This window comes from Abrus precatorius, unplaced genomic scaffold (assembly GCF_003935025.1).
Source record: "Abrus precatorius isolate BTA unplaced genomic scaffold, Abrus_2018 Scaffold2, whole genome shotgun sequence".
NCBI classification, from domain to species: domain Eukaryota; kingdom Viridiplantae; phylum Streptophyta; class Magnoliopsida; order Fabales; family Fabaceae; genus Abrus; species Abrus precatorius.
In genome coordinates this window covers 17,151,445-17,295,623 of record NW_020874362.1, presented here as the reverse complement: position 1 = coordinate 17,295,623, position 144,179 = coordinate 17,151,445, and the positions used below count along the sequence as shown (strand labels likewise).

The 144,179-nt window shown below is 33.6% G+C and overlaps 4 protein-coding genes and 3 non-coding genes across 8 annotated transcripts; 1 reads left to right on the top strand and 6 right to left on the bottom strand.

Annotated features, from left to right (window-relative positions):
• Positions 1 to 12,314: 12,314 nt before the first annotated feature.
• LOC113859539 (UDP-glycosyltransferase 91A1-like) lies at positions 12,315 to 13,714 on the bottom strand. Its single transcript, XM_027492285.1, has 2 exons — positions 13,325 to 13,714; positions 12,315 to 13,249 (listed from the first exon to the last, which is right to left on the bottom strand). Exons 1-2 carry the CDS (start codon positions 13,683 to 13,685, stop codon positions 12,315 to 12,317), a joined length of 1,296 nt encoding a protein of 431 aa, XP_027348086.1. The 5' UTR covers positions 13,686 to 13,714.
• A 49,601-nt stretch (positions 13,715 to 63,315) lies between these two features.
• On the top strand, positions 63,316 to 63,424 carry LOC113860411. Its single transcript, XR_003503864.1, has one exon. It is a non-coding gene; the product is annotated as a small nucleolar RNA R71 (small nucleolar RNA).
• Positions 63,425 to 80,660: 17,236 nt separating this feature from the next.
• On the bottom strand, positions 80,661 to 80,767 carry LOC113860414. Its single transcript, XR_003503867.1, has one exon. It is a non-coding gene; the product is annotated as a small nucleolar RNA R71 (small nucleolar RNA).
• A 40-nt stretch (positions 80,768 to 80,807) lies between these two features.
• On the bottom strand, positions 80,808 to 98,233 carry LOC113859538 (ubiquitin carboxyl-terminal hydrolase 21-like). The gene is made up of 8 exons (XM_027492284.1): positions 97,703 to 98,233; positions 97,473 to 97,581; positions 97,177 to 97,287; positions 96,894 to 97,036; positions 96,461 to 96,793; positions 96,229 to 96,351; positions 95,626 to 95,864; positions 80,808 to 81,093 (listed from the first exon to the last, which is right to left on the bottom strand). Exons 1-8 carry the CDS (start codon positions 98,231 to 98,233, stop codon positions 80,808 to 80,810), a joined length of 1,875 nt encoding a protein of 624 aa, XP_027348085.1.
• LOC113860326 lies at positions 87,582 to 87,688 on the bottom strand. The gene has a single exon (XR_003503780.1). It is a non-coding gene; the product is annotated as a small nucleolar RNA R71 (small nucleolar RNA).
• A 24,273-nt stretch (positions 98,234 to 122,506) lies between the features above and the next one.
• Positions 122,507 to 125,555, bottom strand: LOC113859537 (ubiquitin carboxyl-terminal hydrolase 21-like). The gene is made up of 7 exons (XM_027492283.1): positions 124,965 to 125,555; positions 124,770 to 124,881; positions 124,584 to 124,694; positions 124,365 to 124,507; positions 123,940 to 124,263; positions 123,717 to 123,839; positions 122,507 to 123,301 (listed from the first exon to the last, which is right to left on the bottom strand). Exons 1-7 carry the CDS (start codon positions 125,553 to 125,555, stop codon positions 122,507 to 122,509), a joined length of 2,199 nt encoding a protein of 732 aa, XP_027348084.1.
• Positions 125,556 to 128,278: 2,723 nt separating this feature from the next.
• Positions 128,279 to 135,126, bottom strand: LOC113857947 (probable ADP-ribosylation factor GTPase-activating protein AGD8). 2 transcript variants are annotated; one of them, XR_003503320.1, is made up of 7 exons: positions 134,741 to 135,126; positions 134,439 to 134,557; positions 132,739 to 133,171; positions 132,353 to 132,610; positions 130,080 to 131,462; positions 128,943 to 129,041; positions 128,279 to 128,794 (listed from the first exon to the last, which is right to left on the bottom strand). XR_003503320.1 is itself a non-coding variant. In XM_027490290.1 (7 exons), exons 1-7 carry the CDS (start codon positions 134,807 to 134,809, stop codon positions 128,687 to 128,689), a joined length of 1,212 nt encoding a protein of 403 aa, XP_027346091.1. In that variant the 5' UTR covers positions 134,810 to 135,112; the 3' UTR covers positions 128,279 to 128,686. The 2 variants fall into 2 exon arrangements, 1 of the variants encoding a protein (XP_027346091.1); XM_027490290.1 differs by having other exon boundaries at positions 131,337 to 131,462; positions 134,741 to 135,112.
• Positions 135,127 to 144,179: the final 9,053 nt, after the last annotated feature.

Sequence of the window (144,179 nt, the reverse complement as noted above, 5' to 3'; positions counted from 1 at the left end):
TTCATTATAGAGCTAAGTTACACGTTTACGTGGGTAGACGTATAACGATAGAGCATGTTGAGCTATGTTGTACTGTCTGAATCTAGATACCAGAATGTGTTGCTCCTAGACCAGCTCTGTTCCTTCTGTATTACTTAGGCTGTAAAACCAGTTGAAATTGTTTTCATACTGTGTATTAGATGGGTTGAAAATGCATAGGACTGTTGTTGTTAGTAATATTTTGCTCTATATGTGATTTTTCTTTCGTAAGCTCACCCTTGCATTTTTGTCTATTTTGTTGTGTATGTATGTACTGCGATAATTGTACGGTGGTATGTGAGTAACTGTAGTAGGTGTTGCATCTACTTCATAGGTTGAGGGACCAATAGAGAAGTGTTAGATGGCTAGAATCGAGTAATTTTGCATTAAAGTCATTTTCCTTATATTTTGAGACCTCATAGAGAGGAAGTTATGTAGTATAATTTTTGTGTATTTTAAGTATTATGAACTAAATGTAATATTACGTTGTTTTGTTAAATATTTGTCATAATGAACTTTGTTTATTTTGAATGAAAAGTGAATTTTATACTTATATTCTCTATTATTTATCCATCTTAAATAAGTAAGTGGTACAGAAATAATGTTCTCAGTCCCTTATAAAAAGGGATCGTGAGATTTGCTACTTACGATTTTCAATGTAAAGTAATCCACAACAATGACATCAAAAACTTGTTCACTTTGGAATCTATCTAGCAAGTGTACTAGTTAGTTGTAGTAAGTTATAAAATTCAGAATTGTAAGTTCCACGTATCGTTTGCAGGGATTGACACATTCAAGTACCAATTCATAAGATCAAAAACTATTTGAGCTTAATTGAAATTTGAGAAGGTTTGTATATTTGAGAACCAAACCATAAAAGTGCACAAAGTAGAAGGAAGTAATAAACAAAGTGAAAGGTTTCACAAGGAGATTACTTAACCAATTGAAGTTAGGATTGATTTCACCTATTTGCCAATTGTAAAACTAATTGCGATTTGAATTCTAAGTTCATTTATTGATTGATGATCAATTTCACTAAGTTAATCAAAGTTCAATTCTTTGATTCAATGAACTTAATATCCAATCAATTGTCATAATTCTTTAGGTGTGGATCAATCAAACATTGCACTAAGCATGAGAAATTAAGATATCACAAGATAATAAATGCTTATTCCTAAGATATCACTAATCTTAACATTTAGTCTAGATCTAAGATGTTCACTCAACTTCCATTGATGTAAATTCTCTTGCTTAATTTCAATTGAATAGCTAATCTAATAATTGCATTAAGAAAAGAATTAAATGTTTAATACAATCAAGAACCTAGAACTCATATCCACAACCAATTTACAATTTCAAAATAGGATCTATCAATCCTAAATAAAAAGAAATCAAAACATGATTGTAAAAAAATGAGAGAAAGAAATAGTAGAGAAGAAGGTGCAGAAAATCTTCATGAATTCAAGCCCCAAGCCTAATTCCTCTAGAGTTAAGCCTTGAAATTTGCCCCTAATCCTCTCTCTCTAACTCTCTAAGAGTGTGGAAAAGAAAAAAATTAGAAAAACTTCTATTTATTCTGAGTTTCTATTTATAAGTTTCTCGCGCTTCTGGTGTGATCACTTTTGGTACTGAAAATGTTTACGCACAAGGGAGGGTTATTTCACCCTCTCCCTTCAAAGTCCCTTGGATCCTCTCATTCCCAAGCCCTTTTCCACCAATTAAATTGCCTCTAAAGCTGCTCGAGAGCTTGATTGAAGGTTGAATCCTTGTGAGGAACACTTGGAGGTGAGTTTTAATGATTAGGGTTCCATTTCCATTCCCTTTCTCTATTTTTGCAGTTTTCCTGAGTTCTCATGGAGTTTCTCCATGTGTTTAGGACAAAATCCGTGAGAGGGGAACACTTCTTGGTGGATTTAGAGTGTGGATCTTCAATCCAAGGTAAGGAGGGACTCTACCCTACTCTTTATATGTGTAATTGATTGAATATGGAATTGTGGCTGAGTTAGAAGGTAGAAAATGTGTAGAGAATGAAAGTTGATTGAGAAATGTGATGAGGGCCATGTGCCGTGAGATGTGAATATTGTGTGTGTTTACTCGAAATGGATGAATGTAAATTGTATGCTAGATGTTGCATAATAGAATGAATATTGTGAACAAATGTGGGCTCGAGGGCTGTGTAATATAAATGAATATTGGCTATGTGCCGAGTAATGTGAAATGAATGTTGGAATAGTGTCGTGTATTTGAATGCAATGTGGGCTATGTGCTGTGTGTAAGCATGATCATTGTATGCGTGAATGGAATATGTGTGAATAGGTGTGTTAGAGCCGTTGTAATATGCTGTGAATGGTTCAGTGATGCACTCGGGGTGTGGAAGATGGGATGGTAGAAATATCTTGAGGAAGATGGTGACACTGACTGCCCACGTGGTATCTGTGAGGCAGGGATAACCAGCAACCATTCATGGTGTAAATTTGTGATCACAGTGCCACAGTGAGTGTGGTTGATATGTGTATGCACGAGTTTGTGTATTGTACTCATGGATGTAAAATGCTGCCATGCCGTGAGTGCATTGATGTTAAATTGGAATGTACTGGATAATGATGTTGTTTGTGTTATATCTATATAAATGTATTGGAAATGGGTTTGAGGTGAGACTATGTTTGATTGTGTTTTGGTAGTGTAGAATACTCACCCTTACATTCAATTTTCAGGTAATCAAGACGACCAGTATCGGACTCAGTGAAGGGGTGGATGGAACTGCTATAGGACTTAGGATATTATTTTGAAAACTGTTGTATTTGAATAAGTCCTATAAGAACTGTTTGATATAATTTGTAACCCCTTTCTTTATTTGAAATGTTTAATGAAACTTGGATTGAAAATGAAAATTTTATTATTTTAAAAATTTGCGAAATACCTTATTTATTGAAATTAAATTAAGGTGTTTCACACATATCCCTACATTTCATCCTAACCACATTGCAATACATAGTCAAATAAATGAATACAATAACAATGAGATAGGGTAGAGTCCCCCTTTACCTTGGAATGAAGATCCAATACAAAATCAATGGTAGAAAACATCCCCATGTAGTATTTTGCTCTAAATACATGGAAGAATTCCATGAGAAATCGAGAAAATGAAGAAAAGGACAAAGGAATTAAACCCTAGCCCATAAAACTCACCTTCAAATACTCCAAACACAATCTCCACCTTCAATCTAACTCTCAAATGGCTTTGGAGGCAATTTAAACGGTAAGAATGGGTTGGGAATCGAGAGAAAAGAGAGAGATCTCGAAGGAAAAAGTGGAGAAATGAATTTTTCCAAACCCTAAACCCTTCAAATACCTTTCTGGTCATGACACTCTCGCTATTACACCCAGAATTGTACCCTTCTTTGTTGCATTCTCGCTACAGCGAGAACGGAATAGTTTCAAGTTTTTTGCCCAGGACCTTCTCGCTACAGCGAGAACACCCCTATAGTTTACACTTAACCTATATATTTAATCAATCCAACCACATCTAGTCTCTCAATACACAATCAACATCCACAATTATACATACATATGTACATATTCATCTACATGTATTCACATATATACACATACATATTTACATCATCATACTCATCAAATACCCATTCACATGAAAATTCACTATTTATGTTAATAACTCAAAAATACTATTATTATTACAAATTTCAAGGCGTTACAGCTGTAGCGAGATGGCTCGCTATAGTGAGAGTGTCATGACCAGCAGGGTATTTGAGGAGTTTATGGTTTGAAAAGTTTATTTCCCATTTCTTTCTACAAACTCTCATCAATTTTGTCGACTCTCAATCATATTTCACCGTTTAAAATGCCTCCAAAGCTGTTTGGGTGTAAGATTGGAGGTTGAGGTTGCGTTTGGAGCATTTGGATGTGTGTTCTAAGAACTAGGGTTTCGGTTTTCGTCCCTCTTTCTTATTCTTTCAATTTCTCATGGACTTTTTCATGTGTTTAGGATGAAATCTGTTTGGGGAGCACATTTATCATTGATTTTGTGTTTGGGTCTTCAATCCGAAGTAAGGGGAACTCTACCCAATCTCCTTTGTGTTAAAATTCAGTTATATTGCTATGTATTAGAGTGTGATTGAGATAGGACGTAGAAAAATGTATCTTTGGGTGAAAATAATTGAGTGGTGAGATTGAGATAGGAAGATTGTATGGAATATAATATGGTTGATGATGAATAGAGTGTGTGATGAGATGGTTGATTGTGATTGGATTGTAATGGAAACTTTGTGTGGAATGCAATGTAGTTGCTTTTGATTGTGGATGTGTTGAAATGATTGGCTATAATGTGGTTGAAAATGTGTAAACATGCCATTGGTTAATAGTGAATAATGTAAATTATTTAAAATACGTGTGAATGGCATGTTGGGTGTGATTGTGATGATGTCTGGAATATTGAAAAACTATGAATGGTTCAACGATAAACTGGGGGTGTGGAAGATGGAAGCGGTAGAAATACTTTGGGAGAAGAGAGGGTGGTGGTTACACCAACGGTGAGCGTGGGTGCACCATAGGTCATACACTCTTTTCTTGACTCGACCTCTGACTAACACATTTGCTTGGGGGCTTAATACCACTCACGTTACATTCATGGAATGGGAGCTATCCAGCGACCATCCATGGTGTGAACTGAGTAAGTCCCTGAGGTCAAGGGCATCAGGAATCTGTGATCATAGTGCCACAATGAGCGTGACTAACGTACAGTGAGTGCGTGTGTTGGGTGAAATGATTGAGGGTGCAGTGAGAGCACTTGTGTGTGAATTAATGTGTGATTATGTGCGAGTATTATTGAAAGTAATGGATTAATGCTTGTTTAAACGTAATTTTATCATATTAGTAATTGTTGTGAAATGTGCAAGGTGAGGTGAGTCTCTGTGCTTGTGTGTGATAGTGTAGAGTACTTACCCTTATATTTATTTTTCAGGTGACAAAGACGATCAGCACTAGGCTTAGTGAAGAGATGGATGATACTATTATAGGGCTTAGAAAATGTATTTTGAAATGTGATGTATTTGAATTAGTCCTATAGCAGTTATTTGATATAAACTTGTAATCATCCTTATTTTGAATTACTTTATTGAACTATGTATTGAGAACTGTTTGAATAAATATTTTTATTATTCTTAATTTTATGAAATTTATTTGTTTGAACATATAAATTAAGATGTTACAAACCTCTTTGACCTTGTCTAAAGACAAAAGGTATCAACCACCCCTTCAGTGACCATTAAATAAATTAACATTATGATTAAGTTAAGTAACCAATAAAAAAAATTAATTATTCAAATTATCAGATAATTAATTCAGGGCTGACTTGCCAAGCCTATCAGGCCCAATATGGTGCCTATAAAAAGAAAATAAGAAGAATAGGTAAAGGGTGGGCTACCGAATATTAAATAGCATTTATTGTTTTATACCAAGTACTTACTTGATCGTCAAAGTGCCATTGCAGGTATTCGCCTTCCATCTGAATAAAAGAAAGCTTAGAATTTCATCAAGAATACTCTAGAAAAAACGTAAAGATAAAAAGAGGTAGAATCAGAAACCTTAAAAATATAAAAGTAAACAGATGTATTCTTAATAAAAATAGAATATTTTTTACCTTGTTCTAAATTACTAATACTATTTGTAAAGTTTTATGTGTTTTGCTTAATGTAAGTCTAATAAAAGATGTTGAAATAATTTGAAAGTTAAAATTAGAAGTTAAAACTTAGTTATCAAAGGAAATTTTATCATTTAGTAACACTTTCAATACAAAGTTTTGAAAGATAATAACTTTGTGCACCAAACTCTAAACTATGTAAATTATATATTCATTTCTCATCACTTTTTGAGATATTAAAGAACACAAACACCTGAAAGGGGAGGGGGTTGAGGCACAATTTGTTTCAAAATTCTTTCATTGGCCACTTTTTTTAATTTTTAATATTGTCATATTTTTAAAATTGATTTTTAGTGTTGAAAACGGAAAAGCCAATTGAGAGGGTGTGCCCTAAACTTTAGAAGCTAAGATAGATGTGGTTGGTGGTGAGGAAAGTGACAGGGACATTGGAAGTTGCGTCAGCTGCAGCTGTCTGTTCACGTGTTCCTGCGCTGCACATGGAAAGATTGGGCCGCACCTTCGCTATGCCTTCATTTTCAATTATCTTAATGCCTGTGCTTCAACTACTGCTTTTAATTCCAGGTGCATCAGAATTTATTATATTGCTTTGTATGTTAGTGAAACGAAACATACAAAGCAACCTAATAATTGGACTGTTCAGAATTAGGGGCAACGCTACGTGATGCCAAAGGATGGTAGGTCAGGCTTTAGATGTAATATGTAATATAATTATTAGTTTTGAGTGTGATTTATTATTTATTAAAGACTTTATTTTAAGTTTGACTTGATCTGTTTAAGTGGTTTAATTTGACCTAAAATATATTAATAAAATTATTACAAAAAAAATTAATATTAATAAAAATATAAATATTTTATTATCAAATTAGTTTATATATTTTTTAATTTCTATCAATGTTATTAATAATTATTAATAAATTATAATAATATTAATATAATTTTATAAATAATTTTTAAAATATTATTTAAGTATTAATTATAAATATTTTATATTAATAAAATTTATATTTAATTTTCTTGATTTATTTTTTAAAAATTATATAAATAGTAAATATTTTAGTTTTATTCTAGAAATATATTTTGTTTATTTAAAGACATCTTGTATTCAACAAATAAAGTTATAGTAAATACATACAATTGATAAAAAAAATAACATTTAAACAATTTCTTGAATCAATTAAAAGAAAATTATTATATTTTAAAAAATAAATAAATTTAAACTTAATGCAATATATATATATATATATATAATGACAATAATAATAATTATTAAATAAAAAATAATTACAAAATATTTAATTTTATTTGTTTCATTAATTTGTTATTTTAAATTAACAAATAGACATAAAATTAACTATGTTATAACATTAATATAATATAAAAAATATTACTGATACAATAAATTAAAACATATACTTATATATTACATATAAATTGATAAATTAACTAATAATTTAATTAAACTACGTGCAAGTTACAAAAATATATATTATTATATAATTTATTTATAATTATATTATTTATATTATTTGTTACATAGTCTGATTATATATATATATTAATTAATATATATTATAATAAATTTTTTATTTTATTTTCTTATCATTTTTTATAAATTTTTCCTTTCAAATAAAATATAATTTATATTTAAGCAATTTCTATTTATTATAAATATAAAAAATTATAACTTAATATATTAATATAATAATTAAATATTAATAATAATAAAATTAAAAATATGATAAATTTATTAAAAAAATATTAATATTTTATTTTTAAATTTTAATTCGTTTAGTTTTGATCGTATCTTATTCTTCTTCAGCTTGTTTAAATATAACAAATATAATAATTTATAATTAAATAAATTTATTTTTTAAACACATGTAATCGTGTATAAATATTTTTAGTTTCGAATATAATATAATTTTTATTTATTATAAATAAAAAATTATAACATAATATATTAATATAATAATTAAATATTAATAATAATAAAATTAAGAATATAAAAGATAAATTAATATAATAATATTATTTTATTTTTAAATATTAGTTTCTTTAATTTTGATTGCGTTCTAATCTTATTCGAAGACTTTGCTACTCTTTAGCTTATTCAAACAAATATAATAATTTACTTTATATTTATATTCAAAGTAACTATAGGTAATAATAAAACAAGAATAAAAAATAAGTGCGATAGCAGCTTTAGCTCAGAGATATGTAGTTGTGTTAGGTTTCTGATTTGTTGTGATGTAGTAAATACAATCACTGAAATTTTTTATTATAAATTTTATACCAATAAAATTGCTTAAGAAAATATATAAAAATAAAATAAAATTTGTATGATATTAAAATTTATAATTATTGTTGTTATTGAATAATATTAATAAAAATATAATTATTTTATTATCAAATTAGTTTATATATTCAAATTTTTATTTGTGTTATTGATAACTATTAAATAATTGTAATAATTTTTATAAATAATTTTTAAAATATTATTTGATTATTAATTATAAATATTTTCATATTATAAAATTTTTATATTTTTATTTTTTTCAATTTAATTTTATAAGTTTATTAAATATTTAATTATTTTTTATGATAATTATATTTTGTTTGTATAAAGACATCTTATATTTAATAAATAAAATTACAGTAAACACATAAAATTGATAACAAAAAATAACACTTACAAAATTTATTGAATCAGCTAAAAAAATTATTATATTTTAAAAAATAAATAAATATTGTCATTATAAAAATTGTAGATAAAAAATATTTATATTATAAAATTCATAAATGCAGAAAAATAACATATGAGCATAGGAAGAATTATTAAAATTTATATTTAAATTAAAATAACTTGTATTTCTAAATTTTTCTCTTAATTAAAAAAAATGTGGTAAAATTTAATATAAAAATTTAAAATTAATGTACTATATATATATAATGACAACAATAATAACAATCAAATTAAAAAAAATAATTACAAAATATTTAATTTTATTTATTTTATTAATTTGTTATTTTAAATTAACAAATAAACGTAAAATTAACTACAATATAACATTAATGTAATATAGAAATTGTCACTGATACAATAAATTAAAACACATACTTATATATTACATATAAATTGATAAATTAACTAATAATTTAATTAAAACACGTGCAAGTTACAAAAATATATATTATTATATAATTTATTTATAATTATATTATTTATATTATTTGCTACATGATCTGATTATATATATATATATATATATTATAATAAATTTTTTATTTTATTTTGTTATCATTTTTTTTATAAATTTTTACTTTCAAATAAAATATAATTCAGATTTAAGTAATTTCTATTTATTAAAAATAAAAAGAATTATAACATAATATATTAATATAGTAATTAAATAATTAAATTAATAATAATAAAATTAAGAGTATAAAAAATATGTTAATATAATTTTATTATTTTATTTTTAAATTTTATTTCATTTAGTTTTGATAATATCTTATTCCTGTTAAAAACTTAACTATTCTTTAAATTGTTTAAATATAATAAATGTAATAATTTATTATTAAATAAATTTATTATTTAAAAAGTGTAATAATGTATAAATATTTTTAATTTTTAATAGAACATAATTTCTGTTTATTATAATTATAAATAAATAAAATTATAACATAATATATTAATTTAATAATAACAGAATTAAAAATATAAAAAATATATTATTAAATAACTTAATTATTTAAATATGTTGACAACTTTATTTTTAAATTATAATATATATATATATATATATATATATATATTTATACAGGCCGACCTGTCAGGCTTAACAGGCTTTATAAATAGCTTAGGCTTGGCTTATTTACTTAAACATGCCTTAAAAAAAGCCTAAACCTGATTTGTTTATTAAAAAGGTCAGGTCAGGGCAGGACTAAACCAGACTAGACCACAAGCTCCTGTCAAGCGATTTGACCTGTTTCCATCCCTAGTGGTGCCAGTGCCAATGCCAGCGTTAGCACCAGCACAAAGGGTAAAATAGAAGTGGACCTCGAGACTAGGACAAGAAATTCTTTTTTTCTTTCTTGTTTATTTATATGAATAAACTAATTATATATATATATATAGTATTCATAAATATGAATTTATTTTATTTAAATTTTTTAAACTTTTCATTTTTTATTTATGTAAATTTTCAAATTTACGAAAACTATAACTAGAAAATACGTTAATTGTATAATTAATAACGTAAAAAAAATAATTTGGGAATATGATAAATGTTATCTTACGTTTGGGAATATGATTTATACATTAAATCAATATGATGATTGTGAAGCAACCTTCAATCTCAGATTCAGATACGTAAACTGTGATCGACGAAGAATGAATTGAAGTAGATTTACCATGACAAAAAGGTTGAAAAACAAGAGTTAAGCAAAAGCTTAAGCAGAGGTATAGTTATCAAAAGTGCGAAAGTTGGGTGTAAAGAAGCATATTCTAATCCTCGAGAGAGAAATTGCGTATGAATTGTGCATACGAAAGAAAATAAATTTATGAATTAAAACATGAATTCGAATTTACCTAAAAAGAGGACGTATAACTTTCTTTTCACTTAAATGAATATAATTTCAGTTAAACAAAAATATAATTTATGTTTAATCGAGTAGATTCATTTAAATAAATATTGCATAAAATGAAATAAAAATTGAACAACAATCATAAGTTTTGAAAGAGAACGGGAAAGAATGTGCTACACCGTAAGGAGGAGGGAATGGACACCAAATAGAGTGGGAGTACAACCATGAAGAGGGTATGTATTCAAAAATACATTTTTTTTAAAAATTTAATTTAACTATCTTAATTTCTCTTCTTTATTAACGTTTACATATTTGTTTGACTTTAATTTGTTTTAACAGGGAATGGGGAACAAAATAAACATCTAAAGTTTGATAAACCTTCAAACATGAAGAAAAAAACTAAATTGAAAGTTGAGACAAAATTTGTTAATTTAAAAGTATTTAGAGACAATTTGAATTAACTAGTACTGTATTGAAAATAAGAAGCACGGATTTCAAACAAAATAAGAAATATGAAAAAAAATATCGATTGAAAATAATTATAAAACGTTATAAAAGAATAGTAATTTATCTAACTCATCATATTGTGAAGTTTTTATATTTAAATAATATTTTTTTAAAATAAATTACTAAATTATAATTTTTTTAAAAGTATTTCTTTATCTGAAATAAGTTTGGTTACGTGTCATGAGTTTCACTATAATTATTAGTAAAATTTTTATTTTTAAATTTTAAAAAATAAGTTTTGCTAGTAAAAATGTAAAATTTATAATTTTTTTTATTTTTTAAAATGAGTTTTGCTATCAAATATGTAAAACTTATAAAATTTTTACACGTATCAAATTATAATTAATTTTATAATTATAATAAATTATTTATTTAAAATTTTTTTAAAAAGTTTCGCTACATAGATGACAAAACTGGTTAAAAAAAAAAAAAAAAAAAGATTCACGTTGCATTTCGCCTTGACCTTCGATTGTTAATGGAGCCAAGAAAACAAGATATTCATTGCTTTTGTATTTTTTTTTCCTATTTGTGTAGCCAGGAGGTGATGGTAACTGGAAAGACTTAAAGATAACTAGAAAGACTTAAAGATAAGCATTAGAATTAATAAGACTTTCTATCCTTACTTAGGACCTTGACATTTGAATAATCCAAGGACAATTAATGGCTTTAAGCCTTAAAGCCAATCTGCAATTAACCCCACTCTTTACTCTTGCGATAAGATTGTTGAGTAAATGGAAACTATGATCCTAGCCCCTGCAATACTATTTTAATAGAGGATAGCTAAGTCAAACTAAATAATAAAATAAAGCCTTATATATTGATAATAACTCGGCGATAAGAAGGTAAACGGTAACAAGAAGGCGGACATTGATTCAAAAAGTGGGCTAACTCTCCGTACTACTTAGTCACTTGGAGGATCAACCAGTATTATCCATTAAAGCTAAAAGATTAAAGGTGGCTCCATACGGTTAATTTAGATTTCAGTATTTTTTATTTTTTTTTTAACAATCAATTTTGTCATATACATGGCAAAACTTTTTTTTTTAATAAATAATTTATTATAATTATAAAATTAATGATAATTTGAACCATGTAAAAATTTTATAAATTTTACATATTTATGGTAAAACTCATTTTAAAAAATAAAATTATAAATTTTACATTTTCATTAGCAAAACTTATTTTTTAAAAAATTTATAAATAAAAATTTTATTAATAATTATGACGAAACTTATGATATACGACTAAAATCACCTCAATCAAAAAATAATTTAAAAAAATTATAATTTAGTAATTTATTTTAAAAAAAATATTATTTAAATAAAAAAGTCCACATTGTAATAACAAAGTCAAGATATATGGAATATCTTTTTCACCCATGTAAATATATTAGGAGCAATGAAGCGGTAGACAATAATGAGCAGGAGAGGACAAAATCCGGATAATATATTTTAAAAATTAATTTTTTAATTAGTATATAAAATATTTATTAGGGATGCTCAGAATCAAATCATCAAGGAGATTAACATTTGGACAGGGTTCCAAGGTAGTGCAGCAACTCATCAATATACCTTTCTTGTCTTTCCTTATCCATGAATGAATCCTTCAGCTCTTTAATCTTTTCCCTATAGATCCTTCCCTCTTCGTCAACCATAACCAGCCTCACAGAGTCAGCGACCGTGTCACTCGTGAACGATCCATCTCGCTCGTTCCTGGGCACCGTGTACCCCATCTTCTTCTCCTCTAACACCCTTGCGTTCAATCCTTGGTCCACAAGAAACGTTAACAAAATCAACGGCTTCTCTGTCTGAACAGCCTCCACAACAGAGGAACAACCAGCGTGAGTCATGAACCCACCAATAGCCACGTGGCCCAATATTTTCAGTTGTGGGGCCCAGGTGGTGCACACCACTCCGCGCCCTTGGGTTCGCTCCTCGAACCCTTCTGGTAACTGCAGCACATCTGGGTCCCAAGGCCCACGTTGAAGCCTCAAAACCCACAAAAATGGAAGCTTCGATTTCTCCAACCCGAGAGCTATCTCCGTGACTTCTTCTTGATTCGGTTTCATTTCACTTCCAAACGCCACGTACACCACACTGCCACGCGCTTGTTTGTCCAACCAATCTTTCATACACTGCCACGTGTCATTCTTGTCGCCGTCGTCAAACCCTGTGCTGGGTAATTGACCAACTGGGATAACCGGTTTCTGGTAAATGTTCTCCAGCACTTGAAACCACTCCGGCTCGAACTTGGTGCACCCTCTAACTACCACGAAATCGCAGTTTTGGATGCTTACAGCGAACCTGTCCGTGTCTGAAACCCCCGTGGCATTGTCGGAGAAACCTTCGAAAGACCGCGTGATTTCAAATAAATGACATGCAACGGTTGTCGGAAAAGGGACCCATGGCGGAGGAACGGTGAAATCTTCAAGTTTTTTCCGTGAAGATTGCTCAGCACCCAGGAGAAAAGAAGCAGATCCCATGAATCCCATGCAAGGAGCAGAAAAAATGCTGTAAAACACGCTCTTTATACCCATTTTGGAAGCCACAGAGCCCGCCCAGAATGCAGCGAAGTCGTAGAACATCCAATCAGCTTTGGAAGATTCGAGAAAACGGGTCAACGGCTCTTGGAGGCCATCGTAGGCTTGTTTTAGGAGTGGAACGACGTCGTATGGAACATCGATTGTGGCCTCTGCATTTTCTGGGAGGTTATCCCCCATGGGCAGTGGAAGATTCACGAATTTGATGAGAGGAGCCAAGTTTGGTGGGAGTTTGGGAAGGCGTTGTATGTTTCTTGGGGTGGATACAAAGCTAACGTGGTGACCCCTTTGAGCTATGAGTTTGGCCAACTCAAGGTATGGGAATATGTGACCAAAAGCTAGCCATGGAAACATCACTATGTGAAGAAGTTTTTCTTCTTCATTTTTTGCCATGACGTAGCAATGAAACTAGAAGCCAGAGAAAATACTAATGTTGGTTTATGATATATAGGAAGTCTATGATCTGGCTCTTGAAAACGGATTTAAAGCGGTTGAAAAGGTGCATTAACTTACTCATTTCTTCATTTTATTATCACTTTTTATTTAAATAATAAATATTTTAAATTAATAGTGTAAATTTATTTTAATTTTAAAAATATTTATTTAATTTTTAAATAATAATTATTTTTATTTTTATTTTAAAAAAGATAAATTATTTATTAAAATATTAATTAATATTTAAAAAAATTATTTTAAAAATTATTTTAATTTAATGAGTCTAGTTTCTGTTTTTACGAATCTCTAGATACAATAAAAAACTCAAAGTCACTAATTCTATCTAAAAGATTAAGAAACTAGTTGATTATATTAAATTTAGTAAAAAAAAGTTTATTTTAAAATTATAAATATTTTTATAAAATTATAATACAAAAACTAACGTTGTTATACACGTATCTTATGATAAACAATATGAAAAGTGAAGAAAAATCACACAGGTACATTGCACATTCATAAATAATGATCTTTCTTTAGAGTTTGGATACTTGATCGATTCACTTACTTCTATTATGTCAATTTTAATTACTACTGTTGGCATTCTGGTTCTTATTTATAGTGATAATTATATGTCTCATGATCAAGGATATTTGAGATTTTTTGCTTATATTACTTTTTTTAATATTTCAATGTTGGGTTTAGTTACTAGCTCGAATTTGATACAAATTTATATTTTTTGGAAATTGGTTGGAATGTGTTCTTATTTATTAATAGGTTTTTGGTTCACACGTCCTATTGCAGCAAATGCTTGTCAAAAAGCATTTGTAACGAATCGTATAGGAGATTGTAAATAAATAAAAAAATAAGAATTTAAATTTATACTTGAATTTGAAGATTTATATTGAAAGAGAATTTAAGATAAGGTAATTTATACATAAATTTCTTATGATTTATTGAATAATTGAAGACAATATAAATTACACATTAACGTTAAAAAATTTGTATGATAAAATGGAGAAATAATAAACAAAAGTTTGGTTATTTAATTTATCAAAATTAAATATATAACTTAAGAAAATTTAACATACAAAAATAAATCTATTTAATAAAAAGAATAAATATATTTGAATTAATTAAATAATATAATTACTTAATAAAAAGATTAAAATTTCTTTTGATAAATTTATATTGCATAAGACTCAAAATAACATTGGTACAAAAGAGTTAACAATTTAAAGCATATAAAGATAGAGACGCTATATAACGCCCCTAAACATGGACTCCAATGGCTCATTTAAGCACCTCACACTTTTGTGCACGAGGTAACATATAAGGTCTCTTTTGCATGCTTGGGTATGTAAACTACATGTGGTGAATAAGAGAGTTAACGTGCATAACGTATTTTTTTTATTTATTTTATTTTTACTTAATAACATCATCTTGACATTCTTGCATATTCATTTACTATGAAGTAATCTTCGTTTCAATCCGGATGCAATGATTAACACCTATGGAACGCAAGGTGTCTCCCAAAATAATTTGTAATTATGTTTAGTTCTAAGAGCAGTTCCCACCCTATATTTACACAAGGATGGCGGCCACAAGAAAATCAATCAGAGGTAATGCATCGCTTCAAGGAGTTCAATCATACACCTCAATGGACGAGTCATCAAGTTGGACCCAAGGTCACCAATACACACAAGATTACAGAACCACATCTCCCCTGCTAATTGTGTAATGCCCCGAGTTTTGTAAATTATTTATTATTAATAAGTGAGTTATTGTTTGGATGTATATATATATATATATATATATATATATATATGTGGTGTTTAGATGCATGGTTTGAGTATATGTGATGATGTGGAAGCGTATGAGAGCATGAATGATGATGGAGGGTGCTGCAGGGACAGTCTTGCTGTAGCGAGAGGGTCTTCAATTTGAGGTAAAAGGGGACTCTACCCTATCTCCATTTGTTTTGAATTCAAATATTTGCTATAATTTACAATGTGGGTGAGATATAATGTAGGAATAAGTGTGATTTGATAAAAGATTCTTGATTAAGCTTGATGAAATGAATATTGAATATGTGTGAGTGTGGAATGACTTGATTGTGGTGAGGTTCTAGGAAATTGGATGTTTATGTGTTGTGTGATTGGACGTGGGCATACGTGTCATGTGTGTGAAAGTGAATATTGTAATGTGATTGAGATTGTGGATGAAATTATGTGTTAGTATGTCATCGCTTGATGTTGAATAATCTAAATGGTGGGAAATGCGTGTGAATGGCATGTTAATGCGATTGTGAATGTGTTTGAATATGTTGAAAGTTATGAATAGTTCAACGATACACTGGGGATGTGAATGTGTTTAGATCAAACATCCATTCTCATCATATTATTTCAAGAAAACTCTGTAAATTTGCTACTTAGAATAAAATAAATTCAGTCCTTTCTAGATCAATAAACACACACATACACACACACATACACACAAACTAGGATTCAAAATAATTCTCCTTATCTAGAAATAAGTGATGTAACATATTTTATGTTTATATTTATAATTTTATTTTGATTTCTAAACCCTTTTCATATGCCTTATTTTTAGATTTTTTTATCATTTTCTATTTATTTGAATAAATTAGGCTTGTTATAAATAAATGCTTTAATTTGGTATTTTTGATTATTCTAACCTCTAACTACTCTTTTGGTCATAACTTATTCTACCGATATACTTTTTGTCTGATTCTAGTTGCATTAGATTTTACACATCTAGGGCTTCAAAATTTATATATAGATTGCTGGATTTGGAGTTATTTTTGATATTTTTATGATTTTTTGAAGTTGAGGCATATTTGTTGAAACTTGTTGCAAGATTGTAGTTGGACCCTTGTAATTAAATAATTGTATTTGGGCTTATAGTTATAATTGAGGCCCAAATTTTGGCCATTTAGTTTACCTTAATAAAAGCCTATAAATAAACCAATGAGACTCTAAATTAAGTGTGTAATTTGATATTTTGAGTTTTTAAGATTTGACTCTTAATAAGAATCCTTATTTTACCTTTTCTCGATTTTTGTCATCTTTCTCTCATTCTCGCTTGGGTTAAGTGTTTTGATGGAAGGCTAAACCTCTCATTCAATTTGCGGAATTCAAATAGTGTAAGTCTGATTTGAGTTTTGGATTAATTACTCTGACTTTGTTCTCTTTTTCTCTAATCTTAGATTTGTGAATTGTAATTATGATTAACTTTTTTGTGGTTAGAATTCAAATTAGGATTCATTTGATATTCTAATTTGATAATTAAATTCAGATTAGGTTAAATGATAATTTGATTTAACTCGTGATCTTGTTCAATTAGGTTAATCGATTGAATTAATAATTGGATTGAGTAATTGTTTAAATTCAGATTAAAATCTTTAGATACTATGATAATTGGAATTACATGCATTTGAGATTCTGTGGATTGATAATGTTTAATATATTTTTTTCTTCAAGTTAATTGCATCCACATTTTAATTTAATTGATTGATTATCTCCTCTAATTTTAAATTTCGCTCTATTGATTTTTGTTAAAGTCTCCCGTTTAAATTTTTATTTTGATAAATTGCTTTGATAATGCTTAAGAGACGAATCTGGTTGCTTGCCTCATGCTATAGTAATTAAGATTATATTATTTTAACTCACGTTTGACAATTGATTATATCTTCAAAGGGAAAGAAAGAAAAAAGAAAGAGAATTTGGGAGAAAAAGATGAAAACCAATTTGAGAAGAAAGATCAAGTAAGAGAGAAATCAACGTTCTAAGAATACTAAAAAAATTCTTAAAACACTCGGTCTGTTAGAAAGAACAAATCTAAGTAGTTGAATAAGAGATTCAATCAAGAACCCTAAAACAAACACCGAAGAGAATTAATTTGTTTTTACGTGTCGGATCAAATAAGAACTATTATGTTGTTTGTTTGTTTTTGGTTTTGATCTTCTTTATTTTTTTTCTTTGAGTTTTCTCTCTTGTTCATATTTGAATTTCTTTTTTTGGCAAATCCTGATTTTTTCCTAACCTAAAAATTCTTCTTTTCTTGCAAACCTAAGAAAAACCTATTTTCTTTTAACTTAAAAAGAACTTTTTGCAAACTCAAATTTTTTTTAACCTAAAATACATTTTTGCCATAGTGAGTGATTTCTACATCAATGTGGGAGAAGTGATCAACAGCTGCATGAAAACAATTCTGAAAATAAAAAGGGACTCATTGGGATTTCTAGGGTTGATTACTCTGCTTTGTGAAGATGCTGGAGTAAATTTTGGGGAATATTATAAGCAGAGTAAGGCCAATCCTCCTATTATAGCAACTATGATAAAGAAAATATATGCCACCACACCAGTCACTGCTGCCTCACCAATTCCTACCAAGTTTAAGAAGGATTTTCCTCTCAAACTCAAAGCTCAATTGCAAAAATTTTGGACAGACAAGACTCCTTGGCTGAAGGCAAAATGCCTTACATGAGAGCAACAAGGCTGGAATCCTGTTGATGGAAAATATAATGTTGAACATTGGTAAAAAGATGGGCATGACAAAAGAGCAACTTTATGAGTTAGAAGTAGAAAATGTTCAATGCCTAAGAGCCACCACATTCAACAATCTACCTCTCTTCAACACCTGCTTCAACACTCCCCCAAGAGCTGAAATGGAATAAAATAATGAGAGTGAAGAAAAAGATGATAAAGAAGAAGAGAGTTCAAATGAAGAGGATGCATAAGAGGAGTTTAGGAATTTAGTTTTCACTAGCTTTCTTTTGATTTTCATATTTTATAGCATTTAGGAACTTTAATTTCTGCAAGTTTAGTAGTTAATTCTCAGCTGTTTAGAACTTATTTTAGTACTTTTTCAGTAGTAATGGAGTACAAATTTCATTTAGTTTTATATTTCTGTATTTTGACTATTCTGTTTTTTTGCGTTATTGATAGGAATCTTGGTGTTTTGGGCAAAATATGTCACCATTACACAGCACTCAAGCACTTGGATTTGACACTTGCACAAATTGCCATGAAAGGGGGGTGAATTTTGTACCTCTTATTCATGAGTTTAGCTTTACATACACTAAAAAATTCCTAGAAAAACACAAAAATATTATATTAGATCATGGATTGACTTATATGAATACACTGCATTTGATTACAATTCTGTGAATTCTGATTTTTATTTTTTTTAAGTTGTTTTTCCCATTCTCACATGATTGTCACATGTTCAAGTGTTATAATTTTCAAAATGAGGTAGTCTTGCCACTTTGTGCATATAGTTCTGAAAAAGTTGATTGTAAGCTTGATTATTTGACATGTTCACTCTAAAGTACCTTGGTGAGATTTGAGCCTCATGAATAACAATTTTTGTTGTGTGAAATTAATCTCATTTGTTGCTGCACTTCTAGAACTTGCTTTGTTTCTTGATTGAATATGTAATTTGCAGATCTAACATATATGATGGAGGCCTTCTTTGATCATGCTTAGCTAGCCTAAATGAACCTCCCGTATGTTTGAGAAAATCCTAGTTCGCCCCATTGTGCCTTTAGCTTTTTCTTTGAAAAACCTCAATATAAGCCTTGCTAAAAAACCATGAGTCCTATCCAAATTAGAAAGAGGCAATTTGAGTTTAATCAAAGATGAATTTTTAAAAACTAAGTTTGGGGTGGACATCTTGTTTTGCATTGCTTGAGGACACGCAAAGTTCTAAGTTTGGGGTAGACAGCAGCAAAGCTCTGAGTTATTTGAAAAGAAAAATGAAAAGCAAAGTGTTAAAAAGTGTGAAAAACAAAAAAGAATTGAAAAAAGAAATTCTCTGTATAATTGATGCAATGATAGTTCTTTAAATATTGCAAAAATTCTGTAAATTCTATGCAAATTTGGATGAATGAGAAAGATGAGGTAACCTCAATTTAAGTTTTGAATATTCATCTACTTGAATTGCATCTTTTTTGTTTGGAAGTAACCACATTATTTCCCTAATTGATTGAACACCTACCTGTCCTTTAACCTCAATTTCACCTGAAAAAGTCCTCTTGATATGTGACTTGCTGTATATTTGCAGAGGAGATTGAGAATATTCGCAAGCCTATGGTAGAGTGTGGTAAAAATGATGATTTTGAGAGCAAAAACACTGTTGAGTGATGAGGGAAACACTACTTGTGAGCTGTGAAGCATGTTTTTCAATTTTGCTCATATGAAACTTTGCTGAATTACTTGAACTTAGATGACAAGTTTTTGTTGGTTGTGTGATAAATTTAGTGTGATTGTCATGATGATTGAATGGATCAATAACTTGATTGAGAATGAGAAATAAGAAAACATAGAACTGGAAAATAGAAATTTTTTTTAAAAACTCAGTTTTGTTGCTTGATTCAATTAGTGGATGAATTTTTCCCCTTTATGTGATTTGATTTGGTTGAGGACAAGCAAAATTCTAAGTTTGAGGTGGTGATAAATCCACATTTTACCATAATTTTTAGTGTTAATAAATAAGTAGTAAAGTGCTAAGTAAACTTGGAAATATCATAAAAATTGCATCAATATTCATAAGTGTGTAAATAGTTTTAATTTTTAGATTTTTAGTTCAATTCTGAACAATTTGACTTAAAATGACTTAATCCTTGTGCAGAAGCTTGAGTTGAGAATTTGAGTTAAAGATTGAAGTGAAGAAACTAGATGAATTGAGCTTAAAAGATGAAGAATCAAGTGTTATGTGTAGGGCATAATCACTCTGAGTACATAGAGTGAACACTTTGAAGAAGAAAATTCATGAAGATCAAGAAATTAGCTACTTCAAGTATTCAGAGTAGCTACGCAGTGAGCGCGTAGCCACTTCAAGTGTTTAGAGTAGCTATGCCCAATGCTAATTCATAATTGCATGGTGCGCCTAGCTACTTCAAGTGCTTAGAGTAGCTATGCAATTGAGTGCGTAGCTACTTCAATTGCCCAGAGTAGCTACGCAGTAAGCCGTAGCCACTTCAAGTGCTCAGAGTAGCTACGCGTGAGGATCCTTCCATGTAGAACACTTGCGCGTAGACACTTCAACCACTTAAAGTGTCTACGCAAAAGTAACAAAATTTTAAATATCACTTCTAAGTGTCAACTTTGGACGATTTGAGTTCTTAAATCAGTTTTAGAAGCTTCTAGAAGACCTTTGATGCTAGAATTCTCAAAGATTAATGTGTAGAAAGGAAAAAGGCGGGAAAAACCTTATAAATAGAAGTTAGAGGTTCAAAAAATGGGACTTTTGGTTCATTTTGGTTATTTTTCACTTTGTAATTGTTTTAACTTCCAAGGGAAGTCAGAGAGAGAGATTGGGAGTGACTTTGAAGCTTCATTTCTAGAGGAATCAGTGTGAAGATTGGGTCTTGGAAGATGTTCTTCTGCTCCTTGTCTTCTTCTTCTCTTACTTCTCCTTCTTCCATTGTAATGTTGTTCTAAACCTTTTTGGTTAGGGATCTATGGATCCAAATTTGATATTGTGATGTAATTGTGGATTGAATCTTGAGATTTTAATTGGATTGAGTATATGATTCTGTTCTTAATGCAGTTGTGGACTAATCCTTCATTTAAGTGAATTTAGAGGAATTTCCATCAATGGAAATTGAGTTTATTTCTCAGATTTGAATCATATGCCTAGGTTATTGAGATCTTAGGAATAAGTATCATGATCTAGTAATCCTATAATTTCAAGAACTTAATGCAGTATTTGATTAAATTTCACCTAAGGGATTAGGGAGGTTTAATTAGGTATTAAGATCAATGAGGCAAGGAATTGTCCTTTGGTTAAAGAAGTGAAATTGATTATCAATCAATTAAAATTCTCAAGAATTCAGAACATGATTACATTACAATTGAAAATATGGTGAAGTGATTCCTAACTATTTTTCATATAGTATTCTTAATACAAAATTCGTATTCTGTTTTTACAGCTAGTTTATTATCTTTTATTATTTTTATTTCTTACTTTTACATGTTACAAACCTCTCAAATGAATTGCTTTGCTTAATTAATTGTTAAATTGTGAAGTGGTAATTGAAATAAGATCCTTGTGGACGACACTTGGGGTTCATATTGAATTCCAAATTTTATTACTTGCTACAACTACCTAGTACACTTGCTAGTTAGTATTACTATCAAATTTCAAGTAACATGTAACATCTTAAATTAATTTCCAAGTAATAATTTCACAAAATGGAAGTAATAAAATTTTCATTTAAAAAATCTCATCACAGAGTTTCATAAGATAGTTCAAAACAATAAAGAATTACAAATTTATATCAAAGGCTGTTGTAGGACTAATTCAGTTACATCATAATTTTAAAAATACAATTTAAGTCCTATAGTAGTTCATCCTTCCTTCACTAAGTCCAGTGCTGATCGTCTTGGTCACCTGAGAAATAAATGTAAGCGTGAGTATTCTATACTATCCAACACACAAAATCATAGAGACTCACCTCAAATACTATACATCTACTAACATATTTTAAATCATGCATCTCAATCTCAGTCACAATCATCATTCATCATCTATTCTAACTCAAAATACAACCGGTGCGGTCACTGCACCAACAATTCACACACGTGCGCTTATTGTACCTAGCCTCGCTCACTGTGGCACTATGATCACAGTTTCACACCATGAATGGTCGTCGGTTACCCCCGCCTCACGGATACTGCGTGGGTAGTCACGAGTTGCTCAGTAAAGGTGTTGGTCAGGGGTCTAGTCTGGAAGAGAGTGTGTAGCATGTGGTGCACCCACACTCACTGTTAGTGTCACCACCACTCTCTCTTCCCCAAGGTATCTCAACCATCCCCATCTTTCACACCTCTAGTGTATCTCTGAACCATCCATAGCATACATGACATACTTTGCCCACATTTATTCACATTACACGGCACAAAGGCTTACATTCATTTATAGTACACGACACACAGGCCCATAATTCATTCATAATACTCGGCACATATGCCATTATTCCATCACACAGCCTATCAACTGGTCATCCATATCCATTTCCATTTCCAACCATTTACATCATTCAATCATCATTCCTCAACATGCTCACACATATTCTCAATCAAGGGTATGTCAGCTCCATAATCAATTTACATTTCACTCCAAACACACAATAATTTCCATCACGTTACACATTTCCTATTTCTATCTCAGCCACATTGCAACATTTAACGAAATAAATGGTAAATTAAACATAATGAGATATGGTAGAGTCCCCCCTTACCTCAAATGAAGACTCACACACTAAATCAACAAGATAGGCACTCCCCTACACGAACTTTAACCTAAATACATGGAAGAACCTCATGAGAACCCAGGAAATCGAGAAATCAGAGGATGTGGATGAGAAACCAAAAACATAACCATTAAAACTCACCTCCAAGCGTTTGCAACACAAATCCAACCTTCAATCAAACTCAAGAACGGCTTTGAAGGCAATTTAATCAGTGAAATAGGGTTTGAGATCGAGAGAATCGAAGAAATTTTGAAGAGGGAAAGGGGAAAATGAATTCCCTGAACCCTAACCCCTTCAAATACCCCTCTGCTCGTGATACTCTCGCTATAGCGAGGCCCTCTCGCTGCAGCGTATAACACCTTAAATTAATTTTCAAGTAATAATTTCTCAAAAATGGGAGTAATAAAATTTTCATTTAATAAAAAAAAAAAAATCCTATCATAGAGTTTCATAAAATAGTTCAAAACAATAAAGGATTACAAATTTATATCAAAAACTGCTATAGGACTAATTCAGTTATAACATAATTTCAAAATACAATCTAAGTCCTATGATGAATCCATATTTTTACTAGTATATTACTATAGTTTTAATCTATTTGATAAGGAAAATATATTGGAAAAAGCAGAAAAACTTATAAAAATAGAATAATTGAAGGTTTTCTTTAAATACATAGTTATTTTAGCATTTGTATATTTTTTTGTATAGAAATTAATAATTCAAGCATGTTTTTGTAGAAAATTCTGAGCAAAGTTCATGAAGATGGAAGATCAATGGAAAGATAGAGGAAAAGTAGTAAGTCTAGAATCAAAGAACAAGGTTTATGGAGTTTGAGCTGGGTGTGATCACTATTGTTAGCGAAAGTGAGTGTTCTAGAGAGTTTCTTAAATTAACACAATGCATGTTGTCACTTTCGTTGGTGAAAGTGAGTGTTCTAGAGAAGTTCCAAACATTGCATGATGTACGTTGTCACTTTCGCTGGCAAAAGTGAGCGTTCCAGAGGACTTCAAACTCAGCATAATAGTGCGTTACCACTTTCGCTAGTGAAAGTGAATGTTCCAGAGAAGTTCCATACAGAACAAGTAGAATGTGATCACTCTCGTTAACAAGAGTGAATGTTCCAGAGAGACCTTTAGCTTTGCTACTTGCGCGTGGCCACTTTTACTCATGAAAGTGAATACGCGTATAACTCGACTTCCAACATTGCCACTTTTATGAATGAAAGTAATCATTCTAGTCTTTCAAAACATCAGATAAGCCTCTGCATGGCTACTCTTGTGAAAAAAAGTGATAATGCGCAAAAGGCGGGAAAAATTATAAATTGCAGAAACGCTCAGATTTTTGGATCTTTTGTTCATTTTTCATTTTCACTTTATTTCTTGGTGTGGAGAGAGTCTGAGAGAGAGATTGGGGATGAACACTAAGCTTCAACCTAGAGGAATCAGATTGAAGATTAGTTGAAGATGCTTCTTCTACGTTCTTTATCTTCTTCTCTTTCTTTTTCTTTCTCTACTGTAATGACTATGTAATTTCTTCATAGTTAAGGATTGTGGATCCAAAATAAACGTGTTGAATTGATTCTAGATCTGGATTTCAAGTAGTGGAATGAATTGAGTGGTTGATTCTGCACTTTACGTTGTAATTGAATGTAAGTTTGATTAACTAATTGCAGAAGAACTCTTATCAATGGAAATTGAATTTGTTCTTCAGATCTGAATCAATCACCAAGATTATAGCTTTCTTAGGGATACGAGAACTTGATTTTACAATCTTCTGGTTTCTTATACTTAAAGTAACATTGAATTGAATCAGATCTAAGGAATTAGAGTGATTTGATTGAATGTTAGGTTCATTGAGTTAAGGAATTAACCTCTGAATAATACAACGTGAAACTGATTGTCATTCTTTCCAATTACTTGCAAGTTCAGAACTTTATTGATTCAATACTGAAATTTTGGTGAAACAACTCCTTAACTATGTTTTCCATATCTGTTCATCACACATTTGCATATTCAGTGTTCTGTTTCTTTTCTGATTTCAATATTGCCAATTTTAATTCCAAACACTCTCTGAAATTTGTGAAGCTCAACTAATTGTTGCCTTATGAAGTGGTAATTGAACACTTTTATTTCCTGAGATCGATACTTGGGACATAGTTCTATCATTTTTATAACTTGCTACATCAATTCTAGTACACTTGCTAGTCAAAATTACTTCCGTTTAGAAGGTGACATCCAATAGCAGTTCATCCTTCCTTCACTGAGTCCGGTGCTGATCGTCTTGGTCATTTGAAAAATAAATGTAAAGGTGAGTACTCTACACTATCTGACACACATGAACATAGAGACTCACCTGAAATACTACACATTTACTAATATATTTTAAATCATGCATCTCAATCTCAATTACAATCATCATTCATCATCTATTCCAATTCAAAACACAACCGGTGCATTCACTACACTGACATTTCACACACGTGCACTTACCACACCTTGCCACGCTCACTGTGGCATTGTGATCACAGTTTCACACTATGAATGGCTGCCGGTTATCCCCGCCTCATGAATACCGCGTAGGCAGTAACGGGTCGCTCAACAAAGGTAATGGTCAGAGGTTTAGTCAGGAGGAAAGTGTGTGGCCTGTGGTGCACCCACACTCACTATTGGTGTCACCACCACTCTCTCTTCTCCAATGTATTTCTACCGTCCCCATCTTCCACACCTCTAGTGTATCGCTGAACCATTCATAGCATATCATACACGACATATTTTGCCCATATTTATTCATATTACACGAGACAGAGTCCCACATTCATTTACACAACATATCAACACGTCATCCATATCCATTTCTAACCATTTACATCATTCAATCATCATTCCTTAACATGCTCACACACATTCTCAATCAAGGGTATGTCAACCCCATAATCAATTCACATTTCACTCTATACACATAATAATTTTCATTAAATCACACATTTCCTACTCTCTATCTTAGCCACATCACAACATTCAACGAAATAAATGGTAAATTAAATACAATGATATAAGGTAGAGTCTCCTCTTACCTCAAATGAAGACCCACACACCAAATCAACAAAGTAGGCACTCCCTCACACGAACTTTGACCTAAATACATGGAAGAATCCCATGAGAATTCAGGAAAACTAAGAAATCAGAGGATGGGGATGAAAAACTGAAACCATTAAAACTTACCTCTAAGTGTTCCCAACACGAATCCAATCTTCAATCTAGCTCACGAATGGCTTTGGAGGCAATTTAATCGGTGAAATAAGGTATGGGAATGAGAGAATTGAAGAGATCTTGAAGGGAAAGTGAGAAATAAAGCTTCCCCAAACCCTAATGATGAATCAATATTTTTACTGATATTTTAACATAATGCTAACACAATTAATAAGAAAAATATATGAAGAAAGTAGAAAAACTCAAAAAAAAGAGAAGGAATTGAAGTTTGTTTACATATGTAGTTATTTTAGCAATTGTAGAAATTTTGCTTAGAAATTAAGTTTTTAATCTTGTTTTTGAAGGAATAAATTGAGCAAGGATCATGGAAATGGAGGCTTGATGACAAGGAAGAAGAAAGAAGCAAGTCTGGACTTCAAAAAAAACACAAGACCAAGAAAGTACAGACTGGGCGTAATCACTATTGTCAGTAAAAGTGATCACTCCAGAGTTCAAAGAAGAAGAAAGCTTGGGCGTTATCACTTCTGCTAGGAAAAGTGAGAGATCCTGTGAAGTCTCAGACTCAACATGTTGGGCGTTATCACTTTTATCAGTAAAAGTGAGCATTCCAGAGAGGCAAATATCAGGAAAAGCTCTGCGTGATCACTATTATCAGCGAAAGTGAACGTTCCAGAGAGCCTTCAACCTGGCGAGTTGCGCGTAATCACTTTTATTCATAAGAGTGATCACGCGCAACCACTTGAGCTCTGCGTAGTTACTTTTATTAACAAGAGTGATAGTTCCAGAGAGCCTTCAATATCAGGAAAGTTGCGCGTGGTCACTTTTTCTCATAAAAGTGTTAACGCACAATCATAAACCTTCTGCGTGGCTACTATTTCTCATAAAAGTGATAACGCGCAAATCTGGGAAATTCTATAAATAACAGAAACGTGCAGATTTTTCAGAGTGCAGTTTTATTTTTCCATTTTTCTGTTAGATCTCGTTGAGAGAGATTGAGAGAGAAGATTGGGGTCAAGTCTTGAAGCTTCCACAAAGAGGAATCGGATTAGAGCTTCCGGCTATGGCTTCTTGGAGTTCTTCTTCTTCTTCTTTCTCTTTCTCTTCTCCCATGTCTGAGTAGTTTTCTTGTAGTTAGGGGTTTATGGAACTCAAATTGATGTATTGATTTGACTTTTGCTTCTGAATTTTGAGTTCTTGGATTAATTGAATTGTGAATTCTATTTTTCTTGCAATCTATGAATGGAAATTCGTTTGATTCATCTTAGAGGAACAATTACCAATGGAAGTTGGATTTGCTTCTCCGATCTGAGTTAGCAATCAGAATTTGGGGATTTCTTAGGGATAAGGAGACCTAATTCTGCAATATTAAGGTTGTAAGTCTTAATGCAACTTCAAATTGAACTTCACCTAAGGGATTAGGGTGGTTTAGTTGCTGGTTAGGGTCAATGAGTTAAGGAATTAACCTTTGGCTATTACTATGCGAAACTGATTGTCAATTAACCAAGTTCTTGAATATTCAAAAGCATAATTGAATTAATACTGATATTCTTGTGAAGTAAATTCCTAACTATTCTTCATTCCTATCTCATTTCATTACAAATCTTATACTCTGTTTTTCTGCAAGTTCTTTACTTTTAATTGCTCTGGTTTAGTGTTGTTATATATTACAAATCTCATTCAAAAATTCGTATGGCTCAAATGGTTATAATTCTGTGAAGTGGTACTTGAAACCTAAATTTCCTATGGAGACGATATTCTGATCTTAAATTTACTCATCACTTGCTGCAATCCTAGTGCACTTGCTAGTGTTAGATTGCGAACAACAAGTTTTTGGCGCCGTTGCCGGGGAATTTTGAATTTCAATATCATTAGTAGCAGAAGAGTAGCTAGATTGAACATTTATTTTTGTTGTTGTTCTGCTTTCAAGTTTTTCTGCATAATTTCTCTGCATCTTGTGCAGATTTCTGCATAAGTTCTGCTGTCTTTTGCATAAAGTTTTTGCATTCTTTTGCATTTTCTGCATAATCTCGCTTTTCATGTTTCTGCATAATTGTAAACTTCATTCTGCATAATTTCTATGTTTTCTGCATTCATGAATTTCTGATTCTGATAGAATTAACACTATATTTTCTGCATAATTTTGTTTTTCATTCTTCTGCATAATTTTAATTTTTGTTCTGCATAAATTTCTGTGTTTTCTACATATTATGTTTTGTAGCTTTTCTGTTTTCTGTTGCATTTTTCTGCATAATCTTGTTTTTTATTTTTCTGCATAAATTTCTATATTTGTTGCATGTTATGTTTTGTAATTTTCTGCATAATTTCATATTTCATTTTTCCTAGTTACAAATTTGATTAGACTTTTGTTTTCTTTCTTTTTGTATGCAAGGAAAAACCAGAAAATTAAGTTGCTCTATTGTTTGATGGCAACCATCATGTATCAGAATTTTTATCAAAGCCAAGTTGCAAGAACAGAAGCTTATGAACCAGATACTCTTAATGCTTTGATTAATAATTTTCAAGCTAGAGTTGCCCAAACTAACCCATTGGTGTGTGATATTTACAGTGAAAATGATTTGAATGAAACATATGATGTGGCTGCACCAGAATTTCAAGAAGAAATCAATTTTGGAGGAAATTTTCAAAGATCTGAATATAACTTTCCTCATGAATATCAATATCAAACTAACATGAGTCAGGCATATTATGATTGGAATCAACAAATGTCAGCTACAACAACACTTTGCTCAAGTCCTCATTCTTCATAGCCTTACTTTCAAGTGTCATATTCTCAACCTCAAGGAGGACTGCAGCCTTCACAGACTTTTCCAAAAAGAATGAATGAACTTGAAGAAACTTTGCTCCAATTCATGGAATTTACTCAGTCAAGTTTTAAGAATCAAAATACATCCATGAAGAAGATGGAGAAGCACATAGGACAAATTTCAGAGCAATTGTTAAATAGGAATGATGAAAAATTACCTAACAATACCATTGTAAATCCAATAGAGCAAAGCCAAGTTGTCTGTACAAGGAGTGAAGTGGAAGTTTCAAGTCCTAAAGCTGCTGAGAAAGAGGAGGCATTAGATAAATTTGAAGAAAAAAAGATTCAAGATAAGCAACAAGAGGATTGTAAGGAAGAGTAGTTAACGATTTTAAAGAAAGAAGAACCAAAGAACAACAGTAAGACACAACCGAAAAAAAACAAAAACCGTTTGTTTGAAGATGAACCTAACCCAATGGATGAAGCTAAACACAAAAAGCTTAAATTTCTTCAAGGAGGGCAGAATGTCAAGCAGGAAAAACAGAAGAATGATTTTGTTATAAGAGAAGTCCTTGCTATAATGACATATGAAGACAATGAAAAGGATGGAAAGAAACTTAATGACTATACCAAACTGTTGGAAGTCCCTCCACTTTTATTTCTCTTAAGTTCTGAATTAAATGAAGAGCTACAAGTTGGTGAGAAAAAGGGGAAACGGTTAAAGATAGAGCAAGAGCCGTTATCATCAAAATCATCTCTTAGAACCAAAGATCAATAGGCGTCAAGCTAGTGACGTTAAAGAAGCGCTTTGTGAGAGTGTGTGGCCTGTGGTGCACCCACGCTCATTGTGGTGTCACCACCACTCTCTCTTGCCCAAGGTATTTCTACAGTCCCCATCTTCCACACCTCCAGTGTATCGCTGAACCATTCATAGCATATCATACATGACATACTTTGCCCACATTTATTTTCATTACACAACACAGAGCCCCACATTCATTTACAGTACACGGCACACAGGCCCATAATTCATTCACAATACTCGGCACATATGCCATTATTTCATCACACAAAATGTCAACAGGTCATCCATACCCATTTCCAATCATTTAAATTATTCAATCATCAATCCTTAACACGCTCACACACATTCTCAATCAAGGGTATATCAACCCCACAATCAATTTACATTTCACTCCAAACACACAATAGATTCAATCACATCACACATTTCCTACTCTCTATCTTAGCCACATTGCAACATTTAACGAAACAAACGTAAATTAAACATAATGAGATAGGGTAGAGTCCCCTCTTACCTCAAATGAAGACCCACACACCGAATCAATAAGGTAGGCGCTCCCTCACCCAAACTTTGACCTAAATACATGGAAGAACCCCATGAGAACCCAGGAAAACTGAGAAAACAGTGAGTGGGGGCGAGAAATCATAAACCCTAATCATGGAAACTCACCTCCAAGTGTTTCCAACACTAATCCAATCTTCAATCTAGCTCACAAACGATTTTGGAGGCAATTTAATTGGTGAAATAGGGTTTAGGAGGGAGGGAATCGAAGAAATCTCGAAGGGAAAGTGAGAAATGAAACTTCCTCAAATCCTAACCACTTTAAATCCCTTTCGGGTCACGACACTCTCACTATAATACACTCGCTACAACGAAAATCTCAGAGGGAATTATATTATGGGTTCTGCAGAATCTCGCTACAGCGAGGCCCTCTCGCTACAGCGAGACTGCACCGAGAAATGCACCTCAAACTGTCGCTTTGTTGCTGCAGCGAGAGACCTCTCGTTGTAGCGAGAAGGCGACAATTTCACGGCTTCCTCCTAGGGCCCTCTCGTTACAATGAGAATGCCCCAATATTACACCCTTAACCCGTTTTTCAGTCCAATCAATCCAATTTAATCATATACAAATATAGTTATACGCATCCATAAGCATTTATACACACCAGCATTCAAAGTTCATCACACACTCAAGTGCAAACTCCAATATCCATTCACCTCATACATATATATATGTTTATATATATTATAAATACACAACATGGAAAAGTCAATGCAAACACTTATATTAATAATCAAACTATATTACAAAATTCGGAGCATTACACAGAGAGGCACCTCTCGCTGCAACAACGCCCCCTGTCCGTACAGCGAAAATATCAGAGGGAATTGCAGTTTGGTTTCTGCAGAATCTCGCTACAGCAAGACCCTATCGCTACAACTAGATTGCACGCAGAAATGCACCAAAACTGTCACTTTGTCACTACAACGAGGGACCTCTCGCTGCAGCAAGAAGGCGACAATTTCACACCTTTCTTCCAGGGCCTTCTTGTTCCAGCGAGAATGCCCTAGTATTACACCCTTAACTTGTTTTTCAGTCCAATCATATACAAATACAATTATACTTATTCATATGCATTCATATACATCGACATCATCATCACGCAATCAAGTGCATACTCTAACATCTATTTATATATAATAATAATATTAAAAACAATCAACATTACAAAATGGTGGGGGCGTTACACCAGTAGTTGTTGAGGTCTTACTCAGCTATGTGAATAGTTGCCGGTTAGCTCATGCAATACAGATACAATGTATGCAATCACAGACCTCTTAGTAAAAGTATAGTCAGGAGTCTAGTTGAGAAACGAGTGTGAGGCCATGTGATCCATTCGCCTTAAAAAAGAACGTGAACATATACGCGAATGTCACTTACTACTTTACGTTTCCTCCAAATTTTCACATCATCTTCAGACTCTATACCTTAAGTGTATCTCTGTAACTACTTACACTAGATTCATCCATTTCTCATATTTAGTTATATTTATCTCAAAATCCAATCACAAGATCGTGTGCTAATAAGCACTTCTAGAAAAATTTCACATTACTCATCACGTCACTATATGACTCTAATAATTAGAATATTCATTTTAATATCATCATAATTCTTTCCAACATATATCAACAATACAACATAAACATTTCACTTCAATAATCACAATATTACACACAACATATTCAAAAATTATTAACAAAATTGTTCAGTTGAGATATCATCTTTTCTCATACAAAATAATCAATCAAACACATATATATTATCATATAGTACTATGAGATAAAGCTCTCATGAGCTCAACATATATCCTATAGTATAATGATAAAATAGAACTTCCCTTACCTTAAAATGAAGATTTAGGGGAAGATTGGTGAAGACTATAATCCAAAAATGAAAGTTTCCCTAAATTATCATAAGATATTTGTTAGAAATATGAATCGGAGGGAAATGATCGGTAGAAGTGTGACACCCAGGCGCTAGGCGAGGGTGGGGAGTGATCGCTGGTGCATTGTGGCACGGATAATGAGTGGCTCCTGGCAGGCTTCCGGCGGTAAAAGGCACATGAATGAATCGAACTTACATCAGAATGAGAGAGATCTAGAGACTGTATATACAGTTAAGGATAGCTTAAAGAAATTAATTAGGACTATCTATACCAGCAAAATACATTTACTTTTTGGTGGCCTATCACTTAAGAACTCCAAAGTTAAGCGTGCTTAACTTGGAGCAATTATCGGATGGGTGACCTTGTAGGAAGTTCTCGGGAAGTGTGTGAGTGAGGACAATGCATGCTGAAAAGTCTTGTGTTGGTTAGTGGAGATGGTTATCAATCCCGAATAAGTTGCTAGGCCATTACAATAATGGTATTAGAGCAGACCTATCTCGCAGTATGGTGTGGTTCAAGGACGAACCAAGCGGAAGCTCGTGGGTATGTGACACATCGCTTAGATCAGACATACAATCTTATATTGCAGGGATAATCAACGTTTAGAGGAGTTTAATCTGAGTAAAGGAAGGAAATGTTTAGAGAGTTTTAAGAGAAATGAAACTTCTGATAAATCCACATTTTACTACATTTTTAGTATAATTTTTGTTAATAAATAAGTAGTATAGTACCAAATAAACTTTGAGTGCATACAGTTAATACTTTGAAGATGAAAATCCATGAAGATCAAGTTAGTAGCAACTAAGTGCTGAAAGTAAACACTCCAACAATAGAAATCCTGAAGAATCTTGCGCATGTTCACTCTCACTACTGAGAGTAGCCACGTCCAAGGCTAATTTACTCAGACACTTTGCGTGTGGACACTCTGGTCACTGAAAGTAGCCACTCGAAATTACACGTGTTCAATTTGCCTACTTAAAGTAGCCACGCGCAAGGCTTATTTGCACAGAACACATGTGTGTGGACACTCTTACTCCTGATAGTGTCCACACAAAATAACAAAATTTTGAAAATTACTTATAAGTGTCAACTTTGGACGATATAAGTTCTTACCTCAGCTATAGAAGCTTTTAGAAGACCTTTTATTTTATAATTCTCATAGATGAAAGTGTAGAAGTGAAAAAGGCGAGAAAAACATTTTAAATAGATGTTAAGAGTTCAGATTTGGAGACTTTTATCATTTTTGTCAATCTTTGACTTTGTAACCGTTTTAACTTCCAAGGGAAGTCAGAAAGTGAGATTGGGAGCGACTTTCAAGCTTCATTGCTAGAGGAATCAGGATGAAGATTGGGTCTTGGAAGATGTTCTTCTGCTCCTTGTCTTCTTCTTCTCTTGCTTTTCTTTTTTCCATTGTAATATTGTTCTAAACCTTTTTGGTTAGGGATCTATGGATCCAGATTTGACATTGTGATGTAATTTTGGATCTGAACCTTGAGATTTTAATTGAATTGAGTATGTGATTCTATTCATGCAATTGTGAACTAATCTTTCATTCAACTGAACTTAGAGAAATCTTCATCAATGAAAATTGAGTTTATTTCTCATATCTGAATCATATGCCTTGGTTATTGAGATCTTAGGAATAAGTATCATAATCTAGTAATCCTATAATTTCCAAAACTTAATGCAATATATGATTGAATTTCACCTAAGGAATTAAGGAGGTTTAATTAGGTATTAGGATTAATGAGGCAAGGAATTGTCCTTTGGTTAAAGAAGTGAAATTGATTATGAATTAATTAGAATTCTTAAGAGTCCAGAACATGATTATATTGCAATTGAAAATCTGGTGAAGTAATTCCTAACTATTTTTCACATAGCATTTTGATAAATCCATATTTTACTAGTATTTTACTTTAGCTTTAATACATTTGATAATGAAAACATGATGGAAAAAGGCTAAAAAACTCATAAAAATAATAGAATGTTCAAAGTCTTTTCTACACACCTAGTTGTTTAGATTTTGTGAATTTTCTGTGTTAAAATTAATGATTAGATCATATTTTTGTAGGAAATTCTGAGCTAAGTTCATAAGGCTGGAAGATCAAGAGAAAGATAGAAGAAAAGTAGCAAAATTGGAATCAAGGAACAAGGTCTTGTGAATCAAGAGCTGGGCGTGAAAAGTGATCGTTTCAGAGCCTAATATTGAAGGTCGACCTGTGTGTTATCACTGATAATAGTGATTGTTCCAGAAAGTCCTCTAGCAAAGCAAGCTGCATGTGGCTCCTTTTATGAAAAATAGTGATCGTTGTAGAGAGCCTTCCATCAGAACAACTTACGCGTGAGCACTATTTCTAGCAAAAGTGATCACGCGCATAAGTCAAAGACAAGACTAGCTGTGTGTTAACACTTTTGCAGAATACACTTCAATAGAACAGGATGCGTGTAGCTCCTATTTCTTATGAAAGTCAACATGCGCAAGCCACTATGAACAATTAACCTTTGTGTTGCTACTTTTATGAAGAATAGTGATTGTTCCAATCATGAAGATTACCAGAAAGGCCTCTGCATGGTTACTTTAGTGAAAAATAGTGATCACGCCAGCAAGGCGAGAATTCTATAAATATGAGTTAGTTCAGATCTGTTAGAATCTTTTGTTTATTTTTCATTTGCATTTCGTTTTCTTGTCTTGAGAGAGTCTGAGAGAGAGATTAGGGACGAACACCAAGCTTCACATCTTGAGGAATCAGATTGAAGATGATTTTCTGCTCATCTCCTTCTTCTCTTTCTTTCTCTTTTCATTTTGTAATGGAGTTCTAAACTCTATAGTTAGGGATTTATGGATCCGAAATGGAAGTGTTGAATTGATTTTGGATCTAAACTTTGAGTGTTGGATTGGATAGAGTAATTGATTCTGCTTTTCAAGTAGTTATTGAATGAAAATTTGATTAACTTATCACAGAGAAGCTCTTATCAATGGAAGTTGAAATTGTTTCTCAGATCTGAATCAATTACCAAGATTATTGATTTCGTAGGGATAAGACGTCGTAACCTTGCAATCTTTTGGTTTCTAATGCTTAATGCAACATTTAATTGAACCAGATCTAAAAAATTAGATGATTGAATTGAATGTTAGAGTCATTGAGTTAAGGAATTAACCTTTGATTAACACATCGTGAAACTGATTGTCATTCAATCCAAATGCTTGAAGGTTCAGAACTTGATTGAATTAACACTGAAGTTTTGGTGAAGTAAACCCCTAACTATGTTTCATACATCTATCTCCATAGAGAAATTCATATCTTTTGCTCTGCTACAATTTCTACATTCTATACTGGTTTATTTGCTTTCAAACATTACAAATTCCAATTGAATTGCTTTAGGCTCAACTAATTGTTGAATTGTGAAGTGATATTTGAGAAAACTATTTCCTGAGGACGATATTTGGGACTCAAACATGATTCCAAGATTTATAACTTGCTACAACAATACTAGTACACTTGCTAGTCAACCTTACTTTTAGTGCAACTGTTGAGAAAGTAACACATTTTCAATATAAAATTCGTATTCTATTTTACAGCATTTTATTACCTTTTATTGTTCTTATTTCTCATCTTTTTACATGTTACAAATCTTTCAAATGAATTGTGTGGTTTAACTAATTGATAATTTATGAAGTGGTAATTGAAAATGAGATCTTTGTAGACGATACTTAGGACACATATTGATTTCCAAAATCTTTATTACTTGTTACAACTACCTAGTAGACTTGTTAGTTAGTAGTTTTACACAAAGAATATTGCTGTATTATGAAACGTAACAAGTTTTTAGCGCCGTTATCGGGGATCTTTATTTTTCAATATCATTAGTAGCAAGGAGACAACTAGATTGAGTTGTTTGTTTTCTATTTCCTTTTAAATTCTGTTTTTATTAATTGAATTTCGTATTACTTTTTGATAGTTTTTCTGCATACTATACTATTGTTGTCTAATTCTGTATAAATTCTGTACCATTGTATTTTATTTTAGTTAGATGTTTAGATTTTAGTTTCCTTTCTTAATTTCTTATAGGATATTCTGCTAGTAATTCTTTTGAACTATATTGGTCTGTATTATGATCTTTTTCAAGTGTTTTTGCTATGTTTAGTTTTCCTTTTTGTTATATGCGTGGGAAAAATAAAAGTAAGACTACTCTTGTATTTGATTTGGATATAGACAAAACATTAAGGAGATTAAGAAACGAATTAAGAGCAGGAAATTCAACAAGTAAGGAGCAAAAATTGGAATCTACACTTTCTACTCCTAAATTGGAAGAACTTCAAATTCCTTTTCCTACACCACCAACACTGCAAGAGAAGATAATGGCTGAACAGAATATGATGAGAACTTTAGGGGATTATGAAGTACCTAACATGGAGGGATACAACTCTATAGTCAGACCTACAATACAAGCCAATCTTTTTGAAATAAAACCAGCTTTACTTCATTTAGTTCAGCAAGATCAATTTTCTAGTTCAATTTTGGATGATCCTAACTTACATATCTCTAACTTTTTATAGCTTTGTGACATAATAAGGATGAATGGAGTCAGTGAGGATGCAATTAGATTGAGATTATTTCCATTTTCCTTAAGAGATAAAGCAAAGTGTTGGCTGCAAGCTCAACCACAAGGAAGCATAACTACTTGAGCAGACCTTGTTAACAAATTTCTTACCAAGTATTTTCCACCATTTAAAGCTACCAAATTAAGAGGAGAGATTACATCATTTGTGCAGTAAGAAGGAAAATCTTTATATGAGGCCTGGGACAAATATAAAGAGCTATTAAGGAAGTGTCCATGTAACACCTTGAATTTAATGTCAAAATAATAAGTTTCACAAAATGGGAATAATAAAATTTCTGTTTAAATATAATTTCCCAACACATAGTTTTGTCCAAGTATTTCAAAATAATAAGGGATTACAAGTTCATATCAATGACTACTATGGGACCAATTCAATTACATCGTATTTTCAAAATAAATAATCTAAGTCCTATAGCAGTATCATCCATCCTTTCACTGAGCCCAGCGCTGATTGTCTTGGTCACCTAAAAAATAAATGTAAGAGTGAGTACTCTACACTATCCAACACCCACAAATATAGATACTCGCCTTGCACGCTCCACAGGTTTTCTAACATATTCTATTCAAGTGTAATCAATTACAAACAACACTTTTTAAACATTCTATTTCAATTCACAACCGATGCACTCATTGCACCAATAACAGTATATACACACGTGCGCTCACTGCATGTAGCCATGCTTACTGTGGCACTGTGATCACTGTTTCACACCATGGATGGTTGCTGGTTAGCCCCAGCCTCACGGATACAACATGTGCAGTCACAAGCCCCTCGGTAAAAGTGGTAGTTAGAGGTCGAGTCAGGAGGAGGCGTGTGGCCTGTGGTGCACCCACACTCACTGTTGGTGTCACCACCACCCTCTCTTCCCCAAGCTATTTCTACTACCCTCATGTTCCACACTCCTAGTGTAATGAAGACCCACACACAAAATCAACAAAGAAGGCGCTCCCCACACGAATTTCGTCCTAAATACATAGAAGAATCCCATGAGGATGAAGGGAAACTGAGAAAACAGAGAATAAGGATGAGAAACTAAAACCCTAACCATTAAAACTTACCTCCAAACACCACAAACGTGATTCCAAACTTCAATCTAGCTTCCAAATGGCCTTGAAGGAAATTTAATTATTAAGAATGGGTTTAGAGTTGAGAGAATTGAAAGGAAAATGAAGAGAGAAGAGTGAGAATGTGTTTCCCAAACCCTAGACCCTTCAAATACCCCTCTTGTCGCAACACTCTTGCTATAGCGAGATATTCTTGCTGTAGTGACACCTTCTCTCGCTACAGCGAAAATCTCAGAGGAAACTGCACTCTAGTTTCTGCAAAATCTAGCTACAGTGAGATTGCACCCAGAAATGCACCCTCCACTGTCGCCTTCTCATTGCAGCGAGAACGCAACAATTTCATCCTTTCTGCCAGTGCCTTTTTGCTACAGAGAGAATACCCTGCAGCACCCACACTTAGACTGTATACACATACACACAGACACAGACACACACACACACACACACACACACATATATATATATATATATATATATTCAATCAATTCCAGCCCAGTCACAATCCATATTACATTTCAACCACACTATACGGACCTTTTCACAATCATATTCACACTTTCATACATGCCCACGTCATTACACACATATACACATAATCATATATATAAATTAAACATACAAATGCATGAAAATCCTCATATACACTTATATTAATATATCAAAATATTATTACAAAAATCCAGGGCGTTATAGTCCTTACTATTGCATATCAAAATGGATGTAGCTGGAAACTTTCTATAATAGAATGAGTTCAGCCACTAGAACTATGATTGGTGCAGCTGCAGGAGGATCATTAAATACAAAATAATTGGAGAAAGCTCACCGGATTATAGATATAATGGCTTCATCTATGTATCAAAATTCTAATTCTAGACACTACTCTATGAGGAGTGGAGGATATGAGGCTAAAATTCTTGAGACTTTCCTTGCACAGAACCAGTTGCAAAACCAAATGTTTTTTCGGATCAAATTGCTGCACTAGCTTAGTAAATAAGCAATTTACAAGCTTCTCCAATCCAAAACATGCAAGTTGTTTGTGATTTTTGTGGTGGAAGTCATGCTAATGGTGCATGTGATGCACCTACAACTGAACCTCAAGAGGAAGTTAATTATATGGAAAATTTTCAGAGACAACAACCTTTATTCCCTCCTGATTTTTAGTATTTTAATAGTAGAAACCAACAGTATTATAATTAGAATTCTCAAAATTCTGTTGCAAAGAATTCTAATTCTACTTTACCTTTTTCTAATGTAGGTCAAGCAGCACAACAATCTTATTTTCAAGGGAATTCAGCCACTCAACCTTAAAGAAATCAAAAGTTTTCTAAGCCCATGACTGAAAGGTTGAGTGAGATGGAGGAAACCATGCTGCAATTTATGAAAGTGACCCAAACAAGCTTAAAAAATCAAGGATCTTCTATGAAAAAGCTTGAAACTCAAATTGGACAGCTGCCTAAACAACAGTCCAGCAGAGATGAAGGAAGATTCCCTAGCAATACAACTGTCAATCTAAAAGAATAATGTCAAGCTGTAATGAGTAAGAGTGGGGCTACTGTGGGGAGTCCCAAACCTGTCGAAAAGAGAAAAAAATTTCTGCTGAGGAAGAAAAGTTGAAATCTGATTTGGATGAAGAAAAATTCAATTTGCTGAGAAGAGAAAATTCAGAAAAAGAGAATTACCCAAGGGCTGTGAGAAAGACAAAAAGACAAAAACTTGAGGAAGCAAATCAGCCTATTGATGAGGAGAAATACAAAAGACTTCTATATCCTCGAAGAATGCTAAATCCAAAACAAGAAAAGCAGTTTGAGAGGTTTCTAGATGTCTTCAAGAAACTTCAAATAAATATTCCTTTTGCTAAAGCACTTGAGCAAATGCCTTCTTATGCTAAATTTATGAAAGAGCTACTATCTAAGAAGAGGAAGCTTGAGAATGAAAAATAGTCCCTTTGACTGAAAAATGCAGTGTTATTTTGTAAAGGAATCTCCCTTACAAATTAAAGGATCCAGGTTCTTTTAGCATCCTATGCTCCATTGGAAATTATACCATGGGGAAAGCTCTATGTGATCTTAGGGCCAACATTAATCTCATGCCTCTTGCTATCATGAAGAGACTTGGAATAGAGGAAGTCAAGCCTACTAGCATAACTTTACAACTTGCGGACAAGTCTTACACATATCCTTATAGTATTGTAGGCGATTTGCTAGTTAAGATTGACAAATTTATTTTCCCTACAAATTTTGTGATATTGGACATGGAAGTAGATGTCGATATTCTTTTAATTTTGGGCAGACCTTTCCTAGGCATAGGGAGAACTTTAATTGATCTTCAAAAGGGAGAGCTTATGTTGAGAGTGCAGGATGAGAAGGTTATTTTTAATATATTTAACGCACTCAAACATTCGAATGATGATATTACTTGTATAAGGGTTGATATTCGACATTCTATTACTTTCCCTCATTTTATTGATAATGCTGATGAGATTTCATTGTTAAGGGAAATTATAGTTGCAGAGAATTATTCTACTGCTATAAAAAAAGAACACTTGAGGGAATATGTGCAGCAGTTGGACACCTTGGCAATTGTTCTTTTTTCAGAAAATCCAGCAAAGGAAGAACTGAAAAATGAAATAGAAGAAGAAAAAGCTGAGAGACTTGAGCTAAAACAATTGCCCTCTTGTAACACCTTTAATTTCGTCTTTCAAAATAAATAAATTTATAACAAATAAACAAAAATAGATAAAAATAAAATAAAAAAATATTTGTTCTTATTCATGGATTTGAGATTTTCATAAAAAAAAAAACAAGGCTTACACTCTTTTCTCATGAAAGTTTCGTAAAATTCTAAAATGTTTAGGATTTTCCAAGGGAATGATCTGAAACTTTAAAGGTAATAAATAAAATTTAAGTTTACATCTAGTAACTTGTTTGGTTTATATTGAATGTAACGACCTTTTTCTGACGACGAAAATGCCAATTTTTTTTTTTTACCTAAACTAAATTGATTCTTATTCTTAGCGAATCATTCTCACATAGTTTGTCACATGTATATTCTAATCAAGCACACACACTTTCAATTGCAAGCAACTTGTCAAACTTTCCTTCTTGGTTGTCCTAGAGACTGACTTAACATTCGGACAAGGCATAAGGCATCCCATACCACTTTACCCCTTGTACTCTAAGGAACTAATGCGTCCATACCACTTTAGTTCACGAGGTAAATGTTAAATCCTTAACTAGTATCATACCAATTTGGTAAAATCCAACATCAAAGAATTACTCACCCACTGACTCTAATAACCCTAGTTAACATATGGAATTTCATACGTGTATAGGAATTCCCTTGTGCTACCATAATCTGACTTACACAATTGTGTTTCTGGATATAGTAATCTTGATAATAAAATCTTCTTATAATCATCTAGTATACCTGTGCCCCTGGACACAACACCGAAGATTTCCAAAACAAGAATTAAAGAGAGGGGTGAGACTTTTCAAATACTCATAAAAGCAGTTAGGACTTGAAAAGAAGGAAAGAAATAAATAGGAGATATAAACTTATATAAAATATTGATTTTCAAAAATCAACTTAACCAATATAATATAAATAATTTCATTCATTCACAAGCAAGCACCTCATACATTTCCAATTCAATGCCAGACCATAATGCATAGGACTTATGCATATGTTGACTTTTAGTTTGGCTTAAAATCATTTGTTATGCTCATGTGACTCTTGGATCCATTCCTATTATCAAAAGTTGTTAGGAGTTTCACTAGCTAGCCAACATTTCGCATGTTTGGTGGAGACTCGAACCTCCATCAACTGATCTAGCTCGACCAACATGATAAGCCTCGGGAGAAGGTCAGGATAAAGGAGCATCGCGTGGAGACTCCTAGCTAGAGTTCCAAGGCCTAGGACACTCATAGGGCTATTGGTAAGTCACCCAACTCCATTAAATCCCCTAGATATTTAGGTCCTCCCTATCTTTCACCAACAATAGTTATAAAATAGCCTCATGACTTCCTTCATAGGGGAGAGATATCCACACCCATTGCCATCTAAATAGTTCATTTCTCTTTGGAGCTCAATCTTCATATCATGCACACAGGCGCCAATTCAAATCAAGATTAATATCTCATATTGTTTCACATCATGCACTCAGGCGTGGGTTTAAATCTAGGATCAACATTCCATATTCAACTATTTAGACAATTTCTACAAGTGATTGACATATACTTATACCAATGCTTTCAAGCACATCTACTAAGGGTCCCTAGCTCACTAGCCTTGTCTTTTTTTTTGAATTCCCAATTTTATCCACCTAGTTATTTTACTACTTATGATTGAAAAGATGTTAGATTTTCACAAAATTTGATTTCCTTGTTTCAATCATTAAGGTTCTATTATGAATTCTAGGTCCAAGACAAGCAAGTGACTATACTTAATAGTGTGATTATACTTACATGTCAATTCTCTCTAAGCATTCTCATTAATGCATACACACCCCTTCAGGGTCTTATAATCACAATGGGAGCCTCAATCCACCTGCCTATGCATTTCTACATGATTTCAACCAGTCATGGGTCATCAATTCGCATGTGCCAAATCAGACTTTAAAATTATGCAATGATCACATTCATATTCAAGTGTAACAATGTATGCAAGACTTATGCATATGCAAATAATAACATATTCAAAATCATAATGCCTGAATCATCACCAATTAGTAGATTTTATTCTCATAGGCGTCCTATATTAGGTTTGTCTAAGTTTCCTGTTGGCAGTTCATTCACTCTTTTCATCAGACACTTTGATATATACAAGGATTTAGATTTTATTATTATTATTATTTTCTAAATCCATTGGTGTAGTTAACGTGACTAGTATTTTATCAAATATAACCTAAGTCATTTTGTTCTTATTTTATACCACATTCAATTAAATTTTCTAAAGAGCCGGATGCCTAAGTTGAGGCTTTATTTTCTCTTTTCTTTTTCATCTATTATTCGAACATCTATCAAACTTATCCAATTTCTTGCTTATTATCGATTTGCCTATTTAAACTAAAATTGTAAATTAGCGTAATTAAGCATAGCATGACTTAAAGTTATGAGACTCGATGGTTCATTAGATTGACTAAGCAACAATCTGATTAAATGGTTATATCCTTTTTCTAAATTATCAAGAATCAAGTGCCTATGTGTTTCTATTCAACATATTTTAGTTTGATTTTCCTAGGTGATAAAATACACATGTTAATTCATAGCTTAGTTCATTTAATTAGTTTTGGTGTACTTAATGCTATGCTGTAAAGGACAATTTCCATTCTCCTTGGTATTCATCAAGTTTAGGAGTCTAAAACTTACCATAAAATTTTGCTTGACTTTGCATTTAATCACACAATTTCACATATATATGTGCACCACAGTAACACAAGCAAACATATCAATCTCAATATCAAATATATGTCTATAAACTCAAGAGAGTGAGAAATTCTCAAGAGTTTTCAACCACATACAATATTTACAATTTCATTAAGTATATTCTTATCCATTCCCTCAACTCCTAACTCGAGTCATATGAAAGTTTCCCCCCTCACCTTAGAAGTAACTCAGCTTGGTGAAGAAAGACGCTCTATTTCTAGCCTTTTTTTGGGTAGTAATCACTTTTTTCTCAAGGAGGTTGACAATCATCCTTTCCAAACGATTTTTTGCGATGGAGCCCGTAACTTAGGCGTTAAGAATCCGAATGAAGTACATGGGATACCGATGCGTTTCTTTTTCAAGAATACAGACACAAAGCTCATTAGAGGATGTTTTTAACTGAGTCAAATAATTTTATTTAGCTAAAAACAGTATCGATACAACAGGATGCTTAGTTCTGAATAACTAGAATTTCAAGTTTTAGTACACTTATCAAATGGAGGGTAATTGAGTGATATAGTGTCCAAATCGAGTTCAAGATAGTTCTTTGGAAAGGTAAAACTATGATGATTTAGAGAATAAGTTGCTGACTTATCCTCGTACTTTGGGGAAGCAAATGAAATCTAATTCAAACTTGGGATAGCTTGTGAGAAAGCTTGTATAACCTAGAATATAGGAACATGGTTAAGAAATGTTTTCCATATGCATATTTTTCTTGAAATCGAGAGAAATTTGTTGCCACATGCAATTTCAGAAAAACATTTTCTGCAGAATTTCGCATTGGGCAGCTTCTGAGTTTTGGACCAAAAGCAGGGAAAATGACCTCCAAATTGAATTCTGCCAAAGGGTTTGAAAAGTAACATCTTAAGGATTATGAAGATGTTCTTAAAATAGTTTTCCAAGCACGCAGGAGGTACTGAATAACAATTTTACAGAGATGTGTTTTTGTTGTCATGGATTGTTTTAGCAGATTTGAGATATTTAGTTCATGCATGTCGTTGAAAGATCAAATGAACTTCAAATTGCGTACAAGGTGGCTTGATGAAAAGTTTATGGCATAAGGAACACAAGTATGTGCATGCATGTCAATAAAATCACATGCAAGTTGTTCAAAAAGAAGAATTTTGCTGCTGTTAGCAGAGAAAACGCAATTCTGAGGCAGCTTCATTAAAAATTGCATATCTCATTAATTTGTGATCCAAATCAAGTCCAACCAATTTTGTTTGAAAGCTAAGACATTAAGGTTTATAAAAATGTGCTCATTCAAATTTTTGGAAATACAGATTTGTTGCAGCACTCACATTAATACAGAGTATGTCTGCTAAATTTTGAAATGAGACCTCTACTTGTCCCAACATTTCGACTTAGCAAATGAGATAAAAAATGGGCTTAAGATAGCTTGTTGGAAAGATCTAATTACAAGGATTTCATCTCGTTCCAGGCCACTGAAACTCCTTGAGTATTAGTACTAGGACTCAAAGGAAGGCTTTCTCACCAGCTTCTCCCCTTCTGGCACTTTTTGGCACCTTTAGAACCAAGTTTCAGTTTTGGTCTCTTTTGGTCCCCTTTTGCTTACTGGCAAAGAAAGACGTGTGAAATTTGTGTCAAGCCACTGAAAGTCCTTGAATATCACTCCTACGACTCAAAGGAAGGCTTTGTCACCAGCTTCACTCCATGTGGAACTTTTTGGCACTTTTGAACGCAAATTCCGGTTTTGGTCTCTTTTGGTCCCCTTTTGCTTCCCGGCGAAGGAAGACGTGCGAAACTCGTATCAGGCCACTGAAACTCCTTCAATATCAGTGCAAGGACTAAAAGGAAGGCTTTCTCACCACCTTCTCCCCTTTTGGTACTTTCTGGTGCTTTTGGACCCAAGTTCCAATTTTGGTCTCTTTTGGTCCCCTTTTGCTTGCCGGCAAAGAAAGACTTGCGAAACTCATCTCAGGCCACTGAAACTCATTGAATATCACTCCTAGGACTCAAAGGAAGGCTTTCTCACCACCTTCTCCCTTTTGGGCTCTTTCTGGCGCTTTTGGACCCAAGTTCCAGTTTTGTTCTCTTTTGGTCCCCTTTTGCTTACCGGCAAAGAAAGACGTGCGTAATTCATCTCAGGCCACTGAAACTCCTTGAATATCAGTACTAGGACTCAAAGGAAGCCTTTCCCACCACCTTCTCCTTTTTTGCACTTTCTAGCGCTTTTGGACCCAAATTCCAGTTTTGGTCTCTTTTGGTCCTCTTTTGCTTACCGGCAAAGAAAGACGTGCGAAATTTGTCTCAGGCCACTGAAACTCCTTGAATATCACTCCTAGGACTGAAAGGAAGGCTTTCTCACCAGCTTCACCCCTTCTGGCACTTTCTGGCACCTTTAGGCCCAAGTTCCAGTTTTGGTCTCTTTTGATCCCCATTTGCTTACCGGCAAATAAAGACGTGCGAAATTTGTCTCAGGCCACAGAAACTCCTTGAATATCAGTACTAGGACTCAAAGGAAGGCTTTCTCACCAGCTTTACCCCTTCTGGCACTTTCTGGCACCTTTTGACTGAAGTTCCAGTTTTGTTCTCTTTTGGTCCCCTTTTGCTTACCGGCAAAGGAAGACGTGCGAAACTCGTCTCAGGCCACTGAAAATCCTTCAATATCAGTACTAGGACTCAAAGGAAGGCTTTCTCACCAGCTTCTCCTCTTTTGGCACTTTTTGGCACCTTTAGACCCAAGTTCAAGTTTTTGTCTCTTTTGGTCCCCTTTTGCTTACCGGCAAAGAAAGACGTGCGAAATTCGTCTCAGGCACATGAAACTACTTGAATATAAGTACTAGGACTCAAAGGAAGGCTTTCTCACCAGCTTTACCCCTTCTGGCACTTTCTGGCACCTTTTGACCCAAGTTCCAGTTTTGGTGCCTTTTTGCTTACCGGCAAAGGAAGACGTGCGAAACTCGTTCCAGGCCACTGAAACTCCTTGAATATTAGTACTAGGACTCAAAGGATTTGAAAATGCATTCTTTTCACTGTCTTCAGAATCAGATATAACATGGTAAAAATAGCTTTTCTCCTTGATCTTTGCTGCAAATCTTACTCTAAAAGTGACTACGGAAAGCTAATGAAGTGTACTATGTGAACGAATAAGGCCAAGTTAAAAACAAGGAGGTTTAGCAAGTGAAATGTGTAGAACAGATTGCATGCAAGGTAAAAAATGTGGATTTTCTATGAAGCTTTGAACTTTGCATGCGTCTCACTATTTTGCGCATATCTTGATCAATTGGAGTTTGATCAACGAGTCATAAAGTGTGTCAGAAAGCTAAGACAATAAGGAATAAGATAGAAGGTTTGCATGTCAGTTTCCCTACATGAAATTTTTCCCAAAAATCGAAGAACAGTGGCTATTGGACTAGCAAAATTCAGCTTGGATCATACTTACAAAATTAAGTCATTGAGGTATGAAACAAACTCCAAATCAAGCTTAAGATAGTGCGTCGAAAAGATATCTTCATGTAGTTTATAAATTTCAGATTGAAAGAAATCAATACAGAGGGCATGAAAATTGATTCTTTACACTATTTTTGCATAAAAACGTAAGAATGAAGGTACTCACGTACTCTAGGTGATTGAGATCACGATTTACTGTTGTAAAGGTATTTCTGCATGGAATACAGAAGGACATTTGCATGTCAAGTTTAGAGACCAGAGAAGCAAGAAAAGTAGCCTCCTTTGCTGCTGAAACACAGAAACATAGAGCAAGGAAGAGATCACACTGTTTTCACCACAACTTGTGAATCCAATGTCCATTTTGAGTGAAACCACTTGTGTTTGAAAGCTAACTCTTTGAGGATCGTAAAGGAATAATTGCATGCAAGGTTCAAAGACCAGAAAAATGAAACTTAGTCTCTCTTGTTGCTGCAACATAGAAAAAGCAGAAATAAGGAGTGTTACCATTTTCCTTGTAACTCAACGATTTGATGTCTGTTTTGGATGAAACAAGTTGGGTTGGAAAGATTTTTGATTGAACAATCCAAATATGCAGAGTTTAGGCTCAAGAAAATACATTCAAATAATGGTCAGAATTGACTCACACAGTGGCTGGATGCAGAAAGCTCCAAACTTTTCCATGGAGGAGGTGCAAAAACATCATCTTTTTACTTTGACTGGTAAAAACACTAAGGAACAAGGATAAAAGAGTGTTTTTAACTTGCTTAGATGTTCAAAGAGTAAGGGTGAGTAGTGGGGAAGAAGAGAGAAATTGTGAGAGAGGGTGAGAGAAAGGTTTACAGGAGGGAGAAAGAATGAATTTAGTTTTGTCAAGCTTTCAACACATGGTTGCATATGTGTCATGCATGCAAGGGGTGGTCTTCCTTCTTCGACACATGGCTGCCACATGCAAGGGCTTCTTCTACTTCGATACATGGCTGACACATGGCGTCATGCATGCAAGGGCTTCTTCCTTCTTCGACACGTGGCATCATGTATGCAAGGGCTTTTCCTTCTTCGACACATGGTTGATGTTGGACATTTTCTAAACACTAGCAAGTGCACTAGGAATTGCAACAAGCAATAAGTAAATTTTAGATCCAAGTATCATCTCCACAGGGAATTTGATTCAATTACCACTTCAAAATTAAATCACTCATTGAGCCAAATCGAGATTCAAGTTTTGAGCATGAAAGATAAAAGCAAAGAATTAAGCAATTAACAATTCATAGAAAAACAAAGTAAAATTTGGAAAGTATACGGTATAAAGTAGGAATGATTTCACTTCCTTGAATAGAAATCCGTTAGGTTCAAACTCAATTTCATTGAATAATTGAAGATCAATTTCACTAAGTTAGTCAAATCCCAATCCCTTGGTAATATGACCTTAATGTTCATTTAAATTCCCTAATTCCTTAGGTGAAGTTCAAATTCCCATTACATTAGGTTCAAGAAATTATCAGACCACAAGATTAATCATGCTTATCCCTAAGTCAATCACAATCTTGACATTCATCTCAGATCAGAAGATTAATATAATTTCCATTAATGAATTTCCTCTAAGTTCAATTCAATAAGTGATCAATTCAAAGAAAACATTAAGAAAGGAGTTGAATGTTCAATTAATCCAATGAAATACAGAGTTTAAACCCTAACTAATTACAATCAATTCGGATCCATCATTCCTACAAGGAGATTTAGCAATGCATTATAGAAAACTAAGAAAAAGAAAGAGAAGATGAAGAAGAAATTATCCAAGAATACATAGCAATTTCAATGCCCAAGTAGGATTCCTCTCTCCTTGAAGCTCGAAATTTGCCCCCAATCCTCTTTCTTTCTTTCTCTGAGCACTAAAAATTAAAAATGTAAAAATATGAGAAATTTTTTTTTATTCCATGTCTTGGGATCTATTTATAGAAATTCTGTAGTTGGCATAGTGATCACTATGAAAAACCATAGTAATCACGCGCAACGTTAGTAGCAACTTCCCTTTCTGTAGTGATCACTATGAATTACCATAGTGATCACGCGCAACACCAATAGCTCCTGCACTTGTATTTTGCTACTGAAGTGATTACTATGAAGAATGATAGTGTTTACGCGCATGCCTAACAACACCTACACCAAAATTAATTTCTGAAGTGATCACTATGAGTTGCAATAGTGATCACTATGCCTCATGCTCCAAATTTTTGCTGAAAGAGTGTTCACTATGCTTTGCAAAAGTGATTACTATGATATCCAACTTCTCCAAACAAGCTCCAATTGTGCCCAATGATTGGGACTTTCCTACAAAAGCCACAAATATGAATTATCAACTAAAATCAACTAAAATTCACAAAATTTATTGACTTTTCCATTTAATTCAATATTAAACTATTTACAAATATTTTTGGACCTTTTCATCTATTTTTCCATTGATTCTTTATTTAATTATTAACTAAAATAAGGACAAAATCTGGATTCATCACCACCCCAAACTTAAAATCTTGCTTCTCCTCAAGCAACCTCAATTTTAATCCGTTAGTGGTTCACCCAGCCTAGAAAAATTCCTAATTCAGGTGAAAGCAACTTTTTTTCTTCTCTTCTTTTCAACACAACTCTTATACATTAATCACAGTGGCAACTTGCATGATAAAAGAATAGTTTCAGACTCATACAACTCTGGACCTGCACATGTAATGTTCCATATGAATAAAAGTTGAAAGATGTTACCAAAGCTTTCATGTAAGTGTTTCTCTCTCTGTCTCAACAGTATATGGAGTTTGTGTTTACACTAAAAAATCAACAACTTGCACCACCCTACCATATGCTTGCCCATAATCTCAACCTCCTTTGCACTTGTACAAATAATCATATATCAAGAGGGCTTTCAGAGGTTAAATTGAGGCTAAGGTTAGGTATGGATCACAATCAATTGAAGAAACAAATAAGTTCACTCTAAGGGGACAGAATTAATTGAGTGGATGAGCTTTAAAACTTAGTGTTTTTTTTTTATCATTATTGCTTTCCCGCTTTTAGGACAAGTTTTACCTTTGTACCTCAAACTTGAACTTTGATTTATTTCTTGCATGATTCTCTTTCATTTTTCCATTTCTTTATTTTTCTTACATGCAGCTTTTTGCTATTTTTTTCTTTTAAATCTTTGAATTATTTGCTGATTTTCTTTTTCACACAAAATTTTATTACAACATTTTGCAGCCTACATTCTCCATTTTTCTTTCTTTCTTTTTTTTCAAATTCAGCTTTGTTGTTCCCCACCACAAACTTTGAACTTTGCTTGTCCTCAAGCAATTTAATATTTGGAATCACCCCAAACTTAAGCTTTATACCCATCCTCAACGAACTCAATTAATTTCTATAACCTTGGCTAGGTATTATGATTTTTCACTGAGGCTTGTAATGTGGCTATCCCAAAAGAAAAGGTATTTAGGCTCAAAAGGGTTAACTTGGACAGTGTTCTGGTAGGCTTTTTAAGGCTAGCTAGTTACAATTGCAACATGGCCTCCATCATGTATATAACACTGGATCTTAGCATATTCAACCAAGATATAAGGCAAGTTCTAGAGTACGGAACAAGCTATGATTAAGCACAAAAGAAAGATTTATTTCATGCATAGCTCAAATCTCGCTATTGGGAATTCATGATAACGTCATCCAATTAATTCCACATTTCACAAAACAAACATGCAAGCACAAAATGAATGAGAGGTAAATTTTAATATGCAAGTTTAACTTGTGCCAAGTGCAATCAGTTGTGTTATTTATAGATATATCCTGGATATTACAGAATTACATGAAACTTAATTTTTCTTTTGTCCTGTACCCAATTTAGCAAATTCAATCTAGTCATATTAAGTAAAAGGGATATTAAAGAATTTCACTCCCCTATTATGGTGGTTGCTCATAGACAAAGATCCATGTGCCCCACTCTTTGAATTTGAGGGAGTGAATCTGTATCAAGACAAAAATTTCAAGATAATTCAGTTAAACATTGAATTCTTAAACCTTGCTTACAGCCCAAATACACAAATGTTTGCAAAATATAACCAAATATACTCCTAACTAGAAAGTAAGAAACTATACTAAAAAAAATAAAATAGTGGCTTGTAAGCAGTGAAGTCCAATCTATTCCTCTTCTTCCTCTTCTTCATTGTTGCTCTCATCTCCCCCGCTGTTTTCTTGTGAAGTTGATTCAAAACTTTCTTCCTCAATGGGTGCTTCAAAAGCTGGGAGAGGGCGCCTAATTATAGCCTCTAACTCAGCAGCTGTTTTACCTGAAGTGCTAGAAAACAATTGCTAGACTGGAATGCCTTCCATCTGTCCAGTGTTCATCAGACCATTCTTCACATAGTAAAAAATAGCAATATTGGTCGCTTGCATGGCATCTTGCCTCTCCACTACCAGTTTCAACTGATCTTTGACACTTGTAGGTGGTGGCCTCCTAGATGAGGATGGCCGAGCAGATGAAGAGGTAGCAGCACTAGCAGCAACTCTTTCTGCAGAATAAAAGTCCTTTACCATAGCAGTCATGATGCTGGGTGCTGCTCCCTTGAGTTCACGGAATTGCTCCATTGAAACCCCAACTTCTTCACACAGCAAGGCAACCAATGAAGGGTATGCCAATGAATCTCTCTTCTTATGGAGGATTTCTCTTATTGCACTGTTAATTACTGTCCCGACATTAATTTGCATATCTGTCATAATGGCAAAATTAATTCAACCCTCTTTGTGCAAGTGTTGAACTGTGCTTCACTGGCATGATAGAGCTAAGTACAAAATGTGCCCAAACTTTTGCTTCTGGTACCAAGTCCTTTAGTGTTATGTGCTTTGGCTTCAGATTCTCCCCATTCAGTTCTGGGTACGCATAGTTTTTGAACAATTACCTTCTTGTCCTTCTCAGCATACTCACAATAGGTGCTAAAGTCCAGCTTGTTTGGGTCCAGTTCATATGCTGTTTTTAGCAGCCTATTTATGGCCTCTGCAAAAAAATCTACCAACACTCCTCTTACTATAGAGTGGTTTGTGGGAAGAGTATCATTCTTCACTCTTATGCTATTTGCATAAAATTCCCTTATGAGGTCTGTGAACCCATACCCAGCTGTCTTGTAGAATGTCTCCTAGCCCTGCTTCAGATGACATCATGGAATTGTTGGTACATGTGGTCTTGAATCTCAATCACCCCATCAGCTATGACCTTCCTTTTCCATAGGTTGGCCCACTAGTAGTTCTCATTGGCGATTGCTCTGAATCTTGCATCATTTGCAGGATGAGGTCTTGCAATAGAAGGAGATGTTCTAGCTGTCCTTCCTCTCTTTCACTTTGGTGTGAATCTGGATGTTCCTGACATATTTGTGTTTCCTACAGCAGAATGCCAGCAATGCATTTTTGACAAAACAACGTATTTTATTACAATGAAATTCACTTCATGTTTCAGCAACCATGTGTTAAACTCAGTACCAAATTTGTGCATATTTTACTCCAATCAAATTCCAACCAATTTCACTTTCTTAGTTTGTAAAAGAACAAATATTTAAGCATGTTGTTCAGATTCTAGTCACCCATTCCATGCAGTTTTCTGATTCACCATAACGATTAAATCAAAATTCCAAGACAGAGTTCCTAATGTAATGTTCATTACTGCAAGATTTGCATAAAAATTTTGGAAGAAGTAACCCTGGGTGACTCAATTTCATGAAATTTCAGTTTCCCCACAACAATTAAATCAAGAACCCTAAATCCCCAAATTAGAAATGAGAGCAAATCGTACTTGGAGAGGCTTTTGAAAGCAATTTAATTTACCCTAGGTTCTCCAAAGTTGTTTCTGCGACGCAGTGATTCCAAATGGTTATGCAGTAGAAGTGACCACTATTGACAGCAATTGTGCTCACTATGGGCGATTGGGGCTGTTGATCAATGACGTGGGCACTTTTGAAGTCGCAGAGTGCTCACTATGATGTGTGGGTGAGGGTTATAGTGTGCGTGTTTACTGTGGAAAGAAATAGTAATCACTTTGGGTGCCCCTAAAAGTTATTCACTATGCGCGTGATAACTATTGGAAGCAATAGTGATCACTTTAGTGAGGTTTTATATATAATGGACCTATGCGTAAACACTTTTGGAGCGCATAGTAATCTCTACAGAACTTCGCAAAAGCTATTGACTCTGCACGTGATCACTATGCTCAGGTATAGTGATCACTACAGAGTGCCAAATCAGAATATGCCTCTAAAGTGATTACTTTTGAAAACAAAAGTGATTACTATGTGCTGCCTTCATGATGTGAGGTTTGGAATAAGTGCAAAAGTGATTACTATTGTTATGCAAAGTGATTACTGTAGAGTATGAGGCTCATAACTAGCGAAATAGTGATCACTATGATAAAATGAAGTGATCACCTCAGTCACCCACTATGTTATTTTCCCTCTATAGTGAACACTTTCCACTACAATAGTGTTAACTATACCATCAGATTGCAGAAAACTTACCTTTCATTCATTTTTACCTGTTGTACTTGGAATTCAACCTCTTTTTCTGCAATTTCTTCTCCTTTTAATAGTACCAGCTGCTGAACCTTGCCTTGATCTGTTTGAACCATTGATTGATCTTTTATCCAGCCTGAAACATAATGAATTTCCCTTGTTAATTCCATTTGTGCAGAATAGAAAAATCTACCTCAAAAATCAAAATTTATGGACATAACAGATATTGCAAAGATGAATTAAATTGTGCAGTAATGCAAATTTTTATCTAAAACTCAAATTTATTAAATCATGAACATATTATGTAGAATTTAAAATACTCTATAAAAATTCAGAATTGATAAGCTACCAACACAAAGAAAAACCTGCAATAACTTGTACAGAATTAAAAATTGAATACTATTAACAAAATTCTTAAAGTGATGAGAGAGAATTAGACAGAAATTGGATCCTTCTGTGAATTGCCTCTCATGCAGCGTTCTTTTAACGTCACTAGCTTGACGATTCATATTGCTCACTCAAGAGCAACCAACTTCATGCACACTTTGGTTTTCTCCACTTGACCTCTAAGGTAGACTTTCAGTCTTTGCCCATTCACCTTAAATTCTCTACCATCCTTGGGATCTGCTATCAGTACAACACCAAAGGGGGCTACCTCCTTCACCATGAAAGGTCCAGACCACTTAGATTTTAATTTCCCTAGAAACAACCCTAATCTTGAGTTGAAAAGTAAAATAGATTGTCTAGGTTCAAGAACCCTTTTCACAATAAATCTGTCATGCAATTTCTTGGTCTTTTTCTTATATAATTTGGCATTTTCATAAGCATTGAGTCTGAACTCCTCCAACTCATGCAGCTGCAATAGTCTTTTTTCTCCTGCACTAGTTTGGTCAAAGTTCAGCCATTTCACAGCCCAATAAGCTTTATGTTCAAGTTCCACCGGTAAGTGGCAAGCCTTTCCATACACCAGCTGATTAGGAGACATGCCAATTGGTGTCTTGAATGCAGTCCTATATGCCCACAAAGCATCATCCACTTTCTTAGACCAGTCCTTCCTTGAAGTGCTTAACACCTTCTCTAAAATCTTCTTTATTTCCCTGTTAGAAATCTCTACTTGGCCACTTGTTTGAGGGTGGTAAGGTGTCGCTATTCTGTGCTTGACTCCATACTTTTCTAGGACTAATTCAAGGTATTTGTTGCATAAATGGCTTCCTCCATCATTTATCAAAATTCTGGACACTCCAAACCTTGAAAAGATGTTTCTTTTGATAAAGGAAACAACAGTTCTTGCATCATTTGATCTGGTAGGCACTACTTCCACCCATTTGGACACATAGTCCACTGCTACTAACATATATTCATTCAAAAATAAGTTAGGGAAGAGACCCATGAAGTCTATTCCCCACATGTCAAATAGCTCCACCTCAAGTATGTTGTGTAGTGACATCTCATGTTTCCTAGAAATATTGCCCACTCTCTAGCATCGATCACATCTCTCCACATAGTTCTTGTCATCCCTAAACAATGTTGACCAAAAAAGGCCAAATTGCAGTACTTTGGCTGCTGTCCTTGAGCTTCCATGATGTCCTCCATAATCTGAACTATGACAGTGCCACAAAACATCTTCTTGCTCTTCCTCTGGTATGCACCTTCTCAATAGCCCATCTACTCCAATTTTGAACAATAATGGATCTTCCCACACATAGTATTTGCTATCATGAAAAAAAAAATTTCTTTGCTATCAACTCATTCAAATTGGAACATGATGTGTAGCCTTAAAGTTGGCCATGTCAGCGAACTATGGCTGTGACTTAATCTTGAATAAGTTCTCATCCGGGAACTCTTCTTTTATTTGCTCTACCTCAAATGGTATGGTCTCAAGTAGTAGTCTTGACAAGTGGTCAGCCACTCCATTCTCCTTCCCTTTCTTGTCCTTGATCTCCAACTTGAATTCTTGAAGGAGTAAAATCCACCTTAGTAATCTAGGTTTAGCATCCTGTTTTGACAAAAGATACTTAAGAGTAGCATGGTCAGTGTACACTCTAACCTTGGATCCTATAAAATAAGATCGAAACTTGTCAAAAGCAAATACTATGGCTAGGAGTTCTTTTCTAGTAGTAGTGTAGTTAATTTGTGCAGTGTTAAGAACTCTACTAGCATAATATAACATGCAGTTTCTTGTCTTTTCTTTGGCCTAAAATTGCTCCTATAGCTACATCGCTAGCATCGCACATCAACTCAAAAGGCAATTCCCAATCGGGTTTGACAAGTACAAGTGTAGAAATTAATCTCTTTCAAAGTGTTAAAAGATACTAAACACTTATCATCAAAAGCAAAATCTACATCCTTACTCAACAAATCACTCAATGACTTTGCAATTTGGGAAAAATCTTTAATGAACCTACGATAAAAACCAGCGTGTCCTAGGAAACTTCTTACTCCTCTTACATTCACAAGTGGTAGCAGCTTCTCTATCACTTCTACCTTTGCAGGGTCCACTTCCATTCCTCTTGTTGAAACCTTATGTCCTAAGAAAATTCCTTCTTGTACTATAAAATGACACTTTTCCCAGTTAAGAACAAGGTTTGAGTCTTAGCAACACTGCAAAACAAGAGATAAATTAGCGAGACACTAATCAAAAGAATTACCAAATACAGAAAAATCATCCATAAACACTTCTATAATTCTTTCAATCATATCAAAAAAATAGACAGCATACACCTTTGAAATGTAGCCGGAGCGTTGCATAGCCCGAATGGCATCCTACGGTATGCAAAAACTCCAAAGGGACAAGTGAATGTTGTCTTTTCTTGGTCCCATGGGTCGATTGCAATCTGGTTGTAAATAGAGTATCCATCTAGAAAACAGTAGTAGTCGTACCCAGCTAATTTCTCTAACATTTTGTCAGCAAACGAAAGAGGAAAGTGATCCTTTCTTGATGCATCATTCAATTTTCTATAATCAATGCACATCCGTCATCCGGTTACTGTCTTAGTAGGTATTAACTAATTTTTCTCATTTGGCACCATAGTTATACCTCCTTTCTTAGGCATTAGATGAACTGGACTGACCCATTGGCTATCCAAAATAGGATAAATAACCCCTGCATCTAGCAATTTCATCACTTCTTGCCTCACCAACTCTTTCATGGTTAGATTAAGCCTTCTTTGAGGTTGGACAACCGGTTTGTAATTCTCTTCAAACAAAATTCTATGCATGCAAAAGGATGGATCTATACCTTTCAAATCAGAAATATGCCATCCCAGTGCAGATTTGTGCTCTTTCAACAGTCTCAAGAGCTTTTCTTCTTGGTCTTTCTTCAAATTGCCATTTATTATTACCGGTTTGTTATGCCCTTCATCAAGAAATGCATACCTCAAGTGAGAGGGTAATTGCTTGAGTTCCACTTTGGGCTCTTCTTTCTTCTCCTCTTCTTGATGTAATTCTTCTTTGTGTTGGTTCACTGCATTATTGACACATGGGAGATAGTCTAGTTGCAATATGCATTCTTTCACCACTTCATCTTGCTCCTCATTAATACAGCATTTTGCTACAGCTATTATGCCTTCCAAGATTGTACTTTCATCATGTTTCTCCAAGAATGGTGGTATCACAGCATCGAATACATCAATCCTCATGCAGCTCATATCATCTCTTGGGTGTTTAATGGCATCAAATACATTGAAAATGACTTTTTCCTCTTGGACTCTTAGCATTAATTCGCCTTTCTGCACATCAATCAAGGCTCTCCCTGTGGCTAAAAACAGCCTCCCTAGAATGAGAGGGATATCTGCATCTACCTCCATGTCAAGTATCACAAAATCTGCAGGGAAAATGAATTTGTCTAACTTGACTAACAAGTCTTCCACTACTCTATAGGGATATGTATATGATCTATCCGCTAGTTGTAATGTTATCCCCGTTGGCTTCACCTCTTCATTCCCAACTTCTTCATGATAGCTAAGGGCATTAGATTTATGTTGGCCCCTGATCAATTGAAATTTTTACAATCTTATTTCCTCTCATTCCTAGCCCATTAATCCTGTTTTGTGTCTAATTGGTTTGAATTGGATCATTTTATGATGTTTGAATTTTATTTGGGCTTTATTTAATTTTTTCAGCATTAGGAAAATTCTGATACTGTTTTGGTTTCTGGGCCATATCTTGAGTTATAGAGCTCATTTCATTAATATTCTTGATTTTTAGGAAAGTGGAGAGAAAGGCGCACAATTCCTAAGAAGAGGTCAGAAACCAATTCTGATGATAAGAAGGTGAAACTCAGCCTGGAAAAAGTCAGAAATGTGCACTCACAGTTTTTGACATTGGCGCAGTATTTGGGCCATATCTCATTCCACAGATGTCTGTTTAATCCCATTCCAGTTGCGTTTTGAAGCCAACATCCAGGGCTACAATTTATCTTCATATTAGAAATTGAATCGGACAAATATTCATATCTAAAAATACCATACAATATCTTCTTAGATTTAGCATAGATACTGGGCAGCAATTATAAGCATAACTTTCCCTCCAAAATTCAAACTTGAACAAATAAGGATTCCAGAGACAGCTATTGAGTAGAGGATTAATGTAATTAAATAATTATTATTTAGTTTTTACGTTTTGACCCTTAAAAGGCCTGTATTTAAATTAGGGCAGCAAGTTGAAAAAGGGTTGGTTGTTTTTCTTTAGGAAAATACAAGTTTTAGGGTTTTTGTCTCTTCTTCTTTGCCTCTTCTCTTCTCTCACGTTTTTACCTTGCGTTTTCCTCCATTAATAGAGGCTTAGACTTTCATCTAATCCAAGGATTGAAAAAGAGTTGAGACATTCTTGAGGATCAGTTTCACAATTCATTCAACAACAAATCTGGTTTCATCTCTTCCTTCGTTTTCCTTTTGCTAATTAGATTTTCAAATTGAAGTTATTCATTTGGATTGATAATTGTGCAGTTGTTTGATTACATATTATTTGGTTGATGTATGTAATTAATTTTTGAAGGAATGTGAATTAGATTTTTAGGTTTGAGATCTAAGATTAATGGCATTGGTGAATTAAATTAACACAAATCAATTAGATTTTAGAGGTTTCTAAACTTTGAGCGATTGTGTGTTAATCGAATGCATAAGGGTCTTCATGTGAATGCTTAATTTGAATTGAGGTTTCATTCGAATTTAATGTTAATCACTAATTTGTTGGCTGATTCATCTTGGAATCCGGTGATAGAATGATCATAGTTCTTCTAAATTCTTGGACTAGAGTTTTAAATTCTTGTTAACTTTTTATTCTAATCAACATTATTTTATAAACTAAACCCCATCCAAATTCATAATCGTATAACATTATTATCATTGGGAGACGACTCGGATTGCACCTTTTACTACATAATTTTTATGCAATTCGGTATTTAATAATTTGTCCTAGCACGATAGAGGGGTATTTTCCCACTTATCCCTTTGAGTCCTCTCACATTTCTCTCGATTCTCAAGTTATTCTTACTAATTAAATTGCCTCTAAATCCATTGGGAGTAAGATTGAAGATTAAAAACAACTTTGGGGCATTTAGAGGTAAGTTTGGGAGTTAGGGTTCTTAGATTTCATCCCTTTTTCTTTGATTTCTTGGTTTCTCGTGGGATTTTCCTTATATTTAGGACGAAATCCGTGTAGTGGATGCTTCCATTTTTTATCCATGTGTGGGTCCTCGATTTGAGGTAAGGGAGACTCTACCCTATCTCATTGTGTTTGAATTTGTTATTTTGCTATTTATTGCTATGTGAATAGTTGGGAATATGAGTGTTTTACTAGAATTGATATGATTATAGTGAGATCATGGTGAAATAGTTGTATAGAGCATAGTGTAATTGATGTTGAGTGTAATGTGATAGTTGTGATAAGTGTTTTGTGTGTGATGAAATGAATGATTATAGGAATATTGTGATGAAAACTGTGTGACTGAATATTATGCGGTGAAATATGGCTATTTATGCCTTCGATTGAATATGAATAATATGAGATGATGGAAAGAATCTGTGATGGCATGTTGAATGTAAATGTGGTTGTGTTGGAATACCGTGAATGGTTCAACGATACACTGAGGGCTTGGAAGATGGGGGCGTTAGAACTACCTTAGGGAAGAGAGGGTGGTGGTGACACCAACATTGAGCGTGGGTGCACCACAGGCCACACACTCTCCTCCTAACTCGTCCTCTGACTAACACCTTTGCCTGGGGGGCTTAATACTGCACACGTTGTATCCGTGGAGCAGAAGCTATCCGGCAACCATCCATGGTGTGAACTAAGTATGTCCCTGAGGTTGAGGGCATTAGAGAAACTGTGATCACAGTGCCATAGTGAGCGTGGCTACATGCAATGAGCACACGTGTGTGAGTATGAGGGTTGATTGATGGTGCAGTGAGCGCACCTGTTTGTGGTTGAGAATAAATGTCTAGTACTTGTTGATGCATGACCAAAATATATTAGAAAATATGTGGGATGGGTAAGGTGAGACTCTATGTTTGTTTATATGTGTGTGATAGTGTAAAGTAATCACCCTTACATTATTTTTCAGGTGACCAAGACGATCAGCACCACGCTCAATAAAGGATGGATGAAATTGCTATAGGGCATAGGAATTTATTTTGAAAATTTGATGTATTAATTAAGTCATGTAGCAATTATTGATACAAATTTGTAATCCATCCATGTTTTGAAATATTTTATTGAACTATGCTTTGGGAACCATCTGATCGAAAAAATTTATTATTCTTAATTTTGTAGAATTTATTTATTTAGAAAATTAAATTATGGTGTTACAGATCCTATTTGCTCTCGCTTGAGCGAGAATATTCCAGAATGCCTACTTTTGCAAGACAACTCCTCGCTTAAGCGAGACTACCCTCGTTTGAGCGAGATACCTTGTACCCAGAACTCCAAAATCTCTTTTTCAGGTGAGATAATACCAATTGTTAACCCTAATTTCTAGATTATCTTACATACAACACACTTAATAATCATTTTTGGGCTTACACTGCACTTACATTCAACAACATCATCACACAACATATGATACAGGAAAAACATTATGCAACCCTACTAGTTGAGGTGGTAACACCAACTCATAGGTTACTGGTCCTCTGCGACACAATATTTGATACGGTCCAATAAACTTAGGTGTCAGCTTCTTTGTTTTCAAGGTTCATCCCACATCTGTAGTTAGTGATACTTTTAAGAAAACGTGATCACTCATGTCAAATTCCAGAGGCCTCCGACGTCGATCGACATAAGACTTCTAACGACTTTGAGTCACCTTCAATATTCTCTATATAATCTCAACTTGTTCCATGGTTTTCCTTGAAACCAACAGACCAGAGTTTGGCATCTTCTACCATATAAGGCATCAAAAGGTGCCATGCCTATACTTGAATGATAGCTATTATTGTAGGTAAATTCTACCAAAGGAAGTATGTCTTCCCAATCACCCTTCCGATCAATAGCACAAGCTTGCAGCGAGTCCTCTAATGTTTGAATAGTTTGCTCCGATTGACCATTATTTTGAGGGTGATATGCTGAACTTAGCCTCAGTAAAGCTTTTTGAAAATTCTCCCAAAATTGAGAAGTAAAGCGAGGGTCCCTACTAGAGATGATTCTAGAAGGAATTCCATGTAATCTAACAATTTCTCTAATATACAGCTTAGCAAGTCTTTCCATGGTGTAGGTCATATTAACTAGCAGAAAGTGAGCACACTTAGTCAATTGATTAACTATGACCCATACAACATCATGGTTCCTAACTGTCTTTGATAAATGGGACACAAAGTCCATGGTCACAAAGTCCTATTTCCATTCAGGGATTTCCATGGTTTGTAATTCCTCCAGGTGGACAGCGATGTTCTGCTTTTGCTTTTTGACAAGTCAAATAGGCTTTAACAAATATGGCTATTTCACCTCTCATGCCTGGCTACCAAAACATCTGCTTCAGATCTTAATACATTTTTGTCACTCCAAGATGGAGATTCAAGCTGCCCTTATGTCCTTCTTTTAAAATCTTTCTCCTCAATTCAGCGCCTCTAGGAATACAGACTCGATTATGATATTGAAGAATACCATCAACACCTTGATTGAAACCAACTACACGTTTTGTGCCTAAAAGAAATATAATTCAACATAATCTAGGATCTCACAACTGTTTATCCTTAACTTGTAGAAATTCACTGGTCACCATAATTCTGCTACATCTGATCATTCTAAGTAATATATTCATGTGTAGGTTCAGGTTTCAAAATTGCTCTATTAAAAGAGACTCACTAACTCTCAGTAAGAAAGCCTGAACTACACTCCTGCTCAAAGCATCTGCTACTACATTAGCCTTGCCTAGATAGTGTTGAAGTTGAAACTCATAATCCTTATAGCGCCTCTGCCTCATATTCAGTTCCTTTTGATCAAATAAATACTTAAGACTTTTATTATAACTAAATACATCAAATTGTGCTCCGTAAAGATAGTGCCACCAAATCTTCAAAGTAAAAACCACTGCAGCAAATTGAAGGTCATGCGTGGGGTAATTCCATTTGATGCTGAGAGCGAAAGTTCCATCAAACTACAACAAGCTACGATAGGAAACCCCCTTCCCTTGTATGTTGATACTTTCACTGCCAAAAGCAATTACGTGCAACCAAAAACTCAGATTATGTAGGAAAAATGAAATCAAAAACAAAAAATCAGCAAAATTTAAAAGGAAAGAAGTGTGAGTTGCCTCTCACAAGCGCTCTTTTAATGTCACTAGCTTGACGCCAATTGATCTTTAGCTCTAGAAGATAAATTTAATGGTAACGGCTCTTGCTCTATCTTTAGACATTTTTCCTTTTTCTCACCAACTTGTAGCTCTTCATTTAATTGAGAACCTGAAAGAAATAGATGTGGAGGGACTTCCAACAACTTGATATACTCATTAAGTTTGTTTCCCTGCTCTTCATTGTCTTGATATCTCACTGCAGCAAGGACTTCTCTTATAATATAATCTTCATTTTGTTTTCCTGCTTATTGGTTCTTTTTTTTGGTGTAGTGCAGTTGTTGTCCTCTAAATTTTCTTTTCTTAAATAAGTGAATTTCCCTCTATACAAGTTATCTTGTGCTTCTTCTTCAGCATTCTTTATAGCTATCTTTTTCTCCTCATCTTTTGGATTAGAAACCTTTACTCCACTTCTTATTATGACAACATGGCATTGCTCCCTTGGGTTCATAATAGTATTGCTAGAGAATCTACCCTCATGCCTATGTGCCAACTGCTCTAAAAGTTTTCCTATTTAAGTCTCCAACTTCTTTATAGATTCCTCTTGATTTTTGAAGTTGGATTGTGTAGTAGTGTTTCCTCTATTTCATTCATCCTCTCAGACAGACGTTTTGAAAATTATGGCTCTCTTAGAGGTTAAGATAAAGAAGCTTAACAATATGATTGTAGAGGATGCAAATTGGCATTGAACAATGGTGTAGTTACAAGAATACCTTTTCATGCAGGACTTTGTTGATTCCACTTATATGTGGTTGACTCCTATTGGCTTGATATTGAAAATCACAATGAAATAAAGGTTGAGACCTTTGAAAATCACCCATGTAATTAATCTGCTTTTGAGGTTCTAGTGTAAATATATCACATGCTCCATTCATATGATTTCCTCCACAAAAATCATATATCAAGTAGTTTGTTTTTGCAGCTCCAGCTTGAAAAGTATTGATTTGTTGAGTTGAGGCTGCAAGTTGTTCAGAAAGCAATTGATTTTGCATCTGATTTTGGGTGATCAAAGTCTCAAGTGCCTTTGCTTCAAATGCTCCTTTACTTGCAACATGCCTCTCATTGAAATTCTGATACATGTTGGTTGCCATCATGTCAATTAATTACTGAGCTTCTTCTACTGTTTTATTATTCAATGAACCTCTTGCTGTTGCATCTACCATGGTTCTTGTGACAACATTCATCCCATTGTAGAAAGTTTCCAGTTGCATCCACTTTGGAATACAGTGATGAGGACATCTTCCCACAGCAGACCCTTATATGTTTCCCATGCATCATAAAAGGATTCACCATCTTGTTGAACAAAAGAGGTGATTTCACTTTGCAACTTGGCGATTTTGATGGTGGAAAGTACTTAGTTAGAAATTTGTTCACTAAGTTAGTCCAAGTAGTGATGCTTCTTTGTGGTTGAGCTTGAAGCCAATATTTAGCCTTGTCCCTAAGAGAGAAGATAAATAATCTTAAGCAAATAACATCTTCACTTACACCATTGATACGAATAGTGTCACATAGCAGCAAAAAATTATAAAGATGTAGATTGGGATCATCTAAAACATATCCAGAGAACTGATCTTTTATCAATTTCACCAATGCAGGTTTGATCTCAAAATTGTTAGCTTCAATTATTGGTCTAACAATACTTGAATTGTAATTCTGCATAGCTGGAATGACATAATCTCCCAAAGTCCTTGTCGTGTTATTTTTAGCCATATTGTTCTCTTTTGATAGTGTTTGGTTCACACTTTGTTCTTCAAAAGTGGATGCTATCTTCTGCACTTTCTTTTGCAACTTCCTTGCCATGATTGATATGAAATACATGTTGTATTAATGATAATATATATATATATATATATATATATATACACACACACACACGATTTAGGTTGAGTCTAGAGGTGTTTGACCTACGTTGGTAAAATTAATTATTATCTTGATTTAGAGGTGAGGAGAAAAGCCCATCCTTACAAATATTTTCAAGGAACCAAGACAACAGACCCTTAGAGACTCATTAGGTTGTCTAAATTGATAATAAGTAGTAGACTTATTAATGTGTTTAGGGCATGGCAACGGCTCTGCGATTGTAAGTTTATTATAAATAGTAATGATGGCTCTGGTATTGTATTTTCTTTGGAAATGACTATAGGGTATAATGTCCCTTTTGAGTATCCTATTAGTGGTAGGATCCACCACACCATTTGTTTGTACATATACAGAGGTTTAGTCAAGACACTAGATGCAGCGAATTATGTTTATACTTTCTTGGATCATTACCACCATGGAAGACCAATCCGGTTTACCTCAGAATGGGTGACTACCACTAAGGTTGTGGCCAACATCGGAGATCTTGGAGAGGATGAGGAGCTGACTCCAGAGGAGCTAGCTGAGACAGAGGGCAAGCATAGTGATGAAGACTAGGGTTATAGTCTTAGTATTTTGAATAGGAGTGATATGATCATTAGGACTTAGTATATTTTGATTTTGTAAATTAAGTCCTAATGTATTTTGGATCAATATTTGTACATATGAACCTTTGTATTTAAATGATAATATATGCTCTTATTTTACTATTGTTCTAATATAAGTTTATTTAGCAAGTCATTGTTATTCTTTTATCACTTTATTTGCTTTTGTATTTTTATGAATTAAGTAATGAGAGAAAAGTTTTAAATTTTGTTAAGTTTTTGTATTATGAATTAAAAGAAATTCAATTTATTTTTTGTTTTTCATATAACTTCTTTCATAAATTTCATAAAGAAATCAAGGACATTATATTGGGAACATTCTAGTTTGCTATTTCCTTTTGATTATGGCTTTTTTTTTATGATTAGTTTAGTTCTTTTCTTTAGCATTAGTAACTAAGTTCATAGCTAGGGCTATGAGAATTCTTGTTCATGAATTTATAAGATTTTGATGTTTGAATCTAAGTTTGATTTTCGTCCGTGATTAGTCTTTATCCCATTATGTATAATTGTATGTTGTGAACTAACCACTCGTAACATAACTCTAATTAATTACATTGTCAAGTGACTGTACCTTGATTAGTTAATGAATCTATAGGATAAAATGAGACAAAGGATTAGGTGGATCAAACCAATCTTTCTCGTTCAATCGTTATTAAGTTAACAAGTTCATAGGTGCTTTATGCTTTCTCGAATTAATATCGTGCATGACCATTGTAGATGTTACTTTAGAGAAAAAAATATTAATATTCAATGACCATTGGGTATTGATAGTATTTGTATGAATGATTGGTAATCACAAGTAAATTAGATTTAGAGTTAAACAGAAAAATAACATAAAGGATTGAATGGGAAAACTCACATGTCATAAGTTCCTCTTCTATAAGCTCAACTGAGACGTGCATTGTATTACTTGTTCTAAATTTTATAATTGATTTTATAGTTGAATTATTACTTTTATTTAATTTTGCATTCATTAAACTCTAACAATTGAATTAGGAAAATCATAGTAATTGGAACAATCCTTATGGGACGATATTTTAGGAACTTGTTTTACCCTATATTACTTTTTGACGGGTACACTTGCGCATCAAACAAGGTTTTGGCACTATTGCTGGAATCATTTTTTTAATATTAAGAAATTTTCATATTTAATTGATTTGAGCATTCATATTTTGCTTTATTTTAATTTTGTTTTGTATATTTTCAATTTTTTTTATTGTATAAAGTTTTACTTAGTGTATGTTCACTCGTTCTTAGTCTTCTAGAGCTTGCTTATTTGAACCGTAGATCGAGAGAATTGCACATAGGCAAAGGAAAAAGTTGAGAGAGCAAAGAATGGCAGAGGGAAAGAGATCAATTCAAGATTACATCACACCCACTGCTAAAGGTGCTTTTGGAAGCATTGCAGCCCCTAATATGGAGGCCAACAATTTTGACTTAAAGTCGGCATTGATAACTATGGTCTACAACTCTACACAATTTGGAGGAATACCTCATGAAGACCACAACCTCTACCTGACAAAATTCCTTTGACTTACAGACACCATCAAATACAACGGTGATGAATCCATAATTTATAAATATTTTGTCTAGCTTTTTACAGAATTTTAATATGAAAAATATACTTAGAGATTGCAAATAACATAAAAACCTCATTTAGGTCAAATATTATAGCTTTCTTATTTTTTGTCTTATTTCCACTAATTTTTGTGAATATATTTTGCAATTTTGATCATTTGAATAATTGTGCAGGAAATTCTAGACAAATCTCATGAATTTTTGGCTCTGGGGAAATATGAACTGAGAGTAATCACTCTCAGGTACCATAGTGATCACTCCAAGGAGCTGATTCCAAGGGATAGGCCAGAGTAACCACTTTCAGAAGCAGCAGTGATCACTCCAGAGCTAAAGAGAACCACCAGACCTACGCGTAAACACTCTCAGAAGTGAGAGTGATCACTCCAGAAAGGGAAAAATCTGAAGTTACTGCTCATAATCACTCTTGTTTACAGAGTAATCACTATGAGGCCATGTCAGACTTAGTATATATAGATTTTTAGAAATTAGGGTACAAATCTTTTCATAGTTTTAGATTCTTTTGCCACTATAGGAGCATTTTACAGAGCTTAGGATCCTTGGGTGACAGGCAAGGCCAATCTTAGGGTTTGATTTACAATTTCTCTCCACTTTTCTTTAATTCTTGCATTGATGTCATTGAATTCCTTTTGCTTTCATCTTAAATTTGTAAGACCCATCCTCATGGAGGGCTAAACTTTCTTGTAATCCTTAGTGAGTTCATGGATTCTTGAATTCCTGGGTATGAATGTCAATATAATTCCCTTTCCTTTATGAATTTATATCTCCCAACTCTTTGAATTGAATTAATGTTTGAATGAGGGGGACATTGCTTAATTAACCCCAATTCATTTTAATGAAATTCTTAACTTGTTTGCTTAATCCTAAGTTAGTTTATAAGGTTGCGTAATCTTAGGGAAAAGCGTTGGAGCCCATGTAAATTGCTTAATTCGTATGGGACTTTAAGGTTAATTCTTGCTTTTTGAGTTACCCTAATTTAGAGGAAGAGGAAAAGTATTGAATCTTCAGAGGGATAGGAATAGAATTACATGAACAAACTAAGGATTGCACATTTCATTGATTGGATTCATTAATTTCATCACTTGGCGTTACATTAAAATTGGAATCACACAAAACCCCCTTGTTTTATTGCTTTCATAGTAAATGTTTACAACATGTTCAATGTATGTTACAAACCAAAGTCATTGGAGACAACCTAGGCTTGCATCCTAGACTACCTAAATTTTTTTGCATATTTTGATGAAGGTTGACGATAAATCTTTTTGCGAATGAGAAAATGAGAACATTTTTGCTATTTTATTTAGCTTACTTCTTTTCATTCCTTATATTTATTTTCTAGTGCATGACCAGGTTGAATCCTGGAGACTTGTATTCACTTGACCCAGAGATTGATAGGACATTTCATAGTGGCAATAGAACACATAGGAATAGTTTTGAACATTTTGAGGAATCTTCATCATATTCATCTATCTATTCATCACCTCATTCTTTAGAATTTGAATTTGAAAAAATGGCTAACAATAAGAGAACATTAAAGGAACTGGCTGCACCGGATGTAACATATCAAACTTTATGCATACAGTATCCTGACATTGATGCTCCTTTTGTTCTAAAAATTGGACTAATACACTTGTTGCCTAGATTTCATGGCCTTGCAGGTGAAGATCCATGCAAGCACCTTAAGGAGTTCCACATTGTTTGTTCAACCATGAGGCCGTGCCTAAGGAGCATGTCAAATTAAAGGCTTTCCCGTTCTCTCTTATGGATGCAGCCAAGGATTGGCTCTACTACCTCCCTCTTGGATCTATTGCTAGTTGGGACAACTTGAAGAGACTTTTCCTGGATAAATTTTTCCCAACATCAAGAGCTGCATCCATAAGAAAGGAAATTTGTGGGATAAGGCAGCTTGAAAGAGAAATCCTTTATGAATATTGGGAAAGATTCAAGAGATTATGTGTCAGCTGCCCTCACCACCAAATTAGTGATCAATTGTTGATACAATACTTTTATGAGGGACTGCACCCTATGGACCGAAGCATGATAGACGCTGCAAGTGGAGGGACATTGGTTGACAAGACTCCAGTTGCAGCCCGAAATTTGATTGAGAATATGGCTGCCAACTCACAACAATTTGCAACAAGGAAAAATTCTTGTGTTACCAGAAATATGAGTGAAGTTCAAGTTGTTGAGTCTAGCAAGATAGAACACAAGCTAGATGAATTGGCATCCATGGTGAAGCAATTGACTTCCATGCAAAAGAGTGTTGCTGCATCTTCACCTCCTCCACCACCCATTCCAGCCATGCTGTGTGGCATTTGCTCAGCTACAGACCATTATACTGATAGCTGTCCTACACTGCAAGAGTCTGACACTTTAGAAAGTAATCATCAGGCTTATGCTGCAAATATTTATACTAATAAATTTCCTTTTCCAAATTCTCAGCAGCAGCCCAATTGGGATCTATCTTCCAATAGATATAACCCAGGCTGGAGGACCATCCAAATTTGAGATGGGGGAACAATTCTCAACAACACAACCAGCAGCAAGGCACCCAATATCAAGCACTTCATGCTGGCCCAAATAGATCCCATCCATCCCAACACCCACCACAACAAGCCCAGCACCATCACCAACCATCTTCTTCACAACCAAGTGTATCCCAGAAAAATGAACCATCACTGGAGGAGCTTACGAAGCAATTGACCATGAACAACATCACTTTCTAGCAAAGAACTGAGGCTAGTATCAAGACTTTGGAGAATCAAATGGGACAGCTAGTCTCATCTCTGAACTAGATGCAATCTCAAGGTTCAGGAAACCTCCCTACACAAACTGTAGCAAACCCTAAGATTGTGAGTGCAATCACTTTGAGGTCTGGAAAAGTGATGCAAGAGCCCACAGTGTCCAAAGAGAAAGAAGACCCAAGCTGTGCTCCAGCTACAGTTGGTCAAAATAGAGAGGAAGAGATTCAAGAACAATCATAACCTACATCTGCCCAACCAAAGGTGGCAGACAATATTGAAAGGACAATTCCTTTCCCATTTCCTCAGAGAGTTATCCAACCAGGCAAAAAGATTGAAGAGGCTGAGAAAGAGATTTTAGAGACCTTCAGGAAGGTAGAGGTGAACTTACCTCTACTAGATGCAATCAAGCAAATACCCAAGTACGCCAAGTTCTTGAAAGACCTATGTACCCACAGGAGGCGTCTTAAAGGTAATGAGAAGGTAAAAATGGGTAGAAATGTTTCTGCACTCTTTGAGAAACAAAGGTCCACAATGGCTGAGAAATGTAAGGACCCAGGAACATTCACTATCCCATGCATTATTGGTAATAATAGGATTGAGAATGCCATGTTAGATTTAGGAGCATCTATAAACGTCATGCCATTGTCCATTTTTACTTCACTGTCTCTTGGCCCTCTGCAGCCTACAGGTGTGGTTATTCAGTTAGCCAACAAAAGCATAACAAACGCCGCTGGGATTGTTGAGGATGTACTAGTCAAAGTGAATGATCTCATCTTCCCAGCTGACTTTTACATTTTGGACATGCAAGAGGGGGAATTAGTGAAGGGTGCTGCACCAATCATTTTGGGAAGACCGTAAGAACAAAAATTGATGTGCATGCCGGAACGCTCACTATGGAGTTTGGGGACAGCATTGTGTGCTTCAACATTCTGGACACCATGAGCATCCGTTGCAAGAACACTCTATTTTCCAAATTAATTTGTTGGATGATTTGATAGATGATCAATTTTCTGAATTTTTAGAAGAGGATTTTGCTCTTAATTTTCCTGATTTTATAGACAATTCCATTTGTGAATACTGTAATAATTCTTCTGTATGTGATAATTGTATTTCAAACTTTTTGAATATAAATTCTGCAACTTCTGGTATTAAGGAAATTGGGAAATTAATAGGGGAAGAATGTGATGTTTTGAATTCAGCAAGTACAATTGAATCTAACCCCTTTGACTTGAATGTTGCAGAAATTTCTTCTACTGAAAGTGCCAAGTCACTTCCATCTGTGGAGCAGTCTCCCACACTGGAGCTTAAACCATTGCCAAAGCATCTGAAATATGCCTATCTAGAGGCAAATGAGAAGCTCCCAGTGATAATCTCCACCAAGTTGAATATTGATCAAGAGGAGAAACTTCTAGAAGTGATAAGGATGCACAAGAAAGCTATAGGCTGGACCCTTGCTGATATTTCTGAAATCAGCCCCTCTCTTTGCATGCACAGAATATTATTGGAGGAGGGTGCTGAGCCAGTGAGGTAGCCTCAGAGGAGGGTGAATCCCATCATTTTAGATGTGGTGAAGAAGGAAGTCACCAAGTTGTTCCAAGCTGGGATTATCTACCCTATATCAGATAGCACTTAGGTCAGCCTGGTCCAAGTGGTCTGATGAATCCACACTTTATAGATATTTTGTTTGGTTTTTTATAAAGTTTTAATAGGAAAAAGTAAGAGTAATCACTATGAGGCCATGTCAGACTTAGTATATATAGATTTTTAGAAATTAGGGTACAGATCCTTTGCATAATTTTAGATTCTTTTGCCACTTTGGGAGCATTTTGTAGAGCTTGGGATCCTTGGGTGACAGCCAAGGGCAATCTTAGGGTTTGATTTGCAATTTTCCTTCACTTTTCTTTAATTCTTGCGGGATGTCATTGAATTCCTTTATCTTTCATCTTAATTTTGTAAGACCCATCCTCATAGAGGGCTAAACTTTCTTGTAATCCTTAGTGAGTTCATGTATTCTTAATGAAATTCTTAACTTGGTTTGCTTAATACTAAGTTAATTTCTAAGGTTGCGTAATCTTAGGGAAAAAGGTTGGAGCCGATGTAAATTGCTTAATTCATATGGGACTTTAAGGTTAATTCATGCTTTTTGAGTCACCCTAATTCAGAGGAAGAGGAAAATTATTGAATCTCGAGAGGGATAAGGATAGAATTACATGAACAAACTAAGGATTGCACATTTTATTGATTGGATTCATTAATTTCATTACTTGCTTTTACATTAAAATTGGAATCACACAAAACCCCCTTGTTTTAATTGCTTTCATAGTAAATGTTTACAACATGTTCAATGTATGTTACAAACTAAAGTCATCAGAGACAACCTAGGTTTGCACCCTACATACTACAAATTTTTCTGCATATTTTGATGAAGGTTGACGACAAATCTTTATGCAAAATGTGAAAATTATCAATCATCATGGTCCCAAAGAAATATGGACTCACTGTGGTGATGAAAAAGATGAGTTGATACCCACCAGAGTCCAGAATAGTTAGAGAGTCTACATAGACTACAGGAGGCTTAACCAAGCGACCCGGAAGGATCACTTTCTATCGCCTTTCATTGATCAGATGCTAGAAAGGTTGGCTAGTAAGTCTCACTATTGTTTTTTTGATGGTTTTTCCAGTTATTTTCAAATTTGCATAGCATCTGAAGACCAGGAAAAAACCACTTTTACATGTCCTTTTGGCACTTTTGCCTATAGGAGAATGTCGTTTGGCTTATGCAATGCTCCAGGCACATTTCAAAAATGCATGCATAGTATTTTTTCTGATTTAGTGAAGCATTGCATAGAAGTCTTTATGGACGATTTCATTGTGTATGGCCCATCTTTTTTTGCATGCTTGGTTAATTTAGAAAAAAATTTGAAAAGATGTATTGATACTAACCTTGTATTAAATTTTGAAAAATGTCATTTCATGGTAGAGCAAGGTGTAGTATTAGGCCATATCATTTCTGAAAAGGGAATTGAAGTAGATCCTGCAAAACTTGATGTTATTGCACAACTGTCTTACTCCTCTTGTGTTTGAGAGGTTCGTGCTTTTCTTGGCCATGCAGGGTTCTACAGGAGATTCATCCAAAATTTCTCCAAGATTGTCATTCCCCTATCCAAGCTGTTGCAAAAAGAGGCTGAGTTCAATTTTGATGAAAAATGCAAGGAAGCATTTAATATGCTTAAGGAAGCCCTAACCACCACACCCATCATCCAACCCCCAGATTGGACCAACCCATTCGAATTGATGTGTGATGCATCCAATTTTGCAGTGGGGGCTGTGTTGACTCAGAGAGTTGGTAAGTTTCCTCACATCATCTATTATGCCTCTAGAACCTTAGATCATGCACAGTGTAATTACACCAAAACTGAAAAAGAACTATTGGCCATAGTATTTGCATTGGACAAGTTTAGATCATATCTACTAGGGTCAAAAGTTGTGGTTTTTACTGATCACTCTGCTTTGAAGTATTTGCTAAAAAAGACAGATTCTAAGCCTATGCTTATAAGATGGATGCTCCTACTTCAAGAGTTTGATCTGGAGATCAGGGATAGAAGTGGAACTAAAAATCTAGTAGCTGACCACCTGAGCAGGATAGAGGGAGTTCCTAACCATATTCCAATTTTGGATGACTTTCCTGATGAACAACTCTTAGAGTTGTATACTTCACAGGCACCTTGGTACGTTGACGTTGTTAATTTTCTTGCTGCAGGAGTTTTTCCAGCAGGTGCACCAAAAGCTAAAAAGGATAAGATAAGGAGTGATGCCAAACACTATGTTTGGGATGACCCTTATTTATGGAAATTCTGCAGTGACCAAGTCATTAGAAGATGTGTTCCTAATGAAGAGATCACATCCATACTACAGTTTTGTCATGCCTCAGTTTTAGGAGGTCATCAAGGACCCCAGAGGACTGCAAGAAAAGTATTGGATGCAGGACTGTATTGGCCTTCCATTTTCAAGGATTCATCGCAAGCATATTCCACCTGTGAAAGATGCCAAAGAGCGAGCGGAGTAATTACCTGGAGACAGGAGATGCCCCAGCAACCCATCCTGTACTGTGACATCTTTGATGTCTGGGGTATTGATTTTATGGGACCATTCCCTTCCTCTTTTGGTTTTCTTTATATACTTCTTACGGCTGATTATGTCTCAAAATGGGTGGAAGCTAAGGCCACTAGAACTAATGATGCTAAAGTTGTTACAGATTTTGTCCGTACCAACTTGTTTTGTAGGTTTGGAATTCCTAGAGCCATCATTAGTGATCAAGGAAGTCACTTCTATAACAGGACTATGGAAGTCTTGTTGAAGAAATATGGATTTGTACACAGAGTTTCCACTGCCTATCACCCACAAACAAATGGGCAGGCTGAGCTCTCTAATAGGGAAATCAAGAAAATACTTGAGAGAGTAGTGCAGCCCTATAGAAAAGACTGGAGCCATAGGCTTGATGATGCCTTGTGGGCACATAGAACTGCGTTTAAGACACCCTTGGGAATGTCACCATACAAGGTAGTCTATGGAAAAGCCTACCACCTACCAGTTGAGGTGGAACACAAAGCCTACTGGGCAGTAAAGACGTGCAACATTCATTATGACTCAGCTAGAGAGTAGAGGAAATTGCAACTGCAAGAGTTGGAAGAGCTACGTCTTAAGGCATATGAGAACTCTAGAATTTACAAGGAAAAGACTAAACAATACCATGACAAGAAGATTTCAAGCAAAGAGTTCTACGTTGGTCAAAAGGTTCTTTTGTTTAATTCTCGTCTTAAACTTATGCCTGGAAAGCTCAAATCAAGGTGGAAATCATAAGTGAATCCACTAGCAAAAGCTTTATGGTGAATGGACACCGGTTGAAGCCATTCTTGCAAAATTCAGTTACCTTGGAGGAAGTTGAGGAGATTAAACTGCACTCACCATGCACAAATCTCTCCTACAACCTATGGCCTGAGTAATTCACTTCATACGTCAAGCTAATGATGTTAAAAAAGCGCTGTGTGAGAGGCAACTCACAATGTTCTTTAGTATTTCAGTTACTTTTCTGCAATAAATGTTGGTCTTGCATTTGAGCCTTTCTATTTTTACTTAAACATCACTTTATGCGCTTTGCCTCAACGTTTGACATGGTTTTTCTACATAATTCTCATTTTTGTAGTGTAAGATTGTAATTATGGGGGATAAATACTGCACAAAGTCAAGGAAGTTTGGATGCAGTAGGATGGTAAATATTTTTCAGGCTTAAGTCAATCACTTTGGTAAGAAAACAAAAGATCATCCTGAAAGTAATCACTTTCCTAAACAAAAGTAATCACTTTCAGCCCTATCCTGCATATTCACTCTCTGTAATGAGCACTCTCACACTTGATAGTGATTACTTTCATTGCATGTAAGCCCAAGTTGATGCGCGTGTTCACTCTTATTTGTCATAGTGAACATGCCCAAGCACTTTAGCACAGCGCCCAAGGTGAAGCCTCTAGAGTGTTCACTCTTAAAAAGTCATAGTGAACATGCGCAGTGCCCTTTCCTAATTTTGAACATGTGCGTCTCTGGAGTGTTCACTCTCAAAAAGTAGAGTGAACACGCGCAGCTCTAATATACCAAAATCTTTTACGCGTGTTCACTATCAATTTTTTAGAGTAAGCACTCTGGTCATATATATATATACAGTGTTCACTCTCACACATCCTCACCCCATTTCTGAGTGCCCTTCACTTCCATTCTCAATCCCCTTGCCTCTACTCACTCGTAATTGGCTTCTTGCACCAAGGATTCAGTTTGATTACCCCTTTTCCATAATCTGCAATCCAATTCAGGTAATTACGTAACCTTCAATTTTTGGAATTAAGGTTCATTGCTGAAAAATTAGGATTTCTGAATTGGAGACTCTTGGACTGGAATTGGTAATTTACAGTTGTCATTACAAGGATGTTTGTATGATTGAAGGATGATGGGAGCATTTAATTTGATTGTTTTGCTGAAATTGGAAATGTTGAACCTTAGGGTAGCCACCCCCATCTGCGAGAGTTCTCACTTTGAATGTTCTGCTATGCTAGTGCTTAACCTAGGTTCAATTAGGATGTGTAACACTTAATTCATGTTGCATTTCCTAAATTTATAGCCAATTACACAATTCCTTTGTGTTATTCTAGTTGTTTTGGCAGCAAATATGCCCCATAGTGTTTATTTCCATGAACACAAGTAACCATTTTGTCTGCACCTTCCCCCACCACAGTGTGATATTTTAGGGATTCTTTGTTGTTTCTAATGCGAAAGATTTTATCATTGCTGCACTTTTACTATACACACTCAATCAGCACCGTACACTTCTTTTAATGTTGTGTTGAAAATCTGCACTGTGTTGACATTTGCATTATTATACACTGAACACACATCATTTCTAATGTTGTGCGATTGAGAAAGGTCGCTTTCATGTCCCAAAATATTCCCTGTCCATGTGTGCAAACTCTGCAGCTAGAGTAGTTACTTTGTACTGCATTCCATCTGCTTGAACTCATTATTTTTGTTATCTGTTGCACCAATTCACCCTCTGATAAGCACATTCTTCTGCATTTTCATTCGCTACTGTAAATTTCCATATTCCTACACTTATGTTGGATTGCTGCTACGTAACACCTGACAGAGTTAACATCCAAATTAGTTACTGTCAATCATTCTTCATATTGAGCATTTAGGTGCCATAATCATCATTTTGCAAATGCATTCACTGTCTGTGTCTGAATTTTCTGAAGCCTGAATAGTCACTTTGAACTTTAACCCACATGCTTAGCCTAGTCATTTTTGAAATCTGCTGCATAACACTTGCTAGGACTAGGTTCTAGAGTGATTACTGTGTGCCATAATCATCATTTTGCAATGTTCTTTACTGCATATTTATAGCATATCTGCGCATCAGTTGTTCTACACACTATTTATTGTCAAGTTTGCCCTTTTGAACTGATCTGTTTTAACTTTTCTGCATCGATTGTTTGCTGCCCGGTATCCAGAGTAGTTATTGTCATTTTGCATAGTGAACACTTTGGAAGCACAAACCTCGTGCACACTTTGATATCCACTTAAACTGCGAATCTGATAAAGTTAACTTCAATGCTTGTAGCTGTCTCCTTATCTAACCAACTCACTATTTCTCTTTATTTCCCAGCAGCAACATGGCAAATACACCCAGGAAAAACACTCCTAGAACCAAGAGAGCTAGAACTGCTGGAGCTTCATCATCCAGACCTACTCCTGCCCATGACGCAAAGTTTAGATCCTTGGCTCATGAAGATTATTTCAGAACCAACATCCTGCGAAGGCAGATAGTACAGGACCGCAATTTTGAGATCCAGGAGGGGACATACACTCAATTTCAAGAAGAAATTCAAAGACGGAGCTGGGAGCTGTTTACCACTTGTGCTGGAAATGGGTGGAAAGAGATCACCTGGGAATTTTATGCTAATGCAATGAGGGTGAAAGGAGATTAGCTGCCCGTCAGACACACCATGGTGCGAGGTGTGAAAATTGATTTTTCTCCATCCAACATTCAGAGGATTCTGAACATACCTCCAGTGGAGAGGCGAGCTGGACAGCTTGATTTTTCCACATTCAGCTATTTGGAAGAGAAGGATTACAAGCCCATACTCCAGGCAATCTGTAAACCAGGGGAAAATTGGGAGTTTGACATGCAGCTCATGCCGAAGAATTTGACCACAAAACACCTCCTTCCACCAGCCAAGGTGTGGAGCATTTTCCTTTTGAGCTCCTTCATGCCAGTACGCCATTCATCTACATTGGCTGTCAAGAGAGCTGAACTTATATATGCCATCCTCACTAGCATGCCCATCCATGTGGGAGACATTATCAGTAACTTCATCATGGGAATCCTAAGCACCAAGAGAGACTCCCTTGCTTTTCCATCCATCATCACCATGCTCTGCCAAGATGCTAGAGTAGACATAGGTGAATACCAGCAGAGAATCAAAGCAGACCCTCCCATCTCTACTGACATGGTGAAGGATCTTTTTAATGCTAAGAAGAAGACTGCTGACCCAGGCCTCTCCCTACCTGCTGAATATAGGAAGAAAACCTAGTTGAACCTCAGAGAACAAGTCAAGCAAATAGCACTGAGGCAGGAAGCGATCCATGCTGGACAAAAATCCATGTTGACCCTCCTGGAAACTATGTCACTTAACATAGGAAAGAAGTTGGGCATGACATCAGACCAAATTTATGACACCCCTACATTCACTGCACCTTTTCTCAGAGCAGCAGTTAACCAGGATTTACCTCCTTTCACAGCCACCACCCATGCACCTGCAGCTGAGAAAGATAGCAGCTCCAGTTCTCAAGAGGAGGAAGAGGATGATGAGGATGATGACAACCTTTCATCCTCCAGCTCAGATGAAGATCTAATTTAGCTCTACTTTCCCTTATGTCATTTACATTTATACAATTTCTAGTTCATTTCCCTATATTTAGTATCTACTTCTTTCCCTGTAATTATCGTACTTTACCCTCTTTAATACCATCTCTCCCTTTATTTTCCTGCATCATCCCCTTGAACAATATTTGACACTTTCATATATACTATTTGCAGTTTAATTTCCATTATTATACTCTGTGCTGAATCCACTATGTGTCTTTGTGCAGAGAATGCCCTCAGTAACATCAAGAGGAGCATGAATTTGATTTCTGAGTGTGACTCTGAAAGGGGGGTGATCTTTTTGTCTCTGTTACACATTGTCTTAGTCTGTTATTTCCTGCATAGTTCATAGATAAAATACAAAAACATTTTCATTATTTCTTTATTTTTAATGAATTTCAGTTTTGTAATTCTGATTTTATATTCTGATTGCACTTCCCATTCAACTCTCAATCATTCTCCGTTTTGTAAATAATTACCATTCCTACCATACTGACCATATTTTCTTGTAAGGTGAACTATACTCATATGTTGCTCAGTAATTATCATCTTTTACCATGGTAGAGAATTGAGCCTTAAATTTCTTTTCTGTGTGCGCATTACATGTATTTTTGCATCTATCCTCTAGAACTTGCCTTGTTTCTTAATTGAATTTGCATTGTGCAATTTTTCATCTAGATGATTAAGGCCTTCTTTGCACATACCCACCCACCTAGAACACCCTTGCACCTAATTTTCCTTGTTCTACATTCCCTTCTTTTGCCCAACTTAGTCTGCAAACATAATTTCCTTCCTTTAAGAGAGGTATTTCTTTTGAGTTGCATCAAGAGTGATTGCAAGAAACTAAGTTTGGGGTGCTAATTGTGACTGTAGTTGCTTGAGGACAAGCAAGATCTTAAGTTTGGGATGGTGAGCATTATATATGTCAATATTACATGTAAAAAAATGCTTGAATTTGAAGAAAAGAATGATTGACAAAGTCCAATGAATCACAAAATTGAATGAATGGAAGTGAAAGGAAAAGAAAAAGAAAAATATAGCAGGTCATTTTGATAAAAAAAAAAAAAATTCCCACATAAGGCAAAATAATGAAAAACATGGTGAAAGAATGTTTGAACCTCATAAACTGCATCATTTAATGCATTCCATTCTAGGTTTTGTACTCATTCACTCAAAGGAATTCCCTCCTCTTATAAAACCACTTAAGCTTTTGTCCTTCCTTGATCAAAATTGAACCTAACCTAACCACATTTGTGACTAACAAAGCCCTTATGATAGATGGTTCATTGTATCTAAGTAAAAGAGATTGAGAATATGGCAAGCATATAGTAGGATGAGGTAAAATGCATGAATTGAGGGAAAACACTTAACCTGAAACATTAGTGAGTGAAGAGTGAGCACTATACTGTGAGCTGGATGATTTCTTTGCATTGTGTGAATTGCATGAAACCTTGCTGGATTTTTGTTTCAGTTTAGTGGGACTTTGCATGAAAATAATTCATATGAGTGTGATTGCTTTGTTGAATGAATTCATGATTTTGGAAATATTGGAAGAGCCAATTAGGGTCTAATATTGGAATGAAAATTTTGAGAAATTTTTTTGGATAAATCCAACCCTTTACCTTCAATTTTCTTGAGTTTTGATTTGCTTGAGGACAAGCAAAAGTTTAAGTTTGAGGTTGTGATGAATCCACAATTTATAGATATTTTGTCTAGCTTTTTATAGAATTTTAATATGAAAAATAGACTTAGAAATTGCAAATAACATAAAAACCTCATTTAGGTCAAATATTATAACTTTCTTAATTTTTGTCTTATTTCAACTAATTTTTGTGATTATATTTTGTAATTTTGATAATTTGAATAATTGTGCAAGAAATTCTAGACAAATATCATGAATTTTTGGCTCTGGGGAAATATGAACTAAGAGTAATCACTCTCAGGTACCATAGTGATCACTCCAGGAAGCTGATTCCAAGGGATAGGCCAGAGTAACCACTTTCAGAAGTAGCAGTGATCACTCCAGAGCTAAAGAGAACCACCAGGCCTATGCGTAAACACTCTCAGAAGTGAAAGTGGTCACTCTAGAAAGCTCCAGAATTATAGTGCCTACACGTAAACACTCTCAGAAATGAGAGTGATCACTCCAGAGAGCTTCAGGATGAATAGCCTTGATCATAATTACTCTCAGAAGTGAGAGTGATCACTCCAGAAAGGGAAAAATCTGAAGTTGTTGCGCGTAATCACTCTTGTTTACAGAGTGATCACTATGAGGCCATGTCAGACTTAGTATATATAGATTTTTAGAAACTAGGGTACAGATATTTTCATAATTTTAGATTCTTTTGCCACTTTGGGAGCATTTTACAGAGCTTAGGATCCTTGGGTGACAGCCAAAGCCAATCTTAGGGTTTGATTTACAATTTTTCTTCACTTTTCTTTAATTCTTGCATTGATGTCATTGAATTCCTTTTGCTTTCATCTTAAATTTGTAAGACCCATCCTCATGGAGGGCTAAACTTTCTTGTAATCCTTAGTGAGTTCATAGATTCCTGAATTCCTGGGTATGAATGTCAATATAATTCCCTTTTCTTTATGAAATTATACCTCTCAACTCTTTGAATTGAATTAATGTTTGAATGAGGGGGACATTGCTTAATTAACCCTAATTCGTTTTAATGAAATTCTTAACTTTGTTTGCTTAATCCTAAGTTAGTTTTTAAGGTTGCGTAATCTTAGGGAAAAGGGTTGGAGTCCATGTAAATTGCTTAATTCGATGGGACTTTAAGGTTAATTCTTGCTTTTTGAGTTACCCTAATTCAGAGGAAGAGGAAAAGTATTGAATCTTGAGAGGGATAAGGATATAATTACATGAACAAACTAAGGATTGCACATTTCATTGATTGGATTCATTAATTTCATCACTTGCCTTTACATTAAAATTGGAATCACACAAAACTCCCTTGTTTTAATTGCTTTCATAGTAAATGTTCACAACATGTTCAATGTATGTTATAAACCAAAGTCATTGGAGACAACCTAGGCTTGCATCCTAGACTACATAAATTTTTCTGCATATTTTGATGAAGGTTGACGATAAATCTTTTTGCAAATGAGAAAATTTTCGTTCATTAAACGGCGTCTTCACTGATGCCATTAGGCTTCACCTTTTACCGTTCTCTGTCACAAAAAAGGTAAATGCATGATTCACCATGCTCCTTACAGGTTCTATCACAATATGGGAGAATTTAACTTAGCAAATTTGGGGAAAATATTTTCCCCTATCTCATTCTACTAAGTTGATAACAAAGATATCAAAGTTCCAGTAACATGGGTCAGAATCTTTATTTGAAGTATAGGAACGATTTGGAGAACTATTGAGGAGGTGCCCTCATCATGATTTTCCTATGTGGAGACAGATGCAAATTTTCTACATTGAATTATCAATCTCCAACAAAGTCACAGTTGATGCAGTAGCTAGAGGAGCCCTTATGAGGAAGACCCAAATGAGGCATATAAATTGGTGGATGAGATATGCCAGTTTTGAGAGGCACACAGTTGACCCTTTCATGAGCAGAAAGAATGAGACTACTCGAATATATTGCCAAATCAGTTAGAGAATCTAACCATATAGGTGGAATCTTTAAAGACAATTCAGGGATAGTCATCAAAACCACTTGCAACTTCTTTATGTGAGCACTGCAGCTCTTTAGGCCATGGCAACAATAACTGTCCAGTTATAAAAAGTAAAGAGAGAGCCAATTTCATAGGCAGTAACTACAACTCAAGATGGCAAAACAAACCTTCAAACTCTTGGGGGAATGGCTTTGGAAGCCAGAATGCAAATGTTTATCGCCCTCCTTGTCAGGCCTATAATTTATTATTGAGTAATCTGTAATGTTTTGTACTTGTTAAATGTTAATTAAAAGATTATTTGGTATTGGAATAGATTTAGATGAAGTTTGAAATTTAAAAAAAAAAAAAAAAAAAGTGAACAGTAAAGTCAGAATGAACAATAAATTCGGCGTGAACAGTGAAATTATTCTATGTTGTAAATACTGTTAATTAATTTAAAATGCTAAAATTTGGTTGAAATATTATGAATTGTTTTAGTTGAGCTGAGTTGTTGAGAATATGATTTTGTCTATGCTGCATCATACTAAGATATATGACTTGCTTCATTATAGAGTTGAGTTACACATATAAGTAGGTAGACGTGCAATGATAGAGCATGCTGAGCTGAGTTGTGTTGTACTGTGTTGTGCTGTCTGGATCCAGATACCGGAATAGGTCACTCTCGGACTGGCTTGATTCCTTTTGGATTACTTAGACTATGAAATCAGCTGCAACTATTTTTGTGATATGCATTAGATGGGCTGAGAATGCAAAAGGCTGTTGCTGTGAGTAATATTTTGCTCTATGTATATGATTTTTCTTTTGTAAGTTCACCCTTGCATTTCTGTCTATACTATTGTGTGCGTGTGTACTGTGATGATTGTACGGTGGTACGTGAGCAGATATAGCAAGTGTTGCATCTACTTCACAGGCTAAGAGGCCAGTGGAGAAGTGTTAGAAGGCTAAAGTCAAGTAATTTTTGCAATAAACTCCTTTTCCTTATATTTTGAGACCTCATATAGAGGAAGTTATGTAGTATAATTTTTGTGTATTTTGAGTTTTACGAACTAAATGTAATAGTATGTTGTTCTGTTGGATATTGTTGTAAGGAACTTTGTTTATTTTGAATGAAAAGTGAATTTTATACTTATATTCTCCATTATTATCTATCTTAAATAAATAAGTAGTGTAGAAATAATATTCTTGGTTCCTTATAAAAAGGGGTCATGACACTCCCCATATGCAAAATCAAGGAGTAAGACTAGAGAGAAAGGAGACTCCTAGATCTCAATTCAACTTTCAAGAGACAATGATGCAATATGTGCATTATTCTGATAGGAGAATGACAGAGCTTGAGTTGGATCAACATATTGAAAGGACTTATAAAAGATTCATAGAAATCAAATCTAAGATGAGGGCTCAATCCTCCTATATGAGAACACAATCTTCAAAGATCGAATTACAATTAGAGCAAATTACTTATCTCTTAAGTCAAAGAATGCTGGGAACATTGCCAACCCAACCTGAACCTAATCCAAAAGAGTAAATGCAATGTCATTACTCTAAGAAGCAGGAAGAAGGTGCAAGAATCATATAACAGAAGTTTACGCACGCCCATGCTCCCTATATAGCCTGTGCTTATATATGAGCACGTTACTGTTGCAATCGAAGCACGACCATGCTTAAACAAGCACACTCATGCAGATTCAACAAACACAGTCATACACGCCTCATTAGTAAGGTCGTGCTTCAAGCACAAAGCCTAAAGTAGAAAAGAAAGAAGAGCCCCCTGCGCAGTCAAGGCCCTATAAGCCTAGGATACCTTTCTCACAGCATTTGTAAGGCCACCCTTCCTACGATGAAGAATTTAACAAATTCTTAAACCTATTGGGTAAGATGCACATTAATATGCCATTCATCAATGTTATCTCTCAAATGCCTAAATATGTTAAGTTTTTCAAGGAGATCCTGACCAATAAGAGGAAACTGAAGGCTCATGAGACTGTAAGGCTAACTGAAGAATGCTCAGCTATAGTTCTGAAAAAGCTTCCACCAAAGCTTAAGGACCCAAGAAGTTTTACTATTGCTTGCACCATTAGGAAAACTCTCATTGATAGAGTTTTGTGTGATTTAGGAGCAAGTATCAACCTTATGTCGTATTTTGTTTTCAAGAAGCTTTAGATGCATAAACTTAAGTCGACCACTGTGTCACTTCAACTAGTAGATAAGTCAATCCTTAAGGCATAATAGAAGATGTGCTTGTGAAGGCTGGTGAGTTCCTATTTCCTGCAATTTTGTGGTACTTAATATGGAGGAGGAGGATGATGTCCACATCATTCTAGGCAAACCTTTCTTGGGTACTGCAAGAGGCATCATAGATGTCCAAGAAAGAAAGATCACCTTAAGGCTAAAGGATGAGGAAGTCATTTTTAAAGTTTTCAAATCATTTGGAAACTAATAATTAGCTAACTTTCCTACCTTGTTTTGCTCAACATTAAACTTTAACCCACAAATGAGTTTTGAGCCTTAAAAGAAATTTTTATCCTAATTTAATTATTAAACCCTTTCCTCATTGTTTTGTATGATTATCTCCTTATGATTTGTGCTCTAGAACTTGACTTGTAACCGGCTTGAAACTTTTTTTATTGCATGTTTTAATATCATTCAAGCATATTAGGATTATTTTTTCTTGGCCTTCAGCATGTTTGAGACAGAGATACAACTAGTGGCCCACTTTGAACTTTATTGATTTTTCTTGGTCCCTTACATTAAAATTATAAAATATTTTGATGACCTTGAGTTAATGAAAGAATTGAGTTGTTGAATTGTTTAATAAATTTTCCTATATGCCTCTTATGTGTAAAAAGAAAGAAAATATGCAAAAGAAAAAGAAAAATAGCAAAAGAAAAGAAAAAGGGTTACATATGAATGAAAGAAAAGAGGAGTAAAGAAACTGATTGAATGTAAAATTATGAAAATTACTCTATATTTCCATTTTTATTCTGTTTGTACAACTTTTTTTTAACAATATATGATTTATTAAGTACAATGATAAGTCTATAATTAGGCCCTATTTTACAGCCCATATATTCATATTTGACCTTTATTTTATTTGGTGCTCACACTAATTTATATATTAATTATGCAGTTTAGTATAAAGATGCCACAAGTATACATTGGATGTGTTTTGGGCTCAAATTGATAGAAGATTAGAGCTTCGCAGCAGTCAGCACGCCCAGACCTTTTCAACAAGCATTGGGCTACTTTGAGCCCATGCGCACGGCCGTGCTCATCTGCGAGAAGCCCAATTATCAAGAATCTTTAGGGTTTTCAAACCTATTAAAAGAAGATCTCATGCATCGTAAAGAGGACCCTTTTTACATATAGTCTTTGGCTTTCGGATACACTTCTCATCTCATCTCTCTTGCACGGGATCCTTGGCACATGTTTGGCGAGACTTGGAGCTTCAAGCGATCGTACTTGAAGACTGGAAACACATCTCATACTCTAGTTTGCTATTTCTTTTGATTATGGCTTTGTTTATGATTGTTTTAGTTCTTTTCTTTAGCATGAGTAACTAAGTCCATAGCTAGGGTTATGGGAACTATTGTTCATGAATTTACGGAATTTTGATATTTGAATCTAAATTTGATTTTCGTTTTATGATTAGATTTTAACCTATTACGCTTCTTTCTTAATCCAAATTAATTATATGGTCAGGCGACCGTACTTCGGTTAATTAATAGATTGATTAATCCATATTTTTACTGATATTTTAGCATAATGCTAACACAATTAATAAGAAAAATATATGAAGAAAGTAGAAAAACTCAAAAAAAAGAGAAGGAATTGAAGTTTGTTTACATATGTAGTTATTTTAGCAATTGTAGAAATTTTGCTTAGAAATTAAGTTTTTAATCTTGTTTTTGAAGGAATAAATTGAGCAAGGATCATGGAAATGGAGGCTTGATGACAAGGAAGAAGAAAGAAGCAAGTCTGGACTTCAAAAAAAACACAAGACCAAGAAAGTGCAGACTGGGCGTAATCACTACTGTCAGTAAAAGTGATCACTCCAGAGTTCAAAGAAGAAAAAAGCTTGGGCGTTATCACTTCTGCTAGGAAAAATGAGAGATCCTGTGAAGTCTCAGACTCAACATGTTGGGCGTTATCACTTTTATTAGTAAAAGTGAGCGTTCTAGAGAGGCAAATATCAGGAAAAGCTCTGCGTGATCACTCTTATCAGCGAAAGTGAACATTTCAGAGAGCCTTCAACCTGGCGAGTTGCACGTAATCACTTTTATTCATAAGAGTGATCACGCGCAACCACTTGAGCTCTGCGTAGTCACTTTTATCAGCAAGAGTGATAGTTCCAGAGAGCCCTCAATATCAGGAAAGTTGCGCGTGGTCACTTTTTCTCATAAAAGTGTTAACACGCAACCATAAACCTTCTGCGTGGCTACTATTTCTCATAAAAGTGATAACGCGCAAATCTGGGAAATTCTATAAATAACAGAAACATGCAGATTTTTCGGAGTTCAGTTTTATTTTCCATTTTTTCTGTTAGATCTCGTTGAGAGAGCTTGAGAGAGAAGATTGGGGTCAAGTCTTGAAGCTTCCAAAAAGAGGAATCGGATTGGAGCTTCCGGCTATGGCTTCTTGGAGTTTTTCTTCTTCTTCTTCTTCTTCTTCTTTCTCTTTCTCTTCTCCCATGTCTGAGTAGTTTTCTTGTATTTAGGGGTTTATGGAACTCGAATTGATGTATTGATTTGACTTTTGCTTCTAAATTTTAAGTTCTTGGATTAATTGAATTGTGAATTCTGTTTTTCTTGCAATCTATGAATGAAAATTCGTTTGATTCATCTTAGAGGAACAATTACCAATGGAAGTTGGATTTGCTTCTCCGATCTGAGTTAGCAAGCAAAATTTGGGGATTTCTTAGAGATAAGGAGACCTAATTCTGCAATCTTAAGGTTCTAAGTCTTAATGCAACTTGAAATTGAACTTCAACTAAGGGATTAGGGTGGTTTAGTTGCTTGTTAGGGTCAATGAGTTAAGGAATTAACCTTTGGCTATTGCTATGCGAAACTGATTGTCAATTAACCAAGTTCTTGAATGTTCAGAGGCATAATTGAATTAATACTGATATTCTTGTGAAGTAAATTCTTAACTATTCTTCATTCTTATCTCATTTCATTACATAGTCTATTTTTCTGCAAGTTCTTTGCTTTAATTGCTTTGGTTTACTGCTGTTATATGTTACAAATCTCATTCCAAAATTCGTATGGCTCAAATGGTTATAATTCTGTGAAGTGGTACTTGAAACCTAAATTCCCTGTGGAGATGATATTCTGATCTTAAATTTACTCATCACTTGCTGCAATCCTAGTGCACTTGCTAGTATTAGATTGCGAACAACATAGATTTATAGGGTAAAACGAGACAAAGGATTAGGTGGACCAAACCAATCTTTCTCTTATAATCATTATTAAATTAACAAGTTCATAAGTTCCTTAAGCTTTCTTAAATTGATGTCTTGCATGATCATTAGGATGCTAATTTAGAGAAAAGAATATTAATATTGCATGACCATTGGGTATTAATGGTATTCATATGAATGATTGGTAATCACAAGGAAATAGGATTTAAAGTTAAACAGAAAAATAACATAAAGGATTGAATAAGAAAATCCATATGCCCTAGGTTCCTCTCCGATAAGTTTAACCAAGACGTACATTGTATTCCTTGCTCTTAATTTTAGAATTAATTTTACAAATTCTTCTTTTAATTAATCTCATATCTTTGAAGCTTAAACAATTGAATTAGGACATTCTTAGTAATTGAAAAACAATCCTTGTAGGACGATATTTTGGGAACTTAATTTAAGAACCCTTTATTACTTCTCGATGGGTACACTTGCCCTCCGAACAAGTTTTTGGCGCCGTTGCCAGGATATTTTTTTCAATATTAAGAAAATCTCAAATTTAATTGATTTGAGCAATTTTTGTTTTATTTTATTTTAATTCTATTTTGTTTATTGTTAAAATTTTGTTTTATATTTTATAATTTTTGTTTTTATTTTGCTTTAATTTTTTTTTTCTTCTTTCACAATTTCTTTTAATGTATGTATGCTTACTCGTTCTAAGTGCTCTACAGCTTATTTATTTGATCCATAGATTGAAAGGATAGTTCGTAGACAAAGAAAAGAAGTGAGAGCGCAAAGAATGGCAGAGGGAAAGAGATCAATTCAAGATTACATGACACCCACTGCTAGCGGCACTCCTGCAAGCATCGCGGCCCCCAATATGGAGGCAAACAATTTTTAATTGAAACTAGCACTCATAACTATGGTCCAGAACTCCATACAGTTTAGAGGCATACCTAATGAAGACCCAAATTTACATCTGAGAAAGTTCCTCCGATTGACAGATAGCATAAAATACAATGGAGTCTCCAACGATGCTATTCGACTCCGTCTTTTCCCCTTCTCAGTATCTGAAAGGGTGAATGCATGGTTTTCCTTACTCCCAACCAATTCCATCACAACTTAGGAGGATCTCACTCAATAATTCTTGGGAAAGTACTTTCCCCTATCAAGGTCGTTTAAGCTTATGACGAAGATATGTTGCTTCCAACAATATGAAGCAGAATCCTTATTCGAGGCGTGGGAGCGATTTGGAAAGCTTTTGAGGAGATGTCCTCATCATGATTTTCTGACGTGGAGACAGGTGTAAATCTTTTACAATGGCCTATTAATCACCACCAGGGCTACGATTGATGCTGCAGCAGGAGGGTCCCTCATAAGAAAAGATCCAAATGATGCATACAAGCTAATAGATGAGATGACATCTTCTAGCTTTCAGTGGCACACCGCTGACTCTTACGACATCAAGAGGAAAGAGACTGTCTCAGTCTACCAAGCAGAGAGCAACAGCCCACTAATGAACCAAATGACAGCCCTTGCAAAGCAACTAGAATCTTTGATGAAGGCTCAAGACCAACCTGTAAGAGCTCCTGCAAGCCCAGAATCTAAGCAAGAGGAGGAAAATTTCATGGGTAATCATAGTTCAGGGTGGAGGAGTAATCCTCCTAACTCTTGGGGGAATGGCTTTGAAAGTCAAAATTCAAGTGTTTATCACCCTCCTCATATGCAAAGTCAGGGAGCAAGACTAGAAGGAGAAGAAACTCCTAGATCTCAGTCCAACTTTCAAGAATAGATGATGCAATATGTGCATTACTCTGATAAGAGGATGAGAGAGCTTGAATCCAAGTTGGACCAACATATTGAAAGAACTGATAAGAGGTTCGCAAAGGTCAAATATGAAATACAAGCCAACTCTTCTAAGATGAGTGCACAATTGGAGCAAATTACGAACCTTCTAAGTCAAAGAGTGATGGGAACATTGCCATCTCAGCCTGAACCTAATCCAAGGGAGCAATGCAATGCTATCACCCTTAGAAGTGGAAAGAAATTATAAAAATCGTAGAATAGAAGCACATGCATGCCCATGCTTGTTGAGAAGCACACCTATGCTGATTCTACATGCACACCCGTGCTTACTGATGAGCACGCCTCTACTACAATAGAAGCACGACTGTGCTTATACAAGCACACCCATGACAGTGATAAAAGCACGGTCGTGCATCACTATGAGCAAGACCGTGCTTCAAGCGAGGAGCACGAAAAAGAAAAGAAGGAAGAGCCTCTTGTTCAACCAAGGCCCTATGAGTCTAAGATACCTTTCCCACAGCAGCTGCAAGGTCACCTTCCTAATGATGAAGAATTCCACAAGTTCTTAGACTTATTGGGAAAAGTGCACATCAATATGCCTTTCATTGATGCTATCTCCAAAATGCCCAAATATGCTAAATTTTAAAAGGAGATTTTGACCAATAAAAGAAAGTTGAGAGCACATGAAACTGTGAAGCTCACCCAAGAGTGCTCAGCTATAGTCCTTAGAAAGCTTCCACCTAAGCTTAAGGACCCAGGGAGTTTTACTATTCCTTGCACAATTGGAAAAACTCATTAATAAGGCTTTATGTGATTTAGGAGCAAGTATTAATCTTATGCCTTATTCTATTTTTAGGAAGCTTGGAGTGCATCAACCTAAGCCGACCTCCATGTCACTTTAGCTGGCAGATAGGTCAATCACATATCCCAAATGCATAATAGAGAATGTACTTGTAAAAATTAGGGAGTTTATGTTTCCTTCTGACTTTGTGGTACTTGACATGGAGGATGATGATGATGTTCTCATCATACTAGGGAGACCGTTCTTGGCCACTGCTAGGGCCATCATAGACGTACAAGAAGGGAAGCTCACACTGAGGCTAGATGATGAGGAAGTTGTATTTCAAGTTTTCAATTCTTTCAAGTACCCTTCTAGCCAAGAGTCCTGTCACTTTGTGAGATTTGTGGATGTTGCTTCTCCTTCTCCAATTTATGTGAAGCATGGAACCATGAGAAGAAGGCCAAGGAGGAAGTAATATAAGAAGAAGAAAAGACAAAAGCTTAAACCATCCATTAATAAACCTCCTAATTCGAAGCTTAAATTTTCTTCTCTTTATTCTAATCCTCATCTTATGAATAATTTTTCTGATGTAATAGGTGTTGGGGAGGCAAAGCTGCTGGGGAGATAATTGCATATCAAGGGAGTCACCTCTAAGACTCATACCTTCTTCCCACCATAATTTAACAGGAACTTCAGACTCGTGACGTTAAACAAACGCTCCCAGGTGGCAACCTGTGTCTTTTATTTTATTTAAATTTTATTTCTTTTTGTTTATTTTAATTTTGCTATTGTTATTTTATTTTTAGAATAAAGAATAAGCATATTGAAAGATTGCAAGAAAGGAGTTGATTGTTCCCGCACACACTTTTGAGCTCTTATTTGAAAGCACGTCCGTGCTCATCCCATACACGGCCATGCATTCAGTCGCAGTTGTGAGAGAAGCTTTACATCATAAGCATGAGCGTGCTTAAGATTTCAGCATAGCTGTGCTCCCTCACCCAAAGTCGTCGCGCTAAGAATTATCAAGGAAACTCTTTCCTTTTTATTCAATTGCCCTCTTTGCATGCTTTTAATTTGATTGCTTTCAAACATTGAGGACAATGTTTTCCCTTTTAGAACTTGACTTAGAACCGACTTAAGACTTCTCTTTTTAATTGCATGTTTTAATGTGATTGAGGCATAAAGGATTTTTTTTATTCTTGGCTTTCTACATGTTTGAGATACAACTAGTTGTCCACTTTGAGTTTTATTGATTTTCTTGGTCCCTTGCGTTAAATTTATAGAATGTTTTGATGACCTTGAGTTTATTAATGGAGCAATTGAGTTATTGAATTGTTTGATAAATTCTCCTCTATATCTCTCATGTGCAAAAAGAAAGAAAGAGTATAAAAAGAAATGAAAAAAAAAAGAAAGAAAAAAAAAGAAAAAAAAAGGTTATATATGATTGAAAGGAAAGAGGAGTAAAGATATTATTTACATACAAAAATATAAAAATTACTCCAAGAGCTTCATTTGTAAACTTAGGGGATGTTGTAATTGTTATAATTTATTACCCCTTTGTATATCCCCTTTCTTTCATTTATCTCAACTCAATTATTATAACCCCTTTGCCACATTATAACCTGAAAAGACCTCATGATTTTCACTTGCATTTAATTTATTTAGTGGAGAGTCAGTTCATAGTCAAGCCTATGGTAGTACACTTTTCTCCAAGAGAATTGAGTGCTATTTATATTTTATTTTTAGAATATAGAATAAGTATATTGAAAGATTGCAAGAACGGAGTTGATTGTTCCCACACTTTTGAGCTCTGATTTGGAAGCACGCACGTGCTCATCACATACACGGCTGTGCATTGAGTCGCAGTTGTGAGAGAAAGTTTTACATCATAAGCATGGGCGTGCTCAAGATTTCAGCATGGCTGTGCTCCCTCACCCGAAGCCGTCGCGCCAAGAATTATCAGGGAACCTCTTTCTTTTTTATTCAATTGTCCTCTTTGCATGCTTTTAAGTTAATTGCTTTCAAACATTGAGGACAATGTTTCGCTTTAAGTATGGGGGAGTAGTTCCTAATTATATGATTGTTATTTGCATGTTACTGAGTAAAGTGCCTATACTATTTTTTATGATAATTTAAAACTTTTTCCCTTATGGAACCCAATTTTTTCCAGATAGAAGAGCATGTTGAGTGATTATTATTAGCATTATACTTTCATTTGGAAACTAATAATTAGCTAGGTTTCTTACTTTTATGCTCTACATTAAACTTTAACCCACAGATGTGAGTTTTGAGCCTTAAAGGGGATTTCTATCTTAATTTAATTAATTGTACCCCTTTCCTCATTGTTTTGTGTGATTATCTCCTTAGGTTTTGTGCTCTAGAACTTGACTTGGAACTGACTTAAGACTTCTCTTTTTAATTGCGTGTTTTTAATATGATTGAGACATAATAAGATTTTTATTCTTGGCCTTCAGCATGTTTGAGATACAACTAGTTGTCTACTTTGAGCTTTATTGATTTTCTTGGTCCTTTGCATTAAATTTATAAAATATTTTGATGACCTTGAGTTTATGAATAGAGCAATTGAGTTGTTGAATTGTTTGATAAATTCTCATCTATATCTCTCATATGCAAAAAGAAAGAAAGAAAGTATGAAAAAGAAAATAAAAAAAATAGAAAAAAAAAGAAAAGAAAAAGGGTTATATATGATTGAAAGGAAAGAGGAGTAAAGATATTGTTCATATACAAAAATATAAAAATTACTCCAAGAGCTTCATTTGTAAATTTAGGGGATGTTTATAATTTTTATAATTTATTAACCCTTTGTATATCCCCTTTCTTTCATTTATCTCACCTCAAATTATCATAACCCCTTGGCCACATTATAACCTGAAAGGACCTCATGATTTTCACTTGCATTTAATTTATTTAGTGGAGAGTTGGTTCATAGTCAAGCCTATGGTAGTACACTTTTCTCCAAGAGAACTGAGTGATATCTTCTATTGTCCTTTAGTGAGAGAGGAAAGTAGAGTATCTCAGTTTAATGTTTGAGTGAAAAGTATGGAAATAGATTCTAATTGAAAATCCTTTTGATTGCTATGCTCAATGATATTACTCTTGTTGCTCTCTTTATCCCCTTCATCTCGGGTTCCTTGTGTGGTATTATGTTTCAAGTTATTATGTTATTCTCTTAACCAGCACTTTGCTTAAGGACAAGCAAACAAATAAGTATACGGGAGTTGATAAGTCTGTAATTAGGCTCTATTTTACAACCCATATATTCATATTTGACCTTTATTTTATTTGGTGCTCACACTAATTTATATATTAATTATGCAATTTGGTATAAAGATGCCACAAGTATACTTTGGGTGTGTTTTGGGCCCAAATTGATAAAAGATTAGAGTTTCGCAGCAGTCAGCACGCCCAGACCCTTTCAACAAGCATGGGGTGCTTCGAGCCCATGCACCGTCGTGCTTAAGGCCTTGCACGGTCGTGCTCATCTGCGAGAAGCCCAATTATCAGGAGTCTTTAGGGTTTTCAAACCCTATTAAAAGGAGATGGACTGTTTTTACATCTAGTCTTTGGCTTTCGAATACACTTCTCATCTCGTCTCTCTTGCACGGGATCCTTGGCACATGCTTGACGAGACTTAGAGCTTCAAGCGATCATACTTAAAGACTGGAAACACATCTCATACTCTAGTTTACTATTTCTTTTGATTATAGCTTTGTTTATGATTGTTTTAATTCTTTTCTTTAGCATGAGTAACTAAGTCCATAGCTAGGGCTATGGGAACTATTTTTCATGAATTTATGGAATTTTGATATTTGAATCTAAATTTGATTTTCGTTTTATGATTAGATTTTATCCTATTGCGCTTCTTTCTTAATCCAAATTAATTATATCGTCAGGCGACCGTACCTCGGTTAATTAATAGATCTATAAGGTAAAACGAGACAAAGGATTAGATGGACCAAACCAATCTTTCTCTTCTAATCGTTATTAAATTAACAAGTTCATAGGTTCCTTAAGCTTTCATAAATTGATGTCTTGCATGATCATTGGAAATGTTAATTTAGAGAAAAGAATATTAATATTGCATGACCATTGGGTATTAATAGTATTCGTATGAATGATTGGTAATCACAAGAAAATCAGATTTAGAGTTAAACAGAAAAATAACATAAAGGATTGAATGAGAAAACCCATATGCCCTAGGTTCCTCTCCAATAAGTTTAACCAAGACGTGCATTGTATTCCTTGCTCATAATTTTAGAATTAATTTTATAAATTCTTCTTTTAATTAATCTTATATCTTTGAAACTTAAACAATTGAATTAGGACATTCTTAGTAATTAGAAAACAATCCTTGTGGGACAATATTTCGGGAACTTAATTTAAAAACCTTTTATTAGTTCTCGATGAGTACACTTGCCCTCCAAACATACATTAAAATTTGAAATAATGTCAAATTTATTAAGAATTTGACAAAATTTCCTAAACTTAAGTGAGTGGTTCACAAATAACCGCTCTCAGAAGTAGAGTTTGGAGAACAGTTGAAATGAAACCGCTCTCAGGAGTGTGAGATTTTGAATTGCTAATCACCCTCTAAACATAACTTTTAAAATTAGTTCTAAGTTCCACGTAGAACTGCTTTTAAATATGAACATTTGAGAGTAATTATTTAACTATTTTCTTAAATTCAACACATTGGATAGTGTAGGATTTTAGAGCAATTTTAGATGCTCTGTAAGTTGAAATGAAATTGCTCTCACATCTCCTTTCTGGTGTAGTGATAGATAGAATAATTATTGTCAATTTTTAAATTGAATGCATATATCATCCAATCTTCCACAAACTTTTTGTTATAATGATCCAATGGAAGGTTTAGTATTTTAACCGAGGCAACAATCTTACAAATTTCATGATTCTTAGGTCTAAAATGTGGACGTAATCTCTAAATTAATAATAAGTAATGGTCTAAAAGAAATAAAGCCCTTCAAATAAAGTAAATTTGTATTCTTCTTGATTAAAGAATTTAACTAAGAGGAAATCCGCGTTTAGGTCTAATACTTTAATTTTCTAGCTTCTAATCATAAGCTCGTGAGCTTGTTAAACATGTACTTAATGCCAAGTCTTTTTCCTAACCATTGCACAAATAAAGTTGGTTTTCATGGTTTGCGCCGACCTTCATAATCCCTAATCAAATGAAATAAAACTCCTTCATTTATTTTATTATTTTGGTGCTCCTATGTGGTCCTCTTCTTCAGCCTCGTATTTATCAAAAGATTGCTAAAGTTTATCATTGCTGCCTTTCAATCTTGATTCTTGTTTGAAGAAGAGCAAAAATTGGATGAACTTTTTCAGCATATTAACACAAATTCACTTTTCTATTTCATTATGTTCAAATATTATCACTATTATAAAAAATTTATATTTAATTTATAATTATTGAATTTCATTAAAAAATTTGAATGCACTTTCACATTAATGTTCAATTTATTTATATATATATGTATATTACTAAATATAATATATTTTTTTAGGAAGTGGTCTTTCCTGTTATTAACATTTATCAAAAACTATTATTATTATTATTATTATTATTATTATTATTATTATTATTATTAATTTAGGTGTAATAAATAAGATAAATAAAATTATATTTTAAAATGAAATTATTAAGATACAATTTCAATTCTTATCGGAGAACAGCACTAACGATGTCTATATGATACAGTAACTAGTTTTATCTGTGATCACCAATTTGAAGCGACTTCATTCCAACAATTATAGGACCAATTGCTTTCTTTCTTCGTCATTTTTTTTTCCACTTCATTCATACATTTGAACAACGTACAATATCTTGTAGCATTAGATATGCTGTGAACCAAATTACACACTAGTAAACACGTTAGAAAAGAGAAATATATAGTGCATTTTCTTATGAACATTCATCTACAAAATAAAATTCCATTCACTACAAGATATCTTGCTGTGTTTATCATGATTAACGATATGGAGGTTATAAATACTGGTGTTGTGCGAAAGAAAATGAAGAAAAAGAAAAATTTTGCCAAAACTTGAGAGCCAATTCCAAGGTTTGATAGAAATCAGGAAAAAAGGGCCCAAGTCCAAAGTTGACAAAATATGTAAGATAGTTGTAATTAGGGGTGTGAGTACAGCTTGTGAAGAGATATACAAGGAGAGAATGCATGGAGCATTACTCGGGAGGAATCACATTTTAATTAATATACATAATTTGTGATCTATTCTTATTTTTTTCTTACTCTAGGTATTATTTGCTTTTTCTAAAAAGAACTTATGCAAACAATGGAAATATGTTTAATAAATTTCTAAACTGAAAAAGAAAATGATTTTTCTATTTGAGTGAGAAAATTCAAACGGTCCTCAATACGAGCATAGTCGAATACATGAGACATTGGGACTAGACTAGGATGGTTCTTATTCCATTATCAACAAATGCTTGTATCAGAATCAAGTATTGTAATGTACCCCCAAAAATGTATCAACGGTTAGATGAAAAAACCTTCATTCGCTTCAATATGAAAAGCTTCCTTACGTATGTTTTAATCAAGACCACTAAATGAATTTCTATTAATCGTGACACTACTATTCAATGGAACTCTTGGAAGAATCAAATTCTTCAATATCACTGACAAGGTCATCATAAAGATCAAAGGGATCATCGTAATATCCTTCATCCCCAGAATCAGGTCTATGATCTGCAAATGACTTCGGATCTGACTTTTCACCCTCCATAATACTTGAAAACCACGGTGTACCCTCTCGTGCATAAAAGAGTATATATGCCTCTTGACTCAGCACTGAATCACCAGAGACACTAGTAACCTGAAGAAGAATAATTACCCTTCAAACTAACCATTATAAAACTAGCGCACACAATCATCAGATCATGAGCACAACTAAAGAAACTTTTGAATAATAAATAATAAGAACTTAAGTAGTACATTGGTAGTTAATCATATATGAATGGGTGCCACTTGAGAGAATTAGCAAATTCTCGTCTAAGGATTATTTTTAAGCAGAATTAGCAAATTCTCGTCTAAAGAAACTAGCGCACACATGCCTCGAAGACTTTTGACCAAGAGAAACTAGACAATTAACAGCCAATGAATCATCCCATATACCATGAATGAATTAATCAATTGCATGGCGATTAACTCAACTAGGGAGAATTTCGTAATGATGCTACCTTTGCGTCATTCATCTTATGCCACTTGTCTGGGTCAGATCGAACAAAGCAAAAGTAATGCCCTGAGTTAAGTGAATATCCAAGATGCACAAGAACTGCATATAAATCATACTGCAAAGGTACCTATTAAATAAAAAATAAGTCAAAACATGGGAATTCAAAGAGAGAAATTTGAATACAAGTAAAAATAATGCCAAGAACTAGAAATATATATATGAAAGACACCGCTTACATCATTATTATTGCCGTTACCGGAGATATAAGGTAACAAGTCCAACTGCAACGTGAATTGAACATGACCACTAATCTTTTTAACAGAGGACCCATCTCTCTTAAATCTCTTCAAATGAAATGCTGCAACTAAAGGTGTTTGATCCAACAAAAGCCGCTTCTCCGTGGACAATTCTTCCCCACAGGCATCGCATTTAAAATTCTCATTAATCTTTTCAACCTTGGTGAAAGATTCCAGTGCAAGCTGAAGGGTATTCATATTTTCTATCCCTAAACTCACGTCAAGCACCGGCTCATAAGTATCAGAGGAGTAGCCACAGTTACAGCACCGGAGCTAAAACACAACATTTTGAACCATTAACGAGTCAAAGTTAATTATTGAACAATATTGATTATTTAACCATAAAGGTGAAAATGCACTAACTTCTCCATACATTACTAATAAGACGACTTCCAAATATATTTTCAACAAGATTATCGTCTCGGTAAGGGAAACAACTTCGTAGTTTATTTAAGACACACTGCATAAACTCGTGTGCATCCTGCTGCTCGCCTCTTCTAAAAGAAGGTGAAAAATCTGTTAGCATGTCATGGAATCACAACACATATACATTACCCAACCACATAACAAATTAACAAGGATACTGATCGAACAGTGAGGAGCATAATTTCATCGCAATCATGTCATGCAGTGAAGCAATGATTGAAAAAAGATACAGGTCAACTTGTCAACAAGCCTAGTGGGAGCAATAGATGATCCAGAGGATGCTAAGGATAGCTCAATGTGCTCACGGAGAGCACATAAACCACAGAAACCGTCCTCACCGCCTGAAATTCCCGAGAAATGATTGAGGAAAGGCAAGAAATGATTAGGTGATTTTCTAGTACGTGTTCTACAACACACAGAAGTAAACTTTTGTTGAAAATAACGCATTATCAAAATCCAACACATTGTTTATTATTAATTTTTATTGCATGCTCTTAAAAATTCAATAATTAAAATACTGACTCACAAGCATGAGTACAAGAACGAAGACCCTGAATGAGTGGCACAGTATGGGTAAAACACTGAAGGATAGAAGACATGAAGCACGTGTTTCCAAGATTATCAAGCCCAGCGCCCTGTAAGGCAGAGACATTAGCAAAATAGAGGAAATGAAACATCGTACACGTGCCAAGAAACATTTACCTAAAAATGGATAATTAATTAATTAATAATATAACAATGCATTTAACGCACTACCAATTTTGCGGAAGGTGATGATGGGGCATTGGCGTGGTCGATGGTGGGGGGAAACACAGGTTTGAGAGATACTTCAACAAACAAGGCGTGGAGAGATACATCGTCATCGGTGGGTGAGTTGAGCGTTTCAAGATTGGAGAGAGCGATGTAATCGTCTTCATTAGAAATGGGAGGGGCGGAGGTTGGTTGTGGGTATTGTGGGGGTTTGAATTTGTTGGGCGAAGATGAAGAAGAAGCAGAAGAGAAGTAGGGATCTTTGTCTTTGTTTCTAAGGGGTGGTGTGATAAGTGGTGATGAAGGGGGAAACAGGAACCCGGGCGGTGGTGACAGCATTGGATGGGTACGTGCGAGGGTCGATGAAGACAATGAGTCATGGATGACCTGCTCGGGTAATGGTGAAACTGTGTCGTTTCGGGCGGGGGGTGGTAGTGGTGATCCTGGTGACCCTTGTGGGGTGGATGGTGAGCTTCTTCTAACTGGAGGAGTGGGTGATTCTGGCGTGATTCTCTTACGAGGATGAAAACCCGGCATCTTGGGTTTTGGGTTGTTCAAGAAAACACTCTTGTTGCAATTGTTCTCAGAGAACGTTTGTGTGAAAAGGTTGTGTTGGGTTGGGTTGCTCTGTAAGGGACAGGGGAAACCAGAGAGACCAATGTGCCAACTGTTCAAACGAAAAATGGAGGGAAACGCTGAGGGAGAAAGAGGGGCTTATGCGTTTTTATTTAGAAATTAGTCATTTGACGCTTCTGGGTTTGTTTCTTTTACGAGGACTTCATGTTTGGTTACCTGTCGTTGTCAATTGGCAAATTTATGAATTTTCATAACCCTGCATTTTCCAACAGTACAGGGTTTTGTGCAAAAGTAAAGTAAATTACATATTAGGAATAGATTCTAAAGTTAATTTATTTTTATAAATATTTTATTTTTTATATAATACAAATCGATTAAAGTCAACTTTAATATAAAATATTTTAGTTATAATTTATGTTAACTTATGTAAAAAGTTGACTAAAATTATTTTATTTATCAATTAAAAATTAATTATAATTAACTTTTATAATAAAAAATTTATGCATAAAAAATTTATTATAATTTTTTTTATAAGAAAAATTACATGTAAGGAAGTCACTTTAATTTATATACAAAAATTGATTATAATTAATTTTTTAATAAAAAATAATTATTTAACAATAAATAATGTATGGATAAATAGTCTATTATATTCTCCCTCGTCTTCTTTCTCAAATTATTTTTCCTCTAACACCCTCAAAACTGAAAAACTCACAAACTTATAAAGAAAAAAATAATAGAAGCTTCTTTTAATGCAATTCATTGCAAAATGTTACCAGAAAATGTTGCATCATCCATTGCATCCTTTGCTCTTTTAAGTTTCAAAGGAATAACAAAATTTGTATACAAATGGATGAAACAAATGAAAAAGGCAATACTTTTATTTGATGAATTTATTCAATGAGTTTATATCAATGAAAAACAATTGCACCAATTTATTTAATTCAGATCCGAATCCTCTGCAGTCTATTGTTTAAATTTGTTTAGGCAAAACAAAATTTGCTTAAACAAATTTGATAAAAGGTGATTTTCGCTTAAGTCAAAAATATTTGCTCAAACTAAATTTGCAAAATTTTCAAAACTTCATCTTCTTCTTCCTTAAACTACGAAAAGTTGGGAAATATTTGTGCAAGATCATGTGATCACACTTTATAGTGATACCACAAAAGCTTAAGTGTTTCAAAACATATAATAATGCAACTATTTTTCAACCAAATTTTCAAAGTTATCATTCTTTTAATTCTTATCATCATTCTCAATAATTTAACTTGATTTCAAATAGTTCTACCTCACTAATGTTTAGCACAAGTAACACACTAAATAATACATTTAGAATATTTGGTGGGATGATATATGTAAGGGTCTTTGATAACTAGGTAGTCATTGATGAAAAGCAAAGGTTCCTTAAATTTTCTATAGTTTAGAGAGGAAGAAGATGAAGTTTTGAAATTTTTAGTAATTTTGACTTAAGCGAAAATCACTTTTTTACTAAATTAGCATAAGCTAATTTTTTTAGTCATTGGGTGAAAAGTGTGTGTTTGATGGAAATTTCGTATGAAATATGATATGATAGTCGTTAGGTGTTGTGTGTGATGGAATGGTTTGATTATGATTGGATTGTCATGGGAACATTGTGTGAAATGTAGTGTGATTGATAACTATGTGTGATGTGTAGTGAAATGGTTGGTTACAATGTGATTGAATGTGGGCATACATGCCATGTGTGAAATTGAATATAATGATGTGATTGATAACGTGAGTGAAATGCTTAGACATGCCATTGATTGATATTGGATATTATGAAATGGGCGAAAATGTGTGAATGGCATGCTACGTGTGATTGCATTTGAAATGTTGAAAAAACTATGAATGGTTCAACGATACACTAGGGTATGGAAGATGGGGCAGTAGAAATACCTTGGGGAAGAGAGGGTGGTGGTGACACCAACAGTAAGCATAGGTGTACCATAGGTCACACTCTCCTCCTGACTCAACCTCTGACTAACACCTTTGCTTGGGAGGACTTAAAACCACACATGTTATATCCGCAAAGCAGGAGCTATTCGCGCGACTATCCATGGTGTGAACTGAGTAAGTCCCTAAGGTTGAGTGTATCAGGAATCTGTGATCACAGTACCACAGTGAGCGTGGCTAACATGCAGTGAGCACGTGGGTGTTTTATGTGAACTATTTGATAGCGCAGTGAGTGCACCTGTGTGTGAATGAGTTTGAATTGATGAGATTATTATCTTGTACTTGTTGATGCATGATTTAAATTACGTTAAAAAATATATGGAGTGGGCAAGGTGAGACCTTATACTTGAAATGTTTGTGTGATAGTGTAGAGTACTCACCCTTACGTTTATTTTTCAAGTGACCAAGACGATCAACACCGAACTTAGTGAATGGATGGATGAAACTACTATAGGACTAAGAAAGTTTATTTTGAAAACTCTAATGTATTTAAACTAGTCTTGTAGCAATTACTTGATTCAAATTGTAATTCATCCTTATTTTGAAATACTTTTATCAAACTACATATTAAGAATCCTTGAATGAAATTTTATTTATTCCCATTTATTGTGAAATCAATTTATTTAGGAAATTTAAATTAAGGTGTTACAACATTTAAGCATCAAAGAACAATCATTCAATGTCTTTTATTTGTAAATTCTCCATAGAGTAATTAATTAATTATCCAACATTTTATTTTCAAGTTGAAATTGGGAGTTCCATATCTGCAATTCAGCTAGTGTCATAGGTACATCTTCTCCTTTTATTGGAGACAGAACATAAGTACACAATTCTCATTTTATGATTACTACTAGCAGCCCAAACTCAAACCAATCTTGGTATGCTTTAGTATCTGTTAGGATAGGCTAGCAAAGTTCCCACTGCCTATGACACAAGTTAACTAGACTTGGGTACCCTGTAAGTCTTGGCCACTCTCCTATCCCCTATGGTAAGACCAACACTATTTGCTCCTCGCCTGTACTATGGCCTATTCAACCTCTTTCACAATCATAAACAAAAATAATATCATAGTCATTAATTGTATAATAGGTACAATATAACATATCTATTTTAAGAGAACAATCAATTACATGGACATGGCTAACAATAAAAATTTTCCAGATTTCATCAACTAACTTGTAAAATTCATAACTAATTTGATACAAGTCCAAACAGCATGAAATCACCAAGATTTCTTCCTTTAAATGTCTACAGTAATATAAAATTATAGTCAAAATATAAAAACTTCCAAAGAATCAATCAAGTCTCAGTTTACCTCTGTTGTTCTCATATCATTTCACTAAATAGCCAGCATATTGTAAAATTCATAATAAATTCAATTATCATCCAAAACACATGAGACCAATGAAATTATTCTCCTTAACATGTTTATTTCCATATAAAAATACTTCCAAAATCAAAATATTCCCAAACATCAATTCATGCTTTAATTTCTTAGTACAAGTCACAGAATAGCACAATTTAACAACAACATATTGAAAAAATCATAAGTTATTCAATTCACACCAAAATTTATGAAACCAACGGTATTCCTTCACTTTGGTTATATAGTTTTGCACATAAATACAAGTAAAAATTCATCACTTTCATATTTCATAACCAGTCCAAATTATTCTCTGTTACTCACAGCAACTTACTTCTTAGAATCAATTAAAATAGAAAAATCATAACTATTTTATTTTAAGTTCAAAATTAATGAAACCAGCAAAGATATTTCTCTCATAGTCTCTATTTTCATAAAAAATAATAATAAAATAACCCCACTTATACATTTTAAAACAAAAATAGGTTTCTCAGTAGCATGCACAAAATGTTACTCTCATATAACATCATATTGAGAAAATCATAAGTATTTAATTTTAACTTCAATTTTTGCAAACTCAGCGAGAATTGTTTCCTTATGAAGTCTAATTTTGTAAAAAATATAAATAAAATAATATTGTGTATGGAATTTAAGACGAAGAGAGTTTATAATAGGCTATTCTCAGGAAATCATTCTCACACATCATAATTTTTAAAAATTCATATCTATTTTGTTTCAAATCTAATCAAGTGAAACTAGTGAGAAGAGTTCCATTAACAAGTCTAATTTTATACAAAAATAGAGATAAAATAATTCCATACAAATATATTGAAACAAAATTGAATCAAGGCATATTGCCCCCAGAATACTATTTTCATGCAGCAGAACCTTAGAAAAATCATAATTAATTCAATTTAAATCCAAATAATGTAAAACCAGTGGGAAAAGTTTCAAAATTTAACTATCTACATGAATAAAATACTAACAACAATTTTTGCAAAGGTTTTCTCATATATTACATTATTTACAGCTTAGTCCTTTTACTTTATGTTACTTGCAAAAAGGTCCTTTTCTCAAATTTTGGTAATTCTTAGATAGTCCAGAACGTTTCTAATGAGATTATGGGTCTTGAATCATGTCTCCACAAGTTATAAAATATTCTCTTGGTTCTACCACACATGTGATCAAGTGTCTTGCACTTTAAGGTATATTTTGGTCCAAAATCATAGTCCATCATCATGTCAAGTGTCTTGCACTTTCACGTGTACAATAAGGCCACGAAATTTCCATCATATAAAAAGGGTTAAAGGCTCCCTTTTAACTCAAAAATTCATTTAGTAAATTATTCCCTTGATTATGAAATAGTACTCCCCCTTTACTTGATTTTTGGTTGATCATAACTTGATCTTCATGAAGTCCTCTTTCTCTCATTCTCTTACTTTTTTCCTCCTCTTGAAAGTGATCTTCCACCCCTTTGGTATTCTCTTCCTCGTGATCAAGAAAGTTAATTGCTTTTTGGATTTTGTGGGGTTTATTGTCTACTTTAGGACTTTTATGGTAAGTTGATGGATGACTCAACTTGGTGGAGTTCAAGAGATGGGTGTGAGTCTGATTGTAGAAGTGTTTGAAGGTTACTAAAAGTTGTTAAGCATGGAAACTCTACCTCCCTTGCATGATTGCTCCATTCTTATGTGAAAGTGGCCTTCTTTCTATGCATGGAGTTTTAAAAAAAAATTGGCTTCTTTCTCTCTCTCTCTTGATTGCTCACGGTTACTCCCTCTTGTAGCAAGTCTGGAGATTTAATTTGGGGTCCAATTGAAACTTCTCTCATAAGCCTACACATGGCCATATTTCCTAATGCCAAATTTGCCCTCCATCATGATTCTTGTGCTTAGATTCCTTATCCAATTGTACTCAAATCTTCTTGGTTGCTGATAAATGCTTTCTATACTTGATCCTACATTATAATTCATGAATGATAATTGAGAGTTTTAAGTTATTTATAGAGAAAATTTACTATTATTAATTTCATTTTATTCATATTTCAGAAAAAAAAAAAAAGAGCTTAAAAGATATTGGAAATTGAAACACACAAAGAACCAGAGATATACATGGGCAAGTACACGCCCGTGTATATGAGCGTGTATCTCATTGGTCGTGTCAATTGAAGTGTATCATCAAAACCAAAGATGTACACAGTCAAAGTACATGGGCATGTACTTTTCAAGAAAGCTGTGAAGTGCAATTTTTAGAGTCCAGAGATGTACACGGCCAAAGTACATGGTCGTGTACTTTTAAAGTGCGTCAGAATTTAAATTTCTGCGAGAAGATGAGCCCTTGGGCCACTCATATAAAAGGGAACTTGGCACAAAAACCTATGGGAGGCAGTTTTTGGAGAAGAATGACTCAGAGACGGCTAGAGGATAGGATCAAGCATTTTATTTCATCTCTTTTGTAATTTTAGTTTGAAGATGTTTTGGTTCTAATTTTTCTTTGAGTATCTAGACGTAATGAATCCTAATTGACCAAATTTTCTGGAATTCTTCTAATGCTATTTTATGTTCTTTTCTCTTGGGTTTAATTGAGTAGTATCAATTGTCTTCCATCTTGTTTTCTTGTTTGAATTTGAGTAAAATTCTTGCATGAAATTAACATTACTCAATTAAAAGGACTTGAATGTATTTCTAGAGATAGAAGACGTAAGTTTTCTGCCCTAATTATGGAATTCATAATGAACTTAATGCAACCTAGGGGTATTAATTAAGGAAGAGATTCCGATTGATCAACCGAGGGTTATGAATCATTATCCTTGAGAAAGGTATTGATTTAATGCAGAATTTCCTGTAGTGATAAGGGTTTGAAACTAAGTAGTTAAAGAAGAATTTTAGTTATTTGGACACTTAGGAGGATTTATAGTCTAGATACTCGCCTTTTCCCCTTGAATACCTTTAGTCATATTTTTCTATAATTTATTATCATAAGAAATCTGTTCCTTTTAATTTATTATTCTTCTATTTTTAGTAATTTTATCAACAAAAATTTATTTCTCATATTCATTAACAATTGCGTAATTAAGGAAGTAATTCTTAATAACAGTCCTTGTGGATACGACACTTGGTACTCTATTTTTCATAATATTACTCTGACAACGGGTACACTTGCCCAATAATCGATATTTACACACCAAGTTTTTGGCGCCGTTGCCGGGGACTGATTAATTAGGATTCCCTTGACTATGTATTTACTAATTTTCTTTATTTCTTTAGTCTTGAATTAACTTTTCTATTTTTGCTTTCATTCCTTTTAGGAGCTGATTTTTCTGGTGTATGATCAGAACCCGTTCTGCTGCACTATCTGAAGAACTATTTGAATTTGACCCAGACCTGCGAAATCTGCTGGAATTTATAGTCTTGATGCAGTAACATCCTTGGCAATACAAGTTGAAGCCTTAGGGAAGAAGATTGATGGTTTATCTGTTAACCATCCAGTTGCTCCGGTGATGAGATGTGATATTTGTGGAGGAGGCCACCCTAATCATGAGTGTCGAGCTACTCAGGAAGAACATGCCAATGTGATAGAAAACAGACCACCGTACCAAAATTATAATGGCATGAATAATCCAGGCTGGAGGAACTATGCAAACCCACCATGGAACAACAACCAACAGCCAACGCAGAACAACACACCCTCAAGATATCAACAAGCCCCACATCAACTACCACCCCTAGCTGAAAAGAAGTCAAACCTTGAGGAGTTGATGATCAAATTTATTCAAACTTCAGAATCTCGATTCCAATCTACCGAGACAGCACTAAGAAATCAATAAGCCTCTATCCATAATCTAGAAATTCAGTTGGGTCAAATTTCTAGACTCCTCTCAGAAAGACCCCAAGGAAGCTTGCCTGGCAATACTAAGACTAATCCTAGGGAGCAGTAACATTAAGGAGCGGCAAAACATTGCAAGAAAGGGGGAAGCAAGAAGCAAAAAAAGCTACAGTTGAAGAGGAGGGTAAAGTTCAAGAGGAGACTGTGAAAAAACCCCTTGCAGTGAAATAATTCATACCTCCACTCCCCTACCCAGCTAGATTAAAGAAGGACAGGGACGATGAACAGTTTGGTAAATTTTTTTCCTTATTTTGTTAGCTTTATATAAATTTACCATTTGTTGATGCTTTAGCACAGATGCCCAAATACGCCAAATTTTTGAAGGATTTACTATCGACCAAAAAGAAGCTGGAGGAGTTGGCCACATTAACACTTAATGAAGAATGCTCAGCAATTCTGCAGAATAAGATGCCCGAGAAATTAAAGGATCCAGGGAGTTTTACTCTTCCTTGTCTCATTGGTAGATTGATAATTGATAGGGCTTTGGCTGATTTAGGTGCTAGCATTAATTTGATGCCATATTCTGTTTTTAAGAAATTAGGTTTAGGAGAGCCTAGGCCAACTAGAATGAGTATTCAACTAGCTGATAGATCAATTAAATATCCTAGGGGTATCATTGAGGATGTGCTTGTAAAAGTGGACAAATTTATTTTTCCTGTTGATTTTGTGATTCTTGATATGGACGAGGACACTGATGTCCCCTTGATCTTAGGTCGTCCATTTTTAGCTACTGCAGGGGCTATAATTGATGTGAGGGATGGAAAGTTAATTTTGAGAGTTTGAGATGAAAAAGTCACTTTCAAAATTCCTGATGTGATGAAAAAGTCTTTGAAACAAGATGATTCTTGCTACTTTATTAATGTAATTGATGATTATGTTTTTTATTGTGCACAGGAATTTGATTTCAAACCCATTGAAAAGAAGCTTAGTTCATGAAGGAGGAAAAGATGGTATGAGCTTGCTAACTCAAGAACAGTGGTGTCATTTAGAAGCCACTAAGCCATTATGGAGAAAGAGGGACTTTGAAGTTTTGGAGTGGAAATCAAAGAAGCAACCCAACCCATCCATTAATGAACCACCAGATGAAAAATTGAAGGTCTACCATCATAAAAAAATCAAGGGAGGTAAACTATTTCAAAAAGGTGATTTAGTAGTACTATTGTACAACTCTCGCCTCAAATTATTCCCAGTTAAACTCAAATCCCGTTGCTTTGGACCGTTTACTGTGCATAAGGTATTTCCTTGTGGTATAATTGAATTAACTCATCCAGAAAAAGGAAATTTTAAGGTGAATGAACATAGGCTAAAACTGTACTAGGGGGTCAACTGCAAACTTTTGCAAATGAGGAGTTTAAACTCCTCTATGTTGAATGTTGAATTACATTGAATAGTTTAGGTTAGGTAGGTTTTATTTTATTTTAATTTAGTTATTTATTTGCTCATTTATTTATATTTTGAATAAGCGTCCTCGCCCCCAGCATGAACCCCATCTCCTTCTGACCACTTTCTTAGTATAGACGAAGAAGACTCAGATGATGCTAGTGCAGCAGTTTAGTCTGCAATTAGGATAGTCTTAGTTGTTGAATTTTTTTACTTATGTTATTTTTAGGATTTAAATTGCTTTTGTCTGTTTATTGCTTCTCTTTCTTTATCGCATTATTTTGATCGTTCTACTCCTCTTGTCATTCTAAACTGAGTTAAATCTCCTTATAAATCAATTTTAATCAGGTTTCCTCTCCAATTGAATCCTATATTAGCTTTGCTTCCCACGACTCTTTGCTTATTTATTTACTTTTCAGGGAAGTTTCAGTTGCACTTTAATTTTTATATTTGACTGAAGACAATGCAAATCTTACAATGTGGGGTGGATAATTATAGATGTTCGAACTAAATTGTTGTTTTATTCTCGAGCAATATTGAGTCAATTTTATTGTTGCATTAGAGATGATATTCCTAAAAATATAATAAATAAATAAACATCACATGCAGTTATTCTGGTTATTCGAATTGTGTTTTTAATTGTTTCTTGATTGAAGTATCATTAGACTTTTCTGAATTGAGGACCTTGAATCTATGCCAAATTGTTTAAAAATGTTTGAAATTAATAAACCAGGAAAATCTGAAAAAAAATTGGGGCTCTACTCAAAAATAAAAAAAGAGCATGCCATAGAAGCATATCTAGTTGAATATGGATTGCAGGCAACGTTCGAATACCACATCCTAGAATCTCGAAATTGTTTGAGGTACCGATGTGGAAAGCAAGGGGTGGAATTTCCATTAATACCTTGTGCTAACTAGGATGAAGCATAAAATACACCCTGTTAGTCGATCATGGCTCAAAGTGAAGAGAATTAAACAACACCTTGTGGAAGGATTCAAAGTTTTGAATTGAATTTTAAGAGTTAATGGTAGAGAGGTCCTTATTCAGTTCTGTCTGAAGTTACAAAGGTTGAGAGCAAAAAGAAGGCATAATTTGATGTTTAAGAATTACTGTCCCTCTAAAAATTTGAAAAAATAAAATAAAAATAACAATAATAAAAATTCAGGAATTTGATTCTTTGTTGTCAAGGGTAAAATTGATCCATTTCTTTGCTTGGGGACAAGCAATCCTTCAAGTTCGGGGGAATTTGATAAATATTTTCTATACTTGATCCTACATTGTAATTCATGAATGATAATTGAGAGTTTTAAGCTATTCATTGAGAAAATTTACAATTATTAATTTTATTTTATTCATATTTCAGAAAAAAAGAGCTTAAAAGATATTGGGAATTAAAACACACAAAGAACCATAGATATACATGGGCAAGTACACGCCCGTGTATATGAGCATGTATCTCACTGGTCGTGTCAATTAAAGTGTATCATCAAAACTAGAGATGTACACGGTCAAAGTACATGGGCGTGTACTTTTCAAGAAAGCTGTGAAGTACAATTTTTAGAGACAAGAGATGTACACGGCCAAAGTACATGGCTGTGTACATGGGCGTGTACTTTTCAAGAAAGCTGTGAAGTGCAATTTTTAGAGTCCAGAGATGTACACGGCCAAAGTACATGGCCGTGTACTTTTAACGTGCGTCAGAATTTAAATTTCTGCGAGAAGATGAGCCCTTGGGCCACTTATATAAAAGGGAACTTGGCACAAAAACCTATGAGAGGCGGTTTTTGGAGAAGAATGACTCAGAGACAGCTGGAGGATGGGATCAAGCATTTTATTTCATCTCTTTTGTAATTTTAGTTTGAAGATGTTTAGGTTCTAATTTTCCTTTGAGTATCTAAACGTAATGAATCCTAATTGACCAAATTTTCTGGAATTCTTCTAATGCTATTTTATGTTCTTTTCTCTTGGGTTTAATTAAGTAGTATCAATTGTCTTCCATCTTGTTTTCTTGTTTGAATTTGAGTAAAATTCCTGCATGAAATTAACATTGCTCAATTAAAAGGACTTAAATGTATTTCTAGAGATAGAAAGACGTAAGTTTTATGTATTAGGATTAACCCTAATTATGGAATTTATAATGAACTTAATGCAACCTAGGGGTATTAATTAAGGAAGAGATTCCGATTGATCAACCGAGGGTTATGAATCATTATCCTTGAGAAAGGCATTGATTTAATGCAGAATTTCCTGCAGCGATAAGGGTTTGAAACTAAGTAGTTGAAGAAGAATTTTAGTTATTTGGACACTTAGGAGGATTTATAGTCTAGATACTCGCCTTTTCCCCTTGAATACCTTTAGTTATACTTTTCTATAATTTATTATCATAAGAAATCTGTTCCTTTTAATTTATGATTCTTCTATTTTTAGTAATTTTATCAACAAAAATTTATTTCTCATATTCATTAACAATTGCATAATTAAGGAAGTAATTCTTAATAACAGTCCCTATGGATACAACACTTGGTACTCTATTTTTCATAATATTACTCTGACAACGGGTACACTTGCCCAATAATCAGTTTTTACACACCAATTGCCTTCTAATTCTTCTAGTTACTTTAGAGTGTATCTTCTAGTCCCATTTGGCTAGGGTAGTCACAGTTCCTAAGTTCAAAATTGGATAGAAATTGAGTCTTGCACCTTATTCAAAATCTTAATCAGGAAATTTTGACTTGCTTGACTTGCCTTTCTTTTTTGTTGGCTACTTCATTCTAGCTTCTTCCATGCTTCATTTAATAGTGAATTGGCTTCTCTTTCAAGCCAAGAAAACGTGCAAATTGAATTAGGTTGGGTAGGTTACAAATTTTGCAAGTTTTTGGCACAAAATGGGTCGTTTTCCACATTATATGTGGGCTATTTTTGAGGAATTTAATTTGAAACTGAGTAAGTCCTTGAGGTTGAAGGCATCAAGAATCTGTGATTATGGAAACGATAAAAATTTTCATTCAAGTAGTTTTAGAAACATAATTTGACAAAGTGTTTCAAAATAAGGGTGAATTACAATTTGAATCAATAACTACTACAAGACGTAATTAATACATCAATTTTCAAAATAAATTCCTAAGTCCTATTGCAGTTTCATCCACCCCTTCACTGAGTCCGGTGCTGATCATCTTGGTTACCTAAAAAATAAATGTAAGGATGAGTACTCTACACTATCCAATACACACAAACATAAAGACTCACCTCAATCACCCTTCGCATAGTTTATAACACATTTCACACAAGTACAATCAATCACAAACAACCCACTTTAAGCGTGTCATTTTAATTCATAATCGATGCGCTCATGGCACCAAAATATTTTATACACATGTGCGCTCATTGCATGTAGCCACGCTCACTGTGACACTATGATCACAGATTCACACCAAGGATGGTCGTCGGTCACCCCCACCTCACGGATACCACGTGGGCGGTCACGAGTCACTCGGCAAAGGTGTTAGTCAAAGGTCTAGTTAGGAGGAGAGTGTGTGGCCTGTGGTGCATCCACGCTCACTATTGGTATCACCACCACTCTCTCTACCCCAAGGTATTTCTACCGTCCCCATCCTTCACACCCCAATGTATCGTTGAACCATTCATAGCATCACTACAACAACATTTGACATGCCATATTCACACAAATTTCAACCACATACAGTATTCATTCACATTACACGGCACATAGACCCACATTCATTTACAACACACGGCACAAGTGCCCATATTCATTCGTGTTACTTTAACGCACAACATTTCCAACACACACACACACACCCCAATTTCAAGATGATACTCACCCAGCAATTTATTCCATTACACACACTATGTCCTACATAATCCTTTCAACCGTTCATATTATTCAGCATCATCTATATCATACTCCACGAATTATCCATCAAAATACACAAGTTCATACATCCTATCTCAATCACATTACAAAATATAGTAACCCAACAGATTCTCAAGCAAGTGAGATAGGGTAAAGTCCCCCTTACCTCAGATTGAAGACCCACACACGAATTCAGCCCAAGGAAGTGATCCCCACAAGAATTTTGTCCTAAACACACGGAAGAATCTCATAAGAACCAAGGGAAACCAAGAGAACAAAGAATGAGGATGAGAAACTGAAACCCTAACCATTAAAACTCACCTCCAATTGTTTCTAACATGAATCCAACCCTTAATCTAGCTCACGAACGACTTTGGAGGCAATTTAATCAGTGAAATAGGGTTTGGGGTTGAGAGGATCGAAGAAATTTTGAAAGTAGATATAAGAAAATGAATTCCTCAGCCCCAAACCCTTTAAATCCCTTTCTAGTCGCGACACTCTCTCTTCCTACAACGAAAATCTCAGAGGAAATTGTATTCTAGTTTCTGCAGAATCTTGCTACAGCGAGACCCTCTCACTACAGCGAGACTGCACCCCAAACTGTCGTTGACAATTTTATGCCTTCCTCCCAGTGCCCTCTTGCTACAGCGAGACATCTCTCGCTGCAGTGAGAACCCTCCCTGCACCAAACAGTTTGCCAAATTTTCAGTTCAATTCCAATCACCCATACACTCATACAAGTCCACATCATCACACACACACACACACATATATATATATATATATATCAAATACATAAACACACGAAAATCCACATAAACACTTATATTAATAATCAACAATATCACAAAAATTTGGGGCATTACATTTGACGGTGCAGTGAGCGCACCCATGTGTAAATTGATGTGATTTACTTCTGTGATTTACAGCAAAAAGGCAACAGTTTCATGCTTTTCTCCCAGTGCCTTCTTGCTACAGCGAGACATCTCTCGTTGCAGCGAGAACCCTCCCTACAGCACACACTTAGCCAAATTTTCAGTCCAATTCCAATCACCCACACACACACACACATACACACACACACACACACACACACACATATATATATATATATATATATATATATATATATCAAATACACAAACACACAAAAATCCACATAAACACTTATATTAATAATCAACAGAATTACAAAAATTTGAGGTGTTACATTTGACGGTGCAGTGAACGCACCCATGTGTAAATTGATGTGATTTACTTCTGTGTATAGTAAGCATGCACGTGTAATGATTGATATGTACTTGATGTGCGTGTGATTGCGATAATAATTTAAATGGTATTATATAATGGTTAGAGTAAGCGAGGTGAGTCTCTATAATTGTGTGCAATAGTGTAAAGTACTCACATTTACATTTATTTTTCAGGTAACCAAGATGATCAACACCAAACTCAGTGAACGGAGGGATGGAACTGCTATAGGACTTAGGAAAATGATTTTTGAAATTTGACGTATTTTAATTGATCCTATAGCACTTATTTGATGCAAACTTGTAATCCTCCTTTATTTGAACTACTTTATTGAACCATGTATTCGAAACTATTTAAATGAAAGATTTTGTTATTCCTAAAATTTTGTGAAAATTAATTATTTGAAAAATTAAATTAAGGTGTTACACGCCAACACAAACAAATGCAAGGGTGAGCTTACTGATAAATGCAGATTTTACTAGGTTTTTATGTAGTTTTCTAGGTTGTTTTTGATTAAAAAAATGTAATTTGGAAAGTGAAAACTGCACAAAATATATAAATGTTTAATATAGTAAATTTTTCTCTTTAATAATTCAAATTGTGTGAATTTAATAGAATTTTGATGTAATTTTGTTAGTTTTGCAGGAAACTTTGAGTTGAGATCATAAGGTTGGAGGATCAAGAGAGAAAGTAGAAGAAAGTAGTAAAAATTGGAATCGAGGAACAAAGTCTGGTAAAGCAAGAGTTAGGCGTTATCACTTTTGTTCACAAAAGTGATTGTTCCAGAAGCTTAATATTGAAGAAAGACCTGCATGATATCACTTTTGTTCACAAAAGTGATCATTCCAGAGAAGCTTCCATCAAAACAAGATGCGTGTTATCACTTTTGTTCACAAAAGTGATCGTTCTAGAGCCTAACATTGAAGGTCGAGCTGTGCGTTATCACTTTTGTTCACAAAAATGATCATTCTATAGCCTAACATTGAAGGTCGAGCTGCGCGTTATCACTTTTCCTTACAAAAGTGATCGTTCCAGAAAGCCCTCTAGCAAAGCAAGCTACGCGTGATCACTTTTCCTTACAAAAGTGATCGTTCAAGCTGCGTGTGACTCTTATTGATTACGAAAGTGAACACGTGCAGACCACAAACTTCTGCGTTGCTACTTTTATGAAAAATAGTGATCACGCCAGAAAGGCGAGAAATTCTATAGATAAGAGATTAACCTAGAAACTTGTATCTTATTTTTCATTTCCACACCTTAGGAGAGTTAGAGAGGGAGATTGGGGGCAACTTCCAAGCTCTAGACCTTGAGGAATCAGGCTGAAGATTGGATTTATGACGAAATTTTGTAGCTCCTCTTCTTCTACTCTTTCTCTCTCTTTTTCTTCTATGAACATGTTCTGATTTCTTTTTCTTATGGATTTGATGGATCTGATTTTGATATTGTAAATTGATTGTGGATCTGGATTTTAAGATCTTGATTGTATTGAACATTTAATTCTTTCTGTAATACAATTCTTGAATTAGCTATTCATTTGAATTGAACCTAGAGGATTTTTATCAATGGAAGTTGAGTTAATTTCTCATATCTGAATTGAATGTCAAGGTTATGGATATCTTAGGGATAAGAATTCGTGATCTTGTGATCTCTTCTTAATTTCTCATACTTAATGCAATGTTTGATTGATTTACACATAAGGAATTAGGGTAGTTAATTGAATATTAGGATTATTGAGACAAGGGATTGTCCTTTGATTAAATAAGTGAAATTAATCATCAATCAATTAAGGAACTTAGAGTTCAGATCTACTTCAGTTTTGCAATTGATAACAAGGTGAAATCAGTCCTAACTTCATTCACACATCAATTCACTTCTAAATTTGTCACTCTATTTTGTTGTTATTTTCTGATTTCTACACTTTATTGCTTTTATTTGCAAATGCTCAAAACACTCCAAAATTCGTTTAGCTCAACTAGTTATTGATTTGTGATGTGGTAATTGATAGAATTAATTCCTGAGGATGATACTTGGGACTCAAATTGAATTTCAAATTTTATTCCTTACTACAACTACCTAGTACACTTGCTAGTTAGTGTTCTCTTAGCTTAGTGACACTTACATAATCAATGGACATTAACATAAAACGTGGGAACATTAGGAATATTTAAATAATTCAAATAGTCCCTAGCAAATTAGCATAGCAGTTCAGCTCATTCTCAGTCCATCTAATGCAAATGCAACATTTCAGTCTCAACTAATTTCATAGCCTAAGCAATCCAGAAGAAACTATTTCTAGTCTGCGAGCGACCCATCCCGGTATATGGATCTAGATACAGCACAACTCAACATATCTATCGTTACAAGTCTAACCACCTAAACATGTAACTCCACTCTAGAATGATAAAAATCAAAATGATGCAGCATAACTATACATATATTCTTAGCTTCAGCCATACAACTTTATATATATATATATATATATATATATATGCTTTCAGAATGAATTAAACAACTCAAAGCATTAATAAGACCTTTCAGTATACATCAACATTCTAAGCACATATATCACACCATTTCAGCATATCACATCCTATTACAACATTCTAAATACTCATTAAGCAACAGAGAAAATCCACTTAGCCATAATATTCTGGGTTCTAACCTAGGGTCTGTCCATACAACAACTTATTCTTGACTAAAACAAAATTAAATTCATAAATAACTTAGCATTTATTAAGCGAATGAGCCAACTCAAATAAGCTCCCCTTACCTGGACTAAATTTTCCACATATCAAACTTCGTGTGAGTCCTTAAGGAAACAAACAACGCTCACGGGTTTAGATTTTCTCACTATATATGTACTAAACAGATATTCCCACTTGGATTAGGAAGAAATTTGGCCTTGAGAAGGTTTACCTAAGGTACAATGGTGAGAAAATAAAGAGAAAATGAGAGAGGAAAGTCGTCTGGTGAGAAATGAGTGTTTCTAGGCACTAGGGCTCCTTAAATATCCCTCCAAGCCTACGCGGTCTAGCTTGAGCAAGTTAATCCTTGCTTGAGCGAGCTCTTCTCTCGCCTGGGCGAGCAAACCAGATAGTGAAACCTCTCAAATTTCTATTATTCTCGCTTAAGCGATGAACATATCGCTTGAGTGAGCTGCATCTTGCCTGAGTGAGCGGCGTTCTTGCCTTAGCGAAATTGGGTCCAGAGAGCTACCCAATTTTTCTTGCAACTCCTTGCTTGAGCAAGCTGCTTTTGCCTGAGCGAGGTCACTCTTTATTTGAGTGAGATTTCTTCTCGCCTAAGCTACAGGACAGTTGGGGTGATCCTATCTATTCTCACTTGAGCGAGAATGCTCCAGAATGCCTGATTTAGCATAACCAAGTCTCGCTTAAGCGAGAATTACCTTGCCTGAGTGAGACACCCTGCACCCAGAACTCTCAATCTCTCTCCTGAATGAGATAATATCAATTCTCGACCATACCCCCTAGATTATCCTATGCCCAACATGCTCAACAATCAATCTCTAACCTGCTCTGCACATCACATTTAACAACATCTTGACACAGCACTTGGGAATATATTACTCCTTATCCAACAATAATACAACTTTCATATTCATGTTGCAACATATGAAAATTCATACACCTTATGTATATACAACATAATTCATATGGAATAAAAATTACACATAAATACACCTTATGTATATGCATTTAGTATTTTGTGGATTGATATTTCTTAATTTGTTATTACTCAATTTTAATTTTTTCATAATTTAATTTAATTAATTCACAGTTTTCAAACCCCCAAAATCTTACTTTCATTCTTTTAAAAAAGACCTAAAAATTGAATTTAACTGAAGATATATCTCTGTGAATCGATTTAGGTTGAGCTCTATACTGCAAAATTCTTAGTGAAATTTAGTTGTTTTGGTAGCAACTTGGCATCGTCTATCAATGCCCTTGAGACCTTATTTTATTATTGAAATGTAAGTTTTATTTTTTGTCAACAGTTAGGAGTTAAATCTCAATCTTTTTAAATAAAAATTTATACAAGTACTCAACAGTATTTCAAAAGTGGCACATCAAATCATATTGTTCTAATACATGTGTTACAATCACATTAATCGATGTACTATAACATATATATTATAATCTTTTCATCAATGTATTAGAACACATATATCATAATCGCATCAATTGGTGTTTTTGTGACACATTAGTTACACCCTTTTTACCTACATTTTCTCAACACTTTCATATATTTCTGCCAATTTCATTTACCGACAACTTTCATATATTCGCATTCATCTCATACATGATCAACTTTCATATATACACATCAATCTCATACAAAATCAAGTTCTTTATTTCAACACTTATTCATAAAATAATAACACATTATCATACCAATTAGCACAATACGTTGAGGGTCAGACACCCTCAGACTCGGCCTAAATCATACAATATAGGAATATATTGCTAGATATCACACTTTCTCGATCTTAATAAAGTATTCTAGTCTAAAGTTTAGCATCTTCAACTTTTTCATCATTAAATACATATATTATTTAAAAAGATAACTTGCAATATCGGTTATACATATGTATATATATTTAATGAGTAACTTGTCTATAAAAACTTCTTAAACTCATTCTTACTCATGACTTTTTATGGTAAACTTTGTCTCAAATGATTTTAAATGGATCAAAAACCCCTTTTTACATAAATTCTATTTTCATCATATAGTTTCAAGAAAACTCTATGGATTTGTTATTTAGAATAAGGTAACTCGGTTCTTTCAAGATCACTATACATATTTAGATGGAATCTAGGGTTCAAGAATAACTCCCTTTACTTGTAAATGGATCTCTAAAACTAAGTTCTTTGTGGGCTCTAGAGAGAAACTCCACGTCTTGACCAGAAACACTACTCAAGGACTAGAGTTCTTCCTGACATCACATGGTAGATTATTGTTATGAGAAGAAAGGATAGAGAATTAGGAACGAGATTCAAAGGCTAAGCTTCAGAAACTTAAATTCGAGTATAATAGACGTTTGAGTTCAAATTTGAGAGAGAGATCCAGAGTTATTGGAGATTTTGTCTAAGAAGGGAGAGGGAGAGAATGGAGAAAATAGAAAGGGGGGATAGTTTTGGTGAAAAATGAAATTTCTTAACACGGTCTCTCTTAAATACCCTTCAAACTCGCGCAAGACCATATTCGTCTAGGCGAGAAAACCAGACAATGGAACTACTCAATTTTTCGCTATTCTTACCTGAGCAAGAGTCACTCTCGCCTGGGCAAGAATGGGTCCAGAGAGCTTCCTATTTTTCTTGCGATTCCTCACCTAGGCGAGTTCCATGGGCGAGCTGTTTCTCGCCTGAACGGGACCTCTTTTTGCCTGGGCGAGAGAACAATTGGGACAACTTTTTCCTATCTCGCTTGAGCAAGAATGCTCTAAAAAGCCCAATTCAGAAATATTTGTCTCGCTTAAGCGAGAAACTCTGCACCAAAATTCTTATTCTTTCCAAAAAAATAAAAATAAAAATGATGATGTTACATTAGGATTGAGGCTTGGAAGTTACATAGTCTGAATCAAATACCAATTGTGTACAAGATTCTAATTTATTGTGTATCTAATATCAAATTTGGAAGTAGATGAAAATAATTTTGCAAGTTGAACAAATTGAGAAAGGTAGACAAATGCATTTTTTTTATTTGATAATTCAAACATGCAATTTTAGATATTTTTTTTTCAAAATCTTAGTTTACAACTCATGTAAATATTGGGATTATTGTAATTTTTTTGTTTGATATCATTATTAAATGAATTTTATGTACATTCAGTTCGTATCAATATTAAGTAGAATAAAATTTTCTATATATTGTTTAATGAATATTACTATTGATACTTCCATATTCAAATGTAATTTTTTTATGCTAATGAGAATATGAAGTACATGCTATTATTATAAACATGAAATGCATATTATAGCTATGGATATTAACATTAATTATTTTGTACAATTATTTGATGAAAGCAAGGTGCAGTGTTATTCTATTATTCAAAATTTCAATACTATGCAGGCATGTGCATAGCATGTGTTAAATCATGCAATGTACATGTTTGTATGCATTTGACTATTTTATAAAATGAGATATAATAATTTTAGTAATATATGTCATTGTTAATATGTATTGAATCAAATGAAAGATAAGAACTAATCAACATATATAACATAGTTTAGCATTGTAGTATGCTATATACTAATATAATTTTAGATTAGTCATTTACACATTTTATATTTTTATATTATTAGATATGGTAACTTTGGATGTATAAATAATTGCTAATGTGTATTAAATAAAATAAAAGAGAAGTAATAATCAATCTTAAAACATAACTTAGCACTGCAGATATACAAACTGCTATTTTATATACATAATCCACGTATTAACTAGATGTACTTTAAATAAATATTCTAATAACAAACCACTCTTTTCAACAAAACAATCTTTTGGAGTAAAAAGCTCCCTTCTATTAAGGCTTACCTATAAGTTGAATATGTTAAAAGTTAATAATAAATTATTTTAATATTTTATAACCTTTAGACAAAATTTAAAGGCTAAATAATAAAGCATGTATAAATCATTATATATAATCTTTTCTAGATTGAATACAAATAGTGTTTATTATATATGTTATTACTCTTTTATACCATTTCTAATAAGTTATATACAGCATAATGCTTTAACAAACCTTAACACAATACACAAATAAATAAATGTATATATAAATATTTAATATAAATATTAACATAAAAACATATTTATTGTAAAAGTAAATCTTAAAATTATTTTTTTTTATATTTTTAATAAAAAAAATTATTTACTATTTTTATGTCATTGAATTATACTAATAGAATTTAATATTTGTAATGTTGATATGATAATAATTTTTTAAATATATTAAAAATATATTTATATATGAAATACATTAAAAATATTCATTTATATATACAATTATATTAATATATAAGCCATAAAGTAACTATTAAACAATATATATTTTATATCAAAATTTTATAATTATCTATTGTTACCGTATTTTTATTAATTATTGATAATATATAATAATGATATCTTGACATAATACTCTTTTAATAGTTTATCACGATAATTAATAAAAGTGTAAATTTAGTCTTTTTATTAGTGTATAATTGGTTATTTTAAGAGTCAATATTTATTAAATGAAAAGCTAAATATTTAATAAACATGAAAAAATATTAAACATGTTAAGTATAATTATAAATTATAAGGTTTTCTACTTATGATTTTGTTTAATTTAATTTAGTTTGTAATATAAGAAATGAAAATTGACTAAATCACATAAAAAAAAACTTATAACTCTAGTTAGTATATTAAAAATATTTACATAAATTTTTCAATACTACTAATTAAATAATTTTGAATTTTTGAAAAATTATTTTGCATTTATTGAGATTTTTAAATGCATAATTTTTGTATATATTGAGTAATGTTATTATATATTTTAATTTATAATTTTTTGTTTTCAAAAAATCTCTTCTATGTTATTATACATTTGCTTTACACAAATATTTTTCAAAAAAAATCATATTAATATCTAAAAGCATATTTTTTTTTTATTTTAGTAGTAATCACATTTTAAATATTTTATAATAAACTATTATGATAATATTCTTATCATTTATTAATAATATATAAATTTATTGTTATATTCTTTTACAGTTTATATACGATAGTTAACAGTAGTGTAAATTGAATTTTTTATCAATATATAATATTTTTATTTAAAAAAAATTAATTATTAAATGATAACCTAATCATTAATAACTATAAAAATTTATAAATATATTAAATTTAATTATAAATTATACTTGTTATGTGTGAGATTTTATTTAACTTAATTTAAATTTAAATACAATAATAAAAACTCTAACTAAATCATGTAAAAAATATAATTAATAACAAATTAGTATATTAAAATAATTTATTTATGTTTTAATTCTATCAATTAAAAAAACTTAATTTTATGAGAAAACTACAATACTCATTTATTAAATTCTATTATTTTACTTTTTCAATAAATAAATTTTTCTATTTTGAATAATATTATTATATATTTTAATTTATAAATCTTTATTTATAATAATTTATTTTATGTAAATATTTACATTATTTAAACAAATAAATGCCCGTGCGTGTATATATATATATATATATATATATATATATATATATATATATATATATTTTAATAAAATTAATGACAGAAATTGTTAATTTTTTAATTTTAATCAAGGTGTTATTTATTATCTTTTATGTTGTTGAATTAAGCTAATAAAATTAAATTGTTTTATGTTGACATGAAAACAAATTCATTTGCAAATGTATTAAAAGTGTATTTATACATAAAATACATAAAAAATATAAATATAATTTAAGATAATGTCTATTGTTTATATAATAATAGAATGAAAAATTAATATAAATTTAAGTATGTTTGCAATTTTATTTAATTTAATTTAATTTTAAATATAAAAATTAAAAATTGAACCAAATCATGTAAAAAAATTTTATTAATAACTTAAATTTATAATATTAAAATAATTTAAATCAATTCTTTAATATTACTAGTTTAATAACTTGAAAATTGTGAAAAAAAATTAATATTTTATTTGTTGAACGAGTAAGTTTTTTCATTTTTAGAAATATTATCTATTATGTGCAAAATAAAAGATTAAAAAATATAATATAAATATTTATATTTCTCAAAAAATAAAAATTAAACATATAAGGTTATAAATATCTGAAATAAATATTTACAGGAAATAAATATTTATATTATATATAAATAATTATTTTATAAGGTTAGCATAATATATATTTATTGATAAAGTAAACTACAAAAATTATTTATTTTTTTCATATTTTCAAAAAAAAATTATTCACTGTTTATTATATCATTGAATTAGATTAATAATTTTATTAAAATTAATTTTAAATTATAACTTATTCTAAATTATAAATTAAAATAAATTTAATTTAACACATAAATATATTATACAATAACTCTAAATAGAAATTAATATAACATTTGTATATTTGGAATTTTGTTTAGTAAAATTTAGTTTTAAATATAACAATTGAAAATTAGAATGAATTATCTATAAAATTGTTATCGATAACATTGAGATTAACATATAAAAAGAATTTGAATAAATTATTTAATACTATCAATTAGATATATTTAAGTTCGTGAAAAAATCTATCACATGCATTTATTAGGCTGTCATATTTTATTTCTTAAAATTTTTTTATTTTGAGTAATATTATTATATATTTTTTAATTTATAATTCTTTGTTTTTAAAAATTTCTTTTATGTATAATAAAAAGTTGAAAATTTTAATATAAATATTAACATTATTCAAACAAAAATATGCATGTATAAGGATATAAATATCTATACGATCAGAAATATAATTTATGTCATACATAAATTTTTGTTTCAAAAATTAATATAAAAATATATTTTTAACAAAATAAACCACTAAAATTGTTAATTTTTTCATATTTATAATAAAAAAATTATTTATTGTTTTTATATTGTTGAATTAGGACAATATAATTTAATTATTGTAGAATTTATATGAAAAAGAATTTTTAATATTTATTAAAAGTGTATTTATATACGGAACAGATGAAAAAAAAAATTATACAAATATTCATATATAAAAGTATGTTAATATCTAAAACATAAAATTAATATATTCTTATTATTTTTTGATAATATCTATATTTTACTTTTTAAATTTTAATTCATTCATAATATTATTTTATGCAATGCACAAGTAAAAGTTAAATTTATTTTATATTTTTTATAAATTATATTTTAAAATTTATTATTATAATTTATTCCGTGCATGGCACACGTAAAAATATTTATATATATATTATTTTTAATATTTCAGTTGATAATAATTACTTTTTTATTTTATTTTATTTATTTATTATTCTTAATATACTGTTTGAATTTGTTGACAGTAAAAAAAGTTTAATAATTAAGTAATACATTATTATATATATAGTTTAACACTGGAAATATATCTTATACGTTTTTTATTATTTTAAAGAAAATCAACTCGTCCATGTTACGGTCTCTAAACTAGATGTTTTAAATAAATATTTAGTAAATGAAGAAAAACTGACATTTCTATTTTAAACAAAATCTAAACAGCCCTTATTTGGTAAGAGTATAGTTCACTACATGGAGCATTAGAACTGTTCCATTGTTTTTATCATGCAACAATTGTTAATACCACCCTCACAAATAAAAAAGAAAAATCAATTGTTAAACAAAGGAGACTCCGTTCTCTACAATATGAACAACTTTTTGGGATGACAATGGTTAATCAAGAGCACCCTTCTTATTATATTGACCATTACACTACGGTTCCTCAACATCATTCCTGGGAGTAACTAGATTCTCCAAGCTCACTGCAGATTTTCTTTTCTTCTTCCATACGATCATCATCATCTTGTTTATCTGCATAATGGAGTTTAGAGTCTTTAACTGGCATCGCCTTTGCTTTTTCTTCTTCCACACCATCATCATCTTGTTTATCTGCAGAATCGAGTTTTGAGTCTTTAACAGACATCGCCTTTGCTTTTTCTTCCTCCATACCATCATCATCATCTTGTTTATCTGCAGAATCGAGTTTAGAGTCTTTAACTGGAATCGCCTTTGCTTTTTCTTCTTCCGTACTATCACCATCATCTTGTTTATCTGCAGAATCGAGTTTAGCTTCTGCAACTAGCATTGCCTTTGCTTTTTCTTCTTCGATACGATCACCATCATCTTGTTTATCTTTAAAATCGAGTTTAGAGTCTGTAACTGGCATTGCCTTTGCCTTATCTTCTTCCATACTATCACCATCACCTTGTTTATCTTTAAAATCGAGTTTAGAGTCTGCAACTGGCATCGCCTTTGCCTTTTCTTCTTCCATACCATCATCATCGTCTTGTTTATATTTATAATCAGGTTTAGAGTCTGCAACTGGAATCGCCTTTGCCTTCTCTTCTTCTATACGATCATCATCGTCTTGTTTATCTTTAAAATCGAGTTTAGACTCTGCAACTGGCATAGCCTTTGCCTTCTCTTCCTCCATAATACTCGAAAACCATGGTGTACCCTTTCGTGCATAAAACAATATATATGCCTCTTGACTCAGCACTACATCACTTGGGACACACTTAACCTGAAGAAGAAAATTTACCACACAATTATTCACTTTCAAACAAACAAGAATAAAAACCATTCAACACAGACTTTGTATAAGCACAATTTATTTGCAAAAGAAAATTCTGAAAAATAACAATGGTATGAATTTAATCAATGTGTTGGTAATTCTTAAATGAAAAATATTTTATAGACACCCATAAAAATGTCTACACCCAGAGAGAAAACAATAAAAGAATAAAGTAATAAAATGCAATAAGCAATACGACACAGCTCGAAGTAAGAAATAAAGTAAAAGGTGTTAATTAAGTATTCAATAATATGTAAAGCATCACCTATGTAGCATTCGAACAGAGCTTCACCTTTTAATCATTGAACAAATCATATGCAAAACTAAATAAGCTCAGGTACGGAAAATTTTGTAACGAAGCTACCTTTGAGTCATTCATCTTATGCCACATGTCAGGGGCAGATCGAACAAAGCAAAAGTAATGTCCGGAGTTATAAGAAGGTCCAACATGCACAACAACTGCATATAAATCATATTTCAAAGGCACCTGTGACATAAAAAATAGTCAAAACAAAGCATTCAGTATTGGAATTCACAGGGGGAAATTGGAAAATAAGTAAAAATTATGTATGCAATTCACAGCTTACATTATCATCATTGCTAATACCGGAGGTATAAGGCTGCAAGTCCAACTCCAAAGTGAAAATAACATGATTAGTTATCTTCTGAACATCTTTGTTAAATCTCTTCAAATGCAATGCTGCAACTAAAGGTGTTTGATCCAACAAAAGCCGCTTCTCCGTTGACAACTTTTCCCCACAGACATCGCATTTAAAATTCTCATTAATCTTTTCAACCTTAGTGAAAGATTCCAGAGCAAGCAGAAGGGTAGTAACATTTTCTATCTCTAAACTCAAGTCAAGCACTGGCTCATAAGTATCAGAAGAGTGGCCACAGTTACAGCAGCGAAGCTAAAACAGACATTTTAAACCATTGATAAGTAAAAGCTAGTATTCAACAATATTTATTATTTTACAATAAAGCTAAAAATGCGCCAAATTCTGCGTCATACATTGCTAATAAGACGACCTCCAAATATATTTTCAACAATGTTATCTTCTCTGTCAGCGAAACATCTTCGTAGTTTATCTAACACACCCTGCATAAACTCGTGTGCGTCCTGCTGCTCTGAGCCTTTAAAAGAATCTGAAATATCTGTCAGCGGGTCATGGAATCACAATAACGAAATCAAGAATGACACCGTCAACAATGTAGTAACGGAAAAAGATACTGTTCAAATTGCGAACAAACTTTCTTGGAGAAACCGATCCACCGGAGGACGCCAAGGAAGCATCAACGAGCTCGCGTAGAGCACATGCCACGCAGAAAGCGCCCGAACCACCTGAAATTCCCAATTCCGAAAATAAATTTAAACAAAAAAATAGGAAAAGAAAATAATTAAAAAAGGCTTACTTACAAGATTCATGGGTGGAAGAACGAAGCGCGTGGACCAGTGGGACAGTGTGTGTAAAGCACTGAAGAATAGAAGCGAGGAAGCACGTATTTCCAAGATTACGAATGCCGGCTCCCTGTGAAACACGGGAAATGAGCACGTGCCAAGAAAGGGGTTAGTTAATTAATAACCAATACAAGAAGGGAAATAACGCACCACCAATTTGGAGGAAGGTGATGACGTGGCATCTGTTGTTTCAGCGATGGAGGGAAAGAAGGGTTCCCTGTAAGTATCATAAGAGGGGGGTTCCGGAGAAGGGTAGCGTCGGCGAATAGTGGTGTACCTGAGGAAACCATCTTTTTTGGAATCGGGAGAGGGTAATGGAGGTCGGTATTTCTCGAACCATTCCAAAGAAGAATAAGAGACCCAGTCTTGAATAACTGGATTGCGAGGGATAATAACGGCCAAGGGTTCTGGTTGTGCTTGAGAAGGTTCGGCGGAAAATGGAGAGAGTGCTCCGAATATGTCTTCGTCGGGGACAAGTGGTGGTGGTGGGGGTATGGGAAAACCAGGTGAGGTGAATAGCGGTGGTGGTGGGGGAGAACCGGATGAGGCGAATAGCCGTGGGGGAGAACTGGGTGAGGTGAATACCGGTGGCGGTGAGGGAGAACCGGGTGAGGTGAATACCGGTGGCGATGAGGGTGAACCGGGTGAGGTGAATACCGGCGATGATGGGGGCGTCGTTGGAGGAGAAGAAGTGGTTGATTCAGGGGTCATTCTCTTGCGGTTGTTTCCTGCTGGTTTTCCCATATACGCCTTTCTTCAGCTCAGCAAATCACTGTTCACTCACTTCTCTAATATTCGTGCATGTTAAGAAGGTAGTTACTAGTTAGTGCCTTTCTTTCTCTGTTGAGAGAGACTGCCAACTCTAAGCGGGAGATGTACACTGTTCAAACTAACGATAAACGGTGGGGAAATTAATTATAAAATCAATTCATATGAAGATAACATTTTTCTTTAAACATTATCTGTAAGTAGGAGTACATGTAATTTAAGAATGATATATAAAAAGGCTTTATTATTTTTTTAAATTCAAGGAAATATAACTTTATTTAGTTTCAATTCTTTCAAAAAAACGATTGTTTGATTGATCTTTCGTAAATTATAGAATTTTTTAAAATAGTGAATATAATAAAAGAAATATTGTTTTTGTATGTACAAAATTTTTAAATAGGAAAATTAATGAAAATAAAATAATATTTTTTTTACAAGTAAAAATAAAACAAAAACAAGCAATGCTTTTTGGAATCAAACAACTCTAAAAAAAATTTATACTGAGTAAGAAAATGATCAATGTCACATGAATATATTAATCAATCATCTTCAGTACGCATAGAAAGGTAACGAAGAATATTTCTTTTTATCTATATTGTATGATATTCAGTCATTACTCATTAGTGTCAACTGTTCCGAACTTGAGACTTAAGATTAATGCTAAAGGTTTTTCAACTTTTCTTACAAATTCAAATCAACTTACTTGTATGTAAATCTAATTTTTATGTCCAAATTCTTGAAGAATACATTAGTAAATGAAATTGGCGTAGAATGATTTTAAAGGAATAAATATTAAGTCAGATGAGTTAAATTTACTTGATATTAAAAAAAAAATCAGCTATCACACCGAAAATACACACACAATGGTACGAACTTGGCTTCATATTTTTTTACGTGAGTTCAATCACAATTTGACTTGACCGAGGAAATATAATACTACTTCATTTTATTTATATATTCGTTTAGAAGTTCAAAATTATATTGATTATTAATACTCCTTTGTCTATGTAAAAATTTTAAGTAGGATAACAAAGCATAGTTAAATAACTCAAGGGTCAGAAAAGCTTCCTAATAAAAGGTAAATTTAAAAATTTATCAAATAATTCTAACAATAATTAAATTATTTAATTTGCATAATTTATTACCTCTCGAAACATATAAATTAGAATGATAATAGTATTATAAAAATTATTATCAAGTAAAATAATTATTCAATATAATAATATCAAGTCATAGAAGTAGGCTTAAAAATATTTACTTTATATTTTTTGGGAAATTTCAATTTCAATCTTTCAATCTCTTTTTCTTTGTCCTTGATTTTTTCTAAATTCACAACTTTTGATGGTATTACTAACGTAACACAACAAAAACAATTGGTATTTGGAATAAAAAAGTGACATGTAAAATCATCTTAATTAGTCACGTTATCATTATCAACCAATAATGTTAAATTTTTTTAAAAATAAAGATCAAAACAAAGAAAAATGTTTGAGAAACTAAAATCAAAATCTTAAAAAAATAAAATAAAAGACAATATTTTTAAACATTATATTACCCCTTTTGGTCAAGTGTATTGAGAGAGGGAGAGAGAAAGAGATACAAACAGGAAATTAGTCAATTCAGAAGCCCTAGGTTAAGTTTAGATATATCCCAAATAGTATGAAGTTTACGTGGAAATGATATGACTCTGTTTCTACCCTTCGAATTGGAGTTTAAGGGAGGAAATGACACACATTGCTTTCTGGCCCTTCAAAAAGGCGAACAATATTCCATTGTTCTATTCTATTTCACTTCGTACTTCTCCATTTCTTCTCAGTCTAGAAACTCAAACATCACGCCAGGTTCGATAACAAGCTTGAGCAGTTACTCCCCTTGCGGATGATTATCTAAATAGATCATTTCTAATTAGTTGGAGTAATTCAAGTAAAAAGGGAGGGGTCAAAAAGGTCAAATATATACATATAACAGAGCTTTGTATGATAATACGTGCTGTGGTAACCTAAATTTTTTTTTATGAATATTATACTTAAAACATTTAGACTAATAAAAAAAATTATTATATATAATTTATTCAAAGCTATATTATTTATATTATTATTAATATATAGTGTATATTTAATTTTTATTTTATTTTTATATTTTTTATAAATTTTTAATTTCAAATAAAATATAATTTATATTAAATTTATTTAATAATAAATTTTTATATTTATTGTATTATAAAATAAAAACTAAAATAAAATTTAAAAAAAATAATATTATTATATTAATATATTTTTATATTTTTAATTCTATTTTTATTAATATTCAATCATTTAATTAGTATATTAATATATTATATTATAATTATTTTTTATTTATAATAAATAAAAATTACTTAAATATAAATTATATTTTATTTTAAAAAAATAAAAAATAATACTAAAAATTAATTAAAAATATATATATAATATATGCATATATATAATAAAACTGTATAACAAATAATATAAATAATATAATCTTAAATAAATTATATATAATAATTTTTTTAACTTAACATAAATTTTTTTATTGATCTAAATTTTTTAAATTTGGTACCTATAAAAAAGTTTTAAGATACTTCAGAATTTACTTGGTATCATAGCATACTTTCGTTCGAGACATCCGGCAACTATGCAATAGTAATTATACAGTACAAGTGACTCGCTGCATCTAGTAAGTCATAAATTTACATAAATTTTTCTCAGAATTATTATTACATTTAAATTCGTGTTCCATCAAAACGATGCATTGAACCACTATAAACTAAAGATTTGATACTGGTTTATAAATGCAACGAAGAAAGCCTTTTCACTAAAGGATGATAGAAGATGACAGTAAGACAGTAACTCGCGACAAACTGGCATCAACTTCCAAAAAGACATTTAGAACATATTAGCAAACATCTAAACAGTACCTGTGATCCAAAATAAAGACACCAGTCTATATGACAAGCCTGAAAATGATAGTATCTTATTTTTTTTCTCAAAGAATTGTATATTGAAAACTCTCCTATTACATTTGAAACATAATTGGCTGGTATTTGTGACGAACTCCACAGATTCTCTTAAATACAGACCACAGTTTTAGAGGATTCGGTCCTGAAGATCTGTCATCAATGTTGAGGCCAACGAGCTGAGCTTCTTCCCAGTCTCTCCTGCAATGTTCTTAAGTGAAGAGAGATCCTGTTGTGCCTGCAAAATAGGGAGGGGAGGGCGCGATGCAGCATCCCATCCAACATCATTACAGGAACTTACATCAATAATTTGTTCCTCACTTCATCATCAAATGGCAAGGAACATGACAATGAAATTACCAAATCCGGCATAGCATAAGGAATACCTGGAAAGATAAACGATTGATGAGGTCACTAGCAGTTAGATCAATGGAGTTATCTCTTGAGTCACCAAAAAGATCAGCACTGGAGATGGCATTTGAACCCTGGAAATAACGAGGATAAACACTGTCATGTATCAACATCAAACACACCACCTTCTCCTATTTTTCAATTTTCAATTACTGGCTACAGAAGATACAGTATCTTATACTCCCTTTGTCTTTGAAAAATAATCACTTTTAACTAACTTAGTTTTCTCAAAATAATAGTCATTTTACAATTTTAAGGTTATTTTTTTTTAATTTTACCCTTAATATAATTATTATCTCAAAACTTATTTTCTATCTTCCCGCTATTCATTTATTGCATAAACAAATTCTAAAATAGGAAATTTCACAATACTTTTAAGAAAAACAAGATGACCAAATGCATTTCTTAGTTCTTGTCCAACAATATAACAAACTATTTTTCAAAGATGGAAGGAGTAATTAAGAATTTACTCAAGCTTGGCGTGGCAACAATTCATTCTAGAATATGCAACAGCATGCCTTTTTCCGATGAACAAAGAATTTAAGCAGAAGCAAAAAATTACAAATTTGGCCTAGTTTAGGTAAGCTTTTAGAGAATTACTTTTAGAAGAAGAAGATCAGTATAAAAAGTTAATAAAATCTCATAAGTTAAAAGCAACTTATACTCTTTTAAGTTTCAAAGAAGTTAAATGAGAGAGCTTTTAAGACAGAGAAACGCAAGTTATTTTTAACTTACGGGAAGAGTTTAATTCATTTTACTACTTAATTTTTTACTCCTAATAGAACTTATTGAGGAATTTATCCAAACTGGGCCAAAGACAGAGGAAGATAAGGAATCCTTCTAAACAAAACAACAAAACAGAAAACAAAGAAAATATATAATCAACAGAATAAAGTTTCCCAATCCCTAAACATATCTATTAGTGAAATCACATTAAAAAAGGTCATGTGCTTTATACCAAACAGATGCCAAACCTAATACTATGCTAGATATAAGTATGTGCCACAGAAACATTAAAAGTACAAGAGTTCCACTCAAAGAAATGTAAAAAATACTCTCCCATAAAGCACAAAAGCAGTTCATCCTTGCAATAATAAAACGAGAATTAGTACCTTTTCTTGCTACCACATGATTGACATTATCCTCCACTCAGACTAGTTACAGTTAAATCACAAAATGAACCACCCAAAGTGCAAAACAGTTAACATCCTGTGCTTTCAGCCATTCCACCACATACAACAAGCTTGGCGTGTTCCAGTTAAACAGTCAACAAGAGAAAGATAGTATGTCATGTCTCTTTTTTTATCTGGTTGCCTAGAACAACCAAAAATGCAAAAATTTTACATAGATTCACCTTTCCTTTTACTCTCTAAATCTTTTTGAAAATTTGAATTTCCTTTACCTCACTCATTCCAATCAACCAACACTGACCTATGTTGAAAAGACTAAGAAAATTCATTCTCAAGCGGAAAAGCAAGTTCAAACATGAGATTGGGTAAATTTCAAGAGTAGTAATTGATGCATTACTATTCTACCAATAACAAAGAAAATTAGCCTAACAATTTATAAAAGCATACCAAAAAAGCAGCAGAAAATAAGGCCTTGTGCTACAGAATGGGTTGCTACATGCTATTATTACAACTCTTTGGATGTTTATGCTTTAATACAAGTTCTGCCAACCAAAAGAATATGTGATATGATAGAAACCATCTAATTTATTCTCAATGAAGCCCAGATACTCCAAAAATGGACAAATATCAGATTTTTCAGACACTGATGTGTGTATGATACTCTTAAGATACATATCCAAGGAATATCCACCATTTCCCTTCTATCTTTTTAGAATATTATTGACCAATACTCTTGGAATAAGGATCAGATACTTTAAACAGGAGTAAAACTACACACTGCTTTTCCTCTATATCCTTAAAATTATAGCAAATAATAGACAATTATACAGAGCCAAGACCAATTTTGAATAGGACTAATGATGCTTTTTGTGACATTCTAACACGGGTTCGAAAAATATGCAATTCTTGTGACATGTTCATATGCGGGAATATCTTCTAATATGGACAAAATAGATATGCAACTATTTTTTTTTATCACGAGTGTTTCTTTGTAAATTGTGATTACCATCCACTAATACAGTCATGTATTACTGATAAACAAATATATTATGATGCTTAAACCTCTTCACAAATATTCAATTTGCAAGAATTTATCATATCCCATATCTGCATCAAGTTGTACCCATGTTATATTAGGTATCTAAGCTGCATAGTAGAGCCACATTACAAGGGATGAATATAAAAAATCTACATAAAAGCATTCTCACACTATATGTTCCAGCAAGAAGATACACATACCGAAAACTTTGACAAAGTAACTTGAGCATCCGCATCTGCAGCCTTGCTCTGATCTCCAAAAAATTGGGATGAAGAAATAGATTTAGCATTCGAGAACTTCTTTCTTGCTTCATCAGATTCCTGAATCTTATATACCACATAAGTAAAACAAAATAAGGTGCAGGTTAAACAAATTTATAGTAAAAAACACTACCATATGTTTTACAGGCCATGTCTATAAAAGTCAGATGAGAAAACAAATGAATGTTGACAGGGCACTGGAATACCCACCATGTAGATAAAATTTTCAAAATACAACAATTAATAGCCATTAAGATTACGTAGCAACAACACCAATTCAACCATGATAATCAATATCTTTTGGCCTATGACTGTAACAATGCTTATTTAAAAATTACTCTTAAAATAGCCATGTCTAAATTGTGCTATCCAGCTTATCTTTCTTCAAATCCATGTCTATATAGCATGACTTGGTCAAATAACATCAGTTCATTGTTTCTGGGGTTATCAAGTTCAAGCTTAATCCTAAGGATTTCATTGTTATACTATTTCAGTTTTAAAGAATATTGAAAGTCCCCAAGCTAACCCATGCAAGATAATTAAGATGAAATAGTATCAAGTTATAGTACACAACAGACATTTGCAATCAAGTTGTTCTCAGTCCCCTCCTCAAATACCAATCTCCCAGTTTTTGAAATTACACTGATATCATTTTGTAAATTAGATTTAGGAAGTCAGCAAATCTTTTAGAACATACTTTAAATACTTGTATATTCATGTGATTAAAATGAAATGTATCTATAATATATAATTCTACGTGTATGCTTGTATGCTGGCAATTTCTCCCACAGTTGCAACCATCATATTTTGCTAATGGATCCATATGTTATAAGAAACTTTGAAGTTCGATATATATATATATATATATATATATATATATATATATATATATATATATATATATAACTTAAGAAATTACACTATGCAGGGGCAAAAGTTGCAGTCATGTGGCTTACTTGCACTTTTGAGGAGCTTGGCCCAGATTTCTTTGAAAAGCCACCATCCATTCCGAAGTCCGCAAAGAAGCTTGATGACTTTGGTGGAGTCACATGACTAATTACATGTGAACCTCCAGAATTCAACTCAGATGATTGGACATTTTCTACATACTCAAACCGAGATGTCAGAGATGGCCCAGCAGACAAATTGCTCGTTGAGGATGAAACTGGAGCAGGTGGTTCTTCAGGCTTCTGCTCATAGAGTGACTCACTTGGCTGCATCTCAAAGGATAATACGCCAACCATTCATATCATCAAGTTAACATAGAGAATGAGATAAAGATAAACAAACCATCAGGTACTTTTAGAATACAATTTCCAAACCTAGATAACTATATGCATACCTTTTTAGTGAGCTTACGAGCACCAAGCCCACCACTCTTCCCAGTTTTTTTAGCACCAATAGGTTTCTTGACAGTGCTTGAGACTATTGTATGCAAAGCTCTAGGTGAAGTGCTCTCAGGATTTTCTGGCTTTTCCAGACTGTTTTCTTTTGGTACTTCATGTGTCCTCACTTCAGGCAGTCCATTAGCCCCATGGGAAGACTGTGAAGCAACAGGTGATGAAGGCAAGCTTCCACCATCCTCGGCCATACTTTTAGCTACTTCCTTTGAAAGAATTTGCCTATACAATTCAGCAGCTCTTGATGTATACTTTGCCTCTATTTTACCACCCTCAGTCCAACCATGTTGCTTAAAGAAAACCTGTGCACGATTGTTTCCTCCAAAACTCATCATTTTTAGTTGCTCAGGACTCCATGAGTCTAAATTCGTAGACCTACAGATAAGAGAGCATTTAGTTACTTAGCTATGAATCTTTTCTTCTTTCTTCCTTCTAGTCAACAACTTCCTTTGCAGAAAAATGTGAAGCAAAATTTTAATTTAGTGATAAAACTGCTAAGCATTTCAAATTAGACATGTAAAGCACAATAAGATTAAAAAAATGAGTAAACGTCCTCAGGGCTTGTCGAACTACAGAGTCTTTAGATTAAGAAATCATGCCTGCCTCCTCTCCAAAATATTTTATAAGACAGATGCCTCCTGCCCAAATTTATGCCGACATTTATCCCTGAAAAACCCAACTAAAATATCCATTTGCAGGGGTAACATGTTTCTCCTAAAAACTCTCTTTCACTCAGTACAAATGCAAACTTGATCTTTGGTAATTTCAAGATTGCTTCATTTATGTAAGATTATCTGTTTAGTTGCTCCCCTTAGATTCCACATGGCAACTCTAGGAGCAGAGTAAAATAATAACTTACTGCTTATAAGCAGTTACACTTTCAATCCCATTGAGCCCAAACTCTTCTCTTGACTGAATAATCTAAAGTAATGAAAATAATAGAAGGCAATCAGAAACAATAATGATACCCTGGCTGCATCCTCACAAACCCCTCACAATCCCAGACTCTCCTACAAACCAACGGATAACCCTTGGCTGAGTTGGCTCTACCACAACTTTTTTCAGAATGACCCAGATAAGTCCATTTTCAAGTATGTGAGAATAGTGTCTGCAAGGATCGTTACTATGTTCAAAAAAGAGTTACACAATGAGAAGGTATAATAGAAATCCGCAACAAAAAAAAAAAAAAAATCAATATTGTCAAATCACGTATAATTTCCGTATCATACAGTGTTATCCCAATTTCCATTAAAAATACGGCATCCCAACACAACAATAAGCTTAAAACCCATGTCTTCCCCCTCTCGAAAAGAGACACAACACATCAATACCGACCGGCATTTATTTATTCTATGGTGTTTCAATCTCAGTTATTTCACCCTTTTCAAACCACATCAATACCAATTCCATCGACTATTCAAGCTCTAACCGATTGAGTTGGGAAAATCTCTAAAGATGACACAGCTCAGCAACATAACGCACTATTCTAAATTCATCAACATGCACAATCGGACCACACCGCTACACCACACAACACTCCTAATACAGAATCAGCTACACAATCAAATTGCACAGACAGTTGCAATATAAAGCCTCAATATTTTCATAATTTAAACAAAATCAGAAAAAAAAAAAAACTTGCCTCACGAAGCTGATGTGCACCCCGAGACTGCGATGAACGGCGGAGCAATCGATGCAGATGAAGATCCCATACGTGACAGACGCCCAGGTAGGGTTCTTCGCATTGCATTCGAAACACATCTAAAAATAATAATAATAAAACCATACAAATTAAAAAATTCAAACGCACGAGCACGGGTATCCCAGATCTGAAACCAGATCTCATAAACCAGAAAACACAAATGAAAATTCGAGGCTGTAAATTAAATAATCATGAAATCAGAGATATACTGAAATTCAAATTCAATTTCATAAAGGAAGAACCTTATTTTCAGACTTGGCCTTGAGTTTCCTGAACACAGTGTTCTTGTCGGTGAAGCCCTCAGACGCCATTAGAAGATCAAAACCGAAAACGAAAACGAAACGAAGGTAAAACGGAAACGGAAATGGAAATGGAATTTAGATTTAGAACTTTTTTTTTTCTTTTTTAGCTTTAAACAAATGAATCTCAGGGGTGCTGGGGGGAACAGGAACACCACCTGAGCAATATAGATTGGGGGTAAGAAAAATTTGCAGGCAGAACCGCAAATATTGTTCTCTGTGCGTTTGTGTTTTTATATTTATCTACCTCGGTTATCCCTCGTCTTAAAAAGGAGCTTTTTATCAGGAAAACGAAACGAAAATTGAAATGACGAAACTGCCCTGCAGAGAAATGAGGGATGGCGTTGTTGGCCTCTGGGTTTTCCGGAGTCGGTGAATGGTTGCTGTCCCTGACCAAGAGAGTACAAATATACATTTCTGAAATGATTTAAACGTCGTCGTCTCTCAGAACTATTTAATATTTACTTTTTATGTAATTAAAACATTTAATAAATTATATTAAATGCTCCTTTATCAAGGCGCCCAAGGTATATTTTCTAAAGAAACATTTTCAAAAGTTGAAAGGTTAAATTCTTATATTTAATGGATATATTTTGAAAAACTACTTTTAAGAAACTAACATTTATAGGAATTTTTTTAACAAAATTAAAAAAATTCACAAAAGAAATAGGAATATAAAATTTAATAAAAAATATTTTTACAATATAAAATAATTATAACTTTAAATACTTTTAAATTTAATCTTAATTAGGACTCCAAGATTAAAATTCTCAAATCTAGTAATAATAAAAAAAGATAAAGGAATTATTTCCATAGCATTGGTCATAGGAAAGAAGGGATTAAAGAAGAATAAGTAACCTTTAACAAGTAAAATTTCTAAATCCATATTTTAGGAATGTGACGGGGTCACCTGCAACATAAAGGTATTTATATGCCTCCATAGAAACGTCTAATCCTTACTCTCTAACTCAACTCAGAAGGGTGTAGCACTTGATGAAGATCAAGCCATGAATATAGAACTTAGCCAAGAAAATCATTTTAAATTTTTAGAGACACAATTAGCAAACACTGTAATTCCAAGAATGACAAGAAATAGAAAGGATTTTATGATGGAAGTGGTAGGGGATGCATCTCTAATATTTAAATCTCATACCCTTATGACTCACCTTATCATAATGCTAGAATTTAAAGAACTTTCAATCCCGTCCTAAAATATTAGAGGAACTGGTAACAAGAGGAGACAAATGCATGTTAATGATGTAACACCTTAATTTAAATTTTTAAATAAATAAATTTCATAAAATTAGGAATAATAAAAATTTTCATTCAAATGGTTCTCAATACATTGTTCAATGAAGTAATTCAAAATAAGGATGGGTTACAATTTATATCAAATCATTGCTACAGGACTAATTTAATTACATTAGAGTTTTCAAAAAATAACTTTCTAAGCCCTATAGCAGTTTCATCCACCTCTTCACTAAGCTCAGTGCTAATCGTCTTGGTCACCTGAGAAATAAATGTAAGGGTGAATACTCTATACTATTACACACACATGACAAGTATAAGGTCTCACATTGCCCATTCCACATATTTTCTAACATAATTTAAATCATGCATCCACAAGTACAAGATAATAATCTTATCATTTCAAACTCATTTACACACAGGTGCGCTCACTGCACTATCAAACAGTTCACATAAAACACCCATATGCGCTCACTACACATTAGTCACACTCACTGTTGGCACTGTAATCATAGATTCTTGACACCCTCAACCTTAGAGACTTACTCAGTTTTACACCATAGATGGTCGCCGGAAGCTCCCGCTCCACGAATACAACGTGTGCAATCATGAGCTTCTTAAGCAAAGATGTTAGTCAGAGGCCGAGTTAAGAGGAGAGTGTGTGGCTTATGGTGCACCTATGTTCACTGTTGGTATCCCCACCACCCTCTCTTCCCCGATTATTTCTACTGCGCCCATCGTCCATACCCCCAGTATATCGCTTTACCATTCATAGTTTTTCAACATTCCAAACATCATCGCAATCACACCCAACATGCCATTCACATATATTTCCAATCATTTACATTATTCAACATCAATTAATGGCATGGCTAATGATAAATTCATATTTTACTAGTATGTTACCCTAGTTTTAATACCTTTGATAAAGAAAACATATTGGAAAAAGCAGAAAAACTCGTAAAAATAATAAAATGATTAAAGTTTTCTCTAAACACATAGTTGTTTGAGAACTTATGAATTTTCTGTGTAGAAAATAATGATTCAATCATATTTTTGTAAGAAATTCTAAGCTAAGTTCATGAGGTTGGAAAATCAAAGGAAAGATAGAAGGAAAGTAGCAAAAATAGAATCAAGGAACAAGTGAGCGTGATCACTATCGCTAGTGAAAGTGATCATTCCAGAGCTTGAAAGTGGAGGGAAATCTGCGCATGATCACTTTTGCTTATGAAAGTAAGCGTTCCAGAGAAGCTTCAATCATAGCAAAGTGCGCGTGATCACTTTTCCTGGCAAAAGTGATCGTTCTAGAGAAGCCTCTAGGAAAGCAAGCTGCGCGTTATCACTTTTATTCACAAAAGTGATTGTTCCAGAGAACTTTCCATCATTGCAAAGTTGCGTGTGTCTCCTTTTGCCAACAAAAGTGAACACGCGCATATCTCGACCTCAGCATGGCTACTTTTGTGAAGAAAAGTGATCATTCCAGTTATGAAGAACATCAGAAAGGCCTCTACATGACTACTTTTATGAAGAATAGTGATCATGCCAGAAAGGCGAAAATTCTATAAATATGAATTAGCTCAGATATCTTGGAATATTTTGTTCATTTTCACTTCTCATTTGTTTTCTGGTGTTGAGAGAGTCTAAGAGAGAGATTGGGGACGAACACCAAGCTTCAAATCTTGAGGAATCGGATGGAAGATTGGCTTGAAGATGCTTCTTCGTTCATCTTCTTCTTCTCTTTCTTTCTCTTCTCATTTTGTAATGGTTGCTTAAACTCTTTGTAGTTAGGGATTGTGAATCTGAAATGGAAGTGTTGAATTGATTTTGAATCTGAACTTTGAGTATTGGATCGGATTGAGTAATTGATTTTACTATTCACATAGTGATTGAATGGAAATTTGATTAACTAATTACAGAGGAACTCTTATCAATGGAAGTTGAATTTGTTTCTCAGACCTGAATCAATTACCAAGGTTATTGATTTCTTAGGGATAAGATATCTTGATCTTGCAATCTTCTGATTTCTAATGCTTAATGCAACATTTAATTGAACTAGATCTAAGAAATTAGAGTGATTTAGTTAAATGTTAGATTCATTGAATTAAAGAATTAACCTTTGAATAATAAATCGTGAAACTGATTGTCATTCCATCTAAATACTTGAAAGTTCAAAATTTTATTGAATCAACACTGAAGTTTTGGTGAAACAAGTCCCTAACTATGTTTTCTACATCTGTCAAATACATATTTTCATATTCATTGTTCTGTTTTGTTTTCTAATTTCAATATTGGTTACTTTTGCATCCAAACTTTATTTGAAATTCGTGAGACTCAACTAATTGTGGACTTGTAAAGTGATAATTGAGAACTTTATTCCCTGAGAATGATATTTGAGACTCAAACACAGTTCTAACATTTTATTACTTACTACAATAACACTAGTACACCTGCTAGTCAAAATTACTTCTGTTAAGAAAGTGACATCTAAGCATTTCAACCACATACTCAATCATATCATGATATTCAATTTTACACATAGCACGTATGCCCACATTCAATTACATTACACGTAAACATCAAATCCTCATCAAAACTTCATCACAATCAAATTATTACATCACAAACATTATGCTCAATATTCATTTCATCATGCTCAATCAAGAATCTTCTATCAAAACATGCCTATCCCTATATTTTATCTCAACCATATTGCAACCTATAGCAAATAAACAAATTTAAAACAAAATGAGATAGGATAGAGTCCCATTTACCTCAAAATAAAGACCCAATATGAAATAGTAGCAAAAAAGTCTCCCACGTGGTATTTCATCCTAAATACATGGAAGAATTCTATGAGAAACCAAATAGAATTGAGAAAACAAGGAAGAGGGGTGAAAATTGAAATCCTGGCCATAAAAACTTACTTCCAAACGCTCCCAACACAATCTCAACCTTCAATCTAGCTCACAAACAACTTTGGAGGTAGTTTAATCGATGAAATAGGGTTGAGAGTTGAGAGAATCAAGGAGATTTCAAAGAGAGGAATGGGAAAAGAATTTTCCAAATCCTAAGCCCTCAAATACCCTTTTGATCACGATATTCTCGCTACAATGAGACATTCCTCGCTACAGCGATACCCCCTCTCGTTATAGCGAAAATCTCAAATGAATTTACACTCTGGTTTCTGCAGAATCTCGCTACAACGAGACTGCAACCCAGAAATACACCCCTTTCTATTGCTTTCTTACTATAGCGAGGAGCCTCTCGCTACAGTGAGAAGGTAGCAGAATCATCCCTTTTTCCCAGGACCTTCTCGCTACAGTGAGAATGCCACAGATTCATGCTATATGCCGAGGGTCTTCTCGCTACAGCGAGAATGCCCCTGCAACACACACTTAGCCTATATTTCAAACAATTCCAGCCTAATCACAAGTTCACATTACATTTCAACCACACTATACGGATACCTTCACAATCATATTTATATCCAACTCATCACATAATCAAATACACATTCAAACATCAATTTACATATTTATATTAACAATCTAATAATATTACAAAATTCAGGGCATTACAACTCTCCTCTCCTTTAGGAAATTTTGTCCCCGAAATTCAACCAAGCTATACAAACAACTACGAATATAGTTCTCTCATTCTACTATCCTTTTCCCACATGACATCTCCTTCGTCACTCGAAATCCATATCACCTTCACCAATGAGATTTCTTTGCCCCTCAACTGCTTGATATGATGATTCAATATGCCTTTCATTGATGTTATCTCCAAAATGTTGAAATATGCTAAATTTTTAAAGGAGATTTTGACCAATAAGAGAAAGTTGAGAACACATGAAACTGTGAGGCTCACACAGAGTGCTCAGCTATAGTCCTTAAAAAGCTTCCACCTAAGCTTAAGGACCCAGGGAGTTTTACTATTCCTTGCATGATTGGAAAAACTCATATTGACAAGGCTTTATATGATTTAGAAGCAAGAATTAATCTTATGCCTTATTCTGTTTTTAGGAAGCTTGGAATGGATAAACCGAAGCCGACCTCCATGTCACTTTAGTTGGCAAATAGGTTAATCATGTACCCTAAAGGCATAATGTAGAATGTACTTGTAAAAGTTGGGGAGTTTATATTTCTGGCTGACTTTGTGGTGCTTGACATGGAGAAAGATGATGATGTTTTCATCATCATCATTTTATTTTATTCATTTTATGTGCAGTATCGCTCAAAATCCCCAATTTCATCGTTTAGAACACTTTTCTATTTTTTTTGTCTATTTATTTTTTAATTTTGAAATTAAAAAATAAATAATAAAAAATATATTTTTTTAAAAAGAAATACAAAAATTGTAGCGATTATGATAGTGTAAGTGTGGATTCTGATACCAAGGAATTAGCTACACTAGATGTTACATACCAACCTTTCAGCATCCACTATCCTGATATAGATGCTCAGTTGAGTTAAAATATGGTCTAATCCATTTGTTGCCTAAGTTTAATGGTAGTGTAGGTGAGAACCCTCAGAAACATTTGAAAGAGTTCCATATAGTCTACTCAATAATGAGACCTCAAGAAGTACTTGAATATCACATCAAGCTGAAGACTTTCCTATTCTCCTTAGATGGTGCAGCAAAGAACTGGCTTTACTACTTACAGCCAAGATCAGTCACTTACTAGATAAACCTCAAGAGTATTTTCCTTGAAAAATTCTTCCCTGCATCTAGAGAAGTGACAATCAAGAAGGAGATAAGCGGCATCAGAAAGTTTAGCTAAGAGAGCCTTTATGAGTACTGGGAGAGATTCAAGAAGTTGTGTGCAACTTACCCACACCACCAGATTAGCGACCAACTACTTATCTAGTATTTCTATGATGGTCTTGCTCTAATGGAGAGAAATATGCTTAATGTAGCAAGCGGTGGAGCTCTCATGGACAAGACACCATCTGTAGCCAGAGCTCTGATTGATAATATGGCAGAGAACTCTCAGCAATTTAATATAAGAGGCATGGCACCAGTGAGAGAAGTGCACAATGTACATCAACCAAACCATATAACAACACATTTTAGTAGACTTGAAAGCAGAATTAAGGAGCTCACTACATTTGTGAGACGGCTAGCTATTGTGCAACAAACTGCTCTGCAAGGAGGGATGATCAAAGACTGTCGCATTTGTTCATCCATAGGACACGCCTCAAATTGTTGTCCTTTGCTGCAGGATGATAGCCTACAAGCTTCTATCCATGGAGTTTTTATTGGAAGATAAGGGCAGTATAGAGCTTTAAATTTTCAACAACCTCAAAGACAATAGCAGCAACAATACCAATTCCAGTACCAATCTCATAATCTTGCCTTCAATGATCATCCAAATATGAGATATGGTGCCTTTAAGCAACAGTAGCAAAACATTAGCCAAGCAAGTAACAACTACAAACCACTTCCAATAAGGCAGCAACAAACACAATAGAATTATAAGCCTTTATTGGAGGATTTGGTCAAACAAATGGCCAAGAGCAATCCGTAATTCCAACAGAATGTCAATGCTTCCATCCAAGATGTGTAGACACAGATTAGCTAGCTTGCTACCACTATAAACCAGTTCAAGTCTCAAGATTCTAGACAACTTTCTTCTCAACCAAAGGTTAACCTAAAAAACGTGAGTTCAACATCTTAACTAAGATTGATGTGCACTCAAGAATGGAGACAATGTTGTGTAGTTCAGCATCTCTGAGGCCATTAAGAATCCACCAAAACTGCATAGTGCATTTCATATAAATACTATTAATGTCTTAACTAAGGAGTTTTGTACTGATATTTCTGATATTTCTAGTTGTACATGCAATATAGGAGATTTGTGCAAACTTTGTGCTGAAATAGATGTATATTTAACAACTGATGATGTTTCATGTGATACAACAACAGGTTTAGGCAACTAGGAAGCTTCAATTACAAGAGTTGGAGGAATAAGTGTAGAGAGATTACCTTAGAAAGTGCAAGAAAAAAGAAGAGAAAAAAAAATCAGCTCCTAAATAAAATATAAACAAAAAAGAGAGAGGAGAAACAAAGAAAAAGAAAAGAAAAAGTAAGCAATAAAAAGGAAAAGGAGCATTTGGATAGCTAGCAAAAGTAAGAGATAATTTTTTTGGATTTTATTGTATCATATCTTTATTTAGAGGATTTATTTTCCTGTTTATTTTTTTCGGATCCATTCCTCATTGTTCTTATATTCTCTTTAGTTTTAACTTGATTACCTTTGTAATTCTTCCACCTTCACCCTACTCCCTTTATAACCTAACAAATGTCCTCTTGATTTTGTGTATGTGTGAATTCTAATGGAGAAGTAGGCAATAGGCAAGCTTATGGTTGATCATGCTTCATGTTGTGCATTCTAAGTGATACACTTCACCTTATACACTTGAGTGATTGAGAGTGTGTCAGGTGAGGATTCCATCTCTTATGGTTCATTCACTTGATTTGATAAGTTTATTTGTCAATTTGAAGTGTGAGGATTAATTTCCATTCTAACCATGATATTTGAACTTGATAAGCTTTGTACATAGCTTACTTTGTTTTTGGTTCCCCATGGTTCGATTTTGTGATTTGCCCTGGAGGGAAAAGCCATAAGTGTGGGAGAATTTGATGTAACATATTTTAAGTTTACATTTATAGTTTTATTTTGATTAATAAACACTTTTCATATGCTTTATTTTTAGACTTTTTATCATTTTCTCGTTATTTGAATAAATTGGGCTTAACACAAATAAATGATTTAATTTCGTATTTTCAGTTATTCTGACCTCTGACTACTCTTTTGGCCATAACTTTGTCTACAGATATTGTTTTTGGCTGATTGACACGTGGTCGCACACGGGTCAAAATAAACCTAATTACTATAGTACGAGGTAAGCAACTAGGGTCGTTTCTCAAAGAATCATAAGGTCAAATTAATCTATTTAGAGAGTATATAAAACGGGGGGTTTGTTTATAAGAGAAACCAAAAACGCACTTAATATTAGAATGAAGAGTGAACAAAAATTGAAATTCCAATCCAAGAATTAAGAAGACAAAAATGATTACTCTATCACTAGATTTTTAAGAGAGTACATCAATAAACAATTCGATAATTAACAATGAATCCAAATAAAACCTCAATTCGAACTCAGCATTCACATGAAAACCTTCATGCATTCGATTAGCACATAATTAATTAAAATTCAGACAACTCTAGAACCTAATTGAATTGTGCTAATTTAATTTACCAATACCGTTAATCATAGTTTTCAAACTTGAAAATCCAATTCATGTTCCTTAAAACTCAATTACATACATCAATCGAATAATACGTAATCAACCAGATGCTTAATCATCAATCCAAATGAACAACTTCAATTCGAAATTATAATTAGCAAAAGGAGGAAATAAGGAATAGATGAAACCGAAATTGTTATTGAATTTATGCCAATGTGAGATCAATCCTCAAGAGTGTCACGTCTCTTTTAATCCTTGAATTAGATGGAAATCTAAGCCTCCATTAATGGAGGAAAACGAAAAGTAAAAATGGAAGAGAAAAAGAAGAAGAAAGCAAAAACCCTAAAACATAAACCTAATCTAACCTAACATCCCCCGTTGTAACCTGCTGCCCTAATTTAAATACAGGCTCCTAAGGGTCAAAACGTAAAACCTAATTAATAATTATTCAATTACATTAATCCTCTACTCAATAGCTATCTTTGGAATCCTTATTTGTTCAAATTCGAATTCTTGAGGGAAAGTTATGCTTGTAATTGCTGCTCAACATCCATGCTGAATCTGAGAAGATATTGTGTGGCATTTTTGGCCATGAATATCTGTCCGTTTCGATTTGTGATCTGAAGAGAAATTGTATCCCTGGATGTTAGCTTCAAAACACAACTAGAATGGGCTTAAACGAACATCTGTGGACTGAGATATGACCCAAATACTGCACCAAGGTTAGAAACCATGACTGCAGCGTTCCAACTTTTTCCAGGCTCAGTTTCAGCTTTTTATCATCAGAATTGGTTTCTGACCTCTACATAAGAATTGTGTGCCTTTCTCTAAGCTTTCCTACAAATCAAGAATCATAATGAAATGAGTTCTACAACTCGAG

Bases quoted from the DNA above. Each gene is read 5' to 3' on its own strand.
- LOC113859538 (XM_027492284.1), bottom strand. From the start codon at position 98,233: ATGCCGGGTTTTCATCCTCGTAAGAGAATCACGCCAGAATCACCCACT. The intron at 97,582-97,702 runs GTAGTGCGTTAA...TCTGCCTTACAG, and splicing joins CATCACCTTCCGCAAAATTG to GGCGCTGGGCTTGATAATCT. The intron at 97,037-97,176 runs GTATCTTTTTTC...ACATGCTAACAG, and splicing joins GCTTGTTGACAAGTTGACCT to ATTTTTCACCTTCTTTTAGA.
- LOC113859539 (XM_027492285.1), bottom strand. From the start codon at position 13,685: ATGTTTCCATGGCTAGCTTTTGGTCACATATTCCCATACCTTGAGTTG. The intron at 13,250-13,324 runs GTATAAAGAGCG...CTTTTCTCCTGG, and splicing joins CTCTGTGGCTTCCAAAATGG to GTGCTGAGCAATCTTCACGG.
- LOC113859537 (XM_027492283.1), bottom strand. From the start codon at position 125,555: ATGGGAAAACCAGCAGGAAACAACCGCAAGAGAATGACCCCTGAATCA. The intron at 124,508-124,583 runs GTATCTTTTTCC...ACCCGCTGACAG, and splicing joins GTTTGTTCGCAATTTGAACA to ATATTTCAGATTCTTTTAAA. The intron at 123,302-123,716 runs GTAGCTTCGTTA...TTTCTTCTTCAG, and splicing joins ATAAGATGAATGACTCAAAG to GTTAAGTGTGTCCCAAGTGA.
- LOC113857947 (XM_027490290.1), bottom strand. From the start codon at position 134,809: ATGGCGTCTGAGGGCTTCACCGACAAGAACACTGTGTTCAGGAAACTC. The intron at 134,558-134,740 runs GTTCTTCCTTTA...TATTATTTTTAG, and splicing joins AGGCCAAGTCTGAAAATAAG to ATGTGTTTCGAATGCAATGC. The intron at 129,042-131,336 runs GTATGTGTATCT...CGTTATTTCCAG, and splicing joins TTACTTTGTCAAAGTTTTCG to GGTTCAAATGCCATCTCCAG.